The 138,901-nt window shown below is 45.5% G+C and overlaps 2 protein-coding genes across 4 annotated transcripts in view; both read left to right on the forward strand.

Moving 5' to 3' along the window:
- Positions 1 to 5,058: 5,058 nt before the first annotated feature.
- HK2 (hexokinase 2) lies at positions 5,059 to 63,490 on the forward strand. 2 transcript variants are annotated; one of them, XM_023187960.3, is made up of 18 exons: positions 5,059 to 5,714; positions 26,236 to 26,398; positions 38,115 to 38,263; positions 42,675 to 42,794; positions 43,641 to 43,736; positions 44,233 to 44,332; positions 44,652 to 44,835; positions 47,315 to 47,470; positions 48,832 to 49,065; positions 50,411 to 50,715; positions 51,820 to 51,968; positions 52,229 to 52,348; positions 55,597 to 55,692; positions 56,375 to 56,474; positions 56,571 to 56,754; positions 58,006 to 58,161; positions 59,388 to 59,621; positions 60,941 to 63,490. In XM_023187960.3, the coding sequence occupies exons 1-18, from the start codon at positions 5,652 to 5,654 to the stop codon at positions 61,083 to 61,085; spliced, it is 2,754 nt and encodes a 917-aa protein (XP_023043728.1). In that variant the 5' UTR covers positions 5,059 to 5,651; the 3' UTR covers positions 61,086 to 63,490. The 2 variants fall into 2 exon arrangements, with proteins under 2 accessions (XP_023043728.1, XP_026312222.2); XM_026456437.2 differs by lacking the exon at positions 5,059 to 5,714 and adding an exon at positions 6,550 to 6,674.
- A 64,748-nt stretch (positions 63,491 to 128,238) lies between these two features.
- POLE4 (DNA polymerase epsilon 4, accessory subunit) overlaps positions 128,239 to 138,901 on the forward strand; it is a 59,927-nt gene continuing 49,264 nt past the window's right edge. The window contains exons 1-4 of one of the 2 annotated variants that reach the window (XM_023188020.2): positions 128,245 to 128,511; positions 129,024 to 129,108; positions 129,785 to 129,826; positions 134,921 to 135,244. In XM_023188020.2, coding sequence (XP_023043788.2) covers positions 128,299 to 128,511; positions 129,024 to 129,108; positions 129,785 to 129,826; positions 134,921 to 134,934 — 354 coding nt within the window. In that variant the 5' untranslated portion in view covers positions 128,245 to 128,298 and the 3' untranslated portion in view covers positions 134,935 to 135,244. Of the gene's footprint in view, positions 128,512 to 129,023; positions 129,109 to 129,784; positions 129,827 to 134,920; positions 135,245 to 138,901 lie in introns of those variants that run through there. The other variant, XM_023188019.2, reaches the window with a different exon arrangement.

The raw sequence follows: 138,901 nt of genomic DNA on the forward strand, positions 1-138,901 counted from the left end.
AACAGTTAATCCCTCAGGTGCAAGACCCACATTTTGTGTTTCTTTTTGTATTTCACTTTGAGGAGAGGGTCCTGAACACTGTAAGGGTTTACTAATCTTTGTGGATAGATTTCCTTCTTAGGAAGAGGACCATCTGTCTCTTCAATTTTCAGTATCTCTGCATATGCGTGTGTGTACACGTGCATGAATGTATATGAGAGAGAGAGGGAGACAGAGAGAGAGAGAGAGAGAGATCTGAGATTCAATAAATAATACACTTGAGGAATGGAGTTTGGAGGCAGAAGAACTACAGAAACAAGTCAGCCTTATGTGGGTAGTCTCCCCTTAGTTTGTCGTGTATCAACTGGAGTTTATAACAATACTTTTTTTTTTTTTTGGAGACAGAGTCTTGCTCTGTGCCCCAGGCTGGAGTGCAGTGGTGTGATCTCTGCTCACTGCAAGTTCCGCCTCCCGGGTTCACACCATTCTCCTGCCTCAGCCTCCTGAGTAGCTGTGACTACAGGTGCCCACCACCACGCCTGGCTAATTTTTTTGAATTTTTAGTAGAGACGGGATTTCACCATGTTAGCCAGGATAGTCCCGATCTCCTGAGCTCGTGATCCGCCTGCCTTGGCCTCCCAAAGTGCTGGGATTACAGGCGTGAGCCACCGTACCTGGCCTATAACAATACTTATTCCAACCGCCTCCCAGGATTGAACTTTGTAAGATATAACATGTACTTAAAGTTCCTTATGATTATTATCCGGTTCACATGAAATGGGACCACAGAGGGGAGTGGAGAAGAGGCATTAAAATTAGTGTGTGAAGAAAGGATCATAGCTGACCCAACCCCACTGGCTTTGGTTTTACCCACCTGGAGACAATGCATTTTGTAGCACCAGGCTATTGAATTTCCATCTGATTCTAGGCAGCAGGCATCCTCCTCTTAATTCCCCTTCACCCACCCCAGCCAAATCCATCAGTTCTACCTTTGACTTCACAATACCTAAACCCATAACCTTCCTCCCTACCCTACTCTCATCTTGGCTTAGGTCCTAGTCTTACCTTATAGCTTCTGCCTCTCCCTGCCTTTGGTCTCTGACCTCTTCCCCTCCCCATCCACATGGACGGCAGTTAAGGCCCTAAAAAAGCAAATGTGATTGTATAATTGTATAATTTCCTGCTTTAAGAATCTTTGGAGCCGGGCATGGTGGCTCATGCCTGTAATCACAGCACTTTGGGACGCAGGTGGATCACGAGGTCAGGAGATCGAGACCACCCTGGCTAAAATGGTGAAACCCCATCTCTACTAAAAATACAAAAAAAAATTAGCTGGGCGTGGTGGCGGGTGCCTGTGGTCCCAGCTACTTGAGAGGCTGAGGCAGGAGAATGGCGTGAACCTGGGAGGCGGAGCTTGCAGCCAGCTGAGATCACCCCCCCGCGCCCCAGCCCGGGCAACAGGGCAAGGCCCCGGCCCAAAAAAAAAAAAAAAAAAAGAATCTTTCGACCGGGCTTGGTGGCTCACTTCTATAATCCCAGCACTTTGGGAGGCTGAGGCAGGCAAATCACCTGAGGTCAGGAGTTTGAGACCAGCCTGGCCAACATGGTGAAACCCTGTCTCTACAAGAAATATAAAAATTAGCCGGGCATGGTGATATGTGCCTGTAATTTCAGCTACTTGGGAGGCTGAGGCAGGAGAATCGCTTGAACCCAGGAGGTGGAGATTGCAGTGAGCCGAGATTGTACCACTGCACCCCAGCCTGGGCGATAGAGCAAGATTCCATCTAAACAAACACACAAACAAACGAAGAGTCTTTGTTAGATATCTAAGTCTATATATTTATGGTATGTCTATATCTGAAGAGGAAAGCTCAGTTATGAGGCTGTTGCAGTCAGGTGAGAGATATTAGGTGTGTGATCTAGGGTAGACAGAGAAATGGGAAAAGATTTGGGAAATAATATATAAAACTATGAACTCTATGTGTGTGTGTGTGTGTGTTGTTACACAACATGTGAACATTAGTAATCTCTAAGATTCTTCTATGAATCCATTCAATAAATGTTTATTGCATGTCTGCTGTGCATCAGGCAACATTTTAGGCACTGCAAACATGAAAGAATGACATAGACACAGACCCTGCCCTCTTTTAGCTTATCATCTATTGAGGAGAGGAAGAATATAGCGAAAATAAAAAGGAAATCAACCAGGGCCAAGTGATAGTGACTTGGGGAACTATCTGAGATAAACCGGTCAAGGAAAGCCCTCTGATGAGGTAGAAGGTGGGGACTTGACTCTGGAAGTGGGGGCTAAGACTCAGGACCAGACTCTGGATTAGAGTTCCAGATTTAACACCTGGAAGTCACTGCCCCTTTCCATGGCAATGACTCAGCAACCTGTTACCAACCTTTTTCTAGAAATTTCTGCATAATCTGCTCCTTAATTTGCATGTAACTAAAAGTGGGTAGAAACATGAGTGCAGAACTGCCTCTGAGCTGCTACTCTGGGAACACGGCCTATGGGGTAGCTCTGCTCTGCAAAGACCAGTGCCTCTGCTACTGATGTACACTGCCACTTCAATATAAGTTGCTGTTTAATGCCACCCCCTTGCCCTTGAATTCTTTACTGGGTGAAGCCAAGAATCCTCCCAGGCTAAGTCCAAATTTTGGGGCCTGCCTGCCCTGTATCATGAGGAGGTATCTGAGTGGAACCTCAATGAGGAAGAAGAATGGGCTGGAGACCGGCCTGGAGAAGAATATTCCAGATAGAAGGAAAAGGAAGAGCAAAGACCCTTGGGTGAGAAAGAGTTTACATTTTTGAGGAAAGCATGCTAGTGTGAATGCCAAGCAGTGTTCTGGGGGAAGATCTCAGGAGGTGTCTAAGGGCGTGGAGACAAGTGGTCAGAAGCAGGGTCTCTGTTATAGGTGGAATTAACTGCTTGCTGATGGATTGACTGGCTGTGAGGATGAGTGGCAAGAAGGAATCGAAGATGAGTTAGGGTGGATGGTGATGCCATTTGCTGAGACAACTGGGGAAGAAAAAGATTTGGGAAGAAAAGTTAAGTTCAGCTTTGTACATGTTAGGTGTGATAGTACACTAGTCACTTCAGTGGAGATGACAAATGGCAGCTGGAGAAACAAGCCTGCAACTCCAGGAGAGGTCCTCGCTGTAGATTTACTACCGTGAGTCATCACCATGTACTTGATATAACAGTCATGGGGCTAGGAAGTTAGTTTCTCCTCAGGGAATCTGAAACTGTAACTAGTTCAGAGAAGAGGGTGGAGGGCAGCCCCGAATGCCCCAGCATTTACCAATAGAGCAAGCAGGGACTGAGGAGCCTGGGGAGTGAGGTTAGCTGGATACCAGCAGAGTGTAGCACTGGTGCTCTTACTGAGTGAGGAAGGTGTGTCCAGGTGGAGGATGTGATTAACTGTCCTCAACATCCCTGAGAGGAGGAGTAAGACAAGGGCAGGGAAGAGAATGCAAGATTTGGCAACAGGTAGATCATTATGATGACTATGACAAAAGCAGTTGGAGCTCAATTCTGTCTGGAGTATAGGGAAGGAGGGCTGAGGACGTGCATTTAGAAGGGTACATAGTTCTCAAGAAATTTTTCTGAGCACATCTGTAATCCCAGCTATTTGGGACGCTGAAATGGGAGGACTGCTTGAGCCCAAGAGTTCAAGACCAGCCTGGGCAACATATTGAGGCCCTGCTTTAAAAAAAAAAAAAAAAGGAAGTTTTGTTGAGAGGCTAGATGGATCATGGATTTTTTTTTTTCCTGTTTATCCATGTCTTTTATTTTTCCACAATGAGCATTGATTACTTATACAGTAATAATTTTAAGTCTATACACATTGCAGACAGCACCCCACTGTTTGAGAGAAAAAATCCTCCACAGTAGAACATGGCAGACCTTCATCTTCCTTCCCTGAACCTTTTCCAACCTTAGGCTTGCCATTCTCCACCAGCGCTAATGTCATGTCTCTTGAAATCAGTATTGAAGTCAGTATTTCATTCTTGCCAGTTTCCACTGTGTGTTTAAATTTGGAGTCTGGTGTCCAGCATTAGCTGGGGCTGGGGCTTCCACTCCTCTCAGCATTGGTAAGCCCCCTCATCCACCTCATCCCATGTCCAAGATCATCCAGTTACACACTTACCATCTACCCAGTTCATTCACGTCATCAGTCCCAGAGCTGCAGAGATGCTTTTTTTTCCATCTCCTACTTCTCTGGCTTTTAGCAGCATGGGATAATGGAGCAAGCGAATAGGACCTTAAAGTAGAGGGACAGGGGTTCTCTTCCCCATCTGCTGCTTATTAGCTATGTGACCTCGTTCAAGTCTCTTTTCTTTTTGAGACAGGGTCTCCCTCTGTCATCCAGGCTGGAGTACAGTGGTATGATCATAGCTCACTGCAGCCTCAAACTCCTGGGCTCATGCGATCCTTCCACCTCAGCCTTCTGAGCAGCAGGGACTACAGGCACACGCCACCATGTCCGGCTGATTTATTTATTTTTATCTGGGAAGACAGGGGTCTCACTATATCTCCCAGGCTGGTCATGAACTCTTGGTCTCAAGCAACCCTCCAATCTTGGACTCCCAAAGGGCTGGGATTACAGGTGTGAGCCCTGGCCTGGCCTCAGTTTCCTCATCTGTAAAACGGGGTTAGTGAAACTCACATCCTATCAGTGGTGTGAAGGATGGGCCGATTCTTGTATTGCCTGCTGTAGTGCAATCAGCCGCTAAGGCGGCTCACCTTCCAGCCGTGCTACAATAGATAAGAACTAGGATGCTTTAGACGTGCGACTGGGCAATGGGAGCCCCTCACATGATCCCGAGATGCTAGACAGTGTCCCTCCGCACAGGGTGTGCGCTGGTCCAGTGACCCGTTTTTCCAGTCGTCCCACACCCCGGGTCCGCGATCACGCTCCCCCCACCCATAGCCGAGCCTGACGCGGCGGTGGCTCATGCGCCTTTCCGTCCCAGCCTTTAGCCACGGACCACACGTCCCATCTCAGGCGCCCCGCCCCCCGCCCCCGGCGCGCCTCCCCAGGCAGCCGGCTCGGGTGTCTGAGCGGCCGCGCCCGCGAGCCGTGAGCGCTGATTGGCTGCGACGCGACGGGGGGCGGCCCGCGGGCGCACACACCCTCCCCGCGCAGCCAATGGGCGTGCGCACGTCACTGACCGGGAGGCCCGCGGGCCGGCAGCCCCTCAATAAGCCACATTGTTGCATGAAACTCCGGCGCAGGAGTCCCGGGCCGCCGCTGGCAACATCGTGTCACCCAGCTAAGAAAATCCGCGGGCCGGAGCCACGCGCCTGTGAACCAGAGAGGTCCCACTGCCGGAGTGGAGCCGGGCTGCGATTCTTCTCAAGTTGAGCCTCAGTGATCCTGTGGCCGAAGTTAGCGCCTTGACGTGGGAAAACCGGACACGTCGCCAGGAGAGAACTGAGGCGCCTGCTAGCAGTTGTGACACCAAATCCCGTCTCTGGAGACCCGCGCCCTCCGCCAGCCGGGCGCACTCTCGCCGTTAGCCCTCTTTGTGCGTCGTTCGGACTCCCAGCTCCCGGCCCCGCAGCCGAGTCCCAGCACAAAGCAGTCGGACCGCGCCACCCGCCTCCCCGCTCGCGCCCCCGTCTGGGTATCCCAACTCTGCGCCGTCGGGCCGCGGCAGGATGATTGCCTCGCATCTGCTCGCCTACTTCTTCACAGAGCTCAACCATGACCAAGTGCAGAAGGTAAGTCAGCGCGGGCGGGGCGGCAGGCTGGGCTCCGGCAAAGTGGCGTGGCCTCCAGGAGTCTTTTCCTCGATCCTGAGGGGACCTGCTCCCTCCCTACTCGGGGCCCGGGACGCGGAAAAAGTTTGGGCAGCCGGGAAACTCCTAGGCGCCAGGAGCCACGTCCGCTAGGCACGGCCAGGGAGTGCGCGCGGGCGGGGAGCCGGGGTCGCGCTCCGCCTGGCGCTCTCCCTCCCTGAGCTCCCGCACGCGCTCACGCTCTCTCCCCCAACCCCTTTTTCCCTGTTACTGGAGGGGCGGGTAACCCCGCAGGTACTCAGGGATTGCTGCGCCCATGTGGGAGGGAGCCCCCTTCTGCAGCGCGAGTTCCGGCGAGAGCACGTGGAGAGAATCGTGGCTGCGGGACGCTGCTCCGCTGCCGCGTGGGGCCGCCGGTGGCCGTCCGCACTCGCGGACCGCCTGTAGGAGACCGGTGGTTCCCTTCTCCTTCCTCGCGGCCCTGCGGGGGTGGGCTTGGGGAGAAGCTGACCCGGGAAGGAGTAGGAAAGGGGCAGAGGAACTCCGCCCGCCGCGCCCCCTCCCCGGAACTGTGGCGCCCGGAACTGAGGCTCGGCGAGAGGCGTCCCCCATCAACCCCCGCCCCCCCAAATCAACCTCGGGACCGCCCAACCTCGTGTCCTCAGGGCCTGCCTCTGAGTCTCAGGGGAGGACTTTGGTTGTTACTTTCTGGTTTGCCCCAGAAGTTACTCGGAGACGGCCAACTCTACGGGTTCCTGGATTACTTGAGATTCTTGAGATTTGTGCCTTCCGAAAATGAGCTTTTTTTCCCTTAGGCCTCGACCTGTCTGTGCCCACCTCGCTCTCCGCAGCTCCCTACGGCTGAGCGCTCGCCCCGGCCGGTTCATTTACATAAGAAAGAGCCTCAGGCCAAGCCGGGAATCTCTCGTTCCCTGCCTCAGGGTATGGGGGTGGGGATGGGGCAGGGCAGGGCCAGGGGCGCCCTCAGAATTGAGTTTCTGAAATGCCTGGGATTAGGGGATTGGCTCCTGGGCGGGGCCTGGGCTACGATTTGAGGTAGGGGACAAGTTGGGAAGGGATTAGCGGGAGGGAGGTTGTTTTAGAGCTGTGAGGCAACTGAGCGTTGCTCAGTTACATACTTGAAATTTCAATGTCTGACCGGAACACATTTTTGGGAAAATGTCTTGCCTTTATCGTTCTGTGCGACAACCTGCTCATATTCCCATTCTGGCGGTCCCGAGGGCATAGGAGGCATGTAAATGTAGCGATGGCGCGTGAACCTCCGAGAAAAGCAGGAGTTACCCAGCCTCAAGTCTGGAGGAGCGAGCAGAGGCGGTTGTTTTACTTGGGTTTTACTGTTTGTAAATGGCTGTTATTCTCTAATTCCTGGGATGTGGCTCTGCACCTTGATTCAGTTCACTTAAAAACGTGCCTTTCAGCTGGCAGGATCTTGGTAACTTCTCAACTTCCAAGAACTCTTGGGGAAGGCTATCATCTCTTGGCAAGTCCTAAAATACACAGTGAAGCATCCTTAATCCCAGGGAGTTCTTCTCCTTTGGGGATTACCCCAGGACATTTGAATCCTTGCATAAATGTACTCTTCCTCAAACCAGAGGAGGGCACTAGGACTGGAACCCCGTTGGAGTTATACCACTCTCAATCTTGGAATGGGGGTCATCTCTCTGCTCCCAGAGTGGAAAGGTAATTAGCGAGGGTATCTGGAAATGAGTTGTAATCCCTGTCTTGTGGTTTATTAACCGTAGCACCCTGAGCCTCTTTGGACAGCCCGTTCATTTCTTTTTGTTAAATGCAATAATAACAGTAGACTTTTCCACTTATGGAGTTGAGATGATTAAGCACTGCAGTGTGCAACTGTCGTTCCTGTAGGCTTCTTTTCTCTACCCTTGCAGCCACCTGTCAGTTTCGGAAGTGTCCCTGAGGACCCTTGGGTGTATTTCCTCTAAACTACCAATGGGGGCAGAATTGAATCAGGCCTTTAACTCAGTAGGTGTCAGAACCTGGGATTTGACTCCCAGCTTAGTGGCAGTTACATAGAAAGCAGAGAAAAACTCAGAGAGTATCTTGGAACCATCTTTCTGAGCTGCCATTGGAAAGAAGAATTAAGAGGGAAGAATGAAAATTTAGAATAACTTTAGAGTCTTTTGAAAAGACCTTTTGATTTGGACCCTTCTGAAATCTCCTTCTGATAAGATATTCTGGGTTGTAGTGTGAGGACCAGGAAGGCTTGGGTTCACCTGCCCAAAGAGGTCACTCGTCGTATCCTGATGGACAAGCCCAGTGTTTTGGGGCATTAGAGATGAGAATAAGGGTTATTTGCTCACTTTTGCCAGTGGACACTTTGGAACTCAGGAGTGACTGCAGAGCACCTACTATGTACCTGGCACTGTTCTAAGCTCTTTAGGTATGTCAGCTTGCTAACATTCAAATCAATCCCATGAGGTAAAGACTGATCGTTATTAGCATCCCTGTTTAACTGAGGCCAAGGGGTAACTTGCCCAAAGTCACCAGCTTTTCTGTGTGAGCTGGGAATTGAAGCCATGCATTTGGCTTTAGAGCACCACGCTCTTGAGCACGTACTCGCCTGTCTCTGGGGAATGTGAGCGGACTTCTGGCCTGGGCCTGTGCCTACTCCTGGCTGCTGGTAGCACCCCCACCCATCATGACCACAGGTGGAACTAGCTCTTCTGTTGGTTTGATAAGTGGTACCAGTACCCTCTGGCAATTCCAGCTGAGAGTCCTGGATTCATTTTCATCAACTCTCTAACTTTGTCAACTGGTCTCTGGGTTACCTTGGAGGCCTCCTAAGGGTGTCCCTAAAACTCTGGAGCCAGACTGGATCATTTCAGGAGCCCTCTACAGCTCTTCATTGCCTCTCGCTTCCACCCCCCAGCTCAGCCTCATCTTCCTCTCCATGCTTTCATTCCTCTGTCTTGCCTGTTCACACTGGGTCCTTTTGCCCTTGCCATTTTTGTGGCCCTGAGCTCTGCTTGGCTTCTTTCCACTTAACCCCTTCCAGCTCAAATGCGGCTTCCTCTCTTAATTTTCTTTCTGCCTCCTTCTCCCGCTCCTGGGTGCCAACACTAGTGTGTTTGAACCTTGCATGACATTTGTTTCATTCCACCATCTGTTAGAGTTGGTGGTTTTCTGTTCGGGTTCCCTCTTCAGTGCAGGGAGAATCTCGGCTGTTAGGTTTGTTGCTGCAGTTCCTGGCCACTGGTGAGGTGCTCAGTGAGTACAAGAGTAAAGGAGGAGACCTTTCTGGAGAAAGAAGCTAAACCAGGGCTGCAGGAAGTGGAGGAGCTGGGCGCGGGCGGCTAGTCTTAGGCTAAAGGGATGGTATATGGGTGGACACTTAGAGGGAGGGACAGTTCTCAGCTATCTCTTCATCCAAAGCATGACCTGAGTCCAGTTCTGAGGTGGGAGAGAGAAAGGGAGGAGAATTTCCTGTCCTTCAGTAATCAAGACTATGTGTCCTCCCTGTGGACAGATAGAGGATTCTATTAATTGAGATAAGTTAGTATACAAGATGCAGGATTTTGTCTCTTAAGAATGGAGAATCAGAGTTAACCATAGAGAAAAAATGAAGTATATACTCCTTCCTCTAGCCATTGACCAAATTGTTTTATTTTTTTTTTATTTTTTTATTTTTTTTGAGACAGAGTCTTGCTGTGTCTCCTGGGCTGGAGTGCAGTGGCCGGATCTCAGCTCACTGCAAGCTCCGCCTCCCGGGTTCACGCCATTCTCCTGCCTCAGCCTCCCGAGTAGCTGGGACTACAGGCGCCCGCCACCTCGCCCAGCTAGTTTTTTGTATTTTTTTTAGTAGAGACGGGGTTTCACCGTGTTGGCCAGGATGGTCTCGATCTCCTGACCTCGTGATCCGCCCGTCTCGGCCTCCCAAAGTGCTGGGATTACAGGCTTGAGCCACCGCGCCCGGCGTCCAAATTGTTTTAATACACATAGACTGGTGACATTTGCACTGGAATCCCGTAATAGACATAGTTCGTGTAGACTCCTTGTTGTATGAGCAAGGGGTGATCTTCAATGCTGGGCTTGAGAGGAATATCTTAGAAGCAAAAAGATTTAACAGAGACCCCAAGAGTCAAGAAAGCCAAGAATTTTAATGCTTTTTTAATGCTTGTACAGTGAGCGCAAGGCCCTCTGAGTGTGATGTGGGAGACAGAAACCCGGACACTTTTCAGTTGTCTAGAGAGATAAAGCTCCAGGAAGAGATAATTTATGGCCGCTAAGTCAAAAGAATGAATTACGATGAGTGGGGTGGGAGTTAGAGGCCTCAAGAAACCTTGGCACATTTTGGACACCTACTGTGTGCCATGAGTCCACACGTATGGGATTAGACTATCAAGAGTAAATTGCTGGCCGGGCGCGGTGGCTCAAGCCTGTAATCCCAGCACTTTGGGAGGCCGAGATGGGCGGATCACGAGGTCGGGAGATCGAGACCATCCTGGCTAACACGGTGAAACCCTGTCTCTACTAAAAAATAGAAAAAACTAGCCGGGCGAGGTGGCGGGTGCCTGTAATCCCAGCTACTCAGGAGGCTGAGATAGGAGAATGGCGTAAACCCGGGAGGCAGAGCTTGCAGTGAGCTGAGATCTGGCCACTGCACTCCAGCCTGGGCCACAGAGCGAGACTCCGTCTCAAAAAAAAAAAAAAAAAAGAGTAAATTGCTGATTAAAACCTTAATATTATTTTTGTCTACGTTAATTTTGATTGGGCTAACTGACATTGACAGGTACAATTCACCTTATTTGTTCAATTTGTAACATCTTGGTAACCTAATTCTGTCCCTTTGTCTGCTCAGAAGACAACTGATGATAGTAGGAATACTTTGTAGCTTTCGTTAACCATCCATTTGTTTATATTGCCAAACTTCTATGTCAGAGAGCTAAGAAGCACTTTTTGTGTGTGTGTGTGTGTGTGTGTGAGAGACAGTGTTTCACTCTGTCACCAGGCTGGAGTGCAGTGGTGCAATCTCAGATCACTGCAACCTCCACCTCCTGGGTTCAAGTGATTCTCCTGCCTCAGCCTCCTGAGTAGCTGGGACCACAGGTGCGCACCACCACACCCAGCTAATTTTTGTATTTTTAGTGGAGGTGGGGTTTCACCATGTTGACCAGGATGGTCTCGATTTCTTGACCTCATGATCTGCCCACCTTGGCCTCCCAAAGTGCTGGGATTACAGGCGTGAGCCACCGCACCTGGCCTTTTTTTTTTTCTTTTTTTTGAGATGGAGTCTTGCTCTGCTGCCTAGGCTGGAGTGCAGTGACGTGATCTCAGTTCACTGCAACCTTCACCTCCCAGGTTCACACCATGCTCCTGCCTCAGCCTCCTGAGTAGCTGGCGCCTGCCACCACGCCCGGTTAATTTTTTTTTTTTTTTTGAGATGGAGTCTCGCTCTGTGGCCCAGGCTGGAGTGCAGTGGCCAGATCTCAGCTCACTGCAAGCTCCGCCTCCTGGGTTTACGCCATTCTCCTGCCTCAGCTTCCCGAGTAGCTGGGACTACAGGCGCCCACCACCTTGCCCGGCTAGATTTTTGTATTTTTTAGTAGAGACGGGGTTTCACCGTGTTAGCCAGAATGGTCTCGATCTCCTGACCTCATGATCCGCCCGTCTCGGCCTCCCAAAGTGCTGGGATTACAGGCTTGAGCCACCGCACCCGGCCAATTTTTTTTATATTTTTAGTAGAGACGGGGTTTTTCACTGTGTTAGCCAGGATGGTCCCTATCTCCTGACCTTGTGATCCGCCTACCTCAGCCTCCCAAAGTGCTGGGATTACAGGCGTCAGCCACCGTGCCCCGGCTTTTTTTAAACATCACTTTTCAAAGATGAACTTTTCCAGTACCCAGGGGAGTTTGGAGGTCTTTTTCCAGGGGGAATCTGAGCAACACAAACCACAGTTGGCAGTGGGAGTAAGGAGGTCTGATGAACTGAAAGACCTTGGAGCCCCAGAAAACTGGCTTCCTTTGTTCAGATACTTCCGGTTTAAAAAACCAAATCTTTTTTATTTTTATTTTTATATTTTATTTTTGAGACAGAGTCTCGCTCTGTCGCCCAGGCTGGAGTGCAGTGGCCGGATCTCAGCTCACTGCAAGCTCCGCCTCCCGGGTTCCCGCCGTTCTCCTGCCTCAGCCTGCGGAGTAGCTGGGACCACAGGCGCCGCCACCTCGCCCGGTTAGTTTTTGTATTTTAGTAGAGACGGGGTTTCACCAGGTTAGCCGGGATGGTCTTGATCTCCTGACCTCGTGATCCGCCCGTCTCGGCCTCCCAAAGTGCTGGGATTACAGGCTTGAGCCTCCGCGCCCGGCCAAAAAAAACCAAATCTTGATAAGAGGTTCCTCATTATCGTCCGTTGAGCTTTGAAGTCAGCAGGTTTGGTTTGTTTTCCAACACTGTATGTTGACTGTCTTTGCCTTTTCAAAGCTGTGGGGGTTGGGGTGTGGCAAATTAAATCCCACAACTCACTGGACACATCTTCCTATCACACTCTGTGGATCAGGCATCATTCTTCCTTGCGCTGGAGTGGCTCTTTCTGCTTATCTCTAAAACAGTTTTCTCAGCCTTGGTGCTATTGACATTTTGGGACAGATACTCTTTTTGTGAGAGGTTATCCCAGCCTATCATAAAGAGCAAGAATTTCCATCTTACTGAGATTTCCAGAGACAAAGCCCTATCTTTTTAAAATTCTTCATTTAGAGCAGTAGTTTTCAACTAGGAGTGATTTTGCCCCCCAGTGGACTTTGGCAGTGTCTGGAGACATTTTTGGTTGTCAAAAAGGTTTGGGTGAGTGTGTGTTATTACATCTAGTAAGCAGAGGCAGGTTTGGATGAGTGTGTGTTACTGACGTCTAGTAAGAGAGGCTAGGAATGTTGCTGAATATCCCACCATGCACAAGATAGCTCCCCACAACAAAAAATTACCTGGCCCAAAATGTCTACAGTGTCAAGTTTGAGAAACTGCCTTAGAAGAACATGGTCCATACCCCCACCCCCTTCAGTTTTCAGGTGTATTGCTGATGGTCATACAGCAAGTTAGTAGCCCTAGTTGGGACCAGAGCCCTGAGTTCTCAACAGTGTGCCATGTCATGGGATGGTCATAGTGGGAAATGGGCTTCTACAAAAGATGAACTTAAGATGAGGTCTACAGTTCACAGCAGTCTGCAGATGCCCACAGTCCCTTGCTGGGGGGCAGGTTTTCGGGGGACAGGAGCTAGTTGCTGTTTCTGTATTCTCAACCAGAGAAATGTGGGCAACACAAGTGCTCCAGAAAGCCAGCAAAGCCAGCAAGAGAAGTCTGCTCAGTTGTCCTTGGGGGATGCTCACCCTGGTGCTGCTGAAGTTTCTGTGGAGGCTGGGCCTGAGCCACGCTTCCCAACAAGGCAGACATGTGAGCTGGTGTAGTGGGAGCTCAGAAGGCACTTGAGCCAGGGAGCAGAGGAGAGAGGTCAGTGACATCCACTGAGGGACAGCCTGACAGTTACTGGGAGAGGCTGTTTGATGAGCTGGAGTCAGGCTCCCTGGGGTTGAACTCTGGCTCTCTGCATAACATGCAGTGTGAGCTTGGGTCAGTTATTCAAGCTCTCTAGGCCTCAGTTTCTTTTCCTGATAAAATGTAAAGATTGTTTGGATAACACTTTAATATAGTATTTGTAAGAATGAAAGAGAAAGAGGGTTAAAAAGTGTGAAGCTCTGAGAACTGTGCCTGACATATAGTCAATGCTTTACATATTAAGTATTGGTACTTAACAATGGTTCAACTTAATGATTTTTTTTGACTTTACAATAGTGCAAAAGTGATACGCATTCAGTAGAACTTGTACTTTCGTGTTCATATAACCATTATGTTTTGTACTTTCAGTTCAGTACAGTATTCAATAAATTGCATGAGATATTCAGCACTTTATTGTAAAATAAGCTTTATGTTCGATGGTAGGTTAGGTGTATGAAATGCATGTTTAACTTACTAATCGGGACATAACCTCATTGTAAGTCAGAGCATCTGTACATAACAAGAGACACAGTCTTAGATGTCCCACTGCACTGTCCGCCTGGACAGGAGCAAAAAGAGGCCCTGCTTTACCCTGGATAATTCCCAGAGTAAGTGGTTTCAGGTCCATTTGAGTCTGTCTGACATTGGATTGAATCAGAGGACAGAGAAGTCGGAAGGATGGAAAGTTCCTGAAGCCAGGGAAGAAGGATGCACCCACCCTTTTTCTTTGTAGAGGTTTCTAAAACCTTCTCTTTCCTGGGCTTAGGAGATCCATCCTTAAGCTCTTCCTCTAAATTGCTTTTCTTCTGGTCTTCTATGGAGGTGGCACCCCCATTCGAGGTCAGGTGGCACATCCCATTCTGGGATGCCTGGGACATTGCGCCTCAGGTTGAAGCATCCTTGTGCTTCAGGAGCATAGCTGTGCTGAATGATCAGTGTTAGTTCCAGCTCCTTTTCACTGGAGAAGCCTAACCTCTCTCTCCCCAGTAACTAACCCAGAGAAGAGCAGAGGCTTCAGAGGGCAGTTGTGGAGGCTGCTTACTTGGGATTTCGTATTCTGCTGTGGAGTTTGTCATTAAATACTTGTTCACTCATCCTCACATCTCTCCCAGACCCCAGCTTTCCACAGGGGAAATCATTTGCAGTGCCCTGTGCTGAAGAGTCACAGGACCTGCCATGATAGGTTTGGCCCCACCGACCCCTGGAATTTCTCAGAAGGGAATGGTCATTCTCACATTCTTTCAGCAGATTGGGTGAGATTCCCTGGGCATCCTGGGCTTTGGCAGACAGCTCTTTGCCTCTCATACAGCTGTTGAGCTGAGCCCAGGGTGCCCTGGGTTCTTGATGAAGCCCAGGGGGATTCTGCATGTGGAACCCATACCCTCCATCCCACCTCTTGAACAGCTGTTGCCTTTTCCACGTCAGGAGTCAGGAGTCTTGGCCCTGTTCCTGTGAACAGAGAATCTCATTTCCCCTAAAATGCTGCCCTCTTTTAGGGGTTTTGTTTGCAAAACCCTCATTTTGTTTGCAGATGGATCTCTAAGCATTTCCCTGACATTCTTTCCCACCTTGGTTAAATCTTATCTCAGCATTAACCAGGAGAGTGAGTCAGGCTCTCAGAACCTGGCTCTGGAAGCCCTTGGGGCCCACCCAGCCTTCCGGCCTTTCCACTGTTTCTGCCCTGGATGCTTGGAGGTGGTGCCTGTTCTTAAAAGGCTTTTTCCCCAATCCCTTCCTTCTGGCATCTCCATATTGTCTGAAGGAATAAAGCCAGATGAACCATCTGACAGCTTTAATTAGGGTTAAATGAGGGCATTCGAAGCTTCCACTTTTCCTTCTTTCCCATTTGAGGGACTTCCTCTTCCTGCTTCCTGTTTCCTCCCAAATTTTTCTGTCTCAGTCCCCTCCACGAAGTCCTGTAGCCTCTTCCCATCAGCTCTATGTATAGTAACACAGGCCACCCTCAAGCTGCCCTCCAGGTAGGTCCTGTTATTATCTATTATTCAGATGAGGAGACCAGGCACAGAATAGGATAGTACCTTGCCCCACGGCAAGTCAGAATCCAGACCCACACAGTCTGACTCCAGAGCCAGTGCCCTTAACCCCCAGCACAAAGCTGCAGGGACAAGTAGAGACTGTCATTTATGTTTCAGTTTCATGGGGTATGAGTCAGCTGATAAGCTGGGAAGGGACCTTTGGGACCACGTAGTCTAAACAAACCCTTCATTTTACAGTTAAGGAAACTAGATATTGTGTACTAAGGGACCAGCCCAAGCTCACATAGGATAAGCCCCAGATCTGGAACCCAGTTTCTTGATCCCCATCATGTTTTTTTAAAACACCATTTGTGCAGCATGAACTCATCATTTTAGGTGGCAGTTTCCCAAGCTCAAAGGCAGGATTTACTTAGCTGTATCTAGGGGGCTGCCCTAATTAATTGTCCAAACTGAGCCGCTTTTGAGAATGGAAGAAAGCACTGTCAGTAGTAGTTATGCCGTGAGCACAGGTGTAAACTGAGATTGTCCTGGGTAAACAGGGAAGTGTGGGTACCTTGCCTGTGGTGGGTGTGATCTTGGGGTGGATGGGGCAGACTGGGACAGACCCAGAGGCATTTGGTCCAGCAAGTGGACCACTGGCCGCAGACAGGAGTGGGGAGTTCAGATGCCACTGTGGGACAAGAGGCTCAGAGGCAGATTCTGGTCCCTGGCCTGGGGCTGTCGAGGGGTAGGCGGAGTCTGACTTCTAGGGGACCTAGCATCCTAGGCAGGGCAGATAGGTAGACTGGGAGGAAACCATGCTGCTGCGGGGATCCCATGCAGTGTGGCGCAGGCCTGAAGAGCAAGGTCCGACATAGAGCACCTGGTCAGTCAGGAGTAGCCAGCTCGTCCCCTTCACCAAGTTACTTTTCTAACTTTTCTCTTTGGTGTTCCCATAGACCCTTGTGTATAACTACAACAAAGTTTTCTTGAGCGCCTGTTATATCTCTAGTATTGAGATAGCTACTGCTATGACTGGAGAGAGGCCATTTGTGCTGGGCTATGGAGGGTAAGTGGGAGTTTGTTAGACAAGGGGAGGGGACATTCTGGGCAGTGAGGCCAACACATGCACATTTCTTTTTTTTTCTTTTTTCTTTTTTTGAGACGGAGTCTTGCTCTGTCGCCCGGGCTGGAGTGCAGTGGCCAGATCTCAGCTCACTGCAAGCTCCGCCTCCCGGGTTTACACCATTCTCCTGCCTCAGCCTCCGGAGTAGCTGGGACTACAGGCGCCCGCCACCTTGCCCGGCTAGTTTTTTGTGTTTTTGAGTAGAGACGGGGTTTCACTGTGTTAGCCAGGATGGTCTCCATCTCCTGACCCCGTGATCCGCCCGTCTCGGCCTCCCAAAGTCACATGCACATTTCTAACCAAGACAAACACTCCTCAGATTCACATTGATGTATGTGATTTAAGTGATTGTAAATCCATGTTTTATTACTGTAAAAGAAGCTGCCCACTGCTCTGCCCTTCCCGTCAGTTTGTAATTACTTATTAATGTATCTGTCTCCTGCCAATAGACTGAGTCCCTTGCTGGCAGAGGCTGGTGTCTCCTTTATACCAGTATCCTCGGTGCCCAGCCCTGGCACACTCAACTTGGCGCTCAGTCAATATCTGTTGGCAGGTGAACTGTGCCAGGGTCACGTGCATCTGGGACATAAGCCCCCTGCTGCCCCGCAGTTGGAGCAGAATGTCTGAGGACAGGACGACCCCGGGCTGGATGTCCCAAATGTCCATCTCCTGGACCCTGGACAGGTGCTGCTGCTTAAGGTCTGTCTGGCTGTAACTTGATGCAGCTGAGAGTGAGAACTGGAAGAACAGGAAGCCCTGTGACTCACAACACTGCAACAGGATCCTGGAGGAGTGGCCCGTATGCCTCCCTGGTCAGCTCTGCGCTTACCCGCCGCCCCGGGCTTGTGAGTCTGCAGTGTGTCAGAGCTGGCATTGGCCTGAGGTGGCATGGCTGCCCTGGTGAGGATAAGTTCCTTGTCCCATCTGAAGAAGTGGCATAGCAGATCTGTCAGTTTCAGTCAGTGGGCTTTCAGAGGACAGGAGACTTACAGAATCCATGTTCTGCCGTGTGTCTTCCCCCGGCTCATCTTTTTTTTTTCCTTTTTATCCGAAACATCTCGCCCTGCCCTGGCAACTTTGTAGAATAAACTTGCTGCTCTTTGTACAGCCTCAGCCTTTCCAGGAGGAGTCTGTGAGGGCATTATTATTAATGAGGTCACTGACAGCAGTTGCCTGGCTTTCCCAGGATAGGCGCACCTGTGCCCTAGGTTAGGGCACTCAGCTGGTCACTGGGTGCTATGGGCCTTACAGGGACTAGGCCTGTGATTTGGGGACGCTTCTCCAAGCCTTGGTTTCCTTGTCAGAGATTTGTGGTAAAACACTGGCAAAGGAATAATGCAAAAATATGAAATTCTTTTGAAATTAAGTTGCAAGCATGTGTCAGCACAGGGTCACTGGAAGTGTTTGTGTGGCCAGATTTAAATGATGGGTCTCTCTTTGTTTGGCCTCTTTTGACCTCTTTAATCTTCTTTGGCTCCTTGACTGTGTATAGTGGGTAAACTAGGGCCAAGTCAGTGCCACCTGCCTTTTTTTCTTCCAGCGTCTTTTGAATTGAAGTATAATGCACATGGGAAACTGAACGTAGTGGGTAACCACATCCAGATCCAGTAACAGATCATTACCTGAACCAGCCCCACATTCTCCTACCCACCACCACCAAGTGTAATCACCATTCTGACTAACAGCATAGGTCTGTTTTTGTACTTAATATAAATAGACTCATACAGGATATAAAAGACGCCTTTTGTGTCTGGCATTTTTCACCCAGCATTTTACTGTATTTTGAGATTCACCTATGTGGTTGCATGTGGTGGTAGGTGGTGCATTCTTGTTGCTGTATACTGTCTCTTGCACCACTCTGGCTTGTTTGTTTGTTTTTAAGAGACAGGGTCTTGCACTGTTGCCCAGGCTGGAGTGCAGTGATGTGATCATGGCTCACTACAGCTTTGGCCTCCTGGCTTCAAATGATCCTCCCGCCTCAGCCTCCCAAAGTGTTAGGATTACTGGTGTGAGCCACTGTGCCCATTCCACCACCCTGTTTCGACTGTGGTTGGTTTAAAGCAGACGAAAGTAGTCATAATAAGGCCCCTGACTTCCAGAAGGTATGGTCCTTTCTAAGTTTCTGTCAAAGGGGCCAAATAGGAGTGTTGACCTAATATATAGATGACCTGATTGTATCTTTAGGACAAGAACATGCATGTTAAGAAAGGTGAAGTTCAATCAATTGGTCTTCTAGGGTCTAGAAGCTAAAAGATAGGATTTTTAGCTGTGGTCATCTAGGGCTGCCTGGAGAGAGGGTTCTAGATAATCAATTAGAAATATCCCAAGACTGAAGAGTTGAAGTTCAGCTGTGCCACAGGCATCCTGCATCCTTTGCTTTGATGCTTCTATGCTTGTGGAGTAACTTTCTTATCCTATTTGATCACTTGAATTCAGCCCTCTACCTGGAGGGTGTGCCCTGTAGACACGAGTGATGAACATTTGCTTATTCATGTATTATGTATTTTCTACTTGCTTACTAAAAGGATTTGGTGATTTGGTTCAGCTTTCAGTAAAAAGATTTCTAGAACAAGAGTCATCAAACTGGCAGAGATGATTACTGAACAACTTGACAGGCCAGGTGTGGTGGCTCATGCTTGTAATCCCAGCACGTTGGGAGGCCAAGATGGAAGGATTGTTTAAGGCCAGGAGTTTGAGACCTGTCTGGACAACACAGTGAGACTCTGTCTCTACAGAAAAAATAAAATTAAAAAATCAGCTGGGTACGAGGGTGCATACCTACGGTCTTAGCTACTTGGGAGGCTGCAGTGGAAGGATCACAAGCCCAGGAGTTTGAGGCTGCAGCCTAGGAGTTTGAGGCTGCAGTGAACAAGGATTGCATCACTGCACTCCAGCCTGGGCAACAGAGCAAGACTGTCTCTAAAGTTAAACAAACTTGATAGAGCTCCAAGCTTCCTGATAGTCAAGGCAAAAAGGATAGCTCTCTTTGAGTCAGTCATTTTCATCCCATCGGCCTATAACAGGAAGCACAGTGTGTCTGGGCAGCCAGACTTTCTCCTAACACTAAACCCTACTGGGGACTGAATGGCTAGGGAAGCGTTAGTGAAAGACACAGCAGCTTTACACGGTGCAGTGGTCTGTATAGTCTTTCCTGTGAGCCCTTGATTAAAAGTGATACAGTTAAACCTGTGAAGCATTTCCTGGGGAGCTAATGTAAAGTTGTGAAGGTGAGGAACTTTCTGTTCTTGGAATTGGTAATTTCCCAGGGTCTTGGGGGCTTGTCCATGCCTCCTGAGCCTTTTCACATTGCTGTCGCTAAGTCAGCATTTATCTGCTGAGATGGCTGAGCTCCAAAACTATCCGCTTTGATTGCCGGTCTCTCAGGCCACTTAAATCTGTGACCCTTCCCATGGGCTGCCTTGTATTGTGCCTGACATTCTTATCTGACAAGATTTATCTCTCCACGCATTCTAGAGACACTCATTGGTCTATAATATGAGCCAACTTCTTTGATATAAAGTCCTAGAGAGCAGGGCTGTTGATTTCTTAAAATTTTTAAAAATTATAAAAGAAATTAATCACAAAATTTACCATTTTAATCATTTTAAGTGTACAATTTAGTGGCATTAAGTGTATCATTCACATTGCTGTGCAACTACCACCACTATTCATTTCCAGAATTAATTTCTTATAAAATTATGTTTCTGTACACTGTAGTGCTTTGTATGTAATAGCTGTTCCATAAATGCCATAACATGGAAGATGTTGGGTTTGCAACAGCAGTCAGATTCAGGGATTGAATGATATGGATCTTACAGACTCAGACATTGAAATTTAAGGTTTCGTTTCTTCTACACTTCCCTTTTAAACCCCTTAAGGCACTAAAGGTAGGATCTGTAGTACTTTATATGAAAACTGTCAAAATTGGAATATTGCTGTCTTCTGGATGTAAATAATTTGATCAAGGCCAGGTTCCCACAGGGACCAGATGGGGTGGGCTCAGGATCCAGGCAATGGCACCAGTCTTTCAGTTGCATTGGGCCTGCAGAATGAGATGGGTGCTTCTGGACCAGAAGAGTTGACATTCATCCGGGTGATCCATATTCTAGTTTCAACTGTGTGACCTGGGTTGAGGCTGCTCCCCGATGGGCCTTGGTTTCTCTGAGATCCCTTTCTTGCACTCACCTCCAGGCCATTCCTGGGCTCCCCCATACCTGGCCAGGACTGTGTCTGGCCCACCCTGCCCACTGCATACTTCGAAGTGGAGCCTCCATGAGTGTCCTCTTTTGTTCTCTCCATTCCTTGCTTTCTGACAGTGACACAATTTCCTCTCCTTTTTTAAGTGCTGATCTGGAAGAAAATGCAGGTACTTAAGGGGATGGGTGTTAATGACTTCCCATTTTGGATATTATCTTAATTCCTAGAGAGTATGGGGTTAATTTCTCTTTAGGGCTTACCCTGACACCATCCCCAATTCTGTAGAGGAAGCGGGCATGTCAGACTGGTATGTTATGGGAAAAACTGAAACTGACCAAAATTACCCAATGAGGAAGCTCTAATCTAACCCTTGCTGAAGAGATATCAACTAACAGTGCTATCTCTTTCTGTCTAACTAACACACGCCCTCTCTTCCTGGACTCGCAGGTTGGCAGACGGGAAGGTAACCCGTTCCTCAGCCAGGCTTTGCTCTGGCCTGCCTCTGATTCCCCAGCCTGGAATGCCCCCTCCCCCTTTCCTCCTCTCTCCCAGATAGAGATTTATTTATTTATTTATTTATTTTTTTTTTTTTGAGGCGGAGTCTCGCTCTGTCGCCCGGACAGGAGTGCAGTGGCCGGATCTCAGCTCACTGCAAGCTCTGCCTCCCGGGTTTACGCCATTCTCCTGCCTCAGCCTCCGGAGTAGCTGGGACTACAGGCGCCCGCCACCTCGCCCGGCTAGTTTTTTTTGTATTTTGTATTTTTAGTAGAGACGGGGTTTCACCGTGTTAGCCAGGATGGTCTCGATCTCCTGACCTCGTGATCCGCCCGTCTCGGCCTCCCAAAGTGCTGGGATTACAGGCTTGAGCCACCGCGCCCGGCCCCCAGATAGAGATTTAAAGAGAAACAGCCTCGTCCATGCCTATCACAGAAAGAGAAGGAATAGTTTGGGGAAACAGCCTCTGCTTTGTGACTAAGGAGGGTTGAGAAATGTCTGATTGCCTGCAGGTGCCCCTGGGTGGAGAGAAGCCTTAGAAGAAAGAAGGGGTAGAAGGAAAGGGAAGGGTGATAGAGAACTCGTTTGTCCTCACAGTTATGCTGACTGTGTGTGGGGCTTTGTGGCGAGGAAACTGAGGTTCAGATTAAGAGTGAGTCCTCTAATGTCGCACACCTGTATGAACGCTACCACTAGGATTTGCATACTCGTGTTTCTGATGCCAGAGCACTCCCATCACCACCACAAGCTACAAATCAAGGGTTGACCTGAATGAGTCTGCTTTGATAGTTTCCAGAAACTTACATCTCTTAACAACAAATGTAGGGTTTGTCTTCCCAACTCCCAGCAGTCTGGATCAACACAGGATTACTTCACAGGGACACACCTGGCCTAATATCTTAGCCACCGATTCTTAACGATCCCAGGTAGAAAAGTGGTACGCAGAGTTGATCAGAACAGGGCCAACCACGAGCACATTATTGGCATATTGGAAACCTGCCAGAAGAGAGGGGAAAGTGTTTGAGTCCCAGCTCTAGAGGTGTCATTTGGTTAGTCTGGAATGGATCCTTGGAATTCTTACTGTTTTTTTTGAAAGCTCCTCATGTGATTCTGATGTGCAGCAAGTTTGGAAGAAACTCTTATCACAAGTGACAGGATGGAGATTAGGCAGAAGTATCAGAAAGCAGATTTATCTTTGATTGAGGAAACTCTTTGAAACAAGTAGAGCTGTTCAACAATGGAATTTAGAGAAATAGTGAGCCTCCCAGGCTTGGAAGTATTCAAACCTAGGCTGGATGACTAGGTGGAGAGAGACAAACTAGATAAACTCGAATACTATGTTTAGTGGGATTTTTGAACTAGTTACCGTAAGAGCCTTTCCTTTCTGAGGGTGAATACTTTTAAGCTGCATTCCCACTGCTGTGTGTACATCTGCTATCACCTGCTTGGCTTTCTCCCTTGACTTTGGGCCTGGTACTCCCTCCAGTGATGGCACTGTGGGTGAAAGTTGGCAAGATTCTGAAAATTGCATTCATCTCCTTCCCAATCCAGGAAAATCATCTTTGTATGGTGGCTGCTTCTTGTTTCTGACTTCTGCTTCCCTTGGCTACCAACACAGCAGTGCCCACCAATACAGCAATGCCTACCAGGGCTGGGTGGGCTCCACTGGTGTGTTTAGGAAGCTGTGACATCAAGTGATTAATTATTAATTATCCCTTCCTGAGTGGCCCCAATAAGCTGGGTGAACACGTCATCTCATGCCCTGGTGCCATCTATTCTCAAGTTTTGATAGTTCAAAGAGCTCCAATGTGAAAGAGGGAAAGTTTGGGCCAAGCTACTGGCCTGGGCACTTTTCCACTGTTTCATATCCTCTCTCTTAATCTCCTCATGCAATGGAGAGGAAACTAAGGTCCCGGGGTCATCCAAGAAACCACAGGGCAGGCAGGGAGTGCCCATCCACACACACTAAGAGGGGCCCACAGGACAGGCGAGGGTGGCTGTCCTGAGGGCCTGGCATTGGGGCCAGAGAGACCTCTGTGGAATCCCAGTTCTGCCCCTCATCACCCAAGTGATCTATAAAACGGGGGTACAGAAGTTTTACAAAGATAATGGAGAACAGGTCAGTAAAGCTGGAGGATGGTGCCTGACAGGTGAGAAATGCTTGAGGAATGTTTAGCCGCTGTAACTATCACCACTACTGTTTTCATCTGTCGTTGAACACGTGGAAGATGGTTATCTATGGGACAAAAGGCAAGGTGGATAAAGGGTGACCATTTAATTTGATTCTTCAAGGGTTAAGGATAAGAAGTGTCTGACTGGATTTCCAACAAGTCTTGAAGCAGTTTAAACATCGAAGATAAACTAAGATTGGCTGCTGCAGAATTAACTCTTTTGTGTGCACAACCTCATGCTTCTGGACATGATGATAGGACCTTTTAATGAGGTGGTACAGGCTCAGCTTCTCAGTGCAGGAACTCCTGCGCCCTTTGCAACCATCTGAAGCCTTCTGTAGAGGGTGGAGTTGGTGGGGAGGTGGGGAGCATCAGTGAGGCTTCTGGGCCTCTCTTCTCTTTGGGAAAGTAGTGAGGTGGGAGTGTCTTTGTCAGGTGTCACCCTCATGACAATGTTCAGAGACATAGAGACACGTCTGCTGCCCTCAACCTGCTCAGTCACCCCTGTGGGCCTCACTCTCCACTGTCTGCCATTCAGGCCTGCATTTGGAGATGACGAATAGAAGATGGCCTTTTAATGGATACGGCCAGCCTGTATTCACTGCAATGCTGTTTGACCTGCATAGACCCTGCTGTATCCAGGCAGGCAGGGGGCAGTCATCTAGCAGAGTGGACAAGAGCACAGACCAGCCAGACTGCTCTATCAAGCCAAGCATGGCCCCTTGTGTCTGTGTGACTTCCCCTTTCTGTAGAATAGAGGTGCTGACATTTCCTACCTCAGAGGGCTGTTCTAAGGATGAAATGAATAATGGGAGCAAACCTGGAGAATAGGATCTGGCACAAAGCAGGAGCCACATGAGGGCTTGCCATTATTACAGTTGCCCATGAGTGCATCTCAGGCTTTTCCTGGATGTGGCCTCACATTGGCCTCTGGTCGGGGTAGCCCCAGACTTTGTACATTAACCCTGAGATGTGAAAGTTGTGAAGTAGCATTCCTGGGCCAGTCAATGTGTCACTGGATCTGGAGTGGGAGGCCTCTGGGGTAGTCAGTTGCCCTTAAACTAGGGTCACTGGAGATTGCTAGAGACTTGTCTGACACTTCACCAAAAAGAAGGGGGCTTGTCTAGTGTCAGGCTGAAGCTGCACCCTTTATCCTCCTGGGGAGCCTCAAATGTCCTTGTGGGGGAGGCCCAGGCCTCCTCAGGAGCACCTTGGCTCCCAGATATTGTAGGAACTAGAGGTCAGGGACCCAGCTTGTGGGATGGAGGGTGGGGGGCTAGTGGCCCACAGCCCTGGAGGCTGAGGTAGATTCCAGGAGTTGGAAACAAGCTGGGCAATATAGCAAGACCCTGTCTCAATATAGCAAGACCCTGTCTCAATAATAAATTAATAAATAAAAGATTAAACAAAACAAGCAAGTGAGCGTTATCTGATGCTTCACATTCTCCTGGTTTAAATCTGGGAAAAGTTCATGGGAATTTATGTGGGAAACAGGTTCAGTGAAAGAGCTAGGGAGAGTTGCCTCCACCTGAGCACAGAGGCTGCATTATCATTTACATAGAGCCTCTCCATTGTGCCAGGTACCGTGCCAGCCTCCAGGTATGCAAAGGTGAACAAGTAGACATTGTTCTTCTAGCCTTTGGTGCTTATGATTTGGACCCTAATAAATATTTAGTTCCAAATTGTGGATAGTCTTGTGAAGGGAAAAGCTCAAGTTCTTCGAATAACAGGGAGCCTGACTGTTGTGATCTGGAGGATGAGAAGAGGCCTCTATGGAGAGAGGCCTGAAGGACTGGTAGCAGATTGGCAGGGCATATACCTGGAGGGCCTGTGTGCATGAGCTCCAAGGCAGGGATGGGCAAGTTGGGGAAGTTGGGGAACTGAACCAGGGAGAGAATCCACACAAAGAGTGCAGACCTTACCATAAGGTTAGGAGGTGGGGCCGGGCGCGGTGGCTCACCTGTTTGATCCCAGCACTTTGGGAGGCCAAGGCGGGTGGATTGCTTGAGTCTGGGAGTTTGAGACCAGCCTAGACAACATGGTGAAACCTTGTCTCTGCTGAAAAAAAAAAAAATTAGCTGGGTGTGGTGGCACACTGCTGTAATCCCAGCTACTTGGGAGGCTGAGGCACTAGAATTGCTTGGTAGGCAGAGGTTGCAGTGAGCTGAGATTGCACCATTGCATTCCAGCCCGTGTGACAGGGTGAGACTCAGCCTCAAAAAAAAAAAAAACAACAACAAAAAAATCACACACACACACACAACAACAACAACAAAATTAGCCAGACAAGGTGGCACGTGCCTGAAAGTCCCAGCTACTCAAGAGGCTGAGGTGGGAGGATCACCTGAGGCTGGCTGAGATCTCATCACTGCACTCCAGCCTGGACAACTGGAGCAATACCCTGTTAAAAAAAAAAAAAAAAAAAAAAAAGATTAGGAGGTGGCTAGAGGCCCCGATTAGGAGGTGGGGCCCTGAAAGGATTTTGAGCTTTGTTCCAACGGAAAGCCCTGAAAGCCAGGGATCAGCTGGCTTTCAGGCTGAGTCTGGCTGGGCGTGGAAAGTGGATGGAAGAGGTAAAAGCCGAACTGGGGATTGTAGGAGTCCAGGAAAAAGGTGATGGCTACCTGGCCTAACGTGAGGGGCAATGGGACTGATGTGACTGGCCGTGTCAGGTGCTAGGGGAACAAGAGATGAGGGTAATGAACCCTGGCTCCAGTGATGTTGTCACAGGCCTTCCGACTCAACCATTCTGAAAATAACTCTCTTCTGCCCTAATAGGCCTTTCCTCTGGTATGCACCAGTTCTCCAAAAATTAGGTCTATTTTTATAACTTTAATTTTTTTTTTTTAAGACAAAGCCCTGTCAAATCGGTTGCTACTAATGGTCTTTAATAATAACTTTCTATACATAACAGATTTTGTTCTTTTGAAGGGCTGAGTGGTGTTCCATGACAGAAACCTATGCCATAATTTATTTAACTAGTGGTCTTTGCTCTTGTCTTCCTCCCCTTTCAGGTTGACCAGTATCTCTACCACATGCGCCTCTCTGATGAGACCCTCTTGGAGATCTCTAAGCGGTTCCGCAAGGAGATGGAGAAAGGGCTTGGAGCCACCACCCACCCCACTGCCGCAGTGAAGATGCTGCCCACCTTTGTGAGGTCCACTCCAGATGGGACAGGTGCGGCACCTGGGGGATGGCTGTAGCTGCTGCGTTACTCGGGCATGATTTAGTTGGCTTTGTTCAGGGACCCAAATAACTCAAAAGCCTCAGAAACCAACCCTGATTAAGGGAAGCATCCAGGGAATTGAATGGAAGGCTGTGTGACGGACGGACAGGAAGCTTGGGAAAAGCTTTGTTTAGTCACCTTATTTGGATACAGAATCCTTTTTTTTTGAGACGAGTCTCACTCTGTCGCCCAGGCTGGAGCTCAGTGGTACGATCTCCATTAGCCAGGATGATCTTAATCTCCTGACCTTGTGATCTGCCCGCCTTGGCCTCCCAAAGTGCTGGGATTTACAGGCATGAGCCACCGCGCCCAGCCCAGAATCCTTATTTTATGGTGCACCACCCAGCAAGTGATTTAATCAGGTAGGAGAAAAAGGATTATGGTGGAGATTCAAGTTGGAAAGGTCCAGTGGATTAGGGCTAGTCACTGAAGGCCTTGAATGCAAGCCTAAAACGTTTAGTCTCTGCAGTAGCCTTGGGGAATAAACGCAAGTTTTTCAGGGGTGTCTTGGTAACATTACGTCTTTGGCAGTATAGGTAGAGTGGAGGGGGGAGCGAGGCCCGACTGGTAGAGCACAAGACATGGCCCTGGTGGGTGGTGGTGGGTGGGCAAAAAGAGGATTCAAGGGTGGGGCCTGGGTGTGGAGCCCAGCTGCCTGGGAATGGCAGCATCCCAGAAAAGGGGACCGAACAAAGTTGTGTCAGAGCTTTTATTTAATCCTCATAATAGGTGTCTCCATTTTAGAGATGAGGTGCTTGTGAGGCCTATGAGGGGGTGGAGGGTGGGGGATAGGTACTCACATCTAGAGGGCAGGAGAGAGAGCCCAAGGGGCAGCTGCCAGGGCAGAGGAAGAAGCAGGAAGCACAGTGTCCGAAAACCTAAGGGGGACGAGATCTCCAGGAAGCTGACAGGTCGCTGGTGAGGCATCTGCAGGGGCATTGTTGGGAGGGGAGTTAGGGGCAGGGTGTGGGTCAGGGCTTGCTAATGCCAAGTAAGTGCCTGTGCTATTTCCAGCACACGTGTGTCCTTGAGGCTCATCTCCCTAAGTGCCTCTAGGGACTGGATTTGTCTAATGAGACTGTATGGTTCCCAAAATAAGTGTTTGCTGAAGCCTTGGGACCCAGCCTGGACCCAATGCTGAGGGTATGACCTTGTTTAGGATTGTTTTCTGAGTGTGTTTCTTGGCCCTTCAAAGAGACCCTCGAGGTGAGGGGCCTCTTATCTCTTCCATGTCCTCTAGATTGGCATGTTTATCCACCACTCCCTCTGACTGTGACTGGAAACCACACCCATTTCTGAGATTTTTATTTGATGTTCAGATAAATGTACTCCTGAAGGCCAGGGCCTTGTCTTTATTTCACCCAGCACTAGCACTAAGTAAGTACCCTAAATCTTTTCTAAATACATATGGGCTAAGGACTCTTCTGGGCACCTCAATGTATTAACTCATTTACTTTTCAGAAACCTTTATGGTAAGTACAAATTTTATCCACAATTTATAGATGAGGAATTTGAGGCTCGAATGTCAAAAAGTCGTCCAAAATCATACAGCCAGTGAGAGGCCGAGTTAGGAATCAAGTTTGCGGAAGTCGAAGTTCAGGCATCGGTACTACACGTGATGCGTTCTATGTGTTCATGTATGTGTTAGCCTGTCCACTTGGTGCTGGAGCACACTGCAAATGCTCAACTAAAATTTTTTGGAATGGAGTTGAGACTGATTGTTTAGCCTGTATTATAGGCAGAGGCAGGTGAATTACGTTTGTTGGGGAGAACTAATTATGGGGCAAGCTTTCAAAATTCTCATTGCTTTCCTGAAGCTGGAGGCACCAAGACCTCCCATGCACTTTGAAGCTTGCACTGTTTGCCAGACATACTGGAATGTCTTACTCACTGAAACAAAGGAAGTGGCTCCTGGAATACTGGAGACCTGATTGCAGGAAACCCACACCTAATCCCTCCCTCCCCATCTGCAGGGGGTCCATAGGTTAGCTCCTCACCTCCATACTCTCTGGGACTCAGCCTTTGCTTTTGTAAAGTAAAGAGGTTGGACCCAGTAGTTCTAGTCTGTTCTGCACATCTACTAGAACGGTGTGCTAGTCTATTTACAAAAACACATCTGAGATCCTGTAATGGGAGATAAACCCTTGATGTTCATTGGATGGTGTCTTAGTTCATTTTTGTGTTGCTGTAAAGTGGAACATATGTATATATAACAACTCAGCAATTCCACTTCCAACTATATGCCCTGAACAGACTCCTGTATGAATCCAAGGAGACATGGCCCAATAATGTTCATTACAGTGTTGCTGATAATGGCAGTGTATTGGAATTTTTTTTCTTTTTAGGTGGAGTTTTGCTCTGTCACTCTGGTACAATCTCAGCTCACTGCAGCCTCTGCCCAGGTTCAATTGATTCTCCTGTCTCAGCCTCCTGAGTAGCTGGGATTACAGGCACCCACCACCACACCCGGTTTCACATAGTGAAACCCACCTACTACATAATCCCACCTACTATAATCCCACCTATAATCCCAGCTACTTGGGAGGCTGAGGCAGAGAATCTCCTGAACCCGGGAGATGGAGGTTGCCGTGAGCTGAGATTGCGTCATTGCACTCCAGCCTGGGTGACAGAATGAGACTGTCTCAAAAAACAAACAAAAATAGATAAATTTTAAAAAAATTAAGTGGTCAGCATCAAGGCTTTCAAGTTTTGTTTTGTCAGTTGGGGGTATGAGTTATGGATTATGGCAGTGAAAATAGGTGACTCCTAAGTTGATACAGACTATCAAAAATGAAAATTCTCTGTTGTCAGCACCCTAGTGAAGTGCTGAGAGGAAAGGCCGAGGTGAAGTTGTGTTAGCGATTCCCTCCCATGTGGTCGCACACAGCCTGGGTGCCTGCCATTGCTGCTGGGGGTGAAACTGCATCCCTCTCCCACAGAAGGCTCCAGGCATTTGCTCCAGGGACACCTGCTCAGCGCCACCTTTCTCAGAACCTTCGTTTCTCAGCCTGTTCATGACTAGTATTACTTTTCAAATCTGAAAAATCAAACCCCAGATCTAGAGGAAGCCAGTCTTTAAATCCATAGCTTTCTAACTTTTCTGGACTATACCTTCACATCAAGAAACACATGCATATAGATATTTATATGAAAGGAAATAAATTTGTGGACCAGAATTTATTCTTTTTTTTTTTTTTTTTTTCAGACGGAGTCTCGCTCTGTCGCCCGGGCTGGAGTGCAGTGGCTGGATCTCAGCTCACTGCAAGCTCCGCCTCCTGGGTTTACGCCATTCTCCTGCCTCAGCCTCCCAAGTAGCTGGGACTACAGGCGCCCGCCACCTCGCCCGGCTAGTTTTTTTTTGCATTTTTTAGTAGAGACAGGGTTTCACAGTGTTAGCCAGGATGGTCTCAATCTCCTGACCTCGTGATCCGCCCGTCTCGGCCTCCCAAAGTGCTGGGATTACAGGCTTGAGCCACCGCGCCCGGCCAGAATTTATTCTTAAACATGATGAAATTGGGTTTGTCTTCTAGTCTTTAAGAAGGTTGCTAGTCGGAACCTACTAAATGTTTTTTTACCTTGCAGTTTGAAAGCCACTGCCTTAAATGATCCTTGGCCCAGTTTGGTTCTAGATTAGCATTTCATTTCTCGCTGGCATGAAATGTGTAGTTTCAGGACAGTGAGAGGTGAGAATCAGAATTATAGGTTCAAATGGGTTTGAATTCAAGCTGTGTGCTCCAAAGCAATTTATGTTGTGATCCTCTATTTCCCCATTTGTGAAAAGGGGAAACTTCATGGGTGATTGGTTTTCTGAGAATTAAGAGAGAATCAGATATGTGACTTTCTCACATATGCTACAAACACTCCTGCAGCCACAAACCACCACTGCAAAAGGCACGCTCATTGCCAAATTTACTAAGAAAAGGTATGTGAGTTAACCATCCTGGCTAACACAGTGAAACTCCATCTCTACTAAAAATACAAAAAATTAGCCGGGCATGGTGGTGGGCGGCTGAAGCAGGAAGAATGGTGTGAACCCGGGAAGCAGAGCTTGCAGTGAGCCGAGATCACGCCACTGCATTTCAGCCTGGGCCACAGAGCGAGTGAGTCTCTGTCTCAAAAAAAAAAAAAAAAAAAAAGAATTTATCTGATGAATTGACAAATACACCTGTTTAATACAATCTCCATCAGAAAAGGGAATGCTTATACACTGTTGGTGGGAATGTAAATAAATTACAGCCTCTATGGAAAACAGTATGGACATTTCTCAGAACTGAGAATAGAACTACCATTCCATCCAGCAATCTCACTATTGAGTATCCACCCAAAGGAAAAGAAATCATACCAAAAGGATGCCTGCACTTGTATGTTTATTACAGCACCATTCACAATAGCAAAGATGTGGAGTCAATGCCCATCAGTGGACAGATGATGGGATAAAGAAAATGTGGTATATATACATAATAGAATACTGTTCAGTCTTAAAATAGAATGAAATAATGTGTCTTGCAGCATCATGGATGGAACTGGAGGCTGTTATTTTAAGTGAAACAGCTCCAAAGCAGACAAATACTGCATGTTTTCACTTATAAGTGGGAGCTAAAAAATGTCTCCACATGGACATAGAAAGTGGAATGATAGACAACGGACACTTGGAAGGGTGAGGGTAGGAGGGTAGGAGCATGAGGGTAGGAGGGTGGGGGGCGGTGTGGATGATGAGAAATTACTTAACGGATACAGTGGGTGTTGGATACACTAAAAGCCCTAACTTCACCATTGTGCAGTATATCCATGTAACAAAATTAGACTTGTATCTCATAAATGTATACAACTAAAAAAAAAAAACCTCCATCAAGATAGAGAACATTACCATCACCCCAGAAAGTTACCTTGAGCCCCTTCCCAGTCAGTCCCTGTTCCTGACCCACAGAGGCAATCACATCCTATTTTCCACATATATCAGTGTTGCCTCTTCCAGAACTTCACATAAATCGACTCATACAGTATTTTTTTATGCAAGTCTTCTTTTACTTTTCATAATGTAGGATTTATCTGTGTTGTGTCTATCAGTGTCTTGTTCCTTTTGGTTGCTGATTTCATAGTATGATTAGAATCTATGATATGAATATTGATGGACACCTGGGCAGTTTCCACTTCTTGACTATTTGAGTAAAGCTGCTATGGACGTTATTGCACGAGCCCTTTTGTGGACACGTTTTTAGTTTCTTGTATAATCAACTAGGAGTGGAATTACTGGGTCATTCATAGAGTTTGGTATACGTTTAATTTTTAGAAAATTGCCAGACCTTTTCCCCAAATTGTTGAACCATTTATACTCCCACCAATAATGTATGAGAGCTCTGCCTGCTCCATATCCTCAACAGCATTTGTTGTCTGTATGCCCTTGTTTCTTTTTTTCAGTGGAGAGTTGATTAAAGAAAGCATTCGTTTGTATTTGCCAGGAATCACACCATCTTGACCTCTTTGTAGGCAGCCCCTAAGCTGTGCCACGACCCTGCGTGGGACTGTGGTACCAGCCCTAACACAGTTCTGTCAGGGGCCCCACCACACATAGGGGCCACACATAAGGGCCTGGCTTTCAGAGGACATTTCCATCTTAAAAGGGAATGCAGGGGCTGGGCGCAGTGGTTTACACCTGTAATCCTAGCACTTTGGGAGGCCAAGGTGGGTGGATCACTTGAGGTCAGGACCAGCCTGGCCAACATGGTGAAACCCCCATCTCTACTGAAAATACAAAAAATTAGCCAGTTGTGGTGGCATGGGCCTGTAGTCTCAGCTACTCGGGGGGCTGAGACAGGAGACTCGCTTGAATCTGGGAGGCAGAGGTCGCAGCGAGCTGAGATCATGCCGCTGCACTCCAGCCTGGCTGACAGAGTGAGACTCCGAAAAAATAAAAGGGAATGCAGGGAGAATTGATAGCATTTAATGAGCACCCATGGTGTCTGTACTAGGCCATTTACATAAATCTAGTTTACTCTCTACAAAAACTTTACAAGAGAGCCATTCTCACTTTAAAAATGAGGCAACCAAGGCTAAAAAAGGATTGATGGTTGCCAGGGTCACCTGTGGTCAGATGTGATGGTGACGGTGATGATGGTGATGATAAAAATTGTAGACATCGTAAGTGCCAGGTACTGTGCTAAACGCTGTGTTTGAGCTATCTCATTTCTTATTGTCCTCCAATGGTAGATGTGCTGAACTCTACTTCACAGAAAAAGAAAATAGATTTGGAGCAGTAAGGCAACTTGCCCAAAGTCGCATAGTGAGCAAGTGGCAGCATTGGGATTGGAACTCGGCCAGCCGAATTGCTAATGCCTGGGCTTTTAAGCACGCCACCAGTGGCACATTTTATGTACCTTCCATGCTGCTAGCACAATGTATGGATTCTTCTCTTACTAACTCAGGCCTAGTTGTTCAGTTCATTCAACAGTCCTCTCCGAGGCTTGGTCCTCTGTGCAGCAGCAGTGTGCTAAGCTGCCTCGTGCCCTGCCTTTGAAGCGTGAAAGTTGTACTGGGGAGATAAGGCCCATGTAGACAAAATAATTAGAGATATCGGGCCATATAATGCAAGCACATGATATGATAAAGGGAGACCGGGCTGGTGATATGTTGCATGGAAGCTGGTTAAACCCGAAAGAAGCCCTTATCTTGGTTGCTCTGCTTATGTTAACTACTGTACAGTGGAGACATACATCCAGAGCTAGCACACAGCAAGTTAATTAGTGGACTTACGTAGTCCAGGCAATATAAATTGAAGATTGTACTGACAGATAGCCTCAGTACAGCAGATGGCACTTAACATTGTCAGGCGTTGTGCCAAATGCCTTACACTTCCTTGCATTGAATCTTGACAAGGTGCGTGTGTGTATGTGTACATGTATATGTGTATGTTTTCCTGTGTTCTTGTTCTGGGTTGTGGAGGGAGGTGCTGACTAGAATGAGGTTATCATAACCCTTTTAAAACAGATGATGAAATCTCAGTGTCAGATTTTTAATAAATTGCCCAAAGCTACGTGGCTAATACACGTTAGAGTGGGATTTGAACCCAGGTCTGCCTGCCTAAAAAGCTGAACATGCTCAAAGCCTACACAATATTGAAATGTAATCGTGTTTTAACCCTTTGAAGAGTGGTTTCACACCTGTGGGGCTAACTACACCTTGCTGTGACTGGCACCTATTTTGAACTTAAGAAACACTTCCTGGGTAAAAAAAGCACCAGAGTGATGCTTTCCAAGAGGTGTCCTAGGAGCTTTGGGGTGCTAGTCATGTGTTTTACGTGTTCCACACCCCTCCCTTCAGTTGGAGCAGCTCTGTTTTTCTCTATTTTACGTTGTGGTATTTGGCCCACCAATTTTATTTGGAAATAAGCATTCTGTTGCGTTTGAAAACAAATGATGTAGAAGATCAGCTCACTCCATTCCTAGTCTGTACCAGACACCAGCATTAACTGTAATTCAGTGCCTTTGATGACATGGAGTATTGAAAACTTCTGTATGGCTGAGCTCTTGAATGGTGGCCAGCATTGTAATGGAGTAACCGGAATCCTGGGGGTTAAAAAGAGGCTGCCAGGTGTGGTAGTGATCATGGCGATTCTGGGTACATGGAAAATACGTGCCTTGAAACCTGTGTCTTGCCTCATTACCTGCTTAGGACTTGGAGATGTATCTTTTGCGTCCTCGTTTCATTTGGAGTATATGCCATACATTCTCAGAGAAGTCCACTGTTGTGTGCTAGCAGATGCTTGAAAACTAAAGGAAAAAAAACAAGATCCCCTCAACCCAGAGTCACCCCATAGAGAATGATTGGAATGTTCAGTGCAGTTACCTGGGGCCACTGGAAGTGCTATTGTAGGGCAGGAAGGGCAGGTCCCTTTAGGGGCATTAAGTTATAAATATGGGACAGTTCAGGAACTGAATGTGAAAGTATGCATGTGTGTCTTTGACCAGACTCCAAGTTTATGGCTGCGTGCCTCAGGCATTGAGTGACAAGGAAGAGCTGGAGGCTATATGGTTGGATCAAATACAGTCCAGCATTCTGATTCCTGAGCCTCTCCCAGTTTTGGCATTGAAAGTCCCATGTCATAGGAAACCCCTCCATCCTGGGCAAACTGGGATGGTTGGCCACCCTCCATGGCCCTGGAGCCCATGCCCTCACTGCTGCTCAGCTCAACTACGGCAGCAGCCCCTGAGCTGCCTCCCTTGTGCTAGCCCTGCCCTCCACAGTGCCATTAGTCGCTAGAGCCCTTTTGGAAACAGATCTGACCTTCTTAAGAATGAAAGAAAGTCCTTGGCAATGGTATTTGCTGTGCGCTTATAGCCATGTCATGTAAGCCCTATGTTGTAGCCATTCTGGACATGCCATTTTTTGGCACCCACAAATTAGTGCCAATCGTAGTTATACCAAACCTCTGTCCTGCCTTGCTGGACACCAGAGCATGTCACAAACCTCCACAGCCTTGACAGGGAGAAAGGGAACAAGTACCTTGATAAAATCTATTAACGGAGGAATGAATAATTACTGTGTTTCTTCTTTGGGTTTTTTTTTTTTGAGACAGAGTCTGGCCCTATCGCCCAGGCTGGGGTACAGTGGAGAGATCTCAGTTCACTGCAACCTCCACCTCCTGAGTTCAAGTGATTCTCTTGCCTCAGCCTCCCGAGTAGCTGGGATTACAGGGCTACACCACGATGCCCGGCAAATTTTTGTATTAGTAGAGACAGGGTTTCACCATGTTGGCCAGGCTGGTCTCAAACTCCTGACCTCAACTAATCTGCCCGCCTTGGCCTCCCTAAGTACTGGGATTACAAGCATGAGCCACCGCATCCGGCCTGTGTGTTTCTGTATGTTCACATACAACATAGTCCATGTTTCACGTAAGCGTCACAATCGCTGTGCAACGTCGGAATTATGAATCCTGTTCTACAGGTGAGGTGAGAGAGCCCTGTGATGTGCCCACACCATACAGGTAGTGAAACTGCTGAGCTGGAATTCAAAACGACGGCTGCCCACCTGTCTGAGGTCCAGTGCCTCACCACTGCTCTGTGGGAGCCTCTCATGCGTGGGCATTAGGAGAGGGTCCATCTCAGGACTGCCGAGTCACAGTGCTAGGCCTGCCTCAGATTCCGGGCTTGGAAGGAATGCAGTCCTTGGCTATGGTGGTTGTGGCTTCCTATCTGTGTGGAGGAGAGCCGCAGGGAGGAGAGGTGTCAGGGAATGTGTGTTCCAGAGGAGTCCTGTAAGCAAAGCAAGAGAGGACCTCCCTCCTGGGAACCGGGTTATCAGCAATACTTTATTATTTGTGTTTTCCCTTCAGTCCATCAGAAAATCCTGCACACCACCCGTTCTTGGTAGAGCTGTGGCCTCTGGTGAGTCCAGCTGGGCTGGCCTCAGATGACGACCCACTGGGGCAGCCTCACTGCCTTAGTCCCCTGTGGTCACTGATTCAGCGGATCGCGTGTATCCTGGACTTGAGGGTGCTGATGAGGCAGTTCATCTTTGATATCCCTTTCATCCCTCATGACAGCCACCACATTGCGTTTCCTAGAATTTGGCTGAGTTCCCACTACCGGGGAAGGCTCAGGGCTGGAGTGTCTGGAAAAGTCAACCATGGCCATGAGACAGGCAGGCTAACCCCAGTTGAGGGCGATGTTGCTGTAGTTAGCCTGCAGCTGTAGCTAGGGGTGGGGCCACCTGTAGTCACTGGGCAGGAAATGGAAAAGTAATGCCCCTAAGGAGGAATGCTGTAGTCACTGGAGCTGATTCCAGTGACTTTTCTTGGACAGGTTTCTGCAATTCCTTCTGCTGTCGTTGGCCTGGGACACTCAAGTGAGGCTGTGGGACAGGGCTTGCGGAGAGCCCCGAGAGAGAGTACCTAGTACTTAGTGAGTATGTCCTGAGTTCTTGGTCCCGCACCACACTTGTCTAATTTTTCCCCTCACAGCAACCCAATGAGATGCTATGTTCCCATTTTAGAGATGAGGCAGCTGAGGCTCAGAGGCTCAGGAACTTGCCTCTGCTGGAAAGTGGCCGGGGTTCTGGAGCAGGTGATGTGGACTCCAGACCAGTCTCCGTGTGTCACGCTGCCTGACACACTTCTGCTTGTGTGATCTCTGGTGGATGATATCTACCCTTTTTCCCCTTGGGACCCTGGGGACTGTGCATGATGCTCTCAGGGAGCTGGGCAGATGTGGCTTTTCTCAGGGCCTAAGTGCTGGAGGTGCTGAGTGGATCTGGGTGTAAAACAGACATTCTTGGGTTATTGAGTCAGAGCCTCTCCCTGACCTGACCTGTTCCGCTTCACTTCAGTGCTGTTCTCCCACCAGGAAAGGGGTTGAGTGTTGACAAACATGCCAATAAGTGAACCCCTGGGGAAATTAATTGCCTTGTAGCCTTTGAAAAGGTTGTGGCAGGGCAGCGGAAGACTGGCGGTGCTGCTCGCGGTTGGCAGTCACCTGAGGATGCGTCTTGCCTGCTCCACCAGCCCCTGTCCCGCTGCAGGCTCCGCGCCTCTTCAGCACTTTCATTCTGTGCCACACAATGGGGCCCTTCCCCATAGTCGGTGGTATTATCACCCAGGATCTGGATGTTTCCTGTCTACACTGCTGTTTCCTGGAGGGTAGGAACTGCACCTTCCCAGTGACACATGACAGTCTTCACCCATCTGTGTCTGTGGCTCCTTTCTGGAGTCTCACTTGTCCTCTCTCCTGCTCTCTCAGAGCTTTTCTGTGGCATGAGTGACCTGACTCTTGTCGTACATACACGCTCTGGGGTCAGCATTCTTTTGCATTCTAATAAGCCTGAGATCCTTTGAGGGGGCACTTGCTTGGCGTATTCACCAGGCCTCTTAGTTTGTAGTGAATTGGACCTCATTCTACTCCATTACTTTACCCCTTTGATCTTGCTGCAGGGCATGGGCCTCATAATATGCAAACATTAGAAAGTGAATTTAGTACTGCAATTGCAATATGCAAACATTATATGCAAACATGATATACAAACATTAGAAAGTAAATTTAATACTGTGATCGCAGTTTGGTGTTCTGGGGGTAGGAGGAACAGGATGGAGGCATGGACCCCTGGCATGGGGCTTGCTGAAAGCACTGAGGAGATAGTCAGCTCTCAGGAGGGGTGAGCACATCGTTGGATGTAACTGTCTTATTGTTGATTGAATTATAAAAGTAATGCATATGTGATGGAATACTACTCAGCCATAAAAAGGAACAAATTAATGGCATTCGTAGCAACCTGGATAGGATTGGAGACCGTTATTCTAAGTGAAGTAACTCAGAAATGGAAAACCAAACATCATATGTTCTCACTCATAATTGGGAACTAAGCTATGAGGATGCAAAGGCATAAGAATAATACAATGGACTTTGGAGACTCAGAGGAAAGGATGGGAAGGGAGTGAGGGGTTTAAAAAACTACCCCGTGAGTTTCTGGTTTTAATAAAGCTCTTGAGAATTAAAAAAATAACAATAATGTAAAGGTGTATGGCATGAAATTAGACTATATGTAATGTCTGTAGGGATAAGTGAATCCCACTGGCCACCCCTTACCCACAGATATTCCTGGAGGGACTTGGAGTTTTGAGTCTTGGTGGTTCTTGGAAGAGTTTTGCCCAAGATTAAGTGGCCCTTCCTTTCTCTGCAGAACACGGAGAGTTCCTGGCTCTGGACCTTGGAGGGACCAACTTCCGTGTGCTTTGGGTGAAAGTAACGGACAATGGGCTTCAGAAGGTGGAGATGGAGAACCAGATCTATGCCATCCCCGAGGACATCATGCGAGGCAGTGGCACCCAGGTATGACCCTTCTCTCAGGGTGGCCCCTGGTGACAAAAACTTCCTTGGGATGTTCTTTCTGCACTTTCTCCAGCCGCTCCCAGTGTTTGGATAGGCAGTCATCCAAGACACTTGTGGATGGCAGCACAGCTGTAAGGGCTCCCTCTCGGCTGGAGCTCAGGCTGTTCTGGTTGTATTTTATACCCAACATGTACTCGTATTAAAAGGAGTGACTAGAGAAGAAGCATTAAATCCAAGTAAGGCACTGTTCAGTGTTGTCACATCTTGGGCCTCAGGACTTGGAAGAGGTCAAGCCCTCTGACTCCTGGTCTGCTGTTCTCTCTCCCACACAAGGCTCCCTCCTGGGAAAGGAATTTCTGACCATGAGTAGAACACGCAGGGGAGATATTTTTAGACTTATTTTGTCTTTGGGGTGGCCTTGAGGTAAACCTGCTTTCCTTGTTATCATGCTGGGGTTGGAGAAGGGAGGCTGCTTCCCTAGGGCTGTGGGCATTTGAGCTTTACCGAAGTTGTCACGTGTCTCCAGTATAACATCAGGAGGGACACAAAGGGTAGAGGCCCTTCCACTGCCTCTCCTATGCCTGCACCAAGCTGAGGTATTAAAGAGGTTGGTCCCTGTATTCAGGCACTCTAGCTATGTGATTCTGGGCAGATGATAGGGCTTGGCAGAGCCTCAGCTTATTCATCTGTAAAAAGGGATGATAGTATACAGATTGTGGTGTAGATTAGAGGAGATGATACCTGTTAAGTATTTGCTTAGTGCTGGTGCATAATCTAGTGCCCTGTTTTTTCACAGGGGTTTTTGTCTGTTTATCTAATAGCTTCTTGTGCTATCACTCTCTGTGGCTAGTAAATGCATTGTTCCCTGTTGGGGGATATGGTTGCCTTTTCTTCCCATTGCCTCAATCTCCTACCTTGGGCCACATCCCCCAGATGATAAATATTTAAGAAACAAGATAAGACAAAACCAACAAACAAACAAAATAACATCTGAAGTTTGGCTGTGATTATGTAAAAGACTTGTAACTTTTACATAATGATGTGTTAGGTGGATTTTTAAGTTTTACAAGAACAACACCCTCCCTGTTGCTTGAACCCTGACAGCATGCAGGGCCCAGGCACCTTGCAGTCCCTGCAGCATCATCCTTAGAGCCTGGCAAGGACAATGAAGTGCATCGCTGCCAATTGAGAAAAAGAATCCATTTTAAACATTCAAGATGTGAGTGAAGTTTTTCTTGAAAAACTTAACCTTAATCGCTCAGACCACCTAGTTAGAGGGTATCAAGAAAATCTACTCTCCATGCAATATATAAGCAAAACATTTTAGTCTGGATTAAAAACAAAAAACAACTATGAGACCCACCTTGAAGAACATTAAAACTGCTAAGAAAACTAGAAGAAAATAGAGGTATCTTTGATCCTAAGGAATAGAAAGACTACTATGTACCTAAAAGCAGCAGAAAACACTTGGAAAAAAGGCTGAAAGGAAGTTCATTGTGGCTATTTTAGTAGTGGAATTACTGGTGCTATATTTTCCCCATATTTCCACCCCCCCTTTTTTGGTATTCGGTAGCAGTATTTTACTTAAAGGAAAATAAATGGATTGTAAAAATACAATTTAGTTGAAACTAAGAACAAATGTTGAAATCCCAAACTTGCAAAGGTTTTTGAAGAATTGTGAACCTGGGCAATGGGGGTCCCTGGGTAAAGTCTGTCGTCCGGCACGTTAACTTCTCCTGAAGACCAGTGGATTGCAAACCTGAATATCAGCCACTTAAGATTTTAAAAGTATATCTTGTGGAAAGGGAAGTGAGGAGGTTTTCAGACCAGTAAGGAAAAGGAAACCATTTTAATTTCATAAAATGATGCCCTTTGAGCCTTTTTATGATAGGAAGGTGTTAACTCTTTCTCTGCATCTTACCCTTAGATCCTCCTCAAAGAGGACGAGATAGTCTTTCAATTCAAGGAAGCAGAAGGTCTCCTCTTCTCACCTGAGAAAAAGATGTAGGTTCTTTGAACCCAGCACTAGCCAGTGGAACTTCTTGCAGCAATGGAACTGTCTTCTGTCTTCCCTGTGCAATGTGATAGGTACTGACCCTGTGACATCGAGCCCTTGAAGTGTGGCTGGTGTGACTGAGGAACTGAATTTTTAAGGTCTTTTCTTTTTTTGAGACAGTCTCATTCTGTCACCCAAGCTGGAGTGCAGTGGCACCATCCTGGCTCACTGCAACTTCTGCCCCCCAGGTTCAAGCGATTCTCCTTCCTCAGCCTCCCAAGTAGCTGGGACTACAGGTGTGCACCACCAGGCCCGGCTAATTTTTTGAATTTTTAGCAGAGACAGCTAATTTTTTGAATCACCATGTTCGCTTTGAACTTCTGACCTCAAGTGATCCACCCGCCTTGGCCTCCCAAAGTGCTGGGATTGTAGGCAGGAGCCACCGCACTGGCCTGTTTTAAAAATCCTAATTAATTGACATAGCCACAGAAGGCCAGTGGCTACTCTATTGGGCAGAGCAGTATTTAATGCTTCTTTGTGGCCTATTTTTCTCTACCTTCCTATGTTAGGAGTGCAATTGGAAAGAAAGCAGTGATCAGAGCTGGGGGAGGAGAAACCATTTTGCTTTTCCCCCTTCTAACCCCCTCTCTTTGCACAACTTCTGCAACTCTCTCTCTCTTTTTTTTGGATAAAAACTATTTGTACCAAAGATCATTTTGACTAGAGTACCAGGAAGAAGGTGCTGGAAATTTGTTTAATATACGTATCATATAATTCAACTCCAGTCACCTTCCCGACAGAACAGAATTTGCTGAATATTTCCCTATTTTCATGTTAAAATACTTGAACTCTGTTCAAGGGAGTTGGCTCACCTGCACTGGTGATCCCCATGGCAAGAGACCCTTGTCCTCCCCAGCGTTTGCTCTTGAAAATGTTTTGGTTTGGAGGTCGAAGGTTCAGCCTCAGCTGTTGTTAACTTTGCATGGGATCAGACAGAGGGACAGACAGAATGGATGCGGAAAGTTTAGTTAGATCTGGCCATCTTCCAGATTGTAGTGGCCTTGTCTTGCTGGGTCCCTCCTGCTGACCATACCCTAGGCATCAGGAGAGCCAACAGGTCTGTCAACTTCCCTCTCCCAACCTCTCAGTTCCTTTATAAATGTAAATACTTTCTGTAGTTTGGCATAGTGGTTCTCAAACTACTGTTCTAGGATCACCTGGAGGGCGGAGGCCTTGCTAACAGATGGCTGGGTCCCACCCCCAGAGTTTCTGCTACAGTCAGTCTAGAGGGGGCCCTAGACCCTAGAATGTGCATTTCTAACGTGTTCCCAGGTGATGGGGCTGAGGTTGCTGCTCCAGGAGCACACTTTGAAAAGCCATGGTTTAGTTGAATCTTCTTACTCCTTCCTGGATAGGAAAAGGATAGCTGTCCTCTTACCCACCTTGGCTTTTAGATTTTGCCACATAGTCAACCTGGCCCTTGGAATCTGCCCAGCCTCTTTGGCCTGTGCTTACTTTTTACACCAGAATGCCTCTGGTCTCAGCCCTCAAACACCTGGAGGGGTCAGCAGCTTCTCTTTGAGGGTGTAGGGGGCGCAAGAATGAAGCCAGGAGATTGTGGGCTTTGGAGCTGATTGAAAGCCTGGTTTATTGTGAATACTGCTTTTCTAAGGCTTAGGAGCTCTGGGTCCTGCACAGTGAGTGTGTGTGGTCATGGTTGTGAGGCTGCTCACCCACAAAACGCTATTTATTTCTCAGTGCTCTTCATGAACTTACTGGATGTTCTGTTTAGAAAGTTAGAAAACAAAGATAACTTCTTTGAATTGCCCTCAGATTAGTTTTCTAGAATGGAGAAGAAAATGTAAAAATTGCTTGTTTTTGTTAAATTGGTTCATAGAATGCCAACAGACAATGTTATCCCTGCAAACCACCCCCCACCCCATCACCAGAGACAGGGATGCTGAAATACTTCTTGGCAGCAAGATAGGCTGGCCTTTCTGGTACGGCCGTCAACTGGGCATCCATCCATGTCAATGGGTTTCTGACAGGGCCACCAAAGAATGTTCTGTTCCCCAGGCATGCAGTGACTTTCTGATTAATGTTGGCCATGATTTCCCCTACCTCACAGGGTTATCTTGACAGCAGTTTACATAAATGGCTTAAGTAGAGGACAATATTTAGTGGGCAAAAACTAATGTTAAGCCTTTATATGTATTGACTCATGTACTCCTTTTCATAACTCCATGAGGACAGGTCCAGTTATAATTCCCTTTTTGTAGATGAGCAAATGAAGATATCAGAGGAGATAATGGGTTTTGCACACATTCAGCTAGTTATGTGCTGAGCCAGAAGTGCATGCCCTTAATCTCTATGCTGTTCGACCTCTCTGCTTACCACCCTGTCATGTGTCCTTAGCTGTTTGACCACATTGCCGAATGCCTGGCTAACTTCATGGATAAGCTACAAATCAAAGACAAGAAGCTCCCATTGGGTTTTACCTTCTCGTTCCCCTGCCACCAGACTAAACTAGATGAGGTAAGATGGGCTCTTTGGACACTTTTGTTGGGGCTGGGAGGGCCGAGAGGGACTTCTGAGCCACCTGCTGTGGTGTTGGTGGTAGCACTGGAGGATTGTGGAGATGAAGTTCTGCCTCTCTGGGTGACTGTGTATGTCAGTGTGGGGGCTGGTGAAGAAATATTTGGGGGGTTGGGAGTGCTCTTTATCACTCTGTCTCCCACACACATTGCACAGTATCCTTATCCCATCCACAGTGAGAACTCAGGAACTCCCCAGTCTAAAGTGTTGTGATAAAGACCCTTGGAAGAAAGATGCTTGGAGAGTTACTGATGTAGGGAAACAAGTACAGTCATGTATTGCTTAACAATGGGGACATGTGCTGAGAAATGCTTTATTAGGTAATTTCACTTATGTGTAAACATCATAGAGTGCACTTACACAAACCGAGATGGTACAGACTACTACTACTACACACCTAGGCTGTATGGGACTGCCTGTTACTCCTAGGCCACAAATCTGTATAGCGTGCTACTGTACTGAATGTTATAGGCAATTGTGACACAGTGATATCTGTGTATCTAAACTAGGCAATAGTAACTATCGAGCTCTATTATAATCTTGTTACCACCACAGTATACACAATCTGTCATTGACTGAAACATTGTTATGGGGCACGTGACTGTGTCTTATAGTGATGGTTGTCCTGAGTTTCTTTTTCCCAGGCTAGCCAGGAAGTAATACAAATATTCAACCATGACTTTATCCCAGTGGCAGAGGTCTCTGCCAATGACGGAGGTTTGAGGGGTATGGTGTGAGTTTCAGTTGTAGTGGGAAATCAGTATTCACTCCTTGGTCCTTTTCCAGAGTTTCCTGGTCTCATGGACCAAGGGATTCAAGTCCAGTGGAGTGGAAGGCAGAGACGTTGTGACTTTGATCCGGAAGGCCATCCAGCGGAGAGGGGTGAGTAGGGTGGCAGGAGCTTGGGGTCTGTGGGCTTTTCTGGGTCCACCCTGACGACTCCTTGAATGTCTTTGACTCATCATGATCTGCTTGTGTGGAGCTTAAGGAGAGGTTCTCGTTTCCCTGACACAAGTACTCAATAATTTTGCATATGATCTGCTGCTTTGGGGTTTTTTAGATTATTGCAATGGATAAATAATCTTAGCCTTGGCACAAGAAAAACTCTTTAGTTCTTAACCTGAAGAAGACTTGAATATCATTTCTAAGTAAGAAAGTTGGAATGATGTTGACATGGGAGTGGAATGGTGCACAGAGAGAATCAGTTAAAAGTCTTATTCCAGGAGGAGTTCTGGGGAGGGAAGGGGAAAGAGAGCGTAGAGTGAGAGGGAGAGGGAGAGGAGGAGGAGGTAGAAGAGGACGAGTGATGTACAGCTGGTGTTAGGAAAGTTGCCCTCTGTGATTATGAAGGTCAGAGCCCTCCCTTTGATCTCCACAGGACTTTGATATCGACATTGTGGCTGTGGTGAATGACACAGTTGGGACCATGATGACCTGTGGTTATGATGACCACAACTGTGAGATTGGTCTCATTGTGGGTGAGTGAATACTGGGCATGAGGGCCCGTGCTGGCCAAGAGATGGGGGTGTGGGCCGGAAAGGGAGAAGGGGCTCATGGGTTGGTTGTTCCTTTGGTTCATATTAGGAGATAATGGTCCAATCACTTTGGAGAGCTGAACAGGGACTCATGGAGTTGGGGGTGGCAGAAGATTAGACCATGTATTGTGATGCCCCCAGAGTCTGCAGTGAGAAATCCCAGCCACACTGGCCGGGCAGTCTTGGGACAGTAGTGTAAGAGGGAAGAGGGATGGGAAGGGGCTGGAGCAGGTGTGTGCATAGCCATCCCTTGTTTTGGCAGGCACGGGCAGCAACGCCTGCTACATGGAAGAGATGCGCCACATCGACATGGTGGAAGGTGACGAGGGGCGGATGTGTATCAATATGGAGTGGGGGGCCTTCGGGGATGATGGCTCGCTCAACGACATTCGCACTGAGTTTGACCAGGAGATTGACATGGGCTCGCTGAACCCGGGGAAGCAACTGTGAGTAGGCCTTTCCTGTGCGAGTGGGCTTGGAGGGGGCCTGGAGCTGAGTTTGGGGCTGGTCGGGGCCAGGGGGTTGTTTCTTTACAGTTTTACATCCCCAGTGGTTGCCAAGGCGGCCACTGGTCATAGGAATGTCTGTGACTATAAATTGCCGAGAGGATCTAAAACAGAGAGCAAGCGGATACACCAGATTATAGCTAATAATGTGTGTCCTTCACAGGAGTCATTTTAGAAGGTTCTATTCTGAGTGTAAGTGGGTGGCCCTGTTCTTTCTTTCCACCTTCTGTTTGTAAATTGTCCATGGGAACTGTGAGCCACCTAAGAAAAGTTGTGTTGAGGTGGCCAAGATTAGGGTCTCTGAAAGCTCCTTTCGTAGCTCCAACTCCATCAGTGCCCAGAGGACAGGCTGACAGCTGGCTGCTCATTGCTGGTCCCTGGGGTCCCAGGGCCTTCTGCCGCAGCTGCAGGCAGACCCATGGCCTCTGGAGACATTGGCTGAGGAGTTTCCTTGGCCTCTTTCCCTTGGACATTGGAGGGACTGGATGGAGGAGGGGCTCCTAGCATTTTGGATCCTGAATATTGTATTCTCCAGCCTGGCCTGCCTTTGTTTTTAGTTGCTTTTATCTCTTACAAAACCTTATTTCACTTTCACAAACATTTGCCAAATGTGTGTGTGAAAGGTCTTGAAACAGGAAGGTCTGAAGCAGTTGCAAAATATTTTGAGCAATACAGATCATCGTTTGTCTTATGACTGTTGTAGAAAAGCTTTTCGTGCAGATCTCGACTTGGAGAGGAAAATTGAACCCTATAAACCAAGTCAGTGGTGGGTAACCTTTTTCTTTCCAGGAGAGTCCTTGCTTTCTCAAAGCATGGTTTATTTACCTAAGTCACAAGCTTCTTTCACTTGTTGAAATGAGTCCTTTACTTGGACTTTCTGAGGAACGTACTGGTTGTGTCTGCCACGGCTGATGAGAGGTTTCTGAGCTGAAAAATCACTCAGTGTCTGCCTCTGCGAATGAGGCACACCCAAGTCATTCCGAGGAACTATAGGCCCTTTCAAATGTCAACAGACAAATTTGCCAGCCAGACCATGACAACACACCCCCGGCTTATCCTCAGACACCCACCAAATTGTCATCCATGGCAGCCCTGAAGTCACCATAGACAATTTTTGCCCCCTGTAATGTATTTCCAAGTAAGCATCTTCCAAATGTTGACTGGAACAAAGTGTTTTTAAAAACTAGAATAAAAACTTATAAAAAATCATCCATTCTAAAAAACCACCCACACTTGGGAGCCCCACTGGCCCCAGCGCACCCCCCCACCTCACTCCCCCCAGCTTCCATAGAACCAGCCGTGTGGGAGAAGATGTTGGGGCAGACACGGAGTTCCTTACTGTTGAAGCCAGGCTCGCATCCACGCTGGTTTCCTTCTCCTGAAGTTCTGCCTGTGTGGGTGCACTAACATTTAAAATGCGCGCTGTCATCGTCGCAATTTTGCCAGCTCTCAGCTAGCTGGGATGCTGCTGTACTTGGCCCTGGGTCTTCAGCAGGCTGCTTCCTGGAGGCCTGGGTTTCCTCTCCGAAAGGTAACCTTGGAATCCCTTTCACATCTCAGTCCTGGGCCCCCTCCTCGCTGGGGCTCATCCTAGTCAGTGGCAGCAGGCCCAGGTGCCTCCTCTAAGACACGTTCTTTCTCAAACACCCAGAAATGGGCCTTTTGCCAAAAAGAATCACCAGGGCTTGGTTTCCTCTCAGTTCCAGCCAGAAAGTCCAATTACCAAAGAAAACAGTGCCACCTAGTGTTGAAAAATTAAATCACCTGACCGCGCTGCCGGTTTGGGGGCCGGCCCCTGCCTTTCTAAAACATGCCTTTATCTTGTCACCTGCCTGCTCAGAAGCGTGTTTCACTCCCAGACCCCTGAGACCTGTCATTTAGAGCTCTTAGCCTAGTGCGGATTTCTCTGTCCCAATCTGCCTTTATAATGTTGCCCCATCATCCCCTGGCCCAGGTGGTTTTCACACCGTTTTCCCTGGAGCCCATGAACAACTTGCAGGGTGGACAGTATGAGTTGAATTTCTAGGCCTGTGCCACATATTTAATCAGATTGCCATTTTCTCTTGTAAATAAATATTGGGCTATGTAAGATTTTAATTTTAAAAATTATTTCCTGGCTAGAGAAGATTTTTAAAGATTACCACCCTATGCATAACTTTACTTAAACACAGGCTGTTCCAGAATGTTCCATACTCCCTGGGTGTTTCATTTGGCTATTTAAGGCTCATTTGTTCTTCTCCATAGGTCAAGGCCCACCAGCCTGCAGGGACAGCCCAAGTCAGCCCCCCTGAGCTGTCACCTCTCCACGTATCTTACTTCTGGGCCATGAAGCACACATTAAGCCTTAGTTGTAAAGTTTCACATGTGCACATCTTGCTTCAACAGGGACTTTATGTTTTTGGTTTGTGTCTTCCGGCAGGTTTGAGAAGATGATCAGTGGTATGTACATGGGGGAGCTGGTGAGGCTTATCCTGGTGAAGATGGCCAAGGAGGAGCTGCTCTTTGGGGGGAAACTCAGCCCAGAGCTCCTCAACACCGGTCGCTTTGAGACCAAAGACATCTCAGATATCGAAGGGTGAGCTTCTGGCCAGCACCCTCTATTCACTGGGTCACCGCAAGACTGGATGGGTAGTTGGGGAATGAGGAGGGGGCACTACCTTTTGACTCTTCAAGTGTAGACTGCAAGAGGGTCTCACACGACATGGACCATGGCGGGCCTATGGCTTCACTTCACTTCACTTACCAGTCTCCACTCTTGTCGATTTCTAGTGTGATTGCTACCAGTGACTCATGGTGCTGGGAACGGTGGTTGGCCTCCATATGCAGGGACTTGGGCTATTGCACTGGGTTTAAAGCTGTAGGATCCCAGAGGGCCCCTGAATGACTTACCTGCATCTGCCTCTTTTTCCTTCTCCTGAAACTCTGACATCTGATTCCCTATTGGCAATTCTCAAAAAGGACTCTATCATGACCCCTGCTTCATAATAGAAAGCGAGGTCTTTGGATGGGCCAGAGATATAGCTACCCAATTAATTCTAATAAGCAGAGCTGGGGCCTGCATTTTCACAGCCCAGCAGGGGCGAGAGTGAGGATGGCTTGATTTTTTTTTTTTTTGTTAACAATATCCCAAGAGTTGGGCGGGCCTCGTTTGTTGTTCTTGAGATTTCCACTTGTAGATTGAAGAAGTCCTGGTGTTTCAGGGACCAGATGGTGGAGAGGAGGTGTCTTTGGAGCCAAATGAAGCAGTGGAACAGTTCGAATGACTTTGTTTTAAGGGGAAGCTCTTGAAGGAATGGGGCCTACTTTTTGCTGTACCCCAAGGTGATGCAAGTACCCCCAGGTGATACAAGATTTAGTTCCCTTGAGAAGTGTGCTAAGGTTATAGCACTAGCCCCTTACCAACTGTCTTTAGACACAAGCTAAAGCGGTGCCAAGTCCATGGTGAAATGCAATAGACTCCGACTGCTTTAGAGAGAGAAACCAGGTGGGCATCACAGCAGGGTTCACACGTAGAGAGTGGCTGACAGCAGAGACACTGTCTGTCTCCCCTAACACAAGCAAATGTAACACAAACTCTCACACAACTCAGTGGTAAAGCGCCAAGAACAGGGCCTTGTTTTTACATAGCACATGCATAAGAAATACTTGTTTTTCTCAACTCCCTGTGTCTCTGTGTGTGCGTATGTTGGTGGGGGGGGGGGGGGGGGGGCGGGGCGGCTCTGGGAGAGGAGCCTCCGGGTGGCTGTACTGTATTTTGCACCCTCTTCCCCCTTCTCCTGCCCCACACAGGTGGACTGAGCAATGCAGAGGGATTCTGTCCCCACTGGGCAGTGAATTTGCTGGAGCTAAAGGGCTTCCTTACCACCCCCCAACACACACACACACTGGCCACAGTGGGTCAGACATGGGCCCACATGCTGTCTTTCTGTTTCCCAGGGAGAAGGATGGCATCCGGAAGGCCCGTGAGGTCCTGATGCAGTTGGGCCTGGACCCGACTCAGGAGGACTGTGTGGCCACTCGCCGGATCTGCCAGATTGTGTCCACACGCTCCGCGAGCCTGTGTGCAGCCACCCTGGCCGCCGTGCTGCAGCGCATCAAGGAGAACAAAGGCGAGGAGCGGCTGCGCTCTACTGTTGGGGTCGACGGCTCCGTCTACAAGAAACACCCCCAGTGAGTCAGTGTGCAGGGCCTGGAGACGCAGAGTTCCTGGAGCACCTGGGTCTGAGTGACTCCTCATGCCAGCTCCATTTTGCTTTCAGGGGCGGTGTGGCGGGACCATGGGGCTGAGGGTCTTGGAATAAAAGTTCCCGCCTGGGCAAGGGGGAATGGGAGGGAGTCATATCTGGCATGGGTGGAGGCGATTTCTGAAGGCTACCAATGACTCGGGCTCTCCGCAGAGCTCCTCTGGCTGCTGGGCACTCTCTTTGCCATCCTCTTTTTTATGCATTATTGTTCCTGTCTTTACTCTTAGAATTCTTGGTGATTCCTGCAGGTGCTATGTCCTCTGCCAGGGGCCACCCCAGCCCAGTGGGGGTTACCAGCTTCTCTGGCTGACCTTGGTATTAAATTGATCCTGCCCTGTCCACATTTTGATCCCTCAGGTCATAGGTATCAGAATGTTCACATTTCAGCTGAGACCTAGAAGACGTCTCTCTTTTGTACCCTACTTATTTCCCCACCATTTTCACCTAATAAGAATGCCAGGTCAATGTCCCTTCGTTTTCTTAACTGGTTGGTGCAGGAGGACTCAGTCCTGAGATTCCCTGTTCCTACTCAGTGATGCAAAAACTCGAGTGTGCACGTGAGTCACGTGGGGACCTTGTTAGGAGGCAGATTCTGATCGGAAGGTCTGGGGTGAGCCTGAGATCCCACATCTCTCACAGCCCCCAGTGAGGCTGCAGCCCACAGATCACACTTGGAGTAGGAAGGCCGTAGAGACCGTGACTCCAAGTGGCCACTACCCAGAGAGTTCCTGGCTGAACACACCCATTGTCTTTAGCTGTGCAGACACCTTTGGGATCATTGGCAGAAACTGGCAAAAGAGAAGCTCAAGTCCAGAAGAGCATCTCTAGCTTTTAATTTTGGGTCTTTCCCAGATAGCAGCTAGTGAAATAATGATGGAACAAGACAAGTAGGTGGCATCAGAACCACCTCATACCACAGGGCTGCTCCAGCAAAGAGGCTGATGGTACCATGTTGGACAGAGGAGCAGTGGCCAGGGGGCCTTCTTCAGTGAGGAAGAGGAGGTCTTGTGTGACTGCATGTAGGGGACAGTGGCTTATTAGAAGTTCTTTTCGTTTCAGTGGTGGGGATGAACCAATCCCAGTGGTCATAGTGGATATGTTCTTCTAGTGGTTCCTAACTTGGGAGAGTGGAGAGAGGAGATTTAGGGCAGCACCCACTCCTGCAGGTGCTTTTTGGCATTTAGGCTAAGGCGGTGGGCAACTGTCTAACCATTTGCACCATTGACCCTAACCATGGACGCCTGTCTCTTTCCCGCCCCGGGGAACTGCAGTTTTGCTAAGTGTCTACATAAGACCGTGCGGCGGCTGGTGCCTGACTGCGATGTCCGCTTCCTCCGCTCCGAGGATGGCAGTGGCAAAGGTGCAGCCATGGTGACAGCAGTGGCTTACCGGCTGGCCGATCAACACCGTGCCCGCCAGAAGACACTGGAGCCTCTGCAGCTGAGCCATGACCAGCTGTTGGAGGTCAAGAGGAGGATGAAGGTGGAAATGGAGAGAGGTCTAAGCAAGGAGACTCACGCCATCGCCCCCGTCAAGATGCTGCCCACCTACGTGTGTGCCACCCCTGATGGCACAGGTACGCGGCAGGGTTGCCACCTGGCTCACATGGTGGGCCTTTGTCCTAGTGTTGATGCCTTGGGAGGATTCCCTTAGCATTAGCATTGGACATTTGAAACAGAACACATTTCTTCAGCTGTATTACTAGGGAGTTCTGATCTTTGATAAACTCAGACAAGGTGCTCCTCTGCAAACAGTAATAATGGTCAACACTTATTCAATACTTACTGTGTGTCGAAGCACTTTATGTGTATGAATTCATTTAATCTTTGTTAACTTAAAAAATACTAGCAGTTAATTTTGACAGAAAACTGTGTTTTGACAGAAAACTGAGGCGCAGAGAAGTTACGACACCTGCCTAAATTCACGCAACTAGAAAATGTCAGAGCTGGGATTCAAACCCAGGAATTCAGGTTCTAGAATCTGCTCCTGCAATCATCATGTTGGTCTGAGTCAGGGTTGGCAAACTATGGCCCATGGGCTGAATCTGGCCCACCACCTGTTTTTGTACATAAGGTTTTATTATTATACAGCCATGCCTATCTTACTGTTGTTTTGCACTGTCTTGGCAAAGTTGAGTGGTGGCAGCAAAGACTGCATGACCCACAGAGCCTAAAATGTTTGCTGTCCAGGCCTTTACAGAAAAAGATTTCTGACCCCTGCTGTAACTCTTGTAACCTCAGAAATGGTGGTCTTATTCCAATTCAGAGAAGATAGTCGATGAGCAGGCCAGCGTAGCACAGTTGGTAGAGGTTCCAGAGACAGAGACTGGGATTTGGTCCCTGCTCTACCCTGTCCTGGTTGTATGGCCCTGGGCAAGTGATTTAACCTATCAGCCAGATGCCAATCATCCTTAAGAGAGGAATGCAGTGTCTTCCTCTCAAGGCTTCCTAAGAATTGAATCAGGACTGTGTGTGAGGCACGTGGCACATTGTAATTGTCCAACAAGGAAGGGTTTTCTCATTTTAAAAGATTTTCCTTCAGGGAGCTGGACTCTTCTGTTCCTTCTGTATTCTAGAATGTAGTGTAAGCTGGCATTTGATGGAACAAGAATGGTCTATTTGGATAGTTTTAAGTGTACTGTCTCAGCATTCCCCATGTTCTGTCTGGGCTTACTTTCCAGAGAAAGGGGACTTCTTGGCCTTGGACCTCGGAGGAACAAATTTCCGGGTCCTGCTGGTGCGTGTTCGGAACGGGAAGTGGGGTGGAGTGGAGATGCACAACAAGATCTACGCCATCCCGCAGGAGGTCATGCACGGTACCGGGGACGAGGTGAGCAGGGTGGCGCCTCCAGGAGGGGGCCCCTGGTGGATGCCACCTCTTGCCTTCGAGGACAGTGCTTTCTCTGCTTATCTGTGACCCTGGGGAGGGCTGGTTGGACCCAGGGCTCCAGCCTGGTCTTGACTCAGGTTTGTGCCTGAGCTTGCATTTCTTCTGGGTGGAAAGAAACATTGAGGTCTTGCGTGGGCCCTGCTGGGGGCAGCCTGCCCCGCCCAGGGCCCCTCCCTCAGTGTCCTAACTTCTCCCTGCAGCTCTTTGACCACATTGTCCAGTGCATCGCAGACTTCCTTGAGTACATGGGCATGAAGGGCGTGTCCCTGCCTCTGGGTTTTACCTTCTCCTTCCCCTGCCAGCAGAACAGCCTGGACGAGGTAATAACACCTTCCTGGAGGGCTCCCCTGAGGGCTTTATTGACTCTAAACCAGCCAGGTATGGAGCAGGGGAGAAAGTTGAGCTAAGAGTAAGGAAAGAAGGATGTGAGTGACTAGTAGTGGGGAGGGACCCCTCAATGGGAATAAGTAAGTTGAGGCTGGTGGAGGTTAAGTAGGTGAGCTCAGCTGTGACAGCCTTTGGGACAATGATGATGATGTTACTCAATCTTAACAACTGCCCGGCATGGTGACTCACACCTGTAATCTCAGCACTTTGGGAGGCTGAGACAGGAGGATTGCTTGAGGCCAGGATTTCAAGACTGGCCTAGGCAACATAGGAAGACCCCATCTCTACTGAATATATCATTTTTAAGCACTTACTTTACGCCAGGTACTATGTTAGACTTCTTATGTGCATTATCTCATTTAACCCTCACAGCAACCATATAAGAGACGTGTTTGAATACCCATTCTACAGAAAGGAAAATAAGCCCTACAGAGGTGCTGGGTATCTTGCTCCAGGTCATAATAGTTTGGGACTGGCCAAGCCAAGATTTGGATTCTGGGTTCCTGATGCCTGAGGCTGTGCTCTCAGTTATGCTGTGGGGCTCCTGAGGTCTTTGTTATGGGATCGGGGCATTTTCATGCCATCTCCTGCTGTTTGGATACCCCGGCTCTTCTCTGGTCTCATCTTTGCTTCTCACTCCTCTTCAACTTACCTTGGGTGTGAAGTAGGTGCGTGAGGATCTGGCACTCCCAGATGTTCTGGACATGAATGCCCCGAGAAGTGGAGAACTAAGTAGGCAGTGCTGGGTCTGCTGCTGATGACTGGTAGCCCTGGGCATTAGGTTATCAGGAGACTGTTTTTAAGCAGTTGTGTCTCCGTCTCAGTCATGAAGAAGCACATGTGCACGCTGCCGGTGTGTGGTATGTTGCACATGCCACTGCTAGGCGTAAAAGGCATGGCTCCTACCTTTAGATGCTTACAAGCAAGCTGGACTGACGAAGCAAGCTCAGAAAAGGAAGAGCTGCTGTTTGGAATGTGGCCCTAATGGGATGGATACTGGATACTGAAGCCCCCAGGACAGGTAGTGAGACAGATGTTGTTAGTTAATCTGAGTGCATACCTGGGGTCGTCAGGAGGACTTGGAACAAATCAGAAGAATGAGTTGATGGGAAGGAAAAGCGAGCAGGCTGCCCAGTGTGGAGAGGGGCATGTAGGTGGGAGCAAGTGACAGAAAGAGCTGGGCCAGCACAGAAAAGCCTACCCCAGTGACAAGGAAAGACCAGCATTTCCTATAGGGTCCCTGCAACAGTGGCCCTCTACTTGCTTCACTGAGTTCTGTAAATGCCTCCTTCTTCTCCTTATCTGAGAGAATTCCCCATGTGCACTAGTGTAATTAAGGTTTTAGGAAGTTCTGCAATAGAAACTCTGCTTAGTCTGGTATTTCTCAACACCTATTAACATTCATCTAGTGTTAACCAGACCAGCATTGCTTTATGCCTCATGTGGACAAATACTTCTGTACTATTTAATGGACCATTACTTATTATAACAAATATTAGAAACACATTTGTTCAATAGTGAGATAATAGTTAAATAAATTATGACCCACTTATTGCCTAGTATCAGCCACTAGTTATTTGTAAGAAATTTCAATTACATGAAAAAATACTAGTGGTATGACTAAAAAGTTTTAAAACGATTTTTCTTTAGAAATGGTAATCTCTTCATGATACAGAAAAATATAAAATACAGTTAACGGGATGATAAAAGCGTAACACTCCAGTGTATATCCTCTTCTAGACTTCCTACCAAAATATTTTCAAGTAGACACTATCTTAACTTTTCATGCCAACAGGGTATATACTTATTTACATATTTGCCAGGGAAACCGGAAGGTGTGTTAACTGTTTCTGAATTGTGAGATTCCAGGCCATTGGATTAGGTTTTATTCTGTGTTCCAGGTTTCTGTGAGGAGCACTTGTTAGGTCTAGAGCCGTAAAAATTAAGAGCAAATAAAGCAGAAGTCATTTCTCCCTGTGGGCTCTGGCAAGATCCTCCTATGACTGGGAAATCCCGCCAGTGCAGAGGCCCCAGGCTTAGAGGCCCTAGGGCTCAGTGGCCCCCCAGCTGTGTCTCCCAGCTGTTGGCCTGGGGTGAGCCTCCCCAGCTGTTGGGCCTCCACTTGCCTTATCAGTAAGGATCACCTAAAATAATGTTACTTGAACATTCCTTAAATACAAACTTTCGTCAGAGATATGAAGCTAACTTGTGGAGAGCTGGGTAGAGATAAGCACACGCTTGTGTGGTCGTGGGTGTGCCAGCCAGTTCTCTGAGGGTATGTGCTCTGTTTTCTGAATCTCCTGGGATCTGAACACAGTGTGACACGTCCAGGTTGATGTGAATGAAATGCCAAGCTGATGGGCTGAATCCCTGAGCAGGGCCTGGAGAAATCATGCAAGTGGGTGGGTTATGACCACACAGCTCATTTATGGAAGCCGAGCTCTTGGGTAAGGGGTCTGAAGCCCTGAGGCTTGTTTCCTGGTGGGCTGTGGCAGCAGAGAGGGCATCAGGGAATAAAACCCAAAGCATTTTCCCCAGGTTCAAAGTCATCATGCATCTGCTCCCAGAGGACCATATTGAAGGCAAGGGGCCACTGAGGATGCTGAGGAGGAACCCGGAGTTGTTTTCCTCAGTGAAAGACATGGGGTGGTGGTGGTGAAGCCTAGCTGTCACCCAGCTGTGGGCAAAGCACTTGTTCACCAGATGGTGGAGTTTGAAAGTTAGGAGACGTACACCGACCCTTCTGATGTAAAGGATAGGGACAGAGCAAACTGCTTTGCCCAGTGAGCGAAGCAAGCAGATAGGAAGAAGTTGCACAGCAGGGGCAGCTGCATGGTGCTTATGAGCCCATTCACTGGGGTTGGAGGGCCTCAGGGTGCATCCTGCTTCTCTCTTCCAAGCTGTAGGCCTTGAGCAAGTCACTCCAGAGCCTCAGGTTCTTATAAAGTGGCCATAAACCTGATAGATGTTCCACAAGGGTGCTGTGAGGATTAAATGATGTAATACATGATCTATGCTTAGCCCAGTACCTGCTACGCAATAGGTGCTCAATAAATCCAAGTAAGTACCTTAGGAACAGTTTAGACTAATTTGTGGGTGAGAGGATTGGTGACTCCTGGGGATCTGTCTGACCTGGGAGCCCTTCCCTGATGTCCTCTTCATGCTTATGTGTGACTTTTAGAGCATCCTCCTCAAGTGGACAAAAGGCTTCAAGGCATCTGGCTGTGAGGGCGAGGACGTGGTGACCCTGCTGAAGGAAGCGATCCACCGGCGAGAGGTAGGAGACACATGGCACGAGGCCTGATGTGTCAGCTCCTCGATGATTGACCTGGTCTGTGTGTTCAGAAAGTGAGGGCAACGTTAAGTGTGGCTGCATGGGTTGTTGAGTGTGCACTGTGTGTCAAGCCATGCTCTCAGCACTAGCAGTTCAGGAGTGACCACAGCAAAACTTTGTTCTATAAACAATAAGCCCATGACCTAGTGGCAGGTGCTGTTAAGAGCTGTGAAACACACACACACACACACACACACAGATACACACACACACACACACACAAGTAAAGGAGTAAAAGAATGGCTACTCCATAAGCAGAGCATCCCTGAGGGCTGCTGGTTGCCCATTTTTGTGGTTATTTCTTGATTATATGCTAAACAAGGGTGTATTATTCATGCTTTCCCTTTTTAGACCATATAGAGTTAAAAAAAAAAAAAAGAAAAGGAGTGAAGTGGAGTAAGGAGAGCAGTTGGAGCAAGTGTGCTGGCAAGGGGCACTGTTAAATAGCATGAGCAGGGAGGGTCTCTCCAAAGCGGTGACATTTAAGCCCAGACCTGAGTGGAATGAGAGAGCCAGCCATGGTGTATGAGATATATTTTATATACCTATAAATCTCCCGTGCAAATGTCTGAAAGGAGAATATTGGGTTCACCTGTGAACTGGGCATCTGCTTCTGCCTTCTCAGGAGTTTGACCTGGATGTGGTTGCCGTGGTGAACGACACAGTTGGAACCATGATGACCTGTGGCTTTGAAGACCCTCACTGTGAAGTTGGCCTCATCGTTGGTAAGGACCCAGACTATCCTTTCCACATGGGGCTGCACAGCCTCGGGTGTGGGAGGGATGGTGCTGAGCAAGGCCCTGGTATCCTGTGATTGGCAGGCACGGGCAGCAATGCCTGCTACATGGAGGAGATGCGCAATGTGGAACTGGTGGAAGGAGAAGAGGGGCGGATGTGTGTGAACATGGAATGGGGGGCCTTCGGGGACAATGGATGCCTAGATGACTTCTGCACGGAATTTGATGTGGCTGTGGATGATCTTTCACTCAACCCCGGCAAGCAGAGGTAGGCACCCAACTGGGGCCCTGTTAAGTGTATCCCAGGACTGGATGGCAACAAGTGATCAGAGCTTCCACAATAGCATCTCCCAGGATGCTCGTTATCATGAGATGTTAATAAAGGAGGGTTCCTTGGAAAGGGTTTCTTGTCAAATGCACCTGGAAAGTTCTGAGTTAGTAAATGTAAGAAGCATCATCTCCCACCCCAAAGCCTAGGAGAACAGGGAACAGGTGGGAGAATACTAGCGCCTAGGTCTGGCACTAGTTGTGCCAGAAACTGTGTCAGGTCTGAAACTATTTGTTTCTCTAAGGAGAAACAAATAGAAAGTTGAAGCACCTGCTGCTGCCAGCCTGCAGAGCATCTCTGGGGTGATGCGGACAAGAGCAAATCCTCTCCCTCCTCCATCTTCCAGTGCTGAGCACTGGGTCAGCTCCAGTGTCACAAGACCCTGCGCATGGTAGGGGAGCAGGGTCTGAGCTGAGAGACAACAGTTTAAGATCTAACACACTTCTCATTAAGATGTTGTCAGTAGTGTTTCCTGACTAGATTAATCAAACACCCTCGTTCTGCAGAATACACTTTGCAAAACGTGTCTAGAATAGAAGTTACAGAGTAAAATGCCTCTAGGGACCAACCAGGTAGGCAGCATTAATGAAGGAAGCAGGCTGGGTCAAGCCAAGATGGGGTGGCGATGGGGTATTGGTTGAAACTAGGGACATCGATTTTTTTTTTCAAGGCAGGGTTCAGGACCAAAAGACCCTCAAGTCACTGCATAATCATGTTTAGTTCCAGTGACCAGGACGGGGGGGCCCTACAGCTGGCAGTAGTTACTTGAGTAATGATGATTAGGTCCAAGAGAATGCACGCTGAATGCCTAGTGAGGTTAAAGATTAAGACTCAGCATTCTCCCCTGCTCCGAGAAGTCTGGTAGGGTTATGGTGTGTGTTCCTTCTTGAATTGCTTCATGAAGTTTCGAAATAAGCCTCGGAAAGGAAATGAGTTCCTTTCCGAGGCTTATTTCCCCAGGAGCCCCACGGGCCTCAGGCACTGTGGTCAGTGTTGCTGAAGGTTGTGAATTAGCATGCAAAGACACCAGGGATCCTGCCCAGGTGAATCAAGTAGCAATTCCTTTTCCATCAGGGGAGTCTGCCTGTCTGCCACTTCTGATGCACTGGGGGTGACTAAGCTGGCCTGTCCTGTCTCAACACATCCCTCCACCTTCCTACTTAACCTCCATGAATGTTACTCGCATTGCAGGTTCGAGAAAATGATCAGTGGAATGTACCTGGGTGAGATTGTCCGTAACATTCTCATCGATTTCACCAAGCGTGGGCTGCTCTTCCGAGGCCGCATCTCAGAGCGGCTCAAGACGAGGGGCATCTTCGAAACCAAGTTCTTGTCTCAGATTGAGAGGTGAGAGCTCAGGGCTCAGGGTAGCAGGGGACCATATCCTTCTTTTTTCTCACTGGCAGACAAACTGAAGGATTTTCACAGCTCAGGGCATGACTCATACAAAAGCCAGTTTAGTGGCAAACACATTCGTGTCTATAGTGTTTACTAAAAGCACATTATGGACAGTTGTCATTTTAAGGGCAAACATAGAGCATTCTCATGAAAGTTTGTGCTAAGCCTGACCTGAGGTCATGTAAAGTGGTATTGTTGGGTTTTAGACCATATATCAAAGGTAGAAAGATACCTGCTCATAGCATGTAAATTGAAATGCACAGAGAAAGATAACCTATTAAAGCATCCACACTCGGCTTGAAAGCCCTTCCTAACTGCTGGCTGCAGTAATCAGGCAGCCAGGATTGAGTAAATGTTGCAACGTCAGGCAGTGCAGACACATGCCACACAGTGGCTCGTTAGAGCAAAGCCGCCTTCCTACAGTCCAATGGTGGAAAATCTGCTCCAAATTAGAACAGTGAATTTCAGAGCCCTTTAAAAATTAATGCTATGCCATTACTCTCAGGGCAGAGAAGAACAGGAACTAGATAACTGACGTGAGTAGACCCCGCGGGCATCTGCACCAGTGAATAGAAAGATACGTTCTAGCTTACAGGTCTGTTACGTTCAAGGTGATTCCAGGCTTTTAAAATAGCTTTCTTTATATAGGAGGGTTTATTTTCTTTCTATAACTTTATTTACACTATAACTTTATTTACACTTCCTTTGTAAATAGAAAGGAACTCATTTGAACTGAACAAATACAGTTCAGGCCACCCAGAGCAGCAGAGCAGAAATAAAGCATGAGTCTAATGCTGCTTGGTTAATTCCTGCCTTGCAGACCCATGACCAGCAGCGAGAGAATGGACATGAAAGAGCTTTGTAACTGACCACTGTGATCAACAGTGAATTTGCTTTGTTTTGAGTATCCACTTTGTAGTAGTAATGCTCTATCTCGAGAATGGAGAGTGGAATGAGGAGCTCTTTGTATTCCTGTCACCCTTAACAAGAGTCAGTGTAGGCCAGTAGGATGAGCAGTGCTCTGAATGTAGAAATGGGAACCACATCGAGGGGTCAGCTCCTGGAGAGCCAGACCCCCACAGAGCCTCCCCTATCAAGGACTCAGGCCCTGGTGTGGTAGGCTACCAGCTCTCTTGGTGCATAACTGAACATTTGCTGTCTCCCTCTCACCCCAGTGATTGCCTGGCCCTGCTGCAAGTCCGCGCCATCCTGCAACACTTAGGGCTTGAGAGCACCTGTGATGACAGCATCATTGTTAAGGAGGTGTGCACTGTGGTGGCCCGACGGGCAGCCCAGCTCTGTGGCGCAGGCATGGCCGCTGTGGTGGACAAGATACGAGAAAACCGTGGGCTGGACGCTCTCAAAGTGACAGTGGGTGTGGATGGGACTCTCTACAAGCTACATCCTCAGTGAGTGCCTGAGCCCAGCCCTCCCTGCCCACCTTCTTTCTGTCTCTTTCTTCTTTCCCCTTTTTCTCTCTTTCCTTTGTTACTTGATAGTGAATTATCAGTCATTCCAAACAGTGTATATAATACATGTATTATAGTTTAAAGATTCACAACCAGAAATAGGCCTGTGTTTCACCCCCCATCGTGGGAAGCCCCCTCTGAGCCCTTCCACAATTGCGTCCTCACACTACCGTGCCAGGGGTAAGCGTTGTGCTGAATCAGTCCCTTGCTTTTCTTTTCCGCCCCCATATATCTAGGTATGCATCCATATTGTTTAGTTTTACTTATTTTTGAACCTGCCACAAATGGAATCATATGGTATTTCTTCTGTGGCTGGCTTTCTCACACAACGTTTGTTGAGAGATGCATCCGCATTGAATATACAGTTGTAGTTCATTAATTTTCAGAGCTGTATACGTACCTTTGAGTATATTGTGGTTTTTTTCTATCATTGATGTGATATTTAGGTTACTTTTAGATTTTGACCATTACAAACAGTGCTACTGTGAACATTCTGGCAAATGTAATGCTGGAACTCTGAAGCAAGATTTTTTTCAACATTCTAGAGCAGGGGTTGACAGGCAACAGTCACAGACTGTTATTGTACATAAAGTTTCCTGAGGATTGGGAGGGGGACAGAAGCTCAGCCACCAACCCTGGGACATGGCATCTTTAGCTTTGTAGATGGGGAGGGTGTCCTGACCCTGTTGTATTGGGACAGATCACAACTCTCTCTTTCTCTGGTCCATATAGGAAGGATCTGTGATCACTGTGATATCCTAGCAGTGACTCTGTAAGTCTGCTTCTTTTGCCTCCAATGGCATTTTGGAGCAGATGTGGCTCTGATATGAGGCTATGCGCCTGGAAGATAGAAAATCACATTCATGAGTCCTGGTCTCCCCCTGCAAAGTTTGTGAACAGATTGTGCTCCTCTGTTAGGCACACTTGTGGCTTCCATGGCTGTTGAACTTCTCTTTTACTGATTATTAGTTTTAAGAACACAATTTGCTGGGATCTCAGACATTTGTCCCAGAATTGAATCTCTCCAATGGCTGATGTGATGTGGAAATTGGGCATAGTACTAGTATCTCCAAGCCACAGTTTTCTGGTACTTAATAATGTATAGTAAATGTTTAATACATTATAGCTGTCATCCTTCTCCTCTTCTTAATTATTTCTGGGTTTCCAGTATCGCTTCTTAGCTTTCCATTTCTAAGTGCAAATACAAACCAATCATGACTAAGATGGTTTTTCCTGTGTCTTCCTCTCACCTTTTCCAGCTTTGCCAAAGTCATGCATGAGACAGTGAAGAACCTGGCTCCAAAATGTGATGTGTCTTTTCTGCAGTCAGAGGATGGCAGCGGAAAGGGAGCAGCGCTCATCACTGCTGTGGCCTGCCGCATCCGTGAGGCTGGACAGCGATAGAACCCCTGAAATCGGAAGGAACTTCCTCTTTCTCTCCCTCTTCCCTGTTTTAAATTATGTCATCCCCTTGTGTCAGAGACAGACCCCTTGGCTTTTCCTTGGCAGAGAGGACCCCACTGGACTAGGTTTTGTCTCTGCATCTCATCATAGAGCTTGGTGGCCAAACTTGGCCCTATTAAGATAAATGCAGTTCCAAATAAGGATTTGTTCACATGCATCACAACCATTCCCATTGGTTCTCTTAAAACACGAAAATTGTCACCCTTAGTAATCCCCCTTGCCAAATTCCATGTCCCTGTATAATTCTACAGGATGGGGACACTAATGAAGATATGGTTGCTTCACCTTGGAGCCTGAACATGACATTTCTAGGTGGGGTGTATCCCCCAGCTCTGATGTTGTTACTGATTCTCCTGTCAGAGATCTGGGAGGTCTCCACTGAGGATGTGAGCCTGATTGTCCTACAGGCGGATGTGGGGAGGGTGGAGGGGCGACAATGGAGGGAAATCCATGGATATCCATGCAGCAGCCCCTCTTTAACTTCATCTATAAGCATTTGTCCTGTGGATTCCAGCATTTGCTATTCCTGGAATCAAGGAATCCCGAATCTGGGCAGTGAAACCAAAGCCAGGAGTTGACGCATCCTGCAGTTGGGCCAGCCATCGCATCTCAGCGGGGTGCACACATTATCCACGAGTGATGGACTTTTGGGGAAGGGGGAGTTTTTGGTTTGTTTTACAAATTTTTCCTGCAAAAGTGGAAACACTGTATTTTCATTTTAATTTATATTTGAAATTTTATTTAGTTCTTGAAGTAGATCTGCTCCTTCATCTTGACATGTAATGGTCAGTTGTACGTAATGTATTTATATGTTAATTTGTTGTGTATATAGATATGCAAGTCTTGTCAGAATTGGCCTCAGTGTAGTTAAAGGGCGGAAGGGGAAGATACTGACTAGTCATAGAAATACCTCATTCGCCTGTGGGAAGAGAAGGGAAGCCTCTTCGGGGTGAGTGAATGGCAAAGCAGTTGCTTCTGGCTCTTCCTTCCCCTGTGGTCTTGGAAGTGTGGAAGGCAGGGACAGAGATGGAGGCTGAGCCAATGGACTGAAGAGACCACAGCAATTGGTTCCTCCATCTAGAGATTTTCTTGGGGCAATATTCCATGGGATGTTAAGCAAAGGAAACCAAAGGAATCATTTCAAATGGACTCATGGCTTAGAAATCTTTATTCTTAGGGCAGTCAGTATTCTAAAGCTTTCTGACAAGATAAAGGAAGTCACCAAAAAAAATGTTTTTAAAATTGTATCTAATCCTCAACAACAAACCAAAACAGAACAATTACACAACCAAATAAAACCTCAGGGACAACATTTTTGGTGTTTTTGTGCCCTCCCAGCAAGTTTCACCTTGGGTTTGTATTTTAAATGTTTTACAAGAATTGTTGTCCGTGTGCTTCCCTAGGCTGAGCTGGCATTGGTCTGCTGACCTGTTTTTGTGGGGGTTTTTTTATACGCAATATTTATTTCAAACCACTGGGAGGGATGAGAGTGGCTTAAAAACTTCCGTCCCTACTTTTCAAGAGTGCAGTTGATTCTGAATCTGAAAGCCCACCTCTGCTCTAAAATACACACAAGCACAGACATTACGCCTGGATACTATGTAATAAAGAGGGATGTAACTCCATTGAATTGGATACAAGGATCAGAATGGAAAGATGGAAAGAAACTCATGATGAAATTGCACCCGGTTTTTGTATACTTATCAAACTTGTGCTGAGAATAGTGTCTGATTGTACGACTTTTAAGCAAAGTTGGGTGTAATTAGGTGAAAATGGCCCAGCTCCTCCCGGGAGCACAGAGCAGCAAGGGGCTGGTCCTCTTTTGCTCTAGTCTCTTTGCTGTCTGGTGTAGCTCTTCTGCTGCTCCCATCTGCACTAATTGACCCAAAATGTGGGTGTTTCCTGCTACACAAAAGCCAAAAGCTTTCACGTAGATTTTAGATTCACTAAAGGGTGCCCACAAAATAGAGATGAATTTTAACTTAAATTTTAAGCTTGAAGATTAGGTACTATCTGTGAAGGTACACTTTTTTTTTTTTTTTAAGGTAGAGATGTGTGTGTGTGTAGGTATTAAAAATGTGTTGTTGGTTTCCAAAAAGGAACACTGGAAAATAAATTTTGAATGTTTGTGTTCTCAGAATTAGGTTGACAGTCTTTTGCTGACATGGCTTTGCTTTGTGTAATATACATGGGATCTCAATCTTCGGGGTGTGATGAATAGCGAATCATCTCAAATCCTTGAGCACTCAGTCTAGTGAAGATGTTGTCATTATGTACAATAAATAACTAGTTTAATTAACTATGTGATGTTAACTATTAATAAATTTTAACATTTTCCAAAATAATCAAATGTGTGATTCATGAGTGTTTTTAAGAGTGTAGTCATCTTCCGGTCATATCAGTACTTACTGGCCAGCCTGATGAGTAATTTATGGGTGTCTTGATTTTGAGTGTGTGTATTTGAGAGGCATGTGGCCTTTCCGGAAACTCAGTCCCAGTGGAACTAGAAGGCAGCTTTTCCTGGGTTGCCTTTGACCCTTTAGATTTCAAGCCACTGAACAGCTATGGCTAGTCCTGCGGTCTACTGTTTAAATAGCTTGGCTGAAATTAGCGCCACCCTCAGGGCCTCTGACTGGTCTTGGTTGGCAAATGTGATTCATAGTCAGGATATATAACTCTCATGTGAACATCCAAACGGCACTTGCCTCTGTCCTCTCCCTACCAAGCTTTCCCCTCTTCCCAGTAAGCAGAACACAGGTCTGGAGAGTAAATTCATCAAAAGTCCCCAGTGATACCCATTGACATTCACATGGCCCTGTTTGACAATAACCGAGGGAAGAGGATGACCACGGCTAAGAGGATAATGGAAATAGCCAATGGGTGAGGGAAAGATGAAAATTAGACCCTATTTTTTTTGATATCAAATTGGTGAGATTATGGGAGCACTCTCATACACTGTTGGTGGAAGTATGATTGGTATAGCCCTTCTGTGGGGAAAATAGGCGATATGCCTCACAGCAGGTTTTGTATAATTTTCTAGAAATTTGTGCTAAGGAAATACATATAGTTGAAGGCTAAGATTTAACTTTAAGGATATTGACTGTCATATGGCTTATAATAGCTAAAAAGAGAAACTGTCTCTATATAATGGATCCACTCACCCTTTATCAGGGTACAGTCAGGAAAACAATCCATTCCAGTCATTGCAAACATTTTTTTTTAAATAAAGTTTTTATTGAAGTATAACAAAAAACATACAAATTATAAAAATAGTTCTTACTCAATTTTCACATTGTATGAACCAACATAAACAGAATCCAGATTAAGAAATACTTTATCAGCATCACGAAGCACCTCCATGCTCATCTCTAGCCCTGTCTACCCCAAAGGAAACCTCTGTTGTAACGGTGTCACTGTGAGGTTAGTTTTGACCTATTGGGGGAGATTTATTTATTTATTTATTTATTTATTATTTATTTTTTATTATTATTATACTTTAAGTTCTAGGGTACATGTGCATAACGTGCAGGTTTGTTACATATGTATACTTGTGCACCCATCAACTCGTCATTTACATCACGTATAACTCCCAATGCAATCCCTCCCCGCTCCCCATGATAGGCGCGTGATGTTCCCCTTCCCGAGTCCAAGTGATCTCATTGTTCAGTTCCCACCTATGAGTGAGAACATGCGGTGTTTGGTTTTCTGTTCTTGTGATGGTTTGCTAAGAATGATGGTTTCCAGCTGCATCCATGTCCCTCCCTACAAAGGACACAAACTCATCCTTTTTTATGGCTGCATAGTATTCCATGGTGTATATGTGCCACATTTTCTTAATCCAGTCTTTCACTGATGGACATTTGGGTTGATTCCAAGTCTTTGCTATTGGGAATAGTGCCGCAATAAACATACGTGTGCATGTGTCTTTATAGCAGCATGATTTATAATCCTTTGGGTATATACCCAGTAATGGGATGGCTGGGTCATATGGTACATCTAGTTCTAGATCCTTGAGCAATCGCCATACTGTTTTCCATAATGGTTGAACTAGTTTACAATCCCACCAACAGTGTAAAAGTGTTCTTTGACAAACCTGAGAGAAACAAGAAATGGGGAAAGGATTCCCTATTTAATAAATGGTGCTGGGAAAATTGGCTAGCCACAAGTAGAAAGCTGAAACTGGATCCTTTCCTTACTCCTTATACGAAAATTAATTCAAGATGGATTAGAGACTTAAATGTTAGACCTAATACCATAAAAACCCTAGAAGAAAACCTAGGTAGTACCATTCAGGACATAGGCATGGGCAAGGACTTCATGTCTAAAACACCAAAAGCAACGGCAGCAAAAGCCAAAATTGACAAATGGGATCTAATTAAACTAAAGAGCTTCTGCACAGCAAAAGAAACTACCATCAGAGTGAACAGGCAACCTACAGAATGGGAGAAAATTTTTGCAATCTACTCATCTGACAAAGGGCTAATATCCAGAACCTACAAAGAACTCAAACAAATTTACAAGAAAAAAACAAACAACCCCATCAAAAAGTGGGCAAAGGATATGAACAGACATTTCTCAAAAGAAGACATTCATACAGCCAACAGACAGATGAAAAAATGCTCATCATCACTGGCCATCAGAGAAATGCAAATCAAAACCACAATGAGATACCATCTCACACCAGTTAGAATGGCAATCATTCAAAAGTCAGGAAACAACAGGTGCTGGAGAGGATGTGGAGAAATAGGAACACTTTTACACTGTTGGTGGGATTGTAAACTAGTGCAAACATTTTAATACTGTGATTTGGTTACACAAGTGATGGGAATGCTGAGAAGCCAAGCAGTAGAGAAGCAACCCGGCGATTAGCAACATGAAGAAAAATAGCTTCAATCCCACTGGCTGGATCGGAGTCACAAAGCAAGGACTGGGACCCTGGAATGGAGTGGGAGATGAAGAAATTCTCTGCCTTCTCTCCCACCCATTCATTTTCTGCAGTGTTTCCATTGGCTGAACCTAGCAGGAAGTGTGTTGGCATAGGGAGCCTGGGAAATGGAGCCTCCTGTGATATGGGGCAATTAGGAAAGTAACTGGCATGTGACTTACAAAACCACTATGTGGTTTTGTAGAATATTATTGAGCAGGGTTATAGGATAATATTTAGTAACATAGAAAACATTGCCAGTATGCTGCTTCATGCCAAAGAATATTTCAGAACAGTGTATTATGATCCTGTTTTTGTTAAAAAAAAAAACTTTTTGTTAAAAATTATGATATATGACGTAAGAGTTGTAATGGGTTTCCCGGAGTGCCTCCTCTGCCTCACTGAACTCTGGTAGAGGCCTCAGCCCCCTTCCTCAGCAGGTCTCCCTCAAATGACTCACCCCTCTGGGGTCTGTGTGCTGCAGTTCAGCTTGGTGGTGTCCACCAGCCTTAGCCAGGCTGCTGCTCAGTGCAGTTTTGGTGCCACCTACCCTCCCTAGGCCACTGCTGCCCCTACTTCACAGCCTCAGGGAAGAGCTGCACTCCCATTTCCCACTGGGGGCTCGAAGTGGACACAGACACTTATTCTTCACAGACCATAATACTGGACAAAACATTCAGAAGATACTTTTTGAGATGGTTTGGCTCTCTCTCCCTACCCACATCTCATGTCAAATCATAATTCCCAGTGTTGGAGGAGGGGTCTGGTGAGGGGGGGCGGTGATTGAATCATGGGGGCAGACTTCCCCCTTGCTGTTCTCATGATATAGTTCTTAGGAGACCTGGTTGTTTGAAGCTGTATAGCACCTCCCCCTTCTCTCTCTTCCTCCTGTTGGCCATGTGAAGATGTGTTTGCTTCCCCTTACCTTCTGCTATGATTGCAATTTTCCTGAGGCCTCCCCAGCCGTGCTTCCTGTGCGTCTTGCAGAACTGTTAATCAATTAAACCTCTTTTCTTATAAATTACCCAATCTCAGGTAGTTCTTTGTAGCAATGGAAGGATGGATGAACACACTTTTTTTTATTGTATAATTTAACACAGGTATTTGCACTAGAATGCCCTCCAAGCCCTGGATTCCCCATGCTCATGGCTTCCCTTGGGCTGCCTCCCTGCCCAACTCCCACCTGCTTTGTGGAGTTCCTCACCACAGGAGAAAGCCGTGTCATTTACTGGGACTCAGAAAATGATATTCCAAAATAATGGTGCTTTGACATGCTGAATAAAGAAGCAACCTCAAGGTCTTTCCTCCTGCCCCACCCTCAACTCTGTTTCTCCCAAAGCACAGGATAAGGCTTTTATCTGATATTCCCTGATCTGCATAAAGACTGAACCCCCTCCTCACAAGGAGAACACAAGTGCCTTCTGTCCTTTCCCTGAAATCTCTTAAGGACCGGACCCACCTAGGAGAACACAATTGTCCTGTCTCCTCTCTCTAAAATTTTATTATCTGTTGTAGAAAGGAAGACTGAGGAATGCAACCACACTTGGATGGATTTTTTCACAAGATAATGTTCGTGGATTCCAGCATTTCATTCAAATTCCAAAGAGAATCATTTACAAGTTAATTTCTGTCTACCTGGCACATTCATTCTCTCTAATAAACCTTTACTGCCCCTTGAAAAAGTTATCACATTTCCCCTATCTCTCCTTCCACTATGAAGAAGGGTATATAAGCATCTGGACTTCAGTGCGTTATTGGGTGATCATTCTGTGATTCTTCCGTGTTATGTATGTTAAAATAAATTTGTACACAAAATAAAATTGCAATAGGAGAACAATCCTATTCATCTGCCTTTTGTCAGTTCATCCTCAGAAAACCTTCAGAGGGTGGAGGGGGAAGCTTTCTCTCTTTGCTTCTACAGATTTGAGGCTGTGAACAGGATAAACCAAATCTGCTCTGCTCTCCTGGGAACCACAGTCAAGGGAATCTAGGACCTGACAAACTGGCAAAAAGGGTAAGAATTTCTCACCAGTCAGATTCCTAGGTATCTGTCTGTGGAATCCAATAGAGCAGATGGTAAAAATCACTGTCTCTGTTTCCTTTCCAAATTTAGGTTAGTGGGCAGAAAAGCATTTGTATTGACTAGCCTTAGGTTTAGTGACCACGGTATATTTTTATCACAGGGGCTGCATTTTTTGCACCCATTTAAAAAATGCCCCATGTTATTGCAAATCTAGAAAGTTACCTTTGGGACTTTCCATAAAAAGGGCTTATTGGTTTGAGTCACTATGGGATAAATAAATCAGCCATATTTAAACAACTGTTTTGCCAGTTTGTCAAGTCCTAGGTTCCCTTGACTGTCTTCTTAGTACCCATGAAAAGACACAAAAGAAATATAGCCTTAGACACTTATTTGACAAGAATAAAAGAAAAACAGATATTAGGTTTAAAACAAAGTTAAAAATCCTTCAAATGCTCAAACTGTCTGCTTTGGATTTTATAAGCAAGGCACTCTAACCTGTGGTCTAGTGTTTAGAATTCAGTGTTTTCAGTGCTCCAGTCCAGGTTCAATTCCTGGTTAGGGAACCAGTTCCTTGGAAATAAAAGTCCTTTGACTCAGGAGAGGGGGAAAAAAGCATTTATGAGAGTTCAAATTATTTGTCTTGAATTTACATTTGTATGACTCTTGACTTTTGGAGGTATCCAGTCATTTGTAATCCTTTCTTCCCTCATGAACAGCATTAGATTTCCTGTTTCTATTTTCCATCCATTGGGTCACATGTGTTGTTGGGTCTTTGATGCAGATGAGCAGCTGAGAGGTTAGGACCCTGGAGAATATGTCCAGATGGAGGTGTGAGTTGCATCCCATTTGCAGCTAGTGAAACTTTCCTTTTTTTAAGTTGTTGTTGAGAGTAGTCTGGATCTTGGAAATGTTGCAGCTTTTCGCTCCCCTTTTGGAGACCTTGGTTAAAGCCGTAAAGGGCTTCATGGTTTTAGTTTCATATGTGTTAATTTGTTTCAGTTTTGAGTCATTTGAAGTTATGCCTTTGGTTTAAAACTTTGGTTTGTATTTAGAGCGTGATGGCAACTCCCCCCACAACCCCCCACGCCCTTTATTTTACTTTCTGGGCAGGAGAGCCAGAGCCATGGGCAATTATGGTGTCTCTCCCAGGCAGAAGGGGGAGATACTGCTCTCACAGCCACTGCTGCCACAATTACCACCATTCCTCAGCTCCAGGGAAGGTCGGTTGCTCATAGGGCAGAAAGTTTACCACTTGCATATTTAAAAGGATTTTTGTTAAGACCTATATGATCAGAAGTCAGCTTAATTAAAAACTGATATTCAGGTATTTTTGTAAAAGTTATCTTTTAGGTCCTATTTCTCCTATGGGAACTTCTTAGTCAATGAGGCCTCTTTTTCTGGGACCCCTGATAACTACAACTTCATTGGCCTTCTGGGAAACTTAAAAACTCCCCAAACTGGCTCTTCTAAGACCTGTTCTTACACTTACTTAAGTCCAAATGCTTTTCAAGTTCATGTCACTTCAATAAATCTTTGGTAAATAAAGTTAGTTCAAAAATTGTTGGTAAAATAAGCCTGTCCATCCCAGGCAAACAGAATTAATGTTGACAATTTTGAAATGTCATTTCAACATTCATTCTGGCATTTTTGCCTGGGTCTACTGGTTAGACAGGTTTATACTGTCTCTGTAGATGTATTAAGGTCTTACCACTTGCTTCTGTGATATTTTTGATACTTGCTTGATTTATTGGTTAGCTAAAGCTGTAAGGGCTGGCATCTGGACTCCCCCAAAACCCTACACACATCTTGCTGCAAGCTTATATCTTTGGTTTTGAGCCCCCGAATTCTGGGGTCTGAATAGGTGGCCATAGTGAGTACTTGAGATATGTGTGTGCACAGCACAGGGGAGAGCCAAGCCCAAGATGACCACATCTTCCTTGGCTCAGCTCTACCTCCTGGCCATGCATTGTCTTCACAGCTCCATCCTCTGTCCTGGGCTCTGCACTTGCTATGTAAATCCAGGTCACAAATAGGCCGTACCCTTCACAACTGCTCTGGGTACCACATTGGTATTTGGGACCTAAGATGACTGGGGCTGAGGGGCACATTGAGGAGGGTACCTGTGTCCAGTATCTTAAAGACCTTGGTTAAGATGAGATTGGCTAATACACGGTTTGCTTTTTCAGAAGAAAAAATAACAGAAATGGCTAACTTTTACATGAGCAATTCAAATATAATTGTTAAGAATGAGTAAATTAAATGGTAAGTGTAAATGGGATAAATGTTTTTATAAGCTTGCTATCATTTCAAAAACCTTTTTGGTAACTTAAAATCTTAAAGTCGAGTCATGTTCAATTAAGTAATAGATAATCATAAAATGTCTCACTCATTTCTCAGTAAGTTAAAATACAGAAATATTAATTATTAAACATAAATTTCTGTTTATATATTTTGACATATTATTGTACATGGTATAGAAAAGCTAAACATATCTGAATCTGTTAATAAACAACAGAAAAAAAAATGGAGGGAACATATATTTCTGAAGCCCCTGGCCTCAAGCACTCCTGCCTCAGCCTCCTAAAATGATGGGATTACAAGTGTGAGCCACCATATCTGGCCAGGAACATATATTTCTAAAAAAAGTAAAAAGGTTTTCATCCACAAATACTTATATAAAACAATTCAAAATAACTTACTTCCTAAGTTTTTAATAGAAATTATGGCTACCAAGAGGTAAAATTATAATTAATAGGTGTAATTAAAACTACTATCTATAAGAAACAATTCTGTATACAGAGTATATGAGGAAAGTAAGATGTCATAAGGCATGAAGATAGGTTTTTTGTTGTGGAAAGAAATGTTTTTGTCTAGGGAGAAGTTATTTAAAGTTCATTTTATAATAAATGAATAAAGGAAGGAATGATAATAGATAAAACTAAATGAATATAAAAAGTTGGAAGAGAATAAAAAAGTTATGAAAATGTTATTTTGTGTGGTCAAAACTGAGATTGAATGGATTTATTAGGCTTCATTAAAATTAGCTTTAATACTGATGATACAAAAGTAAAATTTGTTTTTCCCTTTTAAATAAGATTTTCTTGCATTGATAAGCAATAATATAAGACTTTGTTCACTTTTATCACAAAGTACAAAAGAAATTTTAAAACGGGAGAGAGAGAAACAGATTCTGTATGCCTCATGCTGTCTTTCTTAGTTCTTTTGATTACTTGAAAAACTAAGTCTCTATTAAAGAGTAAAGATTTTTGCCTATTGAAATTTTTTTTTTTTTGAGACAGGGTCTTGCTCTGTCGCACAGGCTGGACTGCAATGGTGCGATCGGCTCGCTGCAACCTCCGCCTCCTGGGTTCAAGCAATTCTCCTGCCTCAGCCTCCTGAGTAGCTGGGATTACAGGCACCTGCCACTATACCCAGCTTATTTTTGTATTTTCAGTACAGATGGGGTTTCACTATGTTGGTCAGGCTGGTCTCAGACTCCTGACCTCAGGTGATCCACCAGCCTTGGCCTCCCAAAGTGCTGGTATTACAGGCGTGAGCCAACGTGCCTGGCTCTATTTCTTGATTATATACTAAACGAAGGGGTGGATTATTCATGAGTTTTCTAGAAAAGGGGTAGGCAACTCCTGGAACTGAGGATTCCTCTTCCTTTTAGACCATATAGGGTAACTTCCTGATGTTGCCATGGCATTTTTAAACTGTCACGGCACTGGCAGGAGTGTCCCTTAGCATGCGAATACATTATTATTAGCATATATTGAGCAATGAGGACGACCAGAGGTCATTTTCTTCGCCATCTTGGTTTGGGTGGGTTTTGGCCAGCTTCTTTACCACTTGCTGTCTTATCAGCAAGGTCTTTGTGACCTGTATCTTGTGCTGACCTCCTATCTCATCCTGTCTCTAAGAATGCCTCGCCTCCTGGGAATGCAGCCCAGTAGGTCTCAGCCTTATTTCACCCAGCCTGTATTCAAGATGAAGTTGCTCTGGTTCAAATGCCTCTGACACTTATATTTGGACAAACTTTGTGCATGGAAACTACAAACCAAAAAAAATCTGTCAGACTGCCACTAATCTTCTCAACTGACTGCCTTCTAGACTCTAAAGAAACCAGTTTATAGACTACTCCAGACACTTGTTTTTCTTATTTCCATAGAAATGTCTCTTATTAAGGATCTTTTTGCTAAATCATATATGGAGGCCTACCTTTGAGATCCCATCTGCAATGCCAACCATTTATTGAACTGGTCTATTCCCAAGAGTGCAAGGCTGGTTGAATGGGACGTGTTGCCATTCAGCTACTAACTTGATTTTTCTCTCCACAGCTACTCACTAAATTTTTATTTATTTTTATTTATTTAGTTATTTTTTTGAGATGGAGTCTTGCTCTGTCCCCCAGGCTGGAGTGCAGTGGCACAATCTCGGCTCACTGCAACTTCTGCCTCCCGGGTTCAGGCGATTCTTCTGCCTCAGCCTCCTGAGTAGCTGGGATTACAGGCGCGTACCACTATGCCCAGCTAATTTTTTTTTGTAGTAGCGATAGGGTTTCACCATGTTGGCCAGGCTGGACTCGAACTCCTGACCTTGTGATCCGCCCACCTCAGCCTCCCAAAGTGCTGCGATTACAGGCGTGAGCCACTGCGCCCGGCCTAAATTTTTAATACATAAACCTTCTAGGAAAGTTTCAGACAGGGAATGTTGGGTCTCAGAAAATAATACCCCAAAATAAGGTGCGTGGACATACCAAATAAAGCAGCAGCTTCAGGAGCTCTCTATAATCCCATCCCGCCCTAAGCCTCTGTCTGTCCAAAGCATAGAGCATAGGATGAGGCTTTTCTCTAATACCCTTTATCTGCATAAGGACTGGACCCACCTGGGAGAGCACAACCGTCCTCTAACCTCTCCCTGATATTTCATTATCTATTTCAGAAGAGAAGCCTGAGGGATGCAACCACACCTAGACAGACTCTTTCACAAAATAATGTCTGCCTCTTAGGCTCATTCAATTTCAAAGAGAATTATTTACAAGTTAATTTCTGTTTTTTGAGTCCACTCATTCTCCCTAATACCCATTTACTATCCCTCAAAAAAAATTGCCACATTTTCCCCATCTCTTCTTCCTTTATGAAGAAGGGTATACATGCATCTGGACCTCACTGGGTTATTGGGTAATACTCTTGTGATTATCCTGTGCTTATGCATGTTAAAATACATTTGTATGCATTTTATCTCCAATTAATCTGCCTTTTGTCAGTTCATCTTCGCAAACCTTCAGAGAGTGAAGGGGAAAGCGTTTTCTCTTTATCCTAAACCTTCAAAGGAATGGGTGGTCTGCGCCCAAGTTGTTTCTGGCTTGGAAATTGCTTTTCCATCTTGTTCCAAGCCTGTTGGGTCCTTTTCTTTCTTTCTTTCTTTCTTTCTTTCTTTCTTTCTTTCTTTCTTTCTTTCTTTCTTTCTTTCTTTCTTTCTTTCTTTCTCTCTCTCTCTCTCTCTCTCTCTTTCTTTCCTTTCTTTCTCTTTCTTCCTTCCTTCCTTCTTTCTTTCTTTTCCTTCCTTCCTTCCTTCTTTCTTTCTTTTCTTTCCTTCCTTCCTTCCTTCCTTCCTTCCTTCCTTCCTTCCTTCCTTCCTTCGTTCCTTCCTACTTTGTTTTCTTTAGTTTGGGCCTCAGATGCAGAAGGCTAAATTACTTATACTTCTGCTTTATTCAGGGCATTTTCTAGTCTTTGCATAAATCTTTCTGGCTTTTTCATTTTCTTACTCCCTTTTATCCTCATTTTCCATTCTCTACTTACAATCAATAACTGTGTTCTGTGTTTGATGTGCAACTTATTTTTGTATGTTTTTATAAAGCATATATTGTTTTGTGCGCATGAAATTTCACATGCACACAAAATTTACAAAATTCTATTGGCTAAAATCTCTTTTTTCCATCCACTAAGCACCATACTTTTAAAGATCCACAGATGCTTCTATGTGCATGTCTCACGCGTCTGTGTGAAGAGACCACCAAACAGGCTTTGTGTGAGCAACAAGGCTGTTTATTTCACCTGGGTGCAGGCAGGCTGAGTCTGAAAAGAGAGTCAGCAAAGGGTGGTGGGATTATCATTAGTTCTTATAGGTTTGGGGATAGGCGATGGAGTTAGGAGAAATGTTTTGCGGGCAGGGGGTGGATCGCACAAGGTACATTCTCAAGGGTGGGGAGAATTACAAAGAATCTACTTAAGGGTGGGGGAAATTATAAAGAACCTTCTTAAGGGTGGGGGAGATTACAAAGTACATTGATCAGTTAGGGTGGGGCAGAAACAAATCACAATGGTGGAATGTCATCACTTAAGGCTATTTTCACTTCTTTTGGGGAACTTCAGTTGCTTCAGGCCATCTAGATGTATATGTGCAGGTCACAGGGGATATGCTGGCTTAGCTTGGGCTCAGAGGCCTGACAGTGTACATCTAACTCATTACTTCCAGTTGCTGCACAAAGTCCCATTGTGTGGATGCACTGTGTGTTCCTATTCACTCCTTATAAGGGCACTAATCCCATGTATGAGGGTTTCACCTCATAACTTAATCACCTCCAAAAGAACCTACTTCCTAAAACCATCACATTGGAAATCAGGTTTCAATCTATGAATTTTGGGGGTCACAAACATTCATTCTATAGAACTTGGTTTGCTAAGATTTTTAATTATAAAAAATAGCTGTTGAACTTTATTAAATGGTTTTTCTGCATCTATTGAAATAAATGTACATTTTTCCTTGTTTACTCTTTACTGTGATGAATAATATGAATGCATTCTCTGATAAGTCTTCCTTATTTATTTATTTTATTTTTTATTTTTTCGAGACAGAGTTTCTCTTATTGCCCAGGCTGGAGTGCAATGGTGTGATCTTGGCTCACCGCAACCTCCACCTCCCAGGTTCAAGTGATTCTCCTGCTTCGGCCTCCCTAATAGCTGGGATTACAGGCATGTGCCACCACGCCCAGCTAATTTTGTATTTTTAGTAGAAACGGGGCTTCTCCATGTTGGTCAGGCTGGTCTCGAACTCCGATCTCAGGTGATTTGCCCGCCTTCGCCTTCCAAAGTGCTGGGATTACAGGCATGAGCCATTGCACCCGGCCGATACGTCTTCCTTATATTGCTGGGATAAACCATATCTATTGTTTACTACATTGTTGGATTAGTTCACTTAATATTTTATTTGTTATTTTTGCAGACTTATTAGTCTGTTTTCATGCTGCTGATAAAGACGTACCCCAGACTGGGATGATAAAGAGGTTTAATTGGACTTACAGTTTCACGTGGCTGGGGAGGCCTCAGAATCATGGTGGGAGGCAAAAGGCACTTCTTACATGGTGGCAGCAAGAGAAAATGAAGAAGAAGCAAAAGTGGAAACCCCGGATAAACCCATCAGATCTGGTGAGACTTACTCACTAGAACAAGAATAGCATGGGAAAGACTGGCCCCATGATTCAATTATCTCCCCTGAGTCCCTCCCACAACATGTGGGAATTCTGAGAGATACAATTCAAGTTGAGATTTGGGTGGGGATGCAGCCAAACCATATCATTTTGTCCCTGGCTCCTCCAAATCCCATGTCCTAACTTTTCAAAACCAATCATGCCTTCCCAACAGTCCCCCAAAGTCTTAACTCAAAAGCCCACAGTCCAAAGTCTCATCTGAGACAAGGCAAGTCCCTTCTGTCTATGAGTTGTAAAATCAAAAGCAAGTGAGTTACTTCCTAGATACAATAGGGGTACAGGTATTGCGTAAATACAGCCTTTCTAAATGGGAGAAATTGTCCAAAACAAAGGGGTTACAGGGCCCATGCAAGTCCAAAATCCAGTGGGGCAGTCAAATTTTAAAGCTCCAAAATGATCTTCTTTGACTCCAGGTCTCACATCCAGGTTATGGTGATGCAAGAGATGGGCTCCTATGGTCTTGGGTAGCTCCACCCCTGTGGCTTTTCAGGGCACAGTCTTCCTCCTGGCTGCTTCCATGGGCTGGCGTTGAGTGACTTCCATGGGCTGGCTGCTTCCATGGGCTGGCTTTTCCAGGTGCATGGTGCAAGCTGTTGGTGCATCTACTATTCTGGGGTCTGGAGGACAGTGGCCCTCTTCTCACAGCTCCACTAGGCAGTGCCCCAACAGGGACTCTGTGTGGGGGCTCCAACCCCACATTTCCCTTCCACACTGCCCTAGCAGAGGTTCTCCGTGAGGGCACTGCCTCTGCAGCAAACTTTTGCCTGGGCATCCAGGCATTTGCATACATCTTCTGAAATCTAGGCAGAGGTTCCTAAACCTCAATTCTTGACTTCTGTGCACCCGCAGGCTCCACACCACATGGAAGCTGCCAAGGCTTGGGGCTTCCACCCTCTGAAGCCACAGCCCAAACTATATGTTGGCCACTTTCAGCCACGGCTGGAGCGGCTGGGACACAGGGCACCAAGTACTAGGCTGCACACAATATGGAGACACTTGGCCCAGTCTCTGAAACCACTTCTTCCTTCAGGGCCTCCAGGCCGGTGGGAGGGGCTGCTGTGAAGTTCTCTGACCTGGCCTGGAAACATTTTTCTCTATGGTCTTGGGGATTAACATTAGGTTCCTTGCTACTTATGCAAATTTCTGCAGCTGGTTTGAATTTCTCCCCAGAAAAAATGGGTTTTTCTTTTCTATCGCATAGTCAGGTTGCAAATTTTCCGAACTCTTATGCTCTGTTTCCCTTATAAAACTGAATGCCTTTAACATTACCCAAGTCACATCTAGAATTCTGCTTAGAAATTTCTCCTGCCAGAATGGCGTGAACCCGGGAGGCGGAGCTTGCAGTGAGCTGAGATCCGGCCACAGTACTCCATCCCGGTCGACAGAGTGAGACTCTGCCTCAAAAAAAAAAAAGAAATTTCTCCTGCCAGGTACCCTAAATCATCTTTCTCAAGTTCAAAGTTTCACAAATCTCTAGGGCAGGGGCAAAATGCCACCAGTCTCTTTGCTAAAACATAACAAAAGTCACCTTTACTCCAGTTCCCAACAAGTTCCTCATCTCCATCTGAGACCACCTCAGCTTGGACCTTACTATCCCTATCACTATCAGCATTTTGGGCAATGCCATTCAGCAAGTCTCTAGGAAGTCCCAAACTTTTCCACTTTTCCTTGTCTTCTTCTGAGCCCTTCAAACTGTCTAATCTCTGCCTGTTACCCAGTTCCAAAGTGACTTCCACATTTTCAGGTATCTTTTCAGCAATACCCCACTCCTGGTATTTCTTCCCCATTGGGAAGAAAAAGTGGTTTAATTGGACTTACAGTTTCACATGGCTGGGGAGGCCTCAGAATCATGGCAGGAGGCAAAAGGCACTTCTTACATGGTAAGAAAAAATGAGGAAGAAGCGCCTGGGTGCAGTGGCTCACGCCTGTAATCCCAACACTTCAGCACTTTGGGAGGCTGAGGTGACTGGATCATGAGGTCAGGAGTTTGAGACCAGCCTGGCCAATATGGTGAAACCCTGTCTCTACTAAAAATACAAAAATCAGCAGGGCATGGTGGTGGGTGCCTGTAATCCTAGCTACTCAGGAGGCTGAGGCAGGAGAATTGCTTGAACCTGGGAGGCGGAGGTTGCAGTGAGCCGAGATTGAGCCACTGTACTCCAGCCTGGGTGACAAAGCAAGACTCTGTCTCAAAAAAAAAAAAAAAAAGGAAGAAGCAAAAGCAGAAATTCCAGAAATTCCTGATAAGCCCATCAGATCATCAGATCTTGTGAGACTTATTCACCATCATGAGAATAGCACAGGAAAGACTGACCCCCTTGATTTAATTACCTTTCCCTGGGGCCCTCCTACATCATGTGGGAATTCTGGGAGATACAATTCAATTTGAGATTTGGGTGGGGACACAGTCAATATCACTTATTCAGAAATACAATGAGCCTGTAATTTTTGCGTGTGTGTATTGGCCCAATCTAGTTTTGAATCAAGATTATATTAGCTTCAAAAAAGGCTGGACAAGTTTCTCTCTTTTTTCACTTGCTGGAACAATTTGTGAGATAAAAAAAATCTGTCTCTTGAAAGTTAGGTAGTGCACATTTGTAAAGCTATCTGGGCTTTAGGGAGAGGAGCTATGATTAGCATTTCAGTTTCTTTAATGCTTGTTAGTCTATTCAAGTATACTATCTCTTGGCATTTCATATTTCCCCACAAAGTTATCTATAATATCTAAAGTTTCACATTTGTTCAGTATATAGTTGTCCATAATACTCTAAAAACTTTTTTTTTTCTAGAAAATTTCAAATACATTCAAAAGTGGATTAATACACCTCTGGTGCTTCAGCAGTTACGGATTCAGGGCCAATCTTGTTTCATCTAGAGCCCCACCTGCATCCCCTCATAATTCTTTCTAGTAAATCTCTGACATTATATAATGACACCTGAAAATGCTCCGGTAAAAATCTTCAAAAGACAAAGACTCTTTTTCAACCTGTTCACAATGTCATTAACCTCCTCCCCACATAATAATTTATCAACATCAAGAAACTCCCAATTAGTGTTTAAACTTCCAATTTTCTCACGAATGTCTTTTTTCTTTTTCTTTTGGTGGGGGAGATAACCTTGTCATTTGAATCAGAATCCAAAGTTTACACATTGCACTTGGCAGACCTGCCTTTTAATTTCTCATAACCTCTGTTTCTCTTCAGCTTTCCATTTTCCTCCCAGTTTCCCATGATTGCATCTCTAGTTTGACACGTTCCCTTGTCCTCTGTATTCCTGTAAGTTGGTAGTTAAATCTCAATCTGATACAGAAGGACTGGGCTCCCAGCTAAACCTCACCCCTAAGCCAGAAACCACGGCCCTAAGTGAAAACAGGTGATCCTGTTTTTCCACGCAAATATTGCCTGTTTGGCGTGCCCCGCCCCTATCCTGTGCCGGTAAAAGACTTCAGCTGGCAGAGCAAGGCAAGCGGCTGAGCGGCGGGCAGAGAAGCAACTGAGTGTCAGAGACAATGGATAGATGCGGCTGACCAGACGGTGCAGCTTTGGAGAGGGACCTGGCCGGAGACTGCCGGGCTTCAGGGAAAGATCACATTCCCATCTCCTTTCCAAGCCTTCCTTTCCGCTGAGAGCCACCTACCGCTCAATACAGCCTTCCGCATTCATCACCTTTCAAACAGTTGGTGTGAGCTGATTCTTCCTGGACGCCAAACGAGAATCCAGGTGCCAAGAGGGCAGGGGCTACCACCCTGACTCTCCACTGAGCTGGTTGGCACTTGGCCGTCCCTGGACGGCAGAGCTGAAAGACAGCTGGTTGTAACATGCTTAGAGCATGTGTAGCATGCATAGAGCCTGATCCCTCCAGAGAGGAGCGACCTGCGGGTTCTAGGGTTCCTTTGCTCAGGTTCCTGCACCCGCTTGCTCTTATGCTCCCTCATGCGAGGAGTGGCCAGTGACGGGCTGAGTGAAACAAGCCACTCCAGTTTCTGCCCATGAAGGGGGTCAAAGGAACTATCCCATCTCAAATCCATGATCAGGTTTAGGTTTGATAATTTGACAACGCCACTTCAGAAGGGTTACTGCAATTACATTATTCTTGGATCTTTGTTGTGCTCGTAATTGTTTTCCTCCCTTTTTCATTGTAGGTTTTTATCTATTTGCAATTTCATCTTCTCTTTTTCTTTTCTTTCTTTCTTTCTTTTTTTTTTTTTTGAGACAGAGTCTCACTCTATTGCCCAGGCTGGAGTGCAATGGTGCGATCTCGGCTCACTCTAACCTCCGCCTCCCAGGTTCAAGCGATTCTCCCACCTCAGCCTCTGGAGTAGCTGGGATTACAGGCCGCACAACCAGGCCCAGCTGGTTTCACCGTATTGGACAGGCTGGTCTTGAACTTCTGACCTTGTGATCCGCCTGCCTTGACCTCCCAAAGCTGGGATTACAGGCGTGAGCCACCGTCCCTGGCCTTTCTCACTTTTTCTTGATCAGTCTTGCCAGAATTTTATTTCATTAATCTTTTCAAATAATTAGCTTTTGATTTGGTCATTTTTTTCTGTTTATTCCTTCTCCACTCTGATTTTTGTCTTTCTTTACTTATTTTTCCTTCTTTTTCCTTGGATCTATTGCTCTTATTCCAGTTTCTTGAATTTACAGTATTACTTGTGTTTGAAGTTGTGATTTCCCTTTATCTACTGCTGTAAGTCCTACACATTTTGATACATTGCCATTTCATTGACACTCTAAGTAACTAGCAATTTGCTATACTATTTCTTTTTTATCTTTTAAAATACATTCTCTTAGTTTCCAGTAATATGTTTTTATAAACTATCCCTCTGTTATTTCTAATTTTTGGGCATTCTGGTCTGAGAACATGATCTGTATGACATTGATTCTTTGGAATTTATCAAGTAATCCTCTATGACCTATATATAGACAATGTCATAACCCTTATGTATGTGCTTGAAAACTGTGCTTTCTGTGGTGTTGAGCATAGAATTAGAAGGCGAGGGGGAGAGACAAGCACAGAGGCAGATATATATTCCACAGCATTCACAGATGCTATTTCTGGGATGGGAAAATTACAGGTGATTTTTATTTTCTTCTTGGACAGCAGTAGTCTTTACTTGCCTATGATTCCAAACATGTTTGAAAACAATGTCAGACATTGCACAGGCTTCCCACTGCCCTGGGTGGGTAAGAGCAATGGTGTGGACAAGAGGGAACATTTGCCATTGCCCATGATCTGGGTGGTTCACCTGACCTTCTGGGCCTGCCATCCTGCTCTATGAAATAAGGATATTTGGCTGGGTGCGGTGGCTCACACCTGTAATCCCAGCACTTTGGGAGGCTGAGGTGGGTGGATCACTTAGGGCCAGGAGTTTGAGACCAGCCTGGCCAACATGGCGAAACCCCATCTCTATTAAAAGTACAAAAAATGGCTGGACATGGTGACACACGCCTGTAATCCCAGCTACCCAGGAGACTGAGGCAGGAGAATCGCTTAAACCCAGGAGATAGAGGTTGTGGTGGGCCGAGATCGTGCCACTGCACTCCAGCTGGGGCGACTGAGCAAGACTCCATCTCAAAAATAAAAATAATAAAAAAAGGATATCTAAGCTCCCACTTAACTTGAACATTTGTATTCTGTTATTCATAAGCTCCATCTGCTGCTGGCATGAATACCTGAAAATCCTAGGACTGTGGGATGTGTTCCAGGCTCTCAGGTGTCAGCATTGCAGGGAATCCCACAAACATCCCTGGAGGGAGTGCAGAATCTCATGCATGAAGGGGCTGGGGTGAGGCCTTTGTCATAGTATTATCTAGAGAGGGTGTGGCCTTTCCTCTTCTTTCATTTTGGGATGAGCGTGTTTTTTTCTCCCACTGCACTCTGTTTTCCAGGCTGCAAGCCCATTTCCAGGGAAAGCAGACAAGAAGTGCCAATCAGAGCATTGACGTAAATGGGAATCAGTATCCTTGGCAGTGTCTGGACTTCGAGGCTGCTGAGCGACAAGTGTGTGTTTTGTTTTATTAAATGTTTTCCTTTTTAATAAGCAGTGGAAAATGTCAGGAACACCTGCAGTTGCCTGCTGACCCTGGGACTGGGGTAGGGGATGCAGCACTCAGCCTCCAATTGTGTTTTTCTTCTCTGATAGCTCAGTTGTGCCAGGAATGTACTTGCTTTGGCGCTGCAGAATCAACCTAGGGAACCAGCTCCGCCTTCTATACAAGCAGAATTCTACCTCTAACAGGACCAGGCGACCACTTCTTTGGCAACTTTCTCTACATTTTTAAGCCTCTGATGTTTTAAGCCCCTAAGGCCATTTACCTATGCTTCACAGGATGAAAATATCAGGAAAATGGTTTTTGCATGTTTATTATTCAGTTTATACACATTATGCATGAAGCAAGTATGAAATTGCTACACAAACACTGGGATGCAAGAAATGTCATACTACTGAAATCAGATTAGATCTAGTTCTGAGCCCTCTCTCACCAGGGGATCAGATGTTCCAAATCAGGTATTCCCCAGGATGGAGCAAGAGTCCCTGGGGGATGACACAGGCCAGAGCCACCTGAGAAAGAGCCTCCAGTCTTCAGCCTATTGTGGTCCCCTGATTTCTGAGCCCAAGTGGCCTCTTAGAGGGCTCCCAGTGACTGCCAGTCAGCTGCGACCCCTGTGCTGGGGTATCTACACTTCGCACCAGACGCTGACCCAGACCCTGATGAGAGATAGCACCCCTGGAGGCAGCACTGGGCACCACACGTGGCAAATGACCCATCTCTGAGTCATCAGCAGCTCCGCCTCAGAGGCGCCCTCGTGTGGAACCATCCCAGCGTTTACATCCTGATTATCCTCTCCTAAAACTCCAATGTAGGCACCCCTCAAAGACAGGAGGCTGCTCCAGGCTTAGACACTGGCTGGATCTCTTTCATTTAGATCCCTCCAAACAAGCAGATTAGTTTAAAGTCCTGTGTGTTTTCTCTGTTTCCTAAGGTATAGACAACATAGCAAGGGTGGAGGAGCTGGAGGAGGGGAAGGGGAAGTTGCTAGGAAGGCTTGTCCATCCCAGAGGGTGGGCACGGGAAGCAGAGGTGAGGGTGGTGAGGTGTTGGGGGGAGCAGGCAGGGTTTGTCAGGGCACTGTCCACCCCCACTGACTCCTGTCACCTCCAGTGCCTTTGGGCCCCTTTCTGCATAGATCACCCTCGAACGCCTGAATCTTCAGCCAGAGCGAGCTGATTATCTTAAAAAGATGGGCAGACTTCTCGAGGTAAGCAGTCCACACTGGACAGTCTAAAAGAAAAGCTGCAATTGCTTAGGTTTATTGTAAAGCAGTAATTTAAACGCTCTCACTGAATGCTGTGTTGGCAGCGGAGATTGGGCTGGTTGTGAAGGTACATGTTCTGAAATATGCACCTAGACATCCCCTGGCCTTTTGCTGGGATGCTTCCAAGGCCTTGCTCAGCTTTGCTTGGCATCTAGCCAAATACAGAGACTTCTGGGTTCTCTTGTCTTCTATTTATGGAAGCCCCTGGGTGCTTATCCCTCTCCTTCACATTGTTCGTCTTTATATCATTGTCCGTTCCTGCTCTCTGGAATAAATACTCTTGCTTATGATTTAGTGAGGAATCCTGGCTTGTCTGCAGATTGGATGAGGTATACTTTTGTAGACGGCTAGGAAGGAACATTTTAATTGGAGAGTCTGGGACAGGGGAGGGCTCCATAATATTTCCCGTTGGTAATGCCTCACCAGGCAGAGTGAACTCAGGGGTCAACGCCACCTCCTCCAAAGACTAAATAAGAAGTCTGTAGGCCCCTCACCATCCTAAGCCAGCTGCCTAAAGTCCACTGTTTCTGAGCAGAGGCCACCTTAAACAGGAAGCGCCCAGACCCTTGTCTTTTAGCTCTGGTGTCTGCCCTATTTAAGGCCAATGGGAAGCTCACCTCACATGACACGTGACTTCATTAGTCAGTGCTGCAAGCACCCCTCCCTGGAGGACCTAACCTTTTACTCCTCTCTTCCTCTCAACCCTTCCCTTGTGCCTCCTGGAACCCCACCATTAGCAAATTACCCCAGATGTTCAACCTTCTCTCCACGTGTACCCTTTTCTGTCTTGCCTGAATACACTCATTCATTCAGTTATTTAACAAACATTGGATGAACCATTACTGGACCACTGTTTTAGATGCTGGGGATACAGCAGTGAACAAAACACACAAGCCTCTGCCCTGCATCCTAGTAGTGAGAGAATGAACATGTAACGTGTGTTATGTCACGTGTGCTTAGTGCTATAAAGAACAATATAGCAGGGTAAGCGGCTAGAGAATGATGGTGTGGGGCAGTGTGGCTATCCCATACAGAGTGAAGAAAGGTCTTTCTGAAACAGTGAAAATGGAATCGAAACCTTAGGAGGTGAGGGAGAGCCACGTGGCTATGTGGGGGAGGAGAGCTTTTGAGGCAGACGGAGTGGCAAGACCTGTTGAGGAACAGAAAGGGCCAGTGTGGCGGGGCACACTCAGCACATGGGAGAGTGAGGAAAATGGGCAGGAAGAGAGAGAAAGGCCTTACAAACCGCTGGGACATGTTTGGAGCTTTTTTTTTTCTTTTTTCTTTTTTTTGAGACAGGGTCTCACTCTGTTGCTTAGGCTGCAGTGCAGTGATGCAAACATGGCTCACTACAGCCTTGACCTCCCAGGCTGAGGCAATCCTCCTGCCCCAGCCTCCCATGTAGCTGGGACTACAAGCATGCAAAACCATACCCAACTGATCTTTTGGTACTCTGTAGAGATGGGATTTTGCCATGTTGCCTAAGCTGGTCTCGAACTTCTGGGCTGAAGTGTTCTGCTTCCCTCAGCCTCCCAAAGTGCTGGGATTATGGGGGTGAGCCACTATGCCTGGCCAACTTTTGGATTTTAAGTGAAATGAGTAGTCACTGGAAATGGTTTTGAGCAAAAGAGTGCCAAGGTCTGAGTTAAATTTTAAAAAGTGCACGTTAGCTGCCACGGAGACAACAGGGAGACACAGAAAAACCAGTCATGAGGCGACTGTGAAGGCCAGGTGAGAGATGATAGACCAGGGAGTGGTGGCGTCAGCCGTAAGAAGTGTTCAGAGTCTGGGTGTGTTTTGAAGATGAAACCAATAGATTTGCTGATAGAATAGATATATGTGTGAAGGAAAGAGAGACTCAAGGCTGACTCCGAGGTTTTTGTCTCCATTCCATGACAGAATGGAGCTGCCATCTACAGACATGGGGAAAACTGAAAGAAGTATAAGTTCTGAGAGGAAAATCAAGAGACTTCTTTTGAACCAACCCGGGAGCAGCAGTGACCCGAGCACCCGATTGTGGGCTTGAACACCGTTTGCCAGGTTTGCGGATCCACAGTCTGGGGCAGAACATGGACCGGATGTCTTGGAGCTTCTTGAAGTACCAGAGAGCAAGGAAACCATCAAAGACGATTAGGGTCCTGTCAACAGGACTAAGTAGCCAACTAGGAGGGGCTCCCGCTTGCTGAAAATGGGATAATGCGAGCATCAAAAGGATAAAACCACAGTGGATGGAAACATCATCGAATGTGTTTGGTCCGTGAATTTATGGTGATACTAACATTGGTCTCGTAATTGACATCTTTTGGAGAATGACAGGGAATCAATTCATTATTTTAAAAACTAGTTAGAAATGGAAAGAACAACCATTTTGTACTGCCTTTCCTGTACAAACTTTACCTCAGGGTAACCAAATAGTAGATGAGGGGACATTTCTTTGCATGAAAGGATCCCAGTTAATGAATGAAGAAGAATGATAGGTTTTGAATGTCACCATCTGGCAATCTTCATGAGGTAATAGGCCCAGGCAGTGAACGTAAACTTCTCTAAATATGGCAAAAAGAGAGAAAAACAGACAATATATGCCTCTTGACGGGAGACCACACCATCACCTCTAGAATCCAAACAACAATTTGCAGATACTAGAGCAGGGGGTGGGACATATTAGACTATAGCATGGGGTGCATTCAGCAAAATCCGAGGTAAGGAAAAGTCTCTAGATCCTTGTTTCAACATACAAATTGAAAAGAAAAAAGAGATGGAGAGAGAACCTATAGATTAAAAGAGATATAGAAGATATAACATGCATTACACTGGGTGGGCCTTATTTGGATTCTCAATCAAGCTTACAAAAAATTATGAGACAATGAGAAATTTGAACACTAACTGTGGATATCAGAGATGTTAAGATTTTTTAAATGAATGTAATAATGGTGTGATAATTACGTTTAGAAATGAGGCCTTATCTTTTTGAGATGTAAACTGAAATATATACAGATAAAATGATCCAACATCTATAGGACTGGCTTCAAAATAATTCAGGCCAAAGGGAAAAGAGACAAGATTGACCATGAGTTAGCAATTGCTGAACCTGTGTGATGAGTATGTGGGGATTCACTATACCAGCCTGGCTTTCTATTTTTGTGGATGTTAGAAATTCCCTATCATAAGAAGCAAAAAAAAAAAAAAAAAAAAAAAAAAAAAAAAGAGAAAGGATAAAAAAGGAAAAGAAAGAAAGAAAGGAGGAAGGATGGCAAGGAAGAAAGGAAGGAGGGAGGAAGAAAGGAAAGCAAGGAGAAACTTTTGTGTGTGTTAAGTTTGTGCTGCTAATTTCATGTTCACACAGAGGTGTTGCATAGGTAGTTGAGTCGTGGAGGGACTAAAGTTTAGGAGAGTATTAAGGTAGAGTTTGAAAATTACAGAGTCTTAAATTGATAAATGTATTAAAATCACAGAACTGTGTGAGATCACCTTAAAAATGAATATGAGTAAGAGAAAGAGATTTAGTATGGCTAAATCTTGGAGATTTTGGGGATTTCCAAAATTAAGAGGTACGAAAGAAGAGGCAGAAAAGGCGCCATGCGGATGCAACTAGAATGGGAGGAGAGAAGAAAGGGGTTTTTTGGGGACCGATGTGTCGGACATCATGTCATCAAGGAGAGGGGCACGCGTCACCCTCTGTGTCAAATGTGGGCAGGGTGGAGTGGATGTGGCTGAGGGCTGACCAGGGCATTAGGCAGAGAGGAGGTAAGTGTTGACCTGGACCAGGGAAGTTTTGGGGAATTGCGGGGAGAAACCCTGGTGTGGATTCCTGAAGGGAGAGATGGAGATGAGAGCCATGAGCATTGTTGGGTCTTTAGGGGTGTTTGGAATAAAGATCGGCAGAGAAATGAGATAGAGGTGTGGGTGGGATGTGAGGCCAATGGGGTTTTTTTTTTCTTTAAAGAGATGAGGGAAATTACAGCATACTTTATTCTGATGGAAGTGATGAAGGTAGAGGGAGAGAAAAAGAGAGAGAAAGCGCGCGAGAGAGGGAGCGAGAGAGAGACTGAGAGAGAACAGTGATCAGTGATGATGTGAGAGGCGGACAATTGCTAGCCAGATATCCTGGATCACCCAGTGGGCCTGAAACAAGTTTGCAATCAGGTCAACTCTGATGCATTTGGTGTTAGGACACATATATTTCACAGTCAGAGGCCTGAATACCATGCCCAGGGTCCCCCTAGGGACTTCATGGACGTGCTGATGCAGCCTTGATGCTCATGTGGCTATTCTGAATCCGTGTCCACAGTGAGGGGATGGGCTGGGCCCCCAGGTGTGCGGCTCACAAGCCAGCACAGGCAGTGTCAGCACAGGCAGTGTCAGCCCAGCTGAGCTTGCTTGGAACCATTTTCTTGAGCAACTTGTACATGTTCTTAGTAAATCCCTCACCTTTCACTCACTGGGTGGCACTGAGAAGCAGCTGATGCCTTCCCGTTCCAATGGGAGCATGTACCTGCTATTTCCAGCAGGATCCTGACAGCTCTGGCTGTGCTCTTGCTCTTCCACTCCTTGTGGCTGCCCATCGCTGGGGACAAAATGGTGAGGTGAGGCCAGACCACACACTGGGGAAGGGCCAGCTTTTGGTGCTGGGGCCTGTGCTGAGGCCAGGCTCTGCAGGGGCAGGAGGGCGAGATGCTGCTTCTGGATCTGAGGATGAGACCAGAGGCAAGGCTGAGGTGGAGCTGGGAGCAGAGCAGGTGCTGGATGGAACAGCTGGAGAGTGCTGGTTGCTTGATCAACACAATGTTCTCCCCACAAACATTTCCCTGTAGTAAGTCTCATTTTATTTCCACCACGTTAATAATAAGAAGAAGCCTGGTAGCCTCTTGGGTACCAATCACAAGGATCACCACCAGACTGAGACATACTTCCCAGGTGTCTGCATGTGGTTTCTTCAGCACACAGAATGGAGCTCCGAGGGCTTCCGCCAGCTGCTGCCCATAGCCACATCCCACAGGGAGGGCCTTCAGTGCGAAGTGTGGAGCAGTCACTCCAGTTTCCCACACTCTGGTATTAGCTCTGGCTCAGGTCACCCGCCAGCTCTTCATTCCCCAAGTGATCTGTGTCCTACTACATCCTTTCAAAATGCCTCGTGGCACACTGAGAGGTTCCCTGGACAGACGGTCCAGAGAGTTACGGTTTACTTCAAGCTCTGCACTGACCAGCCTTGGGCCTCACTTCTTCACGTTTGACACATTTTTGTTCTAAGCATTGGAGATGCCGTAGGGACAAAAGAAAATCCTGCCTGCATAAAATGTATATTCTAGTGGGGAAACAGATATTAAGCAAATTAAATCAAATATATAATGTGCCAGACAGTGACAAGGTCTATGAAGAGAAATAAAACAGGATAGGGGGCAGGGACATGTGAGTGGAGTGTGTGTGTGTATGTGTGTGATTTTACATAAAGTGATCAGGGAAGGCTTCTAGGAGGAGATATTTGAGCAGAGGCCTGAAGGAGAAAGGCATATGGTTACCTGGGGAAAGCATTCCAGGGAGAAGAAACAGTGGGTGCAAAGGCCTTGAGGCTGAGCACGCTCGATGTGCCAGGAAGAACACGCTCGATGTCCCAGGAAGAATTGTGGCTGGACAAGAGGGAATGAAGAGGAAGCTGGCAGGAGATTAGTTTCCAGAAGTGGGGACAAAGTGGGCGGGTTGTATAGCATCATAGGTCACTGGAAGGTCTCTGGCTTTTACACTCAGTCACATGGGAAATATTAGGGGGGTTTGAGCAGTGGAGTTACATGTTTAAAAGAGTTGCTCTTGTGCTGTGTGGACAACAGCCTGTAGGGGGTAGGAGGAGTCAAGGGCAGGAGCCAGGGGTCCAGTAAAAGCTATTTTAATTACCCAGGTGAAAGATGTTGGTGCTTTGGAGGAGCTGTAGAAGAGGTCAGATTTCTGGATAATTTTGGAAAGTCAGACAAGGTTTGCTGGTGGATTGCAAGTGCAAATGGAGGTGCAAAAAAGGAGTTGAGCATGATGTGGTCATCATTAGAATTGTTCACAAATATTTTGGTTGTTTTCTTTTTTTTTTTTGAGATGGAGTCTTGCTCTGTTGTCCAGGCTGGAGTGCAGTGGCACAATCTCGGCTCACTGCAACCTCCGCCTCCCGGGTTCAAGCAATTCTCTGCCTCAGCCTCTTGAGTAGCCAGTATTACAGGTGCCCACCACCAAGCCCAGCTCATTTTTGTATTTTTATTAGAGATGGGGTTTCACCATGTTGGCCAGGCTGGTCTCGAATTCCTGACCTCGTGATCTGCCCGCCTCGGCCTCCCAAAGCGCTGGGATTATAGGCGTGAGCCACCATGCCCAACTGGTTGTTTTCTTTTTTGGGCACTTGGTAAGTTTGTGCTTCCAACCCTCCTTTAAGTTAGGTGTGGCCATATGACTTGTTTTGGACAATAAAATGTAAGCAGAAGAGGTGCATGGGGCTTCTGGGCAGAAGCATTTCACTGCAAGTGCAAGACCCTGCAACATGCCCCTTCTTCTGTCTCAAAAAACATGGAAACATTTTGTCAAGATACAGCCTCCATCAGCCTTACTCCCTCAGTGAAACTGATGAGTGGAGTCTCCTGTCAACTCAGCCTGGACATCAGCAAAAACACAAACATTTGTGGTGTTAAGACCCTGAGATTTTTGGGGTTCTTTGCTACGGAAGCATCACCTAATTTATATTGACAAATACAGATAACATGATGAAAGCATTTATTCTGAGCAAAAGATTAGAGTTTTCATTTCTTGAGATGGAAAAGGCTGTGGCAGCAAATGGGAGCAACAGGTTTGAAGGAGGAGGATTAGGAATTTGCTTTTGGACATGCTACGTTTGAACGCATTACGCATCCATGTGCAGATGTTGAGTCGGCTTTTGGGGATGTATGGGTCTGAAGTTCAGAGGAGAGTTCAGGCTGGAAAGAATGCATTCAGAGTTGTAAACGTGAGGCCAGTCAGGATCACAAGGAAGTGAGTGTCAGTAGAGAAGAATGTGCATGGCCTTAGGCACTCGAGTGAAGAGGCTCAACTGCGTGGAAGGCTGCTGATGGGTCATCTAAGATGAGGACTCTCAACTGCCCTTTGGATTTGCAATGTGGACCTGAAGAGTAACTGTGGCGAAGTTGTGAGAATGAAACTGATTGAAGTGGGTTCAAGAAAGCATGAGAAGAGAGAAAGTGGAGTTTGAGTATAACTTTTGGAGAGGATTGGTGTAATTGAATGGCGGGGGTATGAGATTTGAGGTCAAGGAAATATTTTTATTTTTATTATTTTTTAAGATGAGATAAATTGTAGTACACATGTATCTTTATGGGAATGACTCAGTAGAAAGACCAAAAATTTCATATGTGAGAGAAGGACCAATGGATGAAGTGATGTTCTTGAGTGGGCACAAGGACGGGATCCAGTGCACAGCAGAAGGCGGCACTTAGGAACATGCAGCACTTGTCCATGCCAGCAGGAGGCAAGGCAGAATGGTGAGTACAGACACACGTGCGCTGATGTGGTGTTGGGAGTGTGGGTAGAATAGGCAGTTGTTCCGGATGACGGATAAGGTTTTTCTCAGCTCTTAAAAATATATTATTTCAAAATCAAACTTTTCATTGTAATCTTGTCTTCAGTTCTTTCCTATTCTTCATCTTGCAGATCTAGATAGTCATTAGGCTTTGTTGATTTCACCCACTGAGTGGGTCTTCTCTGTAATGTCCATCTGGCTCCTTCAGCTCAGTGTGATGGAAGGGCTCTGCTCTGTAGCGACTAGAATTTAAAGCTAGCTCGAATTTATCAGGCATTTGATGGCTACCTGTTTAGGGGCCCTAGTAGGGAAGTATTCCAATAAAATTGGGATAATAATATGCTTACCCCATAGGCCCATTTAGAGAATTAAGATAAATATCAGGTGCCGAGAGCTCAGCATTTCCCTGGCACATAGGAGGTTGAGCTGTTGGTATCTTCATCCACCGTCACTGCTGTACTTTATGGTGAGCTTTCTATAGAGCAGGTCTCTGCTTTAGAACCTCTGACTCTGCCAGCTACCTGGGTCAAATTTGAACTTTTTCACCTATTAAACCAAGGCCTTCACGATCTGGCCCCAAACTCCTTTTGTTGCCCCATGTCCCAGCACTTCTCTTTCATGTTCCTTGTATTTCAGACCCAGAACTAGCCCTTCTTCCACCTATATCCTTTCTTTTCAGTTCCACGATTTTACAGAAGATATCTTGTCACCAAACCTGGCAAAATCCTGCCCATTCTTTAAGATTTAATATATCACGTGATGGCCTGTCTTCCCCATCATGCTATTAATGTCGTGGGAAACAAGACATTATCTTTATTTCTCCCCACGTCACCAGAGCCTAACACGCAATACCTCCTCGACTTCCCTTCGGACACCTCTGGTCCCCAGGCTGGCTCCTTCTTAGGCCTGTTGCATACTTCTAAGCTTGTCTGACTGTCCTTCCACTATGAGCTCTTTGGGATCAGGAGCTCTGTTTAGTTCCATTCTTTTTGGTGCCTTGAACAGTACCTGGCACCAATGAACATCTTAAGGAATGACTGCATTCCTTATTCCTTTCTTTGTATCCACCTCTTTCCTAGCCCTTAGTGTTGCACATTGTTGATGGCCTGTCTTCCCCATCATGCTATTAATGTCATGGGAAACAAGACATTATCTTTATTTCTCCCCACGTCACCAGAGCCTAACACACAGTGGCTCCATCTCGGTTCACTGCAACTTCTGCCTCCCGGGGTTCAAGCGATTCTTGTGCCTCAGCCTCATCATGAGTAGCTGGAATTACAGGTGTGTGCCACCATGCCCGGCTAATTTTTGTATTTTTAGTAGAGATGGGGTTTCGCCATGTTGGCCAGGCTGGTCTCAAGCTCCTGACCTCAAGTGATCCGCCCGCCTCGGTCTCCCGAAGTGCTGGGATTACAGGCGTGAACCATCGCGCCAGGCCTCGATAAACGTTTAATGAATAAAACCATGAAACGACCTGTCACCTCCTAAATGCAGATCTCGAGGGAGCCTCCAGGTGGCGCTCGCCGCTCGGAGAAGCAGGGAGTGGGCGCGCCGCAGCTCCGGCGGGCGTTTGGGAGGTGGTCGCCTCCGCACCTACCCAGCGCACAGCCCCGGGGCGGCCGTCCCCCGGGAGCAGGTGGTGGGGACCTCAGGACTGACGCGCTGCCTCCTCCGGATGGGTGCGCAGCCTGCGCCAGGGGCGCTGTTCTCCCTGTGCTCTTGGACCCCGCAGATGTTTTAGGAACGTTTACTGGGGAGCGAGAAGGGGGCCGCCTTCTGGTACCCGGTGGGCAACACCTACGTCAAGCCGCGGTGCTTACTGGTGAGGGAGTCACCAGTAAGTCCGCTGTCTGCTGTCACCAGCTGTCTGCTGGCGGCTGTGACAGCTGCAAGACGCCACACACAAAATGTTACTTACCTGTCATATTAATGATAGTGTTAGCAAGTGTGCGGCATGTCCAGCCCCCTTTTTTTTTTTTTTTTTGAGGCGGAGTCTCTTTCTGTCGCCCAGGTTGGAGTGCAGTGGTGCCATCTGGGTTCACTGCAACCCCCGCCTCCCGGGTTCAAGCGATTCTCCTGCCTCAGCCTCCGGAGTAGCTGGGATTACAGGCGCCTGCAACCACACCCGGCTAATTTTTTGTGTTTTTAGTAGAGACGGGGTTTCACCGTGTTGGCCAGGATGGTCTCGATCTCCTGACCTACTGATCTGCCCGTCTCCGCCTTCTAAAGTGCTGTCCAATACTATTCTAAGTGCTATGTACTCATTTACTCAAAGGTACATAATACAAAATAAAAATTTCCATTTTAGAATGAGGAAACACAGGGGCAGAGGTTGGATAACTTGGCCGAGATGGTCCATTTAGCAGTAGCAGAGGCAGGGTTAGAACCCAGGCGGTCTATACCAGAGCTGGCAGATGCCCCTTTTATGCATCCCTGCCTCCCTCTCACTGTCCAACAGGGCAACCATCCGTGTTCCAGCTGGCCGGCGCTCAGCCAGTCAGACACCATTTATTAAGCACCTACTATGTGCCAAACACTTTGCTTAGTGTTGGGGATGAGCAGGTAAAGGGGAGAAAGTGTCTCCCTTTCAGGAGCCTCCAGGCTATCCAGGGAGCCCAAAGTGTTGTGGGGGGGGGAGGGTTGTGCCACACGGTAATGATGGACAGAGTAATGGGCACCCACGGGAGGAGCCATGGCAAAGGAGATGCTGACCTTCCCAGGCAGCCCACCTGGCCATTTTTCTTGTGTGCCATTCTTGTTATGGGCTTTTCTGGGGGAGGCATGGGGACACTGGTGCTCTAGCCTTGGTTCTGAGAACCTGTCCAGGCCCGAGTCCCTCTAGGGCTCGGACACCCCCCTCTCCAGTCTTGTCCTTGAATCCCTGCACAGTGGCTGGGACCCTTGTCCTTAGTGACCCACTTCTCTGGTGCTGCCTGCCTGCCTAAATTTCTGAATATCAGGGACTGTGCTCCACTTGCTTCTTAGACACTGCTTCCATCCTTCCACCCGTTCCCATCCCCAGCCTGGTCCCATCATCAACAGCCACAGCTTGCCTTATATTCCCCTAAACTCTGATTTCTGTGGCCCCAGACTAGCCAGCTCCCTGTCCTTCTGGTGCAATCACACTTCTACCTCTACTCCAACTAGTGGTGTCTGTCAGACCCCCAGATCCCACACTCTTTCCTTTTCTTCTGATACATTAGTTCCCTGCTGACTCCACCCATCCTAGATGCCTTCTCAGTTGATCACTTGAACTGATTTCTTGCTGGCTCCTCAACTTTTCTGTCTCCTTGTAAACACTTGCTCTAGAAATCCCCTCCTTTCTCCACTTCTTCACCTGGGGTGCTTGGGGATGCTGCAGGAATTCACAGAGCTGGCAGGTTGGTGCTGGGCGGTTTTGGGAACATGATTTTCAGTCCCCAGTGTAAAAACATGTAGGGCCAGGCACAGTGACTCACATCTATAATCCCAGCACTTTGAGAGGCAACTCGGGAGGATCACTTGAGGCCGTGAGTTTAAGACCACCACCAGCCTGGGCAACATAGTGAGACCCTGTCTCTGCCAAAAATTAAAAAAAATTAGCCAGGCATGGTGGTGCGTGCCTGTAGCCACAGCTACTCGGGAGGCTGGGGTGGGAGGATGGCTTGAGTCAAGGAGGTTGAGGTTACAGTGAGCTATGATTGCACCACTGCACTCTAGCCTGGGTGACAGAGTGAGACCCTGTCTGTAAACAATATATTTTTTATTGTCTGTAAAAAGTAAATACATAAACAAACAGACAAATAAATAAAATGAACACATGGGGCCCTTGTTCAAAAATTTTAAGAATTTCAAGATGACAACAGTAGACAGCAGTTAAACCAAGTTCAGGGCATGGAGCTTGTGTGACTGCATGGGTCATAGCCCCCTGAAGTGCTGGGCCAAGGCCGCCACCTTCTCAGAGCTTCCAGGGCTATCTGATTACCCTGAAGTCTCAGACTTGTGGTCTCCCCTGTCTTCCCAAGTGGACTGCCACTACAGTTGTCCTCAGCTCTCCCACCCCATCCCATCCCAGTCCCAGACAATATTCCCTGCAGCCTCACTTGCATTCACACAGGCTTTCTAGAGTGGAGGAGAAAGCCTGGAGTTCCCAACAGTGGAAAAGCCACCTGGACCAGGTGGTGTGGTTGACAATGACTGAGAATCTGTCTTCAGGGATCCCCGCAGAGGCTGGTGTCCTCAACTTTACAGGGATTGGATGTAGATGTCAAGGGAGAAGATGGGGGCTGGAGAAGGAACAAATGAGCAGGCTCCTTCCCGTTCTGACTAACTGGGCACTTTCCACACCTTGCTGAATCTAATTCTCTAGGGGCCTTTTATTTTTCCTGTTTCATAATTGCAGAGATGAGGAAACAGTTTCAAAAAGGTTAAGCAGCTTACAAGCCCACACAGCTAGTAACAGATGGCAGCAGGCTTTAAGGCTAGGTTGGTGTGAGGGCAAAATCCCACCCTTTCCCCCTTGAATCTCGCTTTCCTAAGGGGCAGAGCTAGGCCTTGCCAGTTATCCTCTAATCAAATCCAACTGCCTTTCCTGCCCCCTCCTCCCTTGCTACCATCACAGTGATTGCCTCCTGAGGAAATGTAATCTCATCCTCAGAACCTGCCAAGCTGAACATTTCTGCTCGCTGATGATAAAAAAAATACCCAGCTTTCAGGAAGAAAAAGTCACTTGGCTGTTCTCTGACAGTCCCCCCTCATCTGAACCTTACCCTTCCAGAGTGGGGGGGAATTTAGTCCCTCTCTGCTCCCCACTTGCCCCTGGCCCCGGTTCTCTCTGGGCATCTCCCTTTTCTCTTCCTTTCTTCCTTTCATCCTTCCTTCCTTTTTCTTTCTTCCTTCCTTTCTTTCCTTTCCTTTCCTTTCCTTCCTTTCCTTTTCTTTCCCTTCCTTCCTTCCTTCCTTAGACGGAGTCTCACCCTGTTCCCCAGGCTGGAGTGCAATGGCATGATCTCCGCTCACTGCAAACTTTGCCTTCCAGGTTCAAACGATTCTCTTGCCTCAGCATCCCAAGTAGCTGGGATTACAGGCACCTGCCAGCTAATTTTTGTATTTTTAGTAGAGACGGGGTTTCACCATGTTGGCCAGGCTGGTCTTGACCTCCTGACCTCGTGATCCGCCTGCCTCGGCCTCCCAAAGTGCTGGGATTACAGGTATGAGCTGCCGCGCCCAGCCATCTCTCACCCTTTTGTCCCCCATTTGAAACTTTACCACCAGCCTGGTCCTGGCCACAAGCAGGGTGACCTGTTTTCCTGTCTTACTTCATGACTCTTTCTTTTTTTCTTGAGACGGAGTCTCACTCTGTCACCCAGGCTGGAGTGCAGTGTTGTGATCTCGGCTCACTGCAGCCTCCACCTCCCGGGTTCAAGTGATTCTCCTGCCTCAGCCTCCCGAGTAGCTGGGACTACAGGTGCACACCACCACACCCAGCTAATTTCCATATTTTTAGTAGAGACGAGGTTTCACCATGTTGCCCAAGCTGGTCTTGAACTGCTGACCTCAAGCAATCTGCCCTCTTCAGCCTCCCAAAGTGCTGGGATTAGAGGTGTCAGCCACCATGCCTGACCACCCCTTGCTTTTTGATTGTGCTTCAGCCAGAGCCCCTCCCGAGGCAAGTAAAAGTGGTATTTAAGAGACTCTTGGAAATGAGATCACTGACCAGATACTTGATCATGTTAGCAATTTGTGTTATCTAGGTGTGGTGAAGGCATTGACGTTATATAGATATTTAAAGGAATCAGTTTTTGAGATATAGCTCAAAATATTAATTCATGAAACCAAAATATTAATTGATGAAACCAATCCCAAACCATATATTTGGGATTTGCCTCGAAATAATATCAGAGGGGAGAAATAAGTAGGATTTTTGGGTAAAACAAGATTGACTATAAACTGATGGATGCTGAATCTTGCTGCTGGGTACATGAGGGTTCCTTGTGCTATTTAACCTACTTTTGGATTTGTCTGAATTTCTCCATGATTAAAAACTTTTTTTAAATGTTAGGCATTAAAATGAAAGACAGTAAACTCAAGAGCTCTGTGTATGTAAGAGTGGGAATGGGGTGGGCAGAGCTGGGAAGGTGCCTAAAGTAGGTGAGTGCAACAAGGCAAAGTACTGCACGTTTCTGCTTTCCTGGAATAAGTCTGTAAGCAGCCACAGCTCTCCCGACCCTGCCCCAGCCCCGCTGTCCTCAGCTATGACTAGCAGGAGCCCAGTGTCCACCTCTGGGAGCCCACCTCCTCCACCATGTCTTGCTGGAATCCCAGGGGCTTATGCAGGCCTGAATGGGGCTCCCCCAGACTTCTATCTAAGGAAGCCATGCCCTGGCCAGCTTCATGGCTGTGGCTGCTCTTTCTCTCTCTGGCACAGGAGGCTTTTGCTGGGTGATGGCCCCTTACCTTGGCTTCCGCTGATTCCTTTTCCAGCACAGGGTGCTTCTCTGGGTGGGGCTTCAGAAAGAGGCTGGACCTATAGTGCCTCTCACTTCTAGGATCTGCTCTGCCCCAGTAGTCTCTTTTGTTCTCTCAGGTGCAACCCTGGACTGTGGTTTTAGGAGCCCTGCTCTGGTCTTCACGGGGCTGGCCCTGCTCCATAGGACAAGAAGTTCGTGGGCCGTGTCTGTGTGCCACCCAGGGCTAGTCCTCCTTTTGGTCCATGGTTCATAACCCAGGACCCAGAATTCCCTGCTCAAATGTCCCAGCCTCTTCCAGGGCTGCGTGAACCTTTTCCCATCTGCCCCGTCTGTGGTGAGCTCACTGAGGTCTCAGGGATAGCTAAGGGGTGGCTCTTGTTAGCAGCCTTTGCACAGAGGTTTTGGGTGTGTGGGCTGAGGTGTTTGTTCAGTGCCTGCTAGTGGACCTGAGGGTGGGAGGAGAAGGTGGGGTGCTGACCAACTGCCTTCATTTATACTCTTGCCAATATTAGAGGCAGATGTGGGTTTGGGGTCCATTTAGGAAAGGGAAAAATGTGATTCCTTTTCCCAACTGTGTCCCCCCTTTCCCTACCCTTCCTTTCTTGTAGGGAGTATTAACAGGTTTTTTGCAGAAAAACACACTAACCAACAAATGAACAAAAATCAACACCCCAAACTATACATACAAAACAACAGGCCCAACCCACACACCGGATACTCAGCAGGCCACTCTGCCAACATGCTTTGAAAGGATACTCTTAAGAGGTTTTGGAGGTAGGGTTAACCTTGGAAGGGGACAATAGAGACTGATATTTGCCTCAGGCTGGTAGGGACAAAGGGCATAGCAGAGAAGACAATGGAAGTGAGCCTTGCAGGCTTACTTGGTGGCTGACAGCTTGAAGGTTTCTCCTTCTAGGGCAAATGTTTCCAAGCTATTGTTCACTGCAGAACTTCCTCTTCAAATGTAAGCTTACCTGGAGACCCAGTATGAGAAACAAATGTTAGTAGAGATATTCTGGCTAAAACAAGGTTGGGGGCAGGGTTACTGTCCTGCTTGGTGACCTGCCTCCTTATGCCCAAGATACAAAACATCCACATCTCAGGAAATGCTCAGGTCAGGCTGCATCAGGCTGTTCCTCAGGCACTCAGGGACAAAGTAAAAGCAAAGGACACCAATGCTGGGCGCTTGGGATGGTGTCTTGTTCTCATGTGATGGTCAGTGCCAGCACACATAGGCAGTTTTCTGCCTTTAAATAAGATAACATAAGAAGCTCTTCGTAAAGTGTGAAGAACTGAGCACACATTAGGTGATTTCTTTTCTTTTCCTTCTTTCTTTTTCTTTTCCTTTTTTTTTTTTTTTGAGATGGAATTTCGCTCTTGTTGCCCAGGCTGGAGTGCAATGGTGCAATCTCAGCACACCGCAACCTCCGCCTCCCAGGTTCAAACGATTCTCCTGCCTCAGCGTCCCCAGTTGCTGGGATTACAGGCATGTGTCAGCATGCCTAGCTAATTTTGTATTTTTTTTTTTTTTTGAGATGGAGTCTAGCTCTGTTGCCGAGGCTAGAGTGCAGTGGTGTAATCTCGGCTCGCTGCAACCTCCGCCTTCTGCATTCAAGCGATTCTCCTGCTTCAGTCTTCTGAGTAGCTGGGACTATAGGCACCCACCACCACACCCGGCTAATTTTTTGTATTTTTAGTAGAGATGGGGTTTCACCGTGTTGACCAAGATGTTCTTAATCTCCTGACCTCATGAGATTGAGGCCTCAGCCTCCCAAAGTGCTGGAATTACAGGTGTGAGCCACCACGCCTGGCCCTGTATTTTTTTTTTTGTAGAGATGGGTTTCTCCATGTTAGTCAGGCTGGTCTTGAACTCCCAACCTCAGGTGATCCGCCTGCCTTGGTCTCCCAAAGTGCTGGGATTATAGGCGTGAGCCACCACGCCTGGCCGCATTAGGAGATTTCTACCAGTGGAGGGTAGGTGTGGGTATTTTGGGCCTGGCTGTTCTATCTCAGGGCCTACCATTGTCATCTTGTTCACACTCCCTGTGCTGGTTATGAAGCTGATGTCTCTAAGGTCAGACCCACCTGTCTGTACTCTACCCTGTGAGTACTGGGGCTGGGTGACTCTGTGATTCTGGGGCTGGGACTTGGCGAACCACACTGCTCTGTGGCCAGCTGGCTCCACGTGGGGCTCTGTCAGTAAGGAGGGATGGTAAATTGGCAGGAGGGAGCAAGGACTTGCCTCTTCCTCACTGCTTGTCCCTGTGAACATCAGCCCAACAATGACTTTTCACTTGTAGTGGCAGTTTATCTCAATAGCAATAGGTTCCAGTCTCCAACATTTTCCGGACTCTCAACTCCAGCCTCAGAGATACCATGCAGTCACCCCTCCTTGGAAGCCTAGGTCCTAGCTCCGCAGGTCTCCTCTTCCAAGCTTCTAAATGATTGCAACCCCAGTATCTTCCCTGTGTTCTTCAGCCCCAGAGGTAGAGCTGCCTCTGGCCGTTACCATCCCTGTGTTTATCTTGATACTTCCTTTTTGCTTTTCAGTCTCTAATACCTGCTTACTCAGTTGCCTAAATTAAATTCTTTCTGTTAAAATACAGGTCTGTTTCCTGTTTTCTTTCCTAACTAGACCTGACTGGTAACATGCCTCTTGGAGGCATTGCCTGAGAAGCACATCAGGGTGTAGGCTTACCTTGCTGCGCTGTTCTGAGGAGCCGAATCTCAGAAACCCTGCCAGTGGCCCCGACAAGTCAACCGTCATGGTAAAAGAACTCCCTCATCACAGGAAAGTCCCCTAATCTAAGACAATGTTGATAAACAAGCTAACTCCAGGAGAGACTTTAATGTAAGAAAGCCATAGGGACCCTAAATCTTTTCATTCTAATCAAAGCTGTCAAAGCCAGTTATCATCAGAGCCAGTCAGGTGGCCCCAAAGCTGCCATCCACCCGGCAGCTGTCCTGTCACTACGGAAACCACAAGTTGGTGAACAGGGCCCCAAGGAACCCTGCTGCTAAAACTCAGTTGCTTGACATATTTTTCATTATCAAGTCTGCCAGAGTGCAGCATCTCTTGCAAGAGTGATTCCCTGAAAATTCTCCTGCTTCAGTCCTTCTACCCAATGTTTCCCAAAGAGACAATATGCCCACTTCTGAGAAAGACATGTGCTGGCAGGCATCACAGGCACAAGAGAAGGCACTGGTTTACTCAACAACAGACAAGGCGATTGTCTGCTGCATTGGCACCAGGACTAGCATTCTTTGGGCACCCCCAACTACCTTTTCAGGCCCCCGTGTCTTCGGGCTATCTAGGTCCTGGACTGGTGGTCGTCAAGTCTGCCCACCCTCCCTGTCCAGCAGCACCAGTGGAGCATGCTTCGTAACTACCCTTTCCTTTCTCTGAATTGAATTTGATGTCATCACCCTGCAAACGATGAAACAAATCCCCATTTTATTGATGACTGATAACTTCAAATGTGACAAGAGAATTCATTCCCTTATTCAATCATTCTGCAAATATTCACTGAGCATCTCCTATGTGCCAGGCACCAGGCTGGGCATTAGGGTCAATCATAATTTTTAGGTAATGGATAATGCCAATGGGCACTTAGGATGATCAGGGAGGGCAGTTTTGAGAAGGGGACATATGAGCTGTGTTCCAGTTATCTATTGCTATGTGACAAACCACCCCAAAACTTAATGGCTTAAAACAATGACAGAAATTACTCATGAATCTGCAATTTAGGCAGGTGGGGACAGTGTGTCTCTGCTCCACCTAATATCAGCTGAAGGTGGGAACTGGAATCATCTGGAGGCTTCCTCACTTACATGTCTAGTGGTTGACGCCGGCTGATGTTAGCTGTTGGCAAGGACCTCTGCCAGGTCTGTTCCCTGAAACTCCTGAGTGTGGTACATGGCTTTGCCACAGCATGGTGGCTGCGTTCCAAGGGTGAACCTCACAAGACAGAGAACCAGGTGGAGGCTGTGCCATCTTTGGTTACCTAGTTTAAGAAGTTACACAGTCACTTCTGTACCATTTAATTCATTAGTAGCAAGCCACTGAGGCTAGTGCATGTTCAAGGGGAGGGGAATTGGATTCCCCCTTTTTGTAGGATAGAAAAGAGTTTGTGGACATGTTTTCAAATGACCACAAACTATGACCTAAGGAAATTAGTGGAAGAGCACTCTAGGAAGAACTGTAAAGTCTTTGAGGCTGGAAAGGCTTGGTGTGTTTAAGGAAATGAAAGGCCAGAGAGGCTTGAGCACAGCAAGGGCAGAAGGTAAGATTTGAGGTTAGAGGTGGACAGAAGACATATTAGGCAGTTATAGGAGCTTGGATTTTATTCTGGATGCAGTGAGGACTGTTGAAAGATTTAAGGTTTGTGTTCACTTCTTGAAAGGATCACTCAAGCTAATATGCAGAGAATGGATTGAGGTGAGATAAGAATAGGGAAAACCAGTTAGGATGCCATTGGATGGTTCGGGGAGAGATAGTGATGGCTTGGACAAGAACGTTGGCACTGGAGATGAAGAGAAGTAGATAGAAATGGTGGAAGTAAATGAACATGTCTACCAAGAGACTGAATGTGAGAGAAGAAAAGGAAGGCAGGAAACAAGAAGAATTCTTGGGTTTTAGGCTCGTGTCTGTCTTGACAGTGGAGCCCTTTCCTGTGATTGGAAGACTAAGAGAGGAACTCATTGATATGCACAAAAGGTAAAATCCAGAGTCCTGTTTTAGGCATATCAAATTTGAGAGGTTTGTAAGATACACTGATGGCAAGAAGTAGACATTTGGATATATGAGCCCGAAACTCAGTGGAGAGCTTGGGACTGGAAATATAAATTTGGGAATTATCAACATATGGATGGTATTTAAAGCCATAGACCTGGGTGAGGTCACCTGGGGAAAATCTAGAGAGAACAAAAGAGTGTGGAGACTGAGCCCTGTAAAGGGTAGCCTGCAAAAGAAACTGAAAAGGAGCGGCCAAAAAGGACAGCAGGGAAACTAGGGCACTGGATGTTATAGGTACCTGAGAAAGCGTTGGTCTGAATGATCATTAAGCCTCCTCCAGATACAAATTTCTATAACTTTACGGATGTTTCAAATCCCTTCAAGCTGGGAAATTCTGTCTCTGCTGCATCTTTGGATCTTTGGGATAACAAGCGTCCTGAAGAATCACTGGGTCTTTTCAAAGACTGAAAATGGATTCCCAGCAATGTGAAATCTTGTGCCTGGGTTCTACGGTGATCAAAGGTAAGGTTGAGCCCAGGACAAAATGAGGACCCCCTGGAGGGAAACTAGGGCGACACAGTAAGTGGCAAAAGAATACAAGTGAGGTTATTTGACTATCCTCTTCCAGTAAGGCTGGCTCAGCTGTGGCAGACCTCAGGGTGGTTAGGACAAATGGCAGCCCCATACAGGGACGTACATGGACCCTGATCCTTGTTTTTTTCCTTTCTGGGGCCTTTCTGAATCTCCACTCCATGTGCAGGGTTGACCTGTTACCTTGAGGAACTCTAAGATTTGCATCAATGGATTTGTCTGAGGGCTCTGTGGCTTCGGCCCTGTCCAGGAGGGCAGCCTGGCAATTGGATTGTTCCTGCTGGCTGGTGCCATTGTGTGGTATTGAGCCACCAGAATGTGCTGATACACTGCTTTTGGGTGATCCTCACATCAGGCACAGGATGAATTCAGGGCTCTGGGCTACAGATGGTCAACTGTTAGCACATGAGCTTGGGCTGTGTGTGGGGGCCCATGCCTCAGCTCTCACCTGTCCATGTTCCTCCATGATACCATCTCTGATTTGCGGCATTCAAAGGCATAGGATGGCAGCAAGCCTCCTTCACCCTGTATATCCATCCCCTTGCTGCTGGCACCTAAGGTTTTCACCCCATGCCCTCATCAGTCTCTGTACCACACATCAGGAAGTCCTCCAGTGGTGGCTGTGCCTGCCTTCTCTGAGGACTTTAAAGACCTTGGCTTTGCCACACCAACAGGCTCTTCCAACCAGTGCCTTGCCTCCAAATGATATGGCGATACCTGTAACATCCAGTGCCCTAGTTTCCCTGCTGTCCTTTTGGCCACTCCTCCAAATGATATTTGCTTTCTCAGGTCGATCTTAAGCCATTCCCAACAAGGTATGGACATCCTTGTGTGAAAAACACTGTTTTTCTTGCTCCAGTCACGTCTCCTTGCCTTTCCTCTCTTTTGGTGGTGGTGTGCAGAAGCGGAGGTGCAGGAAATGTTGAAAGGGATCACATTCTAAGAATGTAGTTATAATGGCCTGAAGAATTCAAGAGAATACATGGTTGGAAGATGTGTCACTTTATGTTAACACTATAAAACTCCAAATGAAAAATAAATTATCGTGCATACTTTCCTGAATATTCTGGATAAGGCTTACATTTTAGTCATTATGAATGAAGTACAGAAACAACCTCTGAGAGAATGGTTGGGTGCCAGTATTTGCAGGTGCCATGAGGAATGATGCAGCACCATCAGTAAAGATGCAACCAACATTACACGAATGGTATCAGAGAACCACAGAGGCAAAAAACCAAAACCCAAACCCAAAACTATATTGTTTCAATAGAAACAGGTTCCAAAAGCCATGACATTGTGAGTGACAACAATGTTGCTGCCTCTTTCTCACAATAGGAAATAAAACATTAACCAAAAGAGCATGGGCAGATATTTCCTGGATCTGAACAGGAATATCTGGTGTCTGAACTCTATGAAGAATCTTCACGTGCAGTGATAGAACAATAAACACATTTGTAAGTACCTCTTCTCTATGGATTATTCTAAATCTTCATTGACAAATGTCAACACCTCACATAGGCCTGTACATTTTGAAATACCTTTTTATTTATTTATTTTATTTATTTATTTATTTATTTATTTTGAGGCGGAGTCTTGCTCTGTCGCCCGGACTGGAGTGCAGTGGCCGGATCTCAGCTCACTGCAAGCTCCGCCTCCCAGGTCTACGCCATTCTCCTGCCTCAGCCTCCCGAGTAGCTGAGACTACAGGCGCCCGCCACCTCGCCCGGCTAGTTTTTGTATTTTTAGTAGAAACGGGGTTTCACCGTGTTAGCCAGGATGGTCTCGATCTCCTGACCTCGTGATCCGCCCGTCTCGGCCTCCCAAACTGCTGGGATTACAGGCTTGAGCCACCGTGCCCGGCCTGAAATACCTTTTTAAATTAAATTGTTTAGATGGACAAGCGTCCTATAAAATCTTTTTTCAGGGCTTTGTATACTAGGGGTGGCCTTGGTTACTGGTGACCTTGAAAATACTGTCTCAGTGGTCTGGTGGTGATAAATACCTCACTGAAGTAAGTGAAAGGGGAGTTAGAAGAGAAAAATTGCAGACAATGAATATAGACAAGTTAATAAAAAAGACTTTTTCTATAAATAAGAGCAAAGAAATGAAGCAGAAGTCAGAGGGGTGGGGGGTAAAGAGTGGTGTATTTTTTAGATGTATTTATGTATTCCGTTAGGAATGGTCCAGTGGAGGGGAGAAATTGATGCTGTCGGGAAAGGAGAGAGAGAGAGAGAGAGAGAAAGAGAAAGAGAGAGAAGCGGAGTGATTTTCTTGAGCAGGCAAGAGGGGATGGGAGTCTGATGGGAGAAGCAGAGAGGATGTCCTTAGAGAGGAGCCCTGACATCTGTCACTCAGCTGGTGGGAAGGAAAAGGATGTGGGTGCAGATATTGGTAGGTGTGCAGGTGTGGTGGTGCGAGCTTGCAAAAGTTCCCAATGCTTTTATTTTCTTTGTGAAATAGGAACCAAGTTCATCACAGAGAGAGTGAGTGGGTTGGGGAAAAGGTGTTGTATGTTTGAGGAGTGAGGAGAAGGTGTCAAATAATCATCCAGGTCAGCAGGTTAGTAAGCAGCATGAAAATGTGATAGGATTGCTGGCCACACTAATGACCATTTGAGATCTAATGACAAGACCAGTTGGACCAATCAGTTGGGTTGTTGTTGTTGATATTGTTGTTTTCTCTACCTGCATATAGCTGCACAGAGGCCAGTGTGGAATAGGCTTAGAATTTGATTTCACCAGGATGGGGGCACTGGTTATCACCTCTTGCCTCTCAGCTCCAAATCCACCTTCATTGCTTGCTTGTGATATTGGAACTTTTTCCCTTGGTTGGCTAGTATGATGTTATATGCTTCATCAGTAGGGGACACCAGAGGATGAACAGTATTTCCTAGTTTAGTGTTTTTTTTTTTTTTATCTAGGCAGACTTTTGTAGTGCACAGTGGCCAGTGACCAGCAGCATGTGTTTCCATAGGCATCTTCTCCCAGGACCCCAGAAGGTGAATTGCCAGTGAGTCCTGCCAGCAGGCCCCTCAGTGACTGCACTGCTCAGTAAGTCATGGCTGTGTACTTCCCATCGAAGTCTGGATCTAAGCTCGGGTAGTGGGGGCTGCTCTTCCATAGTCATTCCATCCTTGTGTGCTCTGCCTCAGCCCTGGGGATAGTGGCCACTTTCTGTATGTCAGTCCTCTATTCTTTAGACTTCTTATTGCTGTATTAGCAGCCAATTCTCTTTTGTTACTGCTTAGCAGCCAATTTTTTTTACATTGAACTTTCCCCAACCAAATTATAGTATGGTTTCTGTGTCTTAATTGGACCCTGGTTGATACAGTTGGGGTTTTGAAAGTGAAGAATTGTCCAAGTGATGTTCATCACCTCTTTCTTTCCATTTCTGTATTTTTATTGCTCCTACTTTCTGTCTCCTTCCCCAGCAATATATAAACTTATTCAAATGTCTCCTACCTGAAAAATAAAACAAAATGGAAGCCATAGTTGGCTTATCTTCCTTTAGTTACCGCTCTGTTTACTTTTACAATCCAGTTCCTCAAAAGAGTACACTCTAAATCTGTGGTAGAGAGAACTTTTGTTCCCAACTCCTAGTTTCCCCCTGTAATAGGGTGACACAGCCCCGCCCATGGTGTGACTTGTCCATCCCCCCTGAAGGGACTATGTGCATCACTGCTCCACTTACGTGGGGCTTGGCCTTAATTGTTGCTTTGATCCATGGAACATGGGTGGAAGCAACAAAGCGCCAGTTCTAAGCACAAGGTTATGAGACAAGGCATATTTTGGTTTGTTCCTCTTGAACTTCTGCTCTCTGCCATGAGAAGGGCATGTCCCACAGTATGGCTGCTCCTTAGGCCTGGGACCTGGAATGAAAGACAGGCAAAGGCCAGCTGAGGACCTGCTCTGGGGATAGGGCTGTGACCACTCTCCCACTCTTTTCCCTGGCACCACCTCAGGTCCAGGAATAGAGAAAAGCAACGAATGTTTTCATTAGACTTTCAAAACTTTGAGTCTTACTCATATTTAATCCTTAGTTGCTGAAGAAGTGACTTTCATATATAGGAGACACTAAGGGGGTACATTCTCAGTGAAGTGACAGCCATGGGGGAGGGAAAGACTGATCTATGTGAGGACTTCAAGGTCCTGGCATATCAGGGCAGGTCTTTAGGAGTCTTGTTGACATAAATAAAATAGGTAGAGAGGATATTAAGACTGAGGCCGGGCCCTAAACACTAGTGTATTAATTTGCTAGAGCCGCCATAACAAAATACAACTGGGAGATTAAACAATGACATTTGTTATCTCAGCTCTGGAGCCTAGACTTCTGAAATCACGGTGTTGGCAGGGTTGGTTTCTTCTGAGGGCAGTGAGGGAAGGATCCGTTCCAGGCTTCTCTCCTTGGCTTATCGGTGGCTATCTCCTTGTTTATATCATATTCCTGTTGTATGTGTATCTGTCTCCGTATTTCTCCTTTCTGTAAGGACACCGGTCATACTGGATTAAGGCTCACTCCTTAATGACTTCATTTTAACTTAATGATCTCTCTAAAGACCATGTATCTAAATAAGCTCACATTCTGAGGTACTGACAGAACTACAGCATTAATTTTTGCGGAGACAATATTCAACTCATAAAAACTAGAATTAATATTCCTAAGAATAAGGGGTGAGCCAAGCCTCCTCCTTCATCTGGGGTGAAGGGAGTCTTCTGAGGAGATAAAGAACTCCTTTTAGGGTAGAAAAGACCTGAAGTTCATCCAGTGCAAGTACTGAGTGAATTTATTCTAAGGCCCCAAGACAAGAGAAAGATAAAAACAAAAACGGACGTATCACTGAAGGAGATGTGCTCTGCCAGCTTCCAGCAGCACCAAGAACAGTGGGTATATAAGCTCCAGTGGCCAAGGTTGCCCAGGTTACCCTTTTCAGGGGGCAGTGGGGGCAGCAGTAGAGGCATAGTGGGTTCTGGAGTCAGAAAGACCCAGCATCTTTTGCTGATGCCCATGCTACATGTTTTTTTCAAGCCTCACAGCTACAAATTTTTATCCCAATGGGGAGCACTGTTTACAGGTTGGGGGATTAGATTTCATAGCAAAGAAAGAAAATGAGGAGAGACACGTTGGACAAGTTGGTGAGAGACTGTGCCATTCGCCCTCTAGTCTTTGACCATAGACAAAGATTAAATAAGGTTATATGGATAGGAAGAAAGAAATAGAGGGGGCAAAGAATCAGGTAGGTTACTCATTTAATCCTCCCAAAAGGGTCTTTTTTTTTTTTTTTGAGATGGAGTCTCGCTCTGTCGCCCAGGCTGGAGTGCAGTGGCCCGATCTCAGCTCACTGCAAGCTCCGCCTCCCGGGTTCACGCCATTCTCCTGCCTCAGCCTCCTGAGTAGCTGGGATTACAGGCGCCCGCCACCTCGCCCAGCTAATTTTTTTTTTTTGTATTTTTAGTAGAGACGGGGTTTCACTGTGTTAGCCAGGATGGTCTCGATCTCCTGACCTTGTGATCCGTCCGTCTCGGCCTCCCAAAGTGCTGGGATTACAGGCTTGAGCCACCGCGCCCGGCCAGGGTTTTTCTTATCGCAGCTTCTTTGCAACTCTGACCATATTGTAATATTAATCAATCAATCAATCACTTGCCTTTGTTGATATTTGTGTACCCTCCCCCTGCCCTAAATTTATATGTGGAAGCCTTAACCCCCAATATGACTGTATTTGGAGATAGGATCATCACAGAAGTAATTAAGGTTAAATGAGGGTATATAGGTAGGGCATTAATCCCACAGGATTAGTGTTCTTATAAGAAAAGACAACAGAGAACTCCTGCTCTCTCTCTCCTCTCTTCCTTTCTGCACATGCACAAAGAAGAGGTCATGTGAGCATGGAGCCAGAAGGTGGCCATCTACAAGCCTGGAAAACAACCCTCATCAAATTGGCTGACACCTCGATCTTGGACTTCCCCCTCCAGAACTGTGAGGAAGTAATTTCTGTTTAAGCCACCCAGTCTATGGTATTTTGTTATAGCAGCCCAACTGGACTAATGAAATTTATTTAAATTATATTTCCCCCATTAGAATGCAGAAACCAAGCATCTCTATTTCCCAAATACCACCAGGACCTGGCATGGCAGCTTTCACATGGCAGGAACTCAATAAATATTTGTTGAATGAAGGATTAGTAATCAATAGCATAATAGATATTATTATCCTCATTTTAAAGTGGAGAAAATTGACAGATATGAAAGGATGCTTAATACTCACAACCTAGGGACACAAATGGCATTTCCTTGACCAAAGTTAGCTGAAAGTGGGCCAGGATCAGATAACATCTTCAGACACAAACTACACTAAAGATTGCTTTAGCTGATCCATGAGAAGGGTCATATTTGTTCCAATTTCACTCTAGTGTCCTCTCTGTAAAAGGGATTAGAGATTTGCCAATCCACATCTGGCTCACTCCCTGTAAATCAATGCCCTCAGAGTCAGTAGACAGATGCAAAGCTTAAAGGAATTTAATTGCCAAAGGCAATATGGGGATATGAGAGGATGAGCATTTGCTGTCTCCTGAGAGACCTCACAGGGTGGCATTGCCTCGGTCCAGGGTCTGTTCTATGCCCTGCAGGTTTAGAAACTGGATCTGTCAGCACACTGAGTGTGGATCCATTTCTCAGCTTCAACTCTAATTAATTAAGCTCAGAGAGCTGATGCATGAAACCAGCATGTCAATTTATTGATTCACAAGAGGAATAAAACCACCACTGTGTCTGAAACACTTGTCTCCATACAGCTTGCACATTCTTTCAATGAAGTCAGATCTCCAAGGAGGGCAAGTTATCAGGAGGTTGCTTAGTGAGCATGGAATTCAAAAGAGCGAGCTAGTTAGATGATTCAAACGTTTAATGGCATTAAACTGGGAGAGCCCATACTGCCACGTTTACTGTAGGAACAGCCTTTCCAAAGGTGTTGGATTATTCAAAGCTGTTGGCTGAGGCACCGTCTCCAGTGGGCATTTCTTACATGGGCTCTGCTGATGTTCACCATCCTCATGCTCCTGTTTTTATGCTTTTCATGGCTGACTAACCCTGCTTTGACTGACTCTTAGTCTTTTTACTTGCTAAACTGTCAGACACATTCTGTCTATTTCAGATGACTTTGTCCATTGGTTTTGATCCCCCGCCATGCAGTTGAAAACCCATGTATAACTTTTGACTCCTCCAAAACTTAACTACCAGTCATCTACTGTTGACCAGAAGCCTTGCTGACAACAGAGTTCATTAACACATAATTTTGTATGCTATATGTACTATGTACTGTACTCTTACAGTAAAATAAGCTAGAGAAAAGAAACTTATTAAGAAAATCATAAGGAAGATAAACTATGTTTACTATTCATTAAGTGGAAGTGGATAATCACAAAGATCGTCATCCTCATTGTCTTCCCATTGAGTAGACTGAGGAGGAGGAGGAAGACGAGAGGTTGTCCTTGCTGTCTCAGGGCCCCAGAGGAAGAAGAAAATCCACGTATAAATGAACCCATGCAGTTCAAACCCATGTTGTTCAAGAGTAAACGGCAATGTGATCCATAACCTGGGACATTCTACAAGATAACTCAGTTGGATATTTCAAAATGTTAATATCAAGAAAGAATGGCTGGACTGTTCTGTTAAAAGAGTCATCATAATGAAGTATAATGCATGAAATGTGATTGGGTTCAGGTTAAAAATATAAATGCAACTATAAGAGATATTGTTGGGAAAAAGGTGGAAATTCAAATATGAACTTGTTATTCAGTGGTGTTATGAACAATTGCTAATTTTATTTGGTGTGATAATGGTAATGTAGGGGACTGTGTGTGCCCCAGAGATGTAGGCAGGGTGTTAAGTGCTGAAGAGTTACAATGTCTGAAACTCAGTGTCAGATGATTCAGCCCAAAACTAACAAACAATGTCTACCTATCTACACAGAGAGAAGCAAACATGGCAAAATATTAGCAATGTCAAATCTAGGTGGAGAGTAAATGAATATTTATTTTACTTTTTTAAAAAATTTTACTTTAAGTTCTGTGATACATGTGCAGACCATGCAGGTTTGTTACATAGGTATACATGTGCCATGGTGGTTTGCTGCACCTATTAACCTGTCATCTAGGTTTTAAGCCTTGCATGCGTTAGGTATTTGCCCTAATGCTCTCCCTCCCCTTATTTTACTATTCTTTCAACTTTTCTCTGTGTTTGAAATTTTTCATATTACAAAGTTAAATGAAAGAATATAATGTATTATAATAAGTGGTTTGTAAATGTAGTGGTAAGAATAAAAATTAAGCAATATTTACTAAAAAGTAAAATTTGAGAACCTAGGAGATAATTCTTGGGAAATTGGGTAATTCCTTCACCTCCCTAGGTTTCTGCTTTCTCACTTCAAATCAGGGACGTAGAGTTGGGTTAGGAAAATCTTTAGTGTCTATTGAGCTGTAATATCCTAGAGTTTGATGTAAAGTATGAATGTACTCAATTTTGTTTGCTCTATCTTCTTAGGTAAAAAGACATCCCTCAACTGTGGTAAACAACAACAACAACAAAACAAAACAAAAAAAACCCTGCATCAATTTGATAAATAATCCTCCCCATTGATATCACTGTTTTTTTTTTTTTTTTTCTGCACATCTTACTGGTATTTAAGTGCTGAGCTTACACTTTTCATGGGCATGCTTAAAGACTAAACAATAGTTGAATTCTAAATTAATCAACTGACCAACCAGTAAGCATTTATTAAGCAACTCCTTTGGAGCCATCTATCTGTTAGGTGCTGTGGGAGCACAAAAGAAGTAGGACATCATCTCTGCCTCAGGGAATTTAGTGTTTTGGGGAAAACCTGAGAGTATACCCAAAGCAATTGAGGAACAACCTAGGACTTTGTAGTCCATTAGGATTTCCAAAAATAGAAAGAGAATGGAAAGTCACCTGGCTAGAAGAAGCCAGTGGAAACATGACACGAAGGAAAAAGAGCAGCTAATTTCATTCCTGTCCACCAGTTATTTATGTGTTTATCCTTAATTACATTTGTTTGATTTCCCTTATTAAAGTCTGATGTCTTAAAAAAGCAGAAAAGTGAGGCAGGTCAGCAGGGGATGTAAGTTGGGAGGAAAGACAGGTAAGGGCAGGAGTTTAGGCAGCAGCCGCAGTTGGCTGGGCAGGTGAAGGTCAGGTGATGGAGGGTAACCAGCCATGGATGACGCAGGCTGGAGCCATAACCAAAATGTTAGAAAGAGTTCTTAAGAAATTGTTCCAGGAGGGCGCAGTGGCTCATGCCTGTAATTCCAGCACTTCGGGAGGCCAAGGTGGGTGAATCACTTGAGGTCAGGAGTTTGAAACCAGCTTGGCCAACACGGAGATACCGTGTCTCTACTAAAAACACAAGAAGCTATCTGGGCGTGGTGGCGGGCGCCTGTAATCCCAGCTACTCAGGAGGCTGAGGCAGGAGAATCGTTTCAACCCAGGAGGCAGAGGTTGCAGTGAGCCGAGATCGCGCCACTGCACTCCAGCCTGGGTGACAGAGGGAGACTCTGTCTCAAAAAATAGCCTTTTCAGCACTGTCTTAATGGTCTTGAGAACATATTACCCTGAAAATGTAAACATAGAGCCAAAGAGGTGAAAGCTCCTCCCACGGCTTCCAACCAGGGACAGCTGCTTCCGCGGGCTTTGGCTCTGCCAGTTCTCTCTAGACGGGGGCAGGTAGGCAGTGAGGATTTCGGCATATATTAAGTGCCAAATAGAAACAAATATTTGTTTCTATTACTAGAGTAAAACAACAGAAGCCTGTATTTTGTCCAGAGGCCTGGAATCTACTACTTTGTGAATTAGCTAAGCAGCCATAATCGAACGTGAACCAGCCCGGAAAAGGGTGGGCTGCAGAGGCAATAAACAAGGATGTCGTGAAGACCCTGTTTCTTTCTAGCGTGGCCTCCCAGGATAAAATGTACAATTAATAGATGCTGGAAGGCACACTTTCTGATTACGGCGAAACCATCCAATTTGGCCATGGTTTTGCCGAGGGGCTGGCTTGGAAATTCAACCAGAACAATTTAATGTCTATTGCAAAGTTTCTTAATTATGGAATGAAAGCTACCTCAAAGTGCCTGGAGGTTTGAGCTGAATGGTGAGATCTTCATTGCCCTGACCTTCTCTGTGCTGAAGTTTGCTGACTTGAGGAGACCTCCCCTAAGAACAGACCCTCCCCTCAGGACTGCCTTCAGCGATGATGCTTGACCCTGTCAAGTCAGTCAAGTGGGAAGTTTGCAGCACACACAGCTCAAAGGACTCACCCAGTTTGCCCTATTGGAGGATGTTAACCTTTGCACACTGTTTTTGACGTTTAATTTTTCCTTCCATTTAGTGCATGACTCTTTTTTTGTCTTTCTAGTAAATTCATTTAGTTAGTATTATTCTTTGCCTATTTTGTCTTTTACACTTCTGGTTTTTGGTTTTTCATATTTTATACTATTTATTCTTGGTGTTCATGCTTCTTATTCTCTTTTCTGCTGTCTTATCTTATTGTTGTGATAATGGTATAATTTTATTTTCAGTAAGCTCCTTTTACTAACTTCATTTATTTCCACATAATATTTTATCTGGCTTTGACCACAACTATGTAAGGGGACAGCAAAGTGGAGGCACAAATGGGAAGATTGTGAAGAGGGCCCTTGGCCAAATAAAGAGGAAACCTTTTCCCTGAAGAGCCTTTTCAGCAACCCAACTAATTCACCCATTTTTCTCAAAGTTGAATTTTCTTCCACAAAAAACCCCTGACTTTGTTATTCAGTAGATCCTCAGGCCTAGGAAAATGCTATCTACATTGACCAAGGAGATATCTGAACTACCAGTACTTCCTGCAGCATCTTTGTTTTGGTTGGCCTGGGCAGGTGGTGGGGTGTGGGGGTGAAGGGAGTGGTCTGAGGAGGGTAGAAAACAAGGGTATCCCCAGGGCTGTGGGAGGAAGGTCTAGTGGACTGGAACCATTGTATCTGTCAATTAGTGGAGGCAATCATATTTGTGATCCTTGAGCTAATGGTCTAGGAAGGCTATAAACTTGCTCATAATTAAAGCTGGCAAGAGGGTTCTTATCCCAGGTAATGAGACAAGAGTGAACCATGGGAGGAAGCCAGCACAGGGACCATATATAATGAGTCCCCTCATGGGAAAAGGGATGGAAAACAGTCCTCAGGCTAGCAGCAGAGGGAGCGCTGTCTGTTCTGGGTCTTGACTTGCCTAAGAGGTCTGACTTGAGGTGAGGCTGAAAGACAGCCCCGTTGGGGGCTTCAGGATAAAGATGGACTGATAGGGTTCTCCCACCACTTAGTATCTCCTAAGGCATTAGTAAAATACAATTTAAATATTTCATCTGTAACTCATTTCGTGCTATTACAGCTCTGTTTCTCAAAGTAGGTCTGTAGGTGTGTTCTTGAGGGAGTGAGTGTTTCATGAGAATTTTCAAATTTTCTGCTTTTATTTTGAAGATAATCGTAAAGAAATAAAATCAAAATGTTCTACTACATTATTTTTAGTGCTGAAGGCTGAGTTTGGTGCCAAACGAAGAACAAATAACATCATGGCATGATACGGAAATGTCGATTTTGTATTAAGTTTGAATAGAGAAAGATGTGGGAAAATTGATCAATTTTGTGGCCCAAAGCTAGTACAGACATCCTTAGTTCAAAAGACTTGTCATAGAAGTGGCATATCCTGTTGAGAACAGAGTTATTGTGAGACATACCAAGTTGAACTGTCATTCAATAGCAGGAAAGCATATAGTTATTTTTATTCCATATATTTTTTTATTTTTATTTTTATTTTTTTTTTGAGACGGAGTCTCGCTCTGTCAACCAGGCTGGAGTGCAGTGGCACGATCTTGGCTCACTGCAACATCTGCCTCCTGGGTTCATGCCATTCTTCTGCCTCAGCCTCCTGAGTAGCTGGGACTACAGGTGCCCACCACCATGTCTGGCAAATTTTTATTTTTGTATTTTAAGTAGAGATGGGGTTTCATCGTGTTAGCCAGATGGTCTTGATCTCCTGACCTCGTGATCTGCCCTCCTTGGCCTCCCAAAGTGCTGGGATTGCAGGCATGAGCCACTGCACCCGGTTTATTCAGTAGTATTTTTAATGTTAATCTTCAGTACTTTTTATTATTATGTATCTATTGTGGTACACTATTAAATTTATCAGCCCCTCAAACTAATGGATTAGTAGTTAAAACAAACTTATTTACCAAAAATGATTAATCCTACAATAACTTGAAGAAAGACTTAAGATATCCAGTATTGCTAAAAGTCAAAAGAATCAAGTGGACAGAAAGTGAAGCGTAAAACATACAAATAGTAGGTCTATTAAACCCAACGCCAGCAATTTAGTTCCAGCAAAACATCATTTATCACACTGATGTTTTCTATATGAACTCTAGTGACATTTGTATGTTTGTTTGTTTTTAATTTGCTTGAGTTTTAAAGTAATTTAAGAGCTATATGTATGGGAAATTTATATCTAGTTTTATATCTGTTCATTTTAAAGTAACACAATGAAAATAATGTACAGCAACAGTAGGATTTTATGGGAGTTTTTTCTCTTTTAAACATTATTCAAGCTTAAGAAATCTGTGACAGAGAATTAATGGGAAGCTTTTATGTCTACTCTTTCTGTCTCAGGCTAACTGGGCCATAACACCTCTTCAGGCTGGGGTTGGGGTAATGGAAGCAATTAATGAAAGACAGGGAAAGAAACTGGGGATGAGTTAGATATTTATGGGCCAGTTCATCCTCTGAATGTGGATAACTACTACTCAGTCACAATCTTGGTGAATTTTGTTTTATTTTGAAAGCTGATTGTTTCCTTAGGAATATCTGATATTAGGATATCTGAGTTCTAAGAAAACCAGGAGAGAGTTCTAAGTGTTGACAAAACTTAATAGAGTAAAAGTAGATATTGGTGTAGGTGTAGAAAACTGGAAATTTAGGTTCATAGAACTGAGGTGAAATGTATGTGTGACTGGAACAAATCTCTGTGTGTGTGTGTGTGTGTGTGTGTGTGTGTTCATGGTGAAGGTCCCAGTAAATTTGCCTACAATTGTGTGTGGCTGGTGGATGGGCTGTCTGAATGAATGACATCACCCATGCACCAGACCTCTTTCCCTAAAAGAGTTTGTTCTGGGGGCTTCCCTGGTCTCAGGTGTAAGTTCAGATGTACTCTAGGGTTTTCCTGAGGTAGAAAACAAGATTCCATGACTGCTTTTCAGGACTGTGACTTTCCATTGCAACCAAATGTTGGAGTGCCAGTGGGAGGCCAGCACTTTTTCTACTCTCTCTCTCATTGTTTATTTCAGTTCTTTCTTGATTGTTGTAAACACATGTACGGCATGGAGAGCCAGGTCTTGGTCAAGGTTAATATAGGAAGGGTGAAAGGCAAAGTGAATCCAAATAGACAAATGTCATTAGAATGAGAATGCCAGGGATTAATGGCATTTGTGACTTCATGGGGCCTCAGATAGCCACTTTCCAATTTTATGAATGGGTATTACATTCACATAGAAAAAGAGCATCTGCTCTCCCCAGTACTTAGTGGTGATCAGAGGGTGATCTTTTAGCTACCTGTGGTTCTTCCGTGTACTTGTCAGCTACAGGGTGAGAGTTCTCTGATAAACAGAAACATACCACAGATGCTGTGGAATGGACTCCTCTGGATGCAACAATAGGGTGATAGTGCAAGTGCATTATCTGTTCAATGAGCAGCAGCAGTACTACAGGTTTAGGACCCGTTCAGTACATTCTCCCTGACTATCGGCGAGTGATGGGGGGAACAAAGGTGAACTGGAAAATGGAGAGGCTTTGAATAACACCTTCCAAAATAAGAATACAAATTGAGATCTGAGGTTTTCCTAGTCTATGTTCTTGTAATAACCCATAGTTTTCTTTTGTTACCTATAATAATTTATAATGACATATTTATGCATTTATTTGGTTAATGTCTATTGTATATCCTATATTTTAAGCTGTATAAGGCCAGGAGTTGTAAGCACTTTTATTTTCTAGGGATCGCAGTGGTGAATACAGTGCCTGAATGTGTGGGTTTTCCACAAATTCTTTAAGAGTGACCGACTGCTATTTCTGATTATAAGTATTAGTTATCTTCTTGCTGCATAACAAATTACCCCAAAATTTAGCAGCTTCAAACAACATACATTTATTATCTTACAGTTTCTATGGGTCAGGAATTTGGGAGTGGCTTAGCTAATCTTTCTGTCTCAATGGGTTTGTCTAATCTAGACACTTCATATAAATGGAATCATACCATATGTAGCCTTTTTTGTCTCACTTCTTTCACTTAGTACACATGCCACATGGCAGCATGTATCAGCACTTCATTCATTTTATGGGCAAATAATATTGTATTGTATGAATAGATCACATTTTGTTTATCTATTCATTAGTCAATGGATATTTTGGTTGTCTTGGCTTTTTGGAGACCATGAGTTTTGCTACTATAAACATTTGTGTACAAGTTTTTATGTGGACATATATTTTCAATTCTTTTGGATATGTACCTATGGGTAGAATTTCTGGGTCAATGGTAATTCTATGTTTAAATTCTTTTGAGGAACTGCCAAACTGTTTTCCAAAGTGGCTGCATCATTTACATTCTGACCAGCAGTGTATGAAGTTTCCAGTTTCTCCACATCTTGCCCACATTTGTTTTGCTGTTTTGATTTTTGCCATCCTAGTAGGAAGTGGTATTTCATTGTTATTTTGTTTTGTATTTCTATTTTCCTAATAAATATTGATGTGCAACTTTTCATATTCTTATTTTTCATTTGCATATCTTCTTTGGAGACATGTATATTCAAATTCTTTGCTCATTATTAAATTGGGTCATTTGTCTTTCTATTATTGAGTTGTAAAAGTTCCTTATATATTCTAGGTACAATTCTGGTTATCAGGTGTATGATTTGCAAATACTTTGTCTTTTCACTTTCTTGATAGTGTGTCCTTTGACACAATTAATTTAAATATTTTGATAAAGTTTGGCTGAGTGTGGTGGCTCACGCCTGTAATCCCAGGACTTTGGGAGGCCAAAGTAAAAGGATTGCTTGAGGCCAGGAGTTCAAGACAAGCTTGTGCAACATAGTGAGACCTTATCTCTATTAACAAAATTTTTTAAACGAAGTTCAATTTTTCTGTTTTTTTTCTTTCATTGGTCATGTTTTTGATGTCATATCTAAAGATTCTTTGCCAATCTAAGGTCATGAAGATTTAACTCTGTGTTTTCTTCTGAGTTTTATGATTGTTGCCCTTAGTTGTAGGTTTTTGATCAATTTTGAGTTAATTTTTATATACGGTGTGAGATAGTGAGTTCAACTTTATTCTTTTGCATGTGGCTATTAAGTTGCCCTAGCACAATTTGTTGAAAGGACTCTTCTTTTCCCACTGAATTGTTTTGGTGCCCTTTTTGAAAGTCAATTGACCATAAGTGTATTTCATTTTTTGGATGTAATTATAAGTGGAATTATTTTATTAATGTGATTTTTGGCTTGTTCATTGCCAATGTATAGGAATAAAATTGACTTTTGCATATTGATTTTTGTTATAGTTTAGATATTTGCCCTACCCAAATCTCATGTTGAAATGTAATCCCCCTGGGGGTGGGGCCAAGATGGCCAACTAGAAACAGCAGTGTTCAAGGCTCCCATTGAAAAAAACCATAATAAGCATGTGAATGCTTCACTGGCAACCAAGGTATCCAGGTTCTCTTATCAAAATTGACTAGAAGGCTGGTGTGACCCACAGAGAGAGGGAAGAACAGTGCGGTGCAGCGGCCTTTTAAATTGTACAATTCTCCCTGGTCATCTAGTGTTTATGAAAAATAACCAAAATAAACGAAGTGTACAATTCAGTGGTTTTAATACATTCACAAGGTTGTGCAACCATCACCACTATCTAATTCTAGCATATTTCCATTACTCCAAAAGGAAATTCCATTATGCGTTTTTGGCAGTCACTTCCTATTTCTCCCTCTCCCCAGGCCCTGAGAACCACAAAAACCCCATCCAAGGGTCAGTGGGCTCAAAGACTGAAACTAGACCAACTCATGAAGATGAGAAAGAATCAACAAAAATGCTGAAAACCCAAAAGGCCAGAGTGCCTCTTCTCCTCCAAATGATTGCAATGTCTCTCCATCAAGGCCGCAGAACTGGACGGAGCATCAGATGGATGAATTGACAGAAGTGGGCTTCAGAAGATGGGTAATAAAAAACTACGCTGAGCTAAAGGGGCATATTCTAACTCAATGCAAAGAAGCTAAGAACCTTGGTAAAAGGTTAGAGGAATTGGTAACTGGAATAACCAGTTTAGAGAGGAACATGAACAACCTGATGGAGCTGAAAAAAATAGCATGAGAACTTCATGAAGCATACACAAGTATCTATAGCTGAATTGACCAAGTAGAAGAAAGGATATCAGAGTTTGAAGACCGCCTTGCAGAAATAAGGCATGCAGACAAGCATAGAGAAAAAAGAATGAAAAGAAATGAACTAAGCCTCCAAGAAATATGGGACTTCCTAAAAAGACTGAATCTGCAAGTGATTGATGGGAGTACCAGAAGGAGATGGGGAGAATGGAAACGAGCTGGAAACCACACTTCAAGATATTATCCAGGAGAACACCCCCAACCTAGCAAGAAATGCCAACATGCAAATTCAGGAAATACAGAGAACACCGTTAAGATACTCCATGAGAAGATCAACCCCAAGACACATAATCATCAGATTCTCTAAGGTCAAAATGAGGGAAAACTGTTAAAGGCAGCCAGAAAGAAAGGTCAGGTCACCTACAAAGGAAGCCCATCAGACTAACAGCAGACCTCTCAGCAGAAACTGTAAGGCAGAAGAGACTGGGGGCCAATATTCAACATTCTTAAAGAAAAGAATTTTCAACCCAGAATTTCATATCCAGCCAAACTAAGCTTCATAAGTGAAGGAGAAATAAAATCCTTTCCAGACAAGCAAATGCTGAGGGATTTCATTATGACCAGGCCTGCCCTGCAAGAGCTCCTGAAAGAAGCACCAAATATGTTAAGGAAAAACCAGTACTAGGCACTGCAAAAACACACCAAAATATAAAAAGCAGTGACACTATGAAGCAACTGCATCAACTAGTGTGCAAAATAGCCAAATAGCATCATGATGACAGGATCAGATTCACACATAACAATACCTACCTTAAATGTAAATGGAGTAAATGCCCCAATTAAAAGACATAGACTGGCAAATTGGATAAAGACTAAAGATCCATTGGTGTGCTGTATTCAGGAGACCCATCTTATGTGCAAAGACACACATAGGCTCAAAATAAAAAGATGGAGGGAAATTTACCAAGCAAATGGAAAGCAAAACAACAAAAACAAAAACCAAAACCAAAAACAGGCAGGGTTGCAATCCTAGTCTCAGACAAAACAGACTTAAACCAACAAAGACAAAAAAGAGCACTGCGTAACAGTAAAGGGAACAATTCAACAAGAAGAGATAACTATTCTAAATATATATGCACCCAATACAGGAGCTCCCAGATTCATAAAACAAGTTCTTAGAGACCTTCAAGGAGACAGACTCCCACACAATAATATTGGGAGACTTTAACACCCCACTGTCAGTATTAGATCAATGAGACAGAAAATTAGGAAGGATATTCAGGACTTGAACTCAGCTCTGGATCAAGTGGACCTAGTAGACGTCTACAGGACTCTCCACCCCAAATCAACAGAATATACATTCTCTCAGTGCCACATGGCACTTATTCCAAAATCGACCACATAATTGGAAGTGAAACACTCCTCAGCAAATGCAAAAGAACTGAAATCATAACAGTCTCTCAGACCATAGAGCAATCAAATTAGAACTCAGGATTAAGAAACTCACTCAAAACCACACAATTGCATGGAAATTGAACAACCTGATCCTGAAGGACTTGGGTAAATAAGGAAATTAAGGCAGAAATCAAGAAGTTCTTTGAAACCAATGAGAAAGAGACAATGTACAAGAATCATATACAAAAATCAACTCAAGATGGATTAAAGACTTAAATGTAAAATCTAAATCTATAAAATCTCTGGGAGACAACCTAGGGAATATCATTCTGGACATAGGACCAGGTAAAGGTTTCATGATGAAGATGCCAAAAGCAGTTGCAATAAAGCCAAAAATTGACCAATGGTCAATTAAACTGAAGAACTTCTGCACAGCAAAATAAACTACTGGCCAGGCATGGTGGCTCATGGTTGTAATCCCAGCACTTTGGGAGGCTGAGGCAGGTGGATCACTTGGGGCCAGGAGTTCGAGACCGGCCTGAACCCCATCTGTACTAAAAAAAAATAACCGGTGTGTGGTGGCATGCACCTGTAATCCCAGCTACTCTGGTGGCTAGGGCATGAGAATTACTTGAACCAGGAGGTAGAGGTTGCAGTGAGTCAAGATCATGTCATTGCACTCCAGCCTGGGTGACAGAGCAAGTCTCTTATTTCAAAAAAAAAAAAAAAAAAAAAGAGAGAGAGAGATAAAGAAGCTAAGAAACTATCAACAAACCAAACAGACAACCTACAGCATGGGAGAAAATATCTGCAAACTATGCAGCTGACAAAGGTCTAATATCCAGAATCTAAAGGAACTTAAACCCCAAATCAAACAACCTTATTAAAAAGTGGGCAAAGAACATGAACAGACACTTTGCAAAAGAAACATACACACAGCCAACAAGCATATGAATAAAATGTCCAACATCACTAATCATTAATGAAATGTAAATCAAACTACAAGGAGATACCATCTCATACCACCCATAAAGGCTATTATTAAAAAGTTAAAAAATAACAGATGTTCGTAAGGTTGCAGAGAAAAAGGAACACTTATATACTGCTGGTGGGAATGCAAATTAGTTCAGCCACTGTGGAAAGCAGTGTAGTGATTTCTCAAAGGACTTTAAACAGAATTACAATTCTATCCAGTAATCCCATTATAGGATATATACCCAAAGGAATCTAAATTGTTCCATCATAAAGATACATGCTTGCACTATTCACAATAGCAAAGACATGGAATCAACCCAGATATCCATCACAGGTGGACTGGGTTAAAAAAATATGGTACATATGCACCATGGAATACTAATGCAGCCATAAAAAGACCAAGATCATATCTTTTGTAATAACATGGATGGAGCTGGAGGCCATTATCCTAAATGCACTAACACAGGAACAGAGAACCAAATACTGCATATTCTCCCTTATAAGTGGGAGCTAAACATTGAATATACGTGGACACAAAGAAGGGAACAACAGATACTGCGGCCTGCTTGAGGGTGGAGGGTGGGAGGGGCATGAGGATCAAAAAATTACCTCTTGGGTACTATGCTTATTACTTGGGTGATGAAGTAATCTGCACACCAAACCCCCATGACATGCAATTTACCTATATAATAAACCTGAACAAAAAGTCGAGACCAAGTTTGAGAACTGCTGCCTCAACAATTTATTTAAACACTGAATTGATTAAGAGTAACCTTTTCCTTTGTATCTTTTGTTTCTCCCTTTTCTTTTTCTCAACATGCTTTCCCCTTGTAATTAGTTTTTAAGTTCTTAAGTAATTCCTGCATCCCAAGATTTCCACGGACAAACTTATGTTACTTCATTTTTGTTCTCTTTATTTTTTCCTTTTAAACAGTCTGGTGATTTTTTTTTTCCTTTTTGTTACCCTAGTATGCCCTCTATTTTCCCTGTGATTTATTTAATCACTAACCTTCTAAATATGTATCTGTATATGTATACATTTATGTACACATATATATTCATGCACAAATATACATGCAATGATGCCCTGTTAAAATAAATAATTGGGAGGCCATTAGGCTGAGATGGCTCCACTGTCTTGGGTTTCTATATCGCCAAACTGAAACCTAACTCAACGTGAACAGCCATGTTGCGGGAAAACAAAGCTTAAGCATAACCAGTCAGAAACTGTTGAGATGGAATTTTTTTCCTTGACCTTGACCTTCTTCGTGGGAGGGAACTGGAGTAACTCATTTCATTCAGCCTGCCACTGGCCACTCCTCATGTGAGGGAGCATGTGAGCAAGAAGAGTGTGGGAACCAGAGTGAACTAATGCTGGAACTGGCCAGTTGCTCCTCTCTGGCGGGAGCAGGCTCTGTGCAGGGCCCTGTAGGAGTGTCCCAGCCCTTGTCCTCTTGGCACTTGGGTTCTTGTCAAGTGTCCAGGAAGAATTAGGTCACATGAATGAGTTGAAGGGTAGTGTATGCAGAGGATTTTATTGGGTGATGGAAGTGGAAGTGGCTGTCAGCAGAATGGGGACTTGGAAAGGGGGTGGTGCGAGAAGAAGGAGATCTTTGCCTGAAGCTGCACTGTCTGAAGTTAGCCGCATCTATCCGTAGTCTCAGATGCTCAATTGCTTCTCTGCTCACTGCTCAGCCATTTGTATCCCTGATGCTCAGCCTCTTGTATCCTCAATGCTCAGCTGCTTGTGTCCCTGACGCTCAGTCGCTTGTATTGCTCTGCCAGTTAAAGTCTTTTTATGAGCACAGGATAGGGGTGTGGCAGGCCAAAAAGGTAACATTCAGGTAGAAAAATGGGTCAGCTGTTTTCACTTAGGGCTGTAGTTAGTTCCAGGTTTAATGGTGGAATTTAACTGAGAGCCCAGCCATTCTGTATCACTGCCAACTCACCTCTAACTGGGAACTTTATGGCTACTGCTCTACTTTAACCAATCAAATACTTTCTTTGTCTTGCTTCCACAAATACTTTATAAAACATTTCCCCTCCCACTGCCTCAGTGGAGCCCAGACCCACATGTGGTTTGGCACTACCTGATTCATGAATCACTATCTGCTCAAATAAACTCTTTAAAGTTTTAATATGCCTAGGTTTATCTTTTAACAACACACACATGTACATACAACACATATATGATTGTTTTTTAAAAATAATTCAGAAATGAAGTGTTACTGGTTCCTCCACATACTTATCTCCTGGATAGGACACTTACTCCAGTATGGTAGATGGCAAGCTGTGTTTAATCTCTAGTTTATTAGATAAAATACTTCACAGGTTAAAAGAAAAACTTTAGACAAGTTAAATTTTACAGTTTAATTGAGCAAAAAATGATTCTCGAATCAGACAGCCCCCAGAACCAGAATAGATTCAGAGTGACTCTAGGCCTGCTGCATGGTAGGATAACAAGGAAAATGATGTCCAGAAAATGGAAGTGAGGTACAGAAATAGCTGGACTGGTTATAGTTTGATGTTTGCCTTATTTGAACCTGGTCTGAACAGTTGGTTGCCTGTAATTGGCTGAAACTTGGCTATTTCTTACAAGAGTAGGTGACCGTTTTCACATCAAGTTAACCTTGCATTTCTCTACATATGAAGAAACCTTTAGGCCAAACTTAAACTATGTACAGAGACAGCTTTAGGCCAAACTTCATTTAACACACATCTTTTTTTTTTTTTTTTTTTTTTTTTTTTGCACTAATTTTCATCACGTAGCCTTTTAAAGATATTGTTTAGCCTTCACTCTATTTGGACTGGAATGTAAACAGTGTGTGTGTGTGTGTGTGTGTGTTTGTGTGTGTGACTTTTTTGAGCTTTTCAACCTTTGTCTTCCTGTTTCCTCTGCCTTTTTTCCACTGAAACTCAAAAACTGTGAAACGTGATTTCCCTTTCTAACACACCTTAGTACTGTTCAACACTCATAGCCAGAAGTCCTGTCTGGTCTCCATAAACTCTTGGTTAGTCATAGTCAAACCAGGGAGAGAAGGAGGGACTGAGCCAGGTGGTGAGACATTCAAGTGATGAGGGGGAGAAAAAAAAAAAAAAAAAAAAGAACATGAAGGGGAACAAAAAAGGAGAAAAGGAGGAAAGGCAGGGAACATATGAATGAGACAAAATTGGGAAGAAAAGGGGGTTGAAATGAGAATCCTCTGAAAGCCAAGTTGACTCAGCCCTTTCAAGAAATCTTAACTCCTCCTGCCCCTGTTAAAGGCATGTGAACCACAGCAACTCCATCTTGAATAGGAGCTGGGCAAAATGAGGCTGAGACCTACTGGGCTGCGTTCCCAGATGGTTAGGGCATTCTAAGTCAGAGGATGAGATAGGAGGTTGGCACAAAATACAGGTCATAAAGACCTTGCTGATAAAACAGTTTGCAGTAAAGAAGGCAGCTAAAACCCACCAAAACCAAGATGGCCAGGAGAGTGACCTCTGGTCATCCTCACTGCTATACTCCCACCAGTGCCATGACAGTTTACAAAGGCCATGGCAACGTCAGGAAGTTATCCTATATGGTCTTAAAAGGGGAGGCATGATTAATCCATCCCTTGTTTAGCATATAATCAAGAAATAACCACAAAAATGGGCAACCAGCAGCCCTCAGGGCTGCCCTGCCTATGGAGTAACCATTCTTTCATTCCTTTACTTTCCTAATAAACTTGCTTTCACTTTACTTTATGGACTTGTCCTGAATTCTTTCTTGTGTGAGATTCAAGAACCCTCTCTTGGGGTCTGGATCAGGACCCCTTTCCTGTAACATTTTTCTGGTGACCACGAAAGGGACTCTAGCAAGGAAACTCCTGACCCAAAGGCTAACTTTGGGTAAGTGGTGGGGTCTGGTAACACCCCCACCATTGTCAACTGTCTTACGTTAATTCAGAATTTAGGTCAATTTAGTACTTAACTACTTTGCGATTGCTGGAATACAGCTCTTGTGAAGTGTTCTTGTGCACTGTGACACAAGAATCTGGCCATGCTTTTATGAATTTTGTGTGGAGCTTTCCATGAGTGAGAGTGTCCACAAATGTAATTTGAAGAGAACTCAGGACTGAGGCCCTAACAGTGGCTCTGGTTCAATTTTCAGCGACTCATATCCTCTTCTGCAGATTTTAATTCTGGGCCAAGACTCTTATTCTGCTATAGTAGAGTGTCTCTGTGCAAATTCAGGGTTGGGGCTCATTACATGATGCCCCAAAGTATGGTACTTTGTAATGCTGAGTACTTTGAACTGAAGAAAATTGGAAAGGCCTCAGAAGTAAGCTCTTTCTGAACTTCTCCTGTCCTGTTTTCCACTGTAAGCAGTGGAAGTTACTACAGCTACTGGCAGGGAATTGCAGCAACTTCGATTCTTATCTCCTTAGAAGATGTCGACTGAAGGGCATAAGGCAGAAGAAGAGACTGAGGCAAGTTTTAAAGCAGGAGTGAAAATTTATTAAAAAGCTTTAGAGCAAGAATGAAAGGAAGGAAAGTACACTGGGAAGAGGCCCAAGCGGATGACTTGAAGAACAAGTGCAAGGTTTGACCTTTTGACTTGGGTTTTTATATATTGGCATACTTCTGGGGTCTTGCAACCCTTCTACCCTGATTATTCCCTTGGGGTGGGCTGTCCAAATGCACAATAGCCTGCTAGTGCTGGGGAGGGGAGCGTGTGCAGTGTATTTATTGAAGTTGTAAGCATGCTCACCTGAGGCGTTCTTCCCTTTTTTGGTGGAATGCCCCCAGAAGGTCACATACCAGTTAAATTCCACCATTTTGCTTCTTAGTGTGCATGTGTGAGCCCACTCGCCCAACTCCTGAGATCTCATCAGGAAGCTCCTGATCGTAAGTTTCAGGATTTTTCTATCTATAGGGAAACTGCCTTTCCCTGGCGCTGGCTGTGAGCAATTACTATTTTAGAGAGGCGGTGTGACCACTGTCCGACCATCACCTGATGATCGTCTGACATTCCCGGTGGAGTGTGGGGGACCTATCTTGCCCTGTTTGTGTCTGACTAGCCACCCACTGTAACACCACCACTCTTCACAGTGAGTCATGGAAACCAGAATTCCTCTGTCCCAAGCCAGGTCATAGAAACTAGAACTTCCCTTCCTCCAAGCAAGCCGTAAAACCTAGAAAGGTTACTTTCTGCCTTCTCCCTTGAAGACCAGCATTTCAGAAGGGTCCTGCCCTAATACCAGAAGGAAGGCTACACAGAGAGGCCAAAAAGAATATGAACAGACAGGCCTTGCTGGGTTTCCAGTCTATTACATTAGATCATTATCATTCTGTTTTTGTCCAATCACATTTCTTTTTCTTTTTAAGACACAGGGTCTCTCTCTGTCGCCCAGGCTGGAGTGCAGTAGTGCAATCATTGCTTACTGTAACCTTGAACTCCTGGGCTCAAGCAACCCTCCCACCTCAGCCTCCCAAGTAGCTAGGACTATAGGATCACAATACCCAGCTAATTAATATGTGTATATGTGTATGTGTGTGTGTGTGTGTGTGTGTGTGTGTGTGTGTAGAAATAGGGTCTCCATCTGTTGCCCAGGCTGGTCCAAACTCCTGGGCTCAGGCGGTCCTCCTGCCTTGGCCTCCCAAAGTGCTGGGATTACAGGTGTCACCCATTGTACCAGGCCTCTAATCACATTTCTACACAGCTATCGCCTCTTCATATAACCTAAGCATAAAAATAGACAGTTTCCTCTAGCTCTTGTGGTCTGCATTTTTGGACTCTCATGTCATGTAAAACTTTGATTGAATAGATTTGTTATGCTTTTTTGTGTGTGTTATAGGAGTGTCAGCTGTGACCCTTAAAATGGGTAAAGAAATGTTTCACACCTTTCCACCCATACACCAAAGTTTACTACATAATTTTGGAATTGAGTGATTTCAGATGTCATTTAATTCAGATTCATCTTGGCTTCACCACATTCTGTCGTGTGTGACTCAGTAACCACTCTGCGCCTCAATGTTTTCAAGTAAGGTTTCAATAATAAGGTTAAGCTTATTTTGTAAAATAAGGTTAAAATATACAGGGTATTGTGAAAATGACAGAAGTTATGATTTACATAAATGTAAAACACTTGGAATCACGCACATAGTAAATGCTCGAAAGTGTTCACTATTATTATGATTGACTTAGATTACACCTATTGTAAATATCAACTGTTCCTCTATGCTATCAGACCTCAAAGTGTGGTGTGGGGATTCATGGGGGTGGGAATTTTCTGGAGACCCTTTTCAGGAGTCCATGAGGTCAAAATTATTTTCTTAATACTACTAAGAGGTTGTCTTTTTCATTCACATTCTCTTAATGAGATGCAGTAGTTTTTCAGTTACCTGAGAAGTGCTAATGTTATCAACAGAAGCAGCTAGAGAATCCAGTTCTCACATGAAATCAGACATTAGAGACTTTTCTTACTAGATGTATTTTTTAAAAAGTTACTTGTCATAAAAACGTTGTTAGCTTATAATGCATTAGTAATTTTAAATCAGTATTTTAAAACTTTGTTTTAATTCTAATAAAGTACTGATATAACTGACAGAAACAAAAGCTACTTGGGCTCTTTAATCTTTAAGACCGTAAAGGGATCTTGAGGTCAAATTTGAAAACCAAAGCTGTGATGCAACCTGTTTTTGAACAAACGTGGAAGCCTCACAACCACAATTTCATCCTTTCCAGCTTCCATGACTTTTTCTTGTTTCCTCTGGCTGGGCTGAATTTCTTCGTATCTGCCTGCAAAACCCCTACTCCTCCTTCAAGAGCATCCATAACTGAATTTGGTCCAGACTTCGTTGCCTCCTTGGCATCCTCTTCCACGATGCTGGGACCTCCAGGGCCGGGCCTCCCTCGGACACGTGCCCTCCTTAGCCTTGGAGTATTAACATTCTGTTTCGACGGAGGCTCTCTTGCGAGCCCGGTCTAGATTTCTCCCCTTACCAGTCTGGCACAGGCACCAAGGGGAGGTGCCTGGGCTCCACAGGCCCAACGGGCCAGAGGGTCGCCGGTAGCGTCAACCAAGTGCACGACAGCCCAAAGGTGGCCCCAGGCGCGAGGGAAGAGCCGTAGCTCAGTCCCAGCCCACCGGGTTTCCGGCACCGCCCTGCCGCGTAGGGGCGGAGTCGCGCGCCTACACAGGGTGTGGCCTCCAGCCCGCGCGGGAAAGGGCCTGCGCCGCATGCGCGCGCACAGTCGGCGGCCGCGCGCAGCACGCTCAGGGCCGGGATGGCGGCGGCGGCGGCGGCAGGAAGCGGGACACCCCGAGAGGAGGAGGGACCTGCTGGGGAAGCAGCGGCCTTGCAGCCCCAAGCCCCAACGAGTGTGCCTGGGGCTCGACTCTCGAGGTTGCCTCTGGCGCGAGTGAAGGCCTTGGTGAAGGCGGACCCCGACGTGACGCTAGCGGGACAAGAAGCCATCTTCATTCTGGCACGAGCCGCGGTGCGGAAGCAGCGCGGGGCACGCGGGGGTGGGGGAGGTGGAGCGCGGGGCGGAGCCTCGGGGCCTTCCGCGGGCGGGGCTTAGAGATGTGGGCTTTTCATTCTCCCAGGGTGTTCTCATTGCCTCCTCTAAGCCCTTATTACCTTTGTGGGCTGGGTTTTGAGATGTAGGTGCGGACCCGGAAGGCGGAGGAAAAGGGCCGGGGACCTATAAGAGTTGTATGTTTTGTTAACACTCCTCCCTCTTGTTGAGGATCTGGTTAGTGAGTGACTTTCATTTGTATCTCCAGGGCCTCATACAGAACTTGTAGGAGTCTTTAGTGAATGAAGGAAAATACTGGGAAGAGGGTAGCGGAGTGGATCTTCATGAAGTCCAGGACAATCTTAGCTTCCAGAACATTTTCTTGCCCCTGAGCCTTTCTTCTCCCTTTCTGCCCCCACCCACAAACCAGAGCCCTCACCTCTTCAGTGTGCTAGAACCCATTACTAAAACTTTGCTTTTTTACTTCACAGGAACTGTTTGTGGAGACCATTGCAAAAGATGCCTACTGTTGCGCTCAGCAGGGAAAAAGGAAAACTCTTCAGAGGAGAGACTTGGGTAGAGTGGCACTGCCAGTGTCTGGGGACAGAGAAGGGAGGGCTGGGCTGGTTTTACCTTGCACAGGTTGAGAAGACGTCACTCTGATCTGAGAGGTGCCACAGCGTCTCTCCCCAGGATGGTTTCTGTTGGCCACAGTGCCAGGAAGCCCTACATGTAGAGGCTTTCTGCTTGGGGCGGTGGAGCAGTCTGTGGTGTCTGGGGTTGCCAAAGCGGACTGGATCCCTTCATACCTTCTGCCAAATTGCACCAGAAAAAGATAATTCTTTTTCACCTAGCAACTGGGGATTTGATTTCTGACTCTGGTCTGGCTGGTAACCCTCACCTATGTAAGCTTTCATATACCGTGTTCTCATGCGCCCTGCATCTATTGCCACATTCTTCTCTGATAACTTTAAGAGCAAAGCGAATAAATAATTTAGATGTATTTTAGGAGCCCCCTCCCCCCCACATTGAATGATATTTGCCTACACTTTTCTTACTCTTCTAGGGAGACAACTAATGTATATGAGAGTTGCTGGTAGAGTAGATACGGATCTCAAGGCAGCAAGGGACGCATCTTATAATTGCCCTCATTTGCCCAAAGCCTCATGCCCTTCACTGTAGATTGTGCTGTTTTCTGACTGACGTCAGCATGGCTGGAGTTAGTCAGGTGTCTCTTTGCCTTGTGTTTCAGATAGTGCAATAGAAGCTGTGGATGAATTTGCTTTTCTGGAAGGTGAGTTCTCTCTCAATGGGCAATAATTTCTGCCTGTCTTTTGCATGTTGATGTCAAATTCAAAACCTCATAAAACGGATGCCTGCTTCTTGTTTGTGTAGGGATAATTCTTTCTCCGTACCTGCTGTTAGGATAGAAAAAAGTAACTTGCTAAATGAGGTTCAGTTTTCTCCCTTGGGGAATTAAAACTTCTACCTGAAAATTGCTAGCCATAAAGAAATAGGAGAGAATATAAAGATCCCAGTGTAGTTAGATGAATTCAGAAGTTTGATTCGTATCTTGTTCGCCATACCTAGATATCAGGCTTGCCCCCCTTATCATGTTAGAGATCAGAAACAATTGTCAACATTTAAAGGGTCACCGCTTGTTCTTTTTTCTTCAACAATCTGTATGAAGTGATTGTTTTGCTGCAATAAGACTTGTACTTGTCTGTATTTATTTTTAGGAGTCATGGATTAACTTGTGTACTAACTAAATTTTTTCATTAAAAAAGCAAATATTTGAAATACCTAATTTTAGCTACCTTGCCTCAGAGCTATTTCTGCTACTTAATTTTTTTTTTTTTTTTTTATTGAGACGGGGTCTCGCTCTGTCACCCAGGCTGTAGTGCAGTGGCGCGATCTCGGCTCACTGCAAGCTCCGTCTCCCGGGTTCACGCCATTCTCCTGCCTCAGCCTCCCCAAGTAGCTGGGACTACAGGCACCCGCCACCACGCCTGGCTAATTTTTTTTTTTTTGCATTTTTAGTAGAGACGGGGTTTCACTGTGTTAGCCAGGATGGTCTCGATCTCCTGACCTCGTGATCCGCCCGCCTCGGCCTCCCGAAGTGTTTGGATTACAGGTGTGAGCCACCGCGCCCGGCCGCTACTTAATTCTTAAATCTGATCAGCTTACTCTTCACTACACATATATAGTCATGCGCTGCATAATAACATTTTGGTCAGCCATGAACTGCTCACATGAGGGTGGTCCCATCAGATTATAATGGAGTTGAAAAATTCCTGTTGCCCAGTGAGGTAGTGGTCATAACATCCTAATGAAATACATTACCTTTTCTATGTTTAGATACGTTTAAATACGCTTATCACCATGTTACATTTGCCTACAGTATTCAGTACAGTAACATGCTGTTCAAGTCTGTAGCCTGAGAGCAATAGGTATACCCTGTAGATTAAGTGGATAGTAGGCTATACCATCTAGCTTTGTGTAAGTACGCTCTATGGTGTTCACACAGTGGTGAAATCGCCTGAAGATGTAATGCATTTCTCAGGATGTATCCTTGTTGTTGAGCGACACATGACTGTATTTTGATTGAATAGCTTAGCAAAAGCCATGTATCCTCATTTCATTCTCCCAGGGTGTTCTCATTGCCTCCTCTAAGCCTTATTACCTTTAGAAATCTCTGGATTTATTCCACTCTTTTTTACTCCTTTGTTCTGCATCTCCATGTCAACCTCGGCCCCTGGTCCTTTCGATAGATATTTTTTAAATGTCTTATTAGATACATTACCATGGCTAGCTTCATGCCTAGATTATTGAGCATTCTTTTAATTTGCAGATTTTTCTTCAGCCTCTCTTTCCACCTACTCATTTTTCTTAAAATTAACTTTTTTTAGTCCTACCTAAGGCAGGCACTCCTTGTGACAGACTTTCTGTAAGTTCTCCAGTCAAAAATGTTTGGAGCCTACTTTACCTCTTCATTTTTAATTACCAGCTTTTCAAAGACAGGAGTGATATGATCAGATTTGTATTTTAAGTACACAACATTGCTGTCCTGGGGAAAATAAACTGGAGGGTACTTGTAGTAGAAGTGGGAAGGTCTTATGTAGTTTTCCACTCTAGCCTCTATCACAGCGTAGTGCTTAGCTTGGATTTTTAATAAATGGCCATTTATTGAATGATTGCTGTGTTTATTTTCATCCTCTGCTTTCATCCTCATTTATCTCTGTAATCGAATCCCTCTGCTCTAACCTACATTGGTAGATCTGAATGTTAGCCACCATAGCCCCTGTGGATTCAGTCTGCGTTAATTATTTTTTACCTGGTAAAATAAATGTTCTTATGTCCTTAGATGTGTATGGTCTAAGTAAATACATTTTTTTTCCTTTTTATGAGCAATACATATCCATGGTTGAAAATCAAATAGTTACCTAATGGCTTATAATGAAGTGTAGCTGCTGTCCACCCACTGTTTTGTTAGTGTTTTGAGCTTTTCTGGTGGTTACGTTTATTTCTAATTAATATGCTTACCCATTGATGTGTCAGCTGTAGACAGTGTGTATTGACTTCCTGCTGTGATAAATGAAGATTTGGCTAACCTGTAGAACCCCATAAATCCCCTCGTCTTTCTTATTTTTGGTAGTTGTATCACTAGTTTTAGTTTCTTTACCTCTACAGTTTATATAACATACTGGAATGTCTTCGGTTGTTGTTGTGTCCAACTTTTAATGTATTTCTTGACTCCCCAGTTTGTAAAATATGACTATTAGTGCATGTATCCCTTTTCCCTTTTTAGTTCACATCTAGCTATCAATTTGTGTTATCTAGTAATTTGACATTGTCAAAGCTAATAACATTTAAATCTTATCACAGTTAAATCTTCCATGCTTTATCCCTCATTGATTGTAGAAGTTGAAAACTAAGACTGTGAACAGTCTTTCTCTACCCTCTCTCTGTCCCTTAATTACTCATTCAGGTCCCCTCCCTGCAAACAACTGTAACTAGTTTTCTTGTGTAATGTGGATATTTTATGCAAATATGTTTATATGTGCATATGTATATTCTTTTTCTTTTTTTCTTTTTTTGAGGCAGAGTCTCGCTCTGTCGTCCGGGCTGGAGTGCAGTGGCCGGATCTCAGCTCACTGCAAGCTCCGCCTCCCGGATTTACACCATTCTCCTGCCTCAGCCTCCCGAGTAGCTGGGACTACAGGCGCCCGCCACCTTGCCCGGCTAGTTTTTGTATTTTTAGTAGAGACGAGGTTTCACTGTGTTAGCCAAGATGGTCTCAATCTCCTGACCTCATGATCCACCTGTCTCGGCCTCCCAAAGTGCTGGGATTACAGGCTTGAGCCACTGCGCCCGGCCTGTATATTCTTTTTCTAAGTCTTATGAAATACAACATATGTAAAGTGTGTGCTGTAAATGTAAAGTCAATAAATGATAAAATGAATACCCTCGTAACCACCATCTTGGCCAAGAGATAGGGTATCATCAGCCCCCAAAAGTCCCACATATATTCATTCTTCATCATATCTCTTCTCATCCCTTTTCCCGACATGACTGTATCCTAACTTTTTTGGTAATGGCTTCCTTTTCTTTATAGTTTACTATATTAGCATGCATCCCTGAACACTAAAGTTTAGTTTTGTTTTTTCGAACTCTCTGCAAATGGAACCAAACCATATGCATTCGTTGGTCAACATCTGTCACACAACTGTTTTCTTTAAGTTAACACATTTATGAGATTCATCTGTGTGATTGCACATAACTCATTTGTTCATGTTCCTTGCTATATGACATTACCACAATTGAGCTATTGTAATGTTGATATTTGGGAAACCTTATTTTTCCTATTATAAACAATTTGCTGTGAACAGTCTTGTACATGTTTCTCTAGGGTGGATGTGTATGTGTGTATAAAATATATAATACTGCTGGAACCCAGGATATATAGGGTATTCATATCTCCATCTTTGGCAGGTACTGCTGAACTTCATGTATTCCAATTCACATTCCTACCAGCAGTGCATGATAATTCCCATTGCTTCTCATTCTTACCCACGCTTGGTATTACCAGAGTTTTTGATTTTTGACATGCTGTTATTGAATGTAAGTGATAGTTGCATTGTGGTGGTAGTTTGTATTGCCCTGATTGTAGGTGATATTGAACATCTTTTCATATGCATGCCTGTGTTTTTTTGAGGGGTGTCTCCTATTTTTCTGTTAGGCATTTTTGTCCTTTTTAAAATTGATTTTTAACAATGCTTCGTATATTTTATTTCATTTTTATTTATTATTTGTTTGAGATGGAGTCTTGCTTTGTCATCCAGGCTGGAAGGCAGTGGCGTGATCTCTGCTCACTGCAACCCCTGCTCCCAAGTTCAGGAGATTCTCAAGTAGCTGGGACTATAGGCGTGCACCACCACGCCTGGCTAATTTTGGCATTTTTGGGTAGAGATGGGGTTTCACCGTGTTGGCCAGGCTGGTCTTGAACTCCTGATCTCAAGTGATCTGCCCGCCTCCACCTCCACTGCGCCTAGCCTTTTTTTTTTTTTTTTTTTTTTAAAACATGGTTCTTTAGAAGAGAGCCCTGTGGTCTTTTTTTTCTTTTCTTCCAAGTTAGGTTTAAATGCCTGTCTTCTGGTTGTGCTATCTGTGGGGAGGGTTGTGGGGAGACAGGGGCAATGTTTCTCATACAGACCCTCTGGTCACTAACCAAATTTTCATCTCACATCGCCATTCCTGATGACTTGAGCCTGGAGCTTCCTCCTGGTTCTTTTAGGCAGATGGGCCTCCTCTTCTGCTGCAGCCCCTCTGTGTTCATTCTAGGCTCCTTTTCCCTCTGCTCTATTTATAAGCCTACTTTGATCAGGTTTCTGTTACTCAGTTTTTTTGTTGAAATCCATTAACTGCCAGTGGGCCCCTATTTGTTGTAGATTTATACTTTTTAAACTTTTTTACCTTTTGAATGGAATCTTGGATGGGAGGGCATACATACTTGTGGGCCCAGTCCCCCATCTGGAACTGAAACTTTCTAAAGGTTTCTCTTTAATTAGAGAGTTTACCTCATTTATTTTATATTATTCCATCCTTATATGGCCTTCATCAATGTTCATTAGCTTACACGACGACTTCTTAGCCCTTTTCCCACTTCTGACTCTTCAGACTAGTATGCTTAATTCCTAACTGCCCACCATCTGTAATGACATGTTTTTCCCTGGGGATATTTTGGATAGATCATCCTCAAAATTAGTATTTTGGTCTTAGAGAACTGCTGCCAATATCGGAGCCTCTTCTGCATTAACTTAGCCCAGCTTATTACACTAATCCAGCTCCTGAGGTCCCCAGGTATACTCATTGCTCTTTGTATGTTTAGGTACTTTGGATTGATTGCTGAGCGGGGCAGTTATGTGAGCCTTCATCTGCAGCCTTCAGTTCACCCCTCTCCACAGGCCTCAGCTTTGAAGAACAGAGTCTTTGCACTTACACACACTCTTCCTGTTCTGCCTTCACCTATGCCGGGATAAGCAGAGATCTCATCAATTAGCTCTTCTCTGCAAGGTCTTCCACTGCTTCTGTCTGTCTTCCATATCAAGCCTGGATGCAGCTGCTGCTGCTTAGAGCAGGGATGAAGAAAGTGTTCTGCATAAGTGACTTCCTGAATGATAAGGACCAGAATAAAGGTTTTTGATCAACCTCAGTCTACTGTGTTTTATAATCTCGCCTTTGTTCTTACCCTGTGACTGGAGAGCCACCATACCTGGTCACAGACCTTCCTGATCTTCCCTGCCAGCCATTCTAACCTGCAGTCCTTTCATTAATTTTGTTCTTTTATTTTTCCAGCACATCACTAGAAAGTGGTTCCAGAATTTATGGAACACCGCTTGACCTCAGGAGTTCAAATAAATAGGACGGTCCTAGATTGAAAGCCAGTTAAAATTTTTTTTTAATTTTATTTATTGACATATAATCCACATACTCTATATTTCACCAATTTAAAGTATACAATTCAGTGGTATTTAGTATATTCACAAATACGTACACCAGTCACCACACTTGATTTTAGAACATTTTCATATGAATGGAATCCTGTAATAATGTGGTCTATCGTGTCTGACTTTTTTCGCTTTGATAATGTTTTTAAGGATTATCTATGCTATATAGCATGTACTAGTACCTCATTTTAAAAAATTGTGGTAAATTGTACATAAAGTAAAATTTACTTTTGTAATAATTTTTAAGCATGTAGTTCCGTGGCATTAAGTACATTTACATTGTTGTGCAACTAACACCATCATCCATATCCAGAACTTTAAAAATCTTCCCAAGCTGAAACTTCATACTCATTACATAATCACTCCTTATTCCCTACATCTTGCAGTCCCTGGCTAAGCTTTGGTTTGGAGGAAAGTTGTGGGTGACATAACGAAGGAGGCAGAGTACCTAGAAAGTAGCAGTTAAGGAAAGCAGCAGGAAGCCTTGGACAGTGGTTGTTAATTGGGTCATGGATCATTTTTAAAATAGTCCATGGGATTTGCTCCCTAGAATGATGCACAGATGTTCTGTACTGTAACGTTTAAAAACTAAGCTTTATTTTGGAGTAATACTAGATTTGCAGAAGAATTGCAAAGGCAGTAGAGAGAAGACTCATATGCCCCTTACCTCGTTTCCCCATTGTTTTTTTTTTTTTTTTTTTTTGAGACGGAGTCTTGCTCTGTTGCCCAGGCTGGGGTGCAGTGGCCGGATCTCAGCTCACTGCAAGCTCCGCCTCCCGGGTTTACACCAGTCTCCTGGCTCAGCCTCCCGAGTAGCCGGGACTACAGGCACCCGCCACCTCGCCCGGCTAGTTTTTTGTATTTTTTTTTAGTAGAGACGGGGTTTCACCATGTTAGCCAGGATGGTCTCGATCTCCTGACCTCGTGATCCGCCCGTCTCGGCCTCCCAAAGTGCTGGGATTACAGGCTTGAGCCACCGCGCCTGGCCAAAGTTTTTTTTTTTTTCAATCAATGTCGACCAGGTTGGTCTCAAACATGTAGCCTCGCCTCCCCGAGTGCCAGGGCAACCGGCCTGAGCCACCGTGGCTCCCCCCCATTGTTAACATTACCAAGTACATTGGTCACAACTGAGAAACGGACATTTATAGGTTACTGTTTACAGTCTATTTGGATTTCACCATTTTTTCATTAATACCCCTTTTCTCAGATCCAGTCCATGTTACTATGTCATATTTACTTGTCATGTTGCCCCAGTCTCCACTGGTCTATGGCAGTTTCTTAGTCTTTCCTCATTTTTCATGACCTTGACAACTGGAGTAGTGCTAGCTGGGTATTCTCTAGGATCTCTCTAATCGGGGATTGTTTGTATTTCTTGTAATTAGTTCTATAACATTGCGTATGATTTTGAGCATGAAACAGACCCCCGAGGCCCTTCTCTAGGCCCCCTATTATCGTTGCCAATGGGAATTTAAAAGGATATTGTGGTCCATTTTCAAGATAAACTCAGATTACAGTTTGTAGCTCATTAGTGGGATGTGAAATCAAAGTGTGTTGCCACTAGCATTTTGAAATAACAGTGCTGAATTTAGTAAAGGTAAGTGTTCTAATTGTTGTTTCATTTACATGTGTGTATATTAGGTCATTGTGTGAAATGTATGTGGTAGACAGACAGAAGGAAGGCCCCCATCACCTTCATCCGCTGGTTTTATGCCCATGAATATGTTACATTACATATCTGAAGCGATTTTGCAGATATAAGTCATGTTACTAATCTGTTGACCTTCAAGTAGATGATCCTAGATTGTTTGTGCAGGCCCAGAGTAATTACATGAGCTCTTAAAAACAGCTTTCTCCCAGCTGAGGGCGGAAGGGGCTGTCAGAAAGATTTAAGGCATGAAAAGGACAAGGCCTGTTGCTGGCTTTGAAGATGGAGGGAGCATAAGGCAGGAAATGTGGGCAGGCTTTAGACGCTGAGAGTGATGATCAACAGCTAGGAAACAGCCTCAGTCCCACAACCTCATGGAACAGAATTCTGCCAATAGTCTGTGCAGTTGAATGTGGATTTTCCCCTCAAGCCTCCTCATAACAGCCTGGCCAGCTGACACATTCTGACATATTTGCTTTGGCCTTGTGAAACCCCGAGCACAGAATCTAGTTATGCCATACTGGACCTCTGGCCTGCAGAACTCTGAGGTAAATAAGTGTCTAAGCTGCTGAATTTGTGGTAAGTTATTATGGCAGCAATAGAAAACTAATATACTTCTTATTGAAAATCAAGGTAAAAAAAAATCAGAAATTCTGCTGTAGTGGAAAGGATCCTGGACAGGGGCTGGGAGATTACTGGTTCTCATCCTGCTACTCATTACCTCCCATGATATGTTAATCACCCTTCCTGAGCTTTCTCTTACCAATTAAGTAGGTTATTTTAAAAGTTTTTCCACAGGACATATTTTTCTTTTGTGAACTTTATTTTTTTTTTAGCAAAATTTACCTGTTTTAGTGTACAGCTCTGAACTTTAATAAATACCTAAAATCACCATCACAAGGTATAGAACGGTTACATCACCACAAAATTCCCTCATGCCATGCCTTTGTAATCAACCCATCCCACCAACAATGTCCCTGGAAACCAGTAATCTATTGTCCCTGTGATTTTGCCACCTCCAGAATGTCATGTAAATCAAATCACACAGTATGTAGCTTTTTGAGTCTGGCTTCAATTTGGCATAAGGTATTTAAGGTTCATCCATGTTGCATGTTATCAGTAGTGTGTTCCTTTTTATTGTTGAATAGTGTTTTGTTGTATGGGATGTAAGTACCACAATCTGTTTATCTGCCAGTTGAAGGGAATTTGAGTTACTTCCGGTTTTTAGTGATTATGAATAATGCTACTGTAACATTTGCATATAGGTTTTTGTGTGAACATCACTTTTTGTTGTCTCTTGGGTATCTAGGAGTGGGATTGCTGGATCTTATTGTGAGTGTATGTTTAATTATTAAAGAAAATGCCAACTGTTTTCCAAAGTGGCTGTACCATTTTGCACTTATACCAGCAGTGTTTAAGAATTTCAGTTGTTGGCGGGGTGCGGTGGCTCAAGCCTGTAATCCCAGCACTTTGGGAGGCCGAGATGGGCGGATCAAGAGGTCAGGAGATTGAGACCATCCTGGCTAACACGGTGAAACCCCGTCTCTACTAAAAATACAAAAAACTAGCCGGGCGAGGTGGCGGGTGCCTGTAGTCCCAGCTACTCGGGAGGCTGAGGCAGGAGAATGGCGGGAACCTGGGAGGTGGAGCTTGCAGTGAGCTGAGATCGCGCCACTGCACTCCAGCCCGGGCGACAGAGCAAGACTCCGTCTCAAAA

The sequence above is a fragment of the Piliocolobus tephrosceles genome, chromosome 15 (genome assembly GCF_002776525.5).
Source record: "Piliocolobus tephrosceles isolate RC106 chromosome 15, ASM277652v3, whole genome shotgun sequence".
Classification (NCBI taxonomy): domain Eukaryota; kingdom Metazoa; phylum Chordata; class Mammalia; order Primates; family Cercopithecidae; genus Piliocolobus; species Piliocolobus tephrosceles.

Excerpts from the sequence above, each read along its gene's own strand:
- HK2 (XM_023187960.3), top strand. The coding sequence starts at position 5,652 with ATGATTGCCTCGCATCTGCTCGCCTACTTCTTCACAGAGCTCAACCAT. Across the intron at positions 5,715-26,235 it reads ACCATGACCAAGTGCAGAAG|GTTGACCAGTATCTCTACCA; the intron begins GTAAGTCAGCGC and ends CTCCCCTTTCAG. Across the intron at positions 47,471-48,831 it reads GACATCTCAGATATCGAAGG|GGAGAAGGATGGCATCCGGA; the intron begins GTGAGCTTCTGG and ends TCTGTTTCCCAG.